At 38.7% G+C, this 144,179-nt stretch overlaps 1 protein-coding gene across 1 annotated transcript; it reads right to left on the reverse strand.

Annotated features, from left to right (window-relative positions):
- Positions 1-5,456: 5,456 nt before the first annotated feature.
- On the reverse strand, positions 5,457-117,221 carry LOC124554998 (delta-1-pyrroline-5-carboxylate dehydrogenase, mitochondrial). Its single transcript, XM_047128738.1, has 12 exons — positions 117,066-117,221; positions 107,730-107,809; positions 104,318-104,451; positions 86,676-86,723; positions 86,366-86,580; positions 80,733-80,904; positions 77,141-77,328; positions 49,262-49,484; positions 38,607-38,785; positions 34,012-34,200; positions 12,288-12,406; positions 5,457-6,289 (listed from the first exon to the last, which is right to left on the reverse strand). The coding sequence occupies exons 1-12, from the start codon at positions 117,107-117,109 to the stop codon at positions 6,177-6,179; spliced, it is 1,704 nt and encodes a 567-aa protein (XP_046984694.1). The 5' UTR covers positions 117,110-117,221; the 3' UTR covers positions 5,457-6,176.
- Positions 117,222-144,179: the final 26,958 nt, after the last annotated feature.

Here is a 144,179-nt window from a genome sequence, read left to right on the forward strand (position 1 = left end):
GCAACCTGGTCAGGCTGAACACCTTGGACACACTTTCCAGCAAGTTCAGCAAGGTGGAGGTTCCCTGCTGTTTTGAGGTGGCATTATGTGGGGCCAACATACGCTGCTGGTGGTCATGGAAGGCACTGTAATGGCTGTACGATATGTGAATGCCATCCTCCAACCAATAGTGCAACCTTATCGGAAGCATATTGGCAAGGCATTCGCACCCCCTTCAAGCACGTCTTGTGAATAACTTCTTCCAGGATAACAACATTGCTCGACTAGAGTGGCCAGCATGTTCTCCTGACATGAACCCTATCGAACGTGCCTGGGATAGATTGAAAAGCGCTGTTTATGGACGACATGACCTACCAACCACTCTGAGGGATCTACGCCAAATCGCCATTGAGGAGTGGGACAATCTGGACCAACAGTGCCTTGATGAACTTGTGGTTAGTATGCCATGACGAATACATGCATGCATCAATGCAAGAGGACGTGCTACTGGGTGTCAGAGGTAACAGTGTGTACAGCAATCTGGACCACCACCTCTGAAGGTCTCGCTGTATGGTGGTACAACATGCAATGTGTGGTTTCCATGAGCAATAAAAAAGGGAGAAACAATGTTTATGGTGATCTCTTTTCCAATTTTCTGTACAGTTTCCGGAACTCTCAGAACCGAGGAGATGCAAAACTTTTTTTGATGAGTGTAGTTTGTTCTATGTGCTGTCATCCAGGCAAACATGCGTATAAGGTAAGTAATAAGTAACGACTGACCTATGGAGCACAGGGAAAGCATTACTGTGAGCATCTATCACGTACAGATCCATAGGGAACTCAGTAGAGTGTTAGTTTGCCGTATCAAGGGTCCCGGGTCAGAGCCTTGGTCATGACAATTTTTGTACTGTAGTAAGTTTGAAACAGTTATATGGGACAACATGTTCCTGAAATATAAAGAGACTGTTCAGAGTTTATAGCAATGTTCTACTAGCAGTTCACTTTTGCTTAGTTTACTTGAAAGTAGCAAACCTACAGAGTACATTTGTAGTTTCAGAGAATAAGCATAAATAATCGGAACAGCCAGTAGAATATTGCAATGGAATAATCTTCTTAATCTGCAGTCCTTCGCATGAATCCATTGTGTTCTCCACATTTCTGTAATTCTCACTGTCACAGCTGGATAATGGCTAAACTCGTTAATGGTCTCAGACCCTTTGAAACTTTGACACAGTTCTGTTTCAGGCATAAGCTTTCATTCTGCATTCTACAGGGTGGATGTGCAAATATGGGATTCATCAAATCTACTTGATGAATGAAAGCAACTTGCATCACACACTACTTTGTGCACAACTACTATTGTCAAACCTTTCTTCCTGAATGAAAACACTGTGCATGTGTGACGGTATTTGTATTTATTTCTGAATGCTATGTACTTACTATTATTTTGTTTATTATTAGTATTATTATTTTATTATGCCTATTATTATTATTGAGAACTTTTAACATTGCAGCGCATCAGCAATCGTGAATAATTTGAGGATTATAAAGAACCCGCCTAGATTGCAAATAGAAACCGGATGTTGCCCTAGGTTTCGGCGCAGATAACCACGCCTTCTTCAGAACACATTAAAACTACAAACTGCCTAAAGAGGCATGGTCCAACATTAATACAGAACGCCCAAAAGGGCAAAAGACATTGCATAAAATGTACCTAAATGGTACGTGTGTACCATGTCAATAGCTGTACTTAGCTCAAACGTCAGAAACGCGCTTCCTCACTCCAGTCAATGTTCGGTGGGCCGCGGGCTCTCAGGTTTTTGTTACTACCATTAATACTTCCTCATGTGTGATGCAACTATTTCTTTATTCTGCTGTTCAGATTATTTATGTTTATTCTGTGAAACTATAGATGTACCCCACAGGTTTCCTACTTTCAAATAAATGAAGTGAAAGCAGACTGCTAATAGAACATTGCTATGAACTCCGAACAGTCCTTTCACATGTGAGGAACTTGTTGTTCCATAAAATGGTTTCACATAGAGTACAGTATAAAAACTGGCATGACTAGGGCTAGAACCCAGGACCCTTGGTACTACAAAATAACATTTAAATGACTTCCCAGTGGGAGATCTACAGGAAAGTGGGGGTCCTGAATTCGATTCCCAGTAGTGTTGGGGATTTTCTCTGCCTGGGGACTGAGTGTTTGTGTTGTCCTCATCATTTTATCATCGTTCATGAAAGTGGCTAGCCTGGACTGTGTAAAGATTGGGACTTTGTACAAGTGCTGATGACCGCGCAGTTGAGCGCCCCACAAACAAAACATCACTATCCTCACAGTTAAGCTTTTCCCGTGCTCTGTAGGTCAGATGTTGCTTATTACTTACTGTTCATGTACGTGTTCTTGGATGACAGCATATCAGAGTTTTGGTTGATACTCTGTCGATATACAATGTTTCGTACCTATCTGAGTATCTGACATCTGAAAGTTTGGATGTAAGACACTCCTGCAGTTGAGTCAATTTAAGGAACTCCCTGACACCTGACAGCACTTTTGACAGTTTTCAGCTGTGAAGTGCAATGGCTGCAAGCAAAAAACAAAAGCCATTGGAAGAGCAATGAAGAGGCATTGCCATAGAGACATTTACAGAATGGCCTTGTAGACATGTGAGATAGCTTTGTAAATTATGCATCTTTCTTTGTATGAAAGTTTCATAATTTCAAAGGTGTTTCCGCAAATACATGGAAATTAAGTTTTTTCGATATTACACTAGAAACATAGTTCTGTTCTTGTTTCAGTTTCCAATAGCAAACTGGCAGAATGAATAACCGGACAATGCTCAGTTTGTCAGCTACTTATCCTATGTTTTAGCTTCACTTTACTCAAAGCCTTATGTGAACAATTAAAATTACTTGGTGGGAAAAAGATAAAACAATCTATAGTTTCTATGCTCACGGCATTGTAATTTATCATCTGTGATATATGAAAACCACAATCTTCTCTTCACAGACATCAATATGTACTAGAGATACTGCAGTCAATAAAAACAAATGTCTTGAGGCTTCCAGCCTAGTGCAAGCCTTTCAGTTGATGCCTCCTTAGCCACTTGCATCACTTACTTTCACAAGCATGTTTTAATTTGGTCTTGCAGCTATCAAAAACTTCCCCATGGAAGAAAAAGGTAAGGTGGTCATCAGGAATTGGATCTAAGACTTACTCTTTAGCATCCAACAACACTAACCTCTAACCTGTGGATGCACTAATAAATCTGTAGATGTCTTACCTGTCCACAATAATACAACAATGAGGCTAAACCAAAAGACACAACTTTTTCTTTGTGCGTTGTATCGTGTTCCAGTTGTACCAACTTACACACACACACACACACACACACACACACACACACACACACACACACACAAACTGATGAGCTATAACATAATGGCCACTGTCCCCTGCAAGAATGAATGCTGCCTAGGACTACAGCTGGCACATGAAGTGGTAAGGAAAATACATAAGCAGAACAGAGATGAATGGGGAGCTATTCTAGTGACACTATGGGCAGCAAATGGAAAAATCCACTGACATAATTGACTTTGACAAAGGGTAGACTGTTAGTGCCCAGCATCTGGGAAGAGGTACTCAGAAATGGTGAAGTTGGTTTGTGTTCATGTGCTACTGTCATGAATGCCTACTGAAAGTGATCGACGGACAATGAAACCACCAGCAGGTGATAAGGTGTTGGACATCCACACCTCATCACAGAACAAAGAGGTTGGAGGTTCGCCCACTCTATACAGAAAGACAGGCTACAATCTACTGCAGATCTGATGACAGAGTACAATGCTGGTGCAGGACAATGTGTTCCATCCACGCAAACTGCTACTCAAACATGCACAAAACCAAAAGTGCAAATTGGTGGTGGTAGTAGTAGTAGTAGTAGTAGTAGTACTAGTAGTAGTAGTACCATGCTATGTGGGATATTCACCTGGGCTTCCATTGGACCTACAGCAGTTGTGGACTATGTGAACATTATCGTGGACCAGTTGAATATCTTCATACTTGAAGTTTTCCCTGATGGCAATGGCATTACCAGCAAGGTGACTGACCACATCCCAAAGCTGTAATTGTATTACAGAGCTTTGAGGACCATGTTAGTGAACTCACTATGTCTTACCCAGCAACTTTGCCTGATCTAAATCTGATGGAACACATCTGGGACACTACTGGTCACTAGCTCTGTGTCCCGAACCCACCAGGCTGGAATTTATTGCAATTGCATGACTTGCACATAGACATCTGGTGCCACATACCTCCAGAAACCTATCAAGGACTTGGTGAATACATGCCAAGCGGCATTACTGCTGTATTGTGTTGCAAAGGTCAGCCAACACGCTATTAAGCATGTGGTTGTAATATTTTGGCTCATGCATGTACACAAAGTGTGAACAGGAAGACTGAGTCACAAACAGATATTATTCTATGGCCACATTCACCAGTTCTTCATCATTTTTACACACGATAAGTAGGCTCTTTGTGACACTTTCAATTTTTTTCACACTATTTTAACTTGTTAGATGTAGCTATTTGTCTGGCTTTTGTTATGTGTGGATTATAATTGTAGAATATGATTGTTTTGTCATCATAGTAGGCCAGTGAACTGCAGGTAGTCTTTGGTTGGTCTGTTACAAAGGTCGAACAGAAGAAACCCAGACATACCTCTTACTGATCATTGTTCAAAGTTCTGTTCCACCCTAACAAAACAAATTGTATAAGCAATTTTTGTGTTTCACCTACATCGATTGACATAATTGACATTTTCAATTTACATAAAAACCTATTTGAGTAACATCTGAAAATATTATTTTGCAGCTATGCTAATATTGCCACATTTATTTATGTTGAATGTAACAAAAACAGCCACATGTATTACTGGGTTGAAATGGCATGTTACTCTTGTATCTGATGTAGTTATGTGCCAAGTTATAAATACTATTCTTGGTAGTGATAGCTCCTGATTGCATGCTGACATGACCACATAATTCTCTAATTTATAGTTTGTGTTTCATTATATGTACACACCCAAAAATACACCAATTTGTTTTGGAGCAAATCTTCCACAATTGCTGTGTCTAGGTATACTAGTTACATTTATGCATCTTTAAAAATATTTCTTCCTGTCAGGTGCTTGTAAGTTCTTACTGTTAATTTTTTGGGCTTTTTTCATACCTATCTGGTGAACAATAAACCTCAGAAATTACATCTTTGATATGCACAATTTCAGCTATGCAATTGGTTTCCAAGTCAGTACAAAATTTTGTGGCAATGAGGATATGCAGAGTCACCTTCCCTCACAATTATGGCTCTCTCTCTCTCTCTCTCTCTCTCTCTCTCTCTCTCTCTCTCTCTCTGCCTTCCACGCTAGTGCACACACACCACAATGAGTTATCCTAATTATATTTTCATACAACAAGTGTCATTTCCTAAAATTTTATTTAAATAATACTGTATTGAATACAATAATTCTGTGATATTAGTATACATAAATGAACAGACACATAATTAGTGTTTGACAATGCAGCAGTAAAAAGTATCACATGCCTCAGAGGAACTATTATTAAACATGATCCTATATTACTAATAAATACTTTGTACATTTCTTGGTGTAATGCTAATTTCACTTTGAGAGCCCACATTTGAATCAAATATGGGATCCTCTCAATGTTCTAATTAACTTCCATTTATTGAAATTCTTCACAGCCAATTGTAGCTTACAGTGGTAGAGGTGAGATATTTTATTTCTAGAATTAGCTGATAAAGAACGTAGTAACTAAACAATGCAAGCAGAAACCACTTAAAATTACAATATTTAAAATGGAAGACCAATGAAAAGTAAAAGCTATCAGTGACAATAAGAAATAGCAGAGCAGCCCCCTAGTCTTTTGCTATTAAGACTACATTTCGATTATTTTCAGCACGGACCATGAACCATAGGGAGTACTTGCATAAAAATATGTCAAAAGAACTTTATCATTGATCAAATACAAAGGTGAACAATTTATGCCACAATAAATATGAAGCAATCAAAATGCACATAATATAGATACATAATAGCAGCCAAACACTTAAACTAATGTATTTGAAGGTTGCAATGATAATAATAATAACAAAAAATATAAAAAAGAACCATACAATCTTACTTCATATAAGGATATTGCCAGTCTTTTAAGGGTACAAATGTTTCCTTCACTGCCTGTATTGAAGTGAATCTCAGTAAATAATGTGGTCCACCAGCTTTGTCATTTGTACCTGAAATTATGAAACACCAAACATGAATCAGTGTTGTGGAATCAGTAAGCTCTCAAACATTAGTCAACTTTTTAGCCCTCCTCTATCCATTAACCAAGACAGATTAACATAAACACAAAATTGCTGTTGCTGTGCACAGAAAAAAAGGGGGCGGGGGGGGGGGGGGGCTGAGTCTTTTCTCTAATGTTTGTCATAATCACGTTGGCAGCTATAAATACTGATAAGATTTCTTGTCTCCCCTGTACATGGCATCTCAAAACATACTAGATAGCACAAATTTGTTATGTGTATAAATTCCTTACTATACTGAGAGTGTATCACCATGACTGTTCAAGAGAAGGCAATGTGCTGAATGGTGTGTGTTCAGACCAAATCAGACACTCAAATGCAAAGGTACTTTCAAACACTGTAAATGAAGAAGCTGTTCTCACACCCTCGATACCAAGTTGGTACAGTGATTTTATATAGGTAGGCACTGTGAAAGTTCACTATCCTTCTGGCCAACCAATTACACACGAATACATACAGCTGACATTCGAGTATTCATCAAATAAAAATCTCTTTGGAGGGCCTTACAGTAGTTACAACTCCCCAGGATGACCATGGAACATGACAGACAAGCATGGCTAATACGCACAGGTTTGACAGATGGTGTTGTATGACCCAAGTCCGGCACAGTCACTAGAAAGTAGCATGCTGAAGCTGTTACATTAGTGCAGACCTCACATGATTTCTGCTACTGGAGGGATGTATCAACCACAAAGTAAACTGCAGCTCTCAGGAGGACAGATGGTAAACTTAAAGCTTACTGTGTACCCCCCTCCCCATTTGAAGCTAATTCATTTGTAACACAACGAACATCTAATGAATGCAATCTTTGCACAACTATGTCGTTCCTTCAGAAGATTAAGAGGAAAATAACCTGGTTTACATTTAAAAAATATTCCTTTTTCAGTAATTAATTTTGATGCAAACTGAAGTGCTGATAACCAGTTTGTGGACAGAAAATAATCAATAGCACCAGTGTACAGTGACACTGCACAGCAGTAACTGTGCAGGAAGCGGAGCGATTCACCACACCAGGGCAAGTATCTTGTTATGGGTGAGATGACTAGGCATAGAGATTTAGTGAAACAAATGGACAATGGAGGCATATAAATTAGTCTGGATTTTAAGGCAGGGATAACTTCTCGCTGTTGGAAGCCAGCGGCAGGATCATGATGCCAGAAATATATCAGAAAGTGAGATGACTGGGCTACACCAGTAGCAGCCATGGGTTCGAGACTGGACTACACCTTCCACCCACACTAAGTCCTTTATGGGCCCGGTGCCATAAACCTGTCGACCTACAATCCATGACAAGACCAACACTGAGTTCCTAGAGTGGTTTGGCACCACAGCACCAGCTGCTATCTCACTTGTGTCCAAAGCCAACGGGTTGAACCCTGTCCATAGCTGACTCCACACAGTGCCACCACATCCACTTGTGGAGCCAAGGAGCTGTTCCCCGAGTGGAATGCCATCAGATCACAACACATAGCACCACTGACATCAAACAGCCATGGCCTGCAAAGGTAGCCGGCCTCAGCAATGCAGAGTGCTGGCTCAGCAGTTATGGGCGGTAGCCATTGCCTTTTCATCAGCACCAGCCAGTGGCAACGGGGAGAGGCGTTGCATGCCTCATTGTGTCATGTAATGAAGTCAATAAAATTCATTTGTAACTTTCAACAGGGTCTCACACGGACCCACTGGCCTGTTAACACCATTCACTCATCCCCCAGCATGTAAAGCATGCTATAATACCATGAATACTATAACATTCTCTGGAAAATCAGTGTTTAAAGTTAATCATGAATGGTGTGGCTTGTTATTATATCCACTCAGTTGCGTAATTCCTGCTGGATTTCCAGAAGCAGACTGTAATTTTGAAGCCTTGAAGTAAAGTATTTAACTTAGCGATAAAAAAAAAAATCATGTGGCTGGCACACAGATATGCAGTTTGGCAATATTACTTCCACCCTGCAAGTCAGTTGACCCTTGTAATCTATAAACATGCTATCATACATGATGGTGTTAGTTTGTCCACACCAAGAATTCAGGATCAGACAAAACTTACAACTGACCTCTCCCGTACCCTGAGGACCAAATTAATCAATAGTTTCTTTGAAACATGGAAAAACTTTAAGCAACAATTTTCCAGATGCTTTGATGGAATACTGCACTATGTATGAAAGCATTATTTTATGTACACTACCAACTGCAACAAGGATTGGCTATTCTCCCTTATGTGATAACAGGCGCTGAATGTTACTCTTCACAAGTCTTGCTCACAACTGTTTTCATACAATGAGGCTTCAAATTTTAACCCTTTACTGCTCCAAGTCACTTCAGAAATTTACTTGCCTAATCTGTTGTTATTTCTTGCCAATTTGCTTACCTTATTAACCCTCTTATTCCTACCCATTTTGATGCAGAAAAAAAGAAAAAAAGTACAAACTGCAGAATGCATATGGGAACTGAACACAGGTTCTCTGCTTTCGAGCCAGATGCCTTGGTCGTTACATCAGTGGCGCTTTTGTCTAACACTGCATACCTTATGGGTACAAAAGTGGAAGTTGAGAAAGTTTATTTACCAGATTTCTAGAAAAATATGCATTTTATGAACCCACTAACATGTTGATGAAAAGACGCTCAATTTTCAGCTACCTATTGATACCACCAGTTCTCAGTCGATGCATGTCATCAACTTTAGGAGCAGTTTTGTCAAAGACTGTGTGTGTGTGTGTGTGTGTGTGTGTGTGTGTAGGGGGCAGGCATTGAGCCAAACTATCTAAAAGAGTTCTTAATTTTAGGTTGTACACAAGCAACTTGCCAAATAAGAGCCAAATCGGCTGGCTGCATTTGAGGCCTTCCCCTTGTAAATGTTTGAAATTTTTTGTGTGACATGTCTACAGACTTCTAAAATTTCGGTATGAGTCTGTGGATTTTGCAGCCTTTAACTGTGAACTACAGTGTGGTGCTGAAGACTAAGTAAATTCTTGAATGAGTTCATGGAGCTATCTGTCACTGCACTTGCAGCATTTAAACACATGTGAAATAAACATTTCATTCAGTGAACTGTAGCCACAATGTGATAGGACATTTTTATTTCACAAACCACAGCCTGCCCACAATTCAGTCAGTTACCAGGAACATAGCAGAACAGTACTTTGGCAGTGCAAGAGGTGGGTACCCTCCATCTACGCCCCAACATAGTAAACAAACTTTAAAGTCAGTCACACACTTTTATTAAGCTTTCAACATCCAAGGCTATTTATTACTATTATATAGCCACATCCCTAAACAAAGTCCAGTGAAAAAAAATAAAAATACAAGCCATAAAAAATGCAATTTGCTGTTCATAATCTTGAGCCATTAAATTAGCAATAGTTTTTCTTAAAATACATGGCATTAATGACTTCTTTTCATGTATGAAGTATGGTAAACAAACCTAATCCTTACGTCTTGCCTCCTACATCACCCAAGGAAAATCTGCAGGGGAACTGTCCAGTAGCAAATGGGTTCAGCCTGTGGCAGCGTTTAACTACACTCCTGGAAATTGAAATAAGAACACCGTGAATTCATTGTCCCAGGAAGGGGAAACTTTATTGACACATTCCTGGGATCAGATACATCACATGATAACACTGACAGAACCACAGGCACATAGACACAGGCAACAGAGCATGCACAATGTCGGCACTAGTACAGTGTATATCCACCTTTCGCAGCAATGCAGGCTGCTATTCTCCCATGGAGACGATCGTAGAGATGCTGGATGTAGTCCTGTGGAACGGCTTGCCATGCCATTTCCACCTGGCGCCTCAGTTGGACCAGCGTTCGTGCTGGACGTGCAGACCGCGTGAGACGACGCTTCATCCAGTCCCAAACATGCTCAATGGGGGACAGATCCGGAGATCTTGCTGGCCAGGGTAGTTGACTTACACCTTCTAGAGCACGTTGAGTGGCACGGGATACATGCGGACGTGCATTGTCCTGTTGGAACAGCAAGTTCCCTTGCCGGTCTAGGAATGGTAGAACGATGGGTTCGATGACGGTTTGGATGTACTGTGCACTATTCAGTGTCCCCTCGACGATCACCAGTGGTGTACGGCCAGTGTAGGAGATCGCTCCCCACACCATGATGCCGGGTGTTGGCCCTGTGTGCCTCGGTCGTATGCAGTCCTGATTGTGGCGCTCACCTGCACGGCGCCAAACACGCATGCGACCATCATTGGCACCAAGGCAGAAGCGACTCTCATCGCTGAAGACGACACGTCTCCATTCGTCCCTCCATTCACGCCTGTCGCGACACCACTGGAGGCGGGCTGCACGATGTTGGGGCGTGAGTGGAAGACGGCCTAACGGTGTGCGGGACCGTAGCCCAGCTTCATGGAGACGGTTGCGAATGGTCCTCGCCGATACCCCAGGAGCAACAGTGTCCCTAATTTGCTGGGAAGTGGCGGTGCGGTCCCCTACGGCACTGCGTAGGATCCTACGGTCTTGGCGTGCATCCGTGCGTCACTGCGGTCCGGTCCCAGGTCGACGGGCACGTGCACCTTCCGCCGACCACTGGCGACAACATCGATGTACTGTGGAGACCTCACGCCCCACGTGTTGAGCAATTCGGCGGTACGTCCACCCGGCCTCCCGCATGCCCACTATATGCCCTCGCTCAAAGTCCGTCAACTGCACATACGGTTCACGTCCACGCTGTCGCGGCATGCTACCAGTGTTAACGACTGCGATGGAGCTCCGTATGCCACGGCAAACTGGCTGACACTGACGGCGGCGGTGCACAAATGCTGCGCAGCTAGCGCCATTCGACGGCCAACACCGCGGTTCCTGGTGTGTCCGCTGTGCCGTGCGTGTGATCATTGCTTGTACAGCCCTCTCGCAGTGTCCGGAGCAAGTATGGTGGGTCTGACACACCGGTGTCAATGTGTTCTTTTTTCCATTTCCAGGAGTGTATATAGTCCCAACTGATGACCTAAGTGAATTCTACAGTATTGAACTGTAATTCCTCTGGAAATATGAGATTCCAGGAGAAATTCGAGTCTCACAGGTCAACATCTATTTATCTTATTACCATATAAAATTTGTATGTGTCAGTTCCTTAGAGAACAATTTGAAATTGTTACAATAGAACCAAATTCCATTTTTATGTCACTGTGTTTCTCAATTCACATATCTTCATAATAAAAATATGGATCTTCACAACTGTCTGCTCTAGGATTTCAATTTCTTTTTTTAAATATGCCATTTTAAAGAAAATTTTAAGTAAATAGAAAAGTTACAAATATCACTAACAGTTTTGTGTTAAAACCTCTGCACTTTTACTTCATATACTTACCAAAAGGTGTGTTGTTGCCAAAAGATTTAACAAGACTACTACAGGTAGCTTGACTGTATCCAAATTGAATTAATGAACTGAAGCACAATATTATTAACCACTACACTTAGTAACATAAGAACCAAATGTAGTCAAACTGAACATGGCAAAATAAAGGCTTAAGTGAATGTTTATACCATATGAAGGGAGTGCTACTGCAGAAGCCTGACTGCAGCTGACTGCAAGCAGAATATTACACTTTGTAGAAGCTATATTCAATTTCTAACTCCCCAAAATCCAAACAGTGAAGATCACAATTTTATGGAACACACCATGTTTCACAATTATGCAGAATGGTGCTTCCTGGACTGTGTCCATCATTTAGGTAATAGAAGACTTGTGGCACAGACCAGTATGATTCATGGCTCGCACAAATGAAAACAAGTTATTACAATACATAGCACAAGTTAGTACAGTATGTGACTAAGAAAACACAACACCCCTGACTTGTGCCACCAAATTTTAAATGTAAACAGGCATTACATTTTTGTAGGTCTACATGTGAGGCACATGTGCCACTGACGATATTTTACACACAATAATTACGACCTTTAGAAAAGAAAGTACCTGATTTTCTAGCACCGCCAAATGGTTGTTGTGCCACAACTGCTCCTGTCGATTTATCATTAATATAAAAGTTTCCAGCTCCATGGATGAGATAATCATGTGCTTTGGCAATGAATTCCCTGTAACCAAAAAATATTCAGTTAGAAATTGCTACAACACTTAAATGATACAACTGAATGTACTGTTTTAATCTGATTAACTGTGCTTCAGTCACCACTGTTTACAACTTTTAGAGTAAGTGCTGTTCTACATGCACTAATTTTTAGATTACAGACTTCCAACCAATACAATGAATGGGACTTATATTTCACCAAGTAAAAAACTTATTTTACAAGACAACACCATCCATAGTTCTCTCTTGCCACTTAAAATGAAAGGCAGAACACCAGGAATTTTTAACAGTGTCCTCCTGTTGGAGCATACAACATCCCTTGCCGATAACGAGTGATACACCACAGTCAACACACATCACTAGGCTTCCCACCAGAAGACGTTGATTGATTGATTGACTGATTTCAGAACCTTATTATTATCTACCTCCAACTGCTGATGTAATAATAAGTTTCTGCAAAGACACTCAGAGAAGGTGCTTCCTTCACTGTTGCAGGTAACTTTCCTTCTCACAGAATAACACTGCCTTTCCTTGGATCTGTTTATGTTGGAGTGTGTCTTGAGGATTCTGTACGGACCCCTCTGTTGTGTTAATTTGTTGTACTGATAGCAAAGTATTTACACAATCAGACCATATGAGGAACTTTGCTTTCACTCTAATTAAAGGATCATTTTTGTGAATTTAAGCTCTTTGCTCCATATAATAAATGTATTTAGTACATCAATCTTAGACAAGCTAAAACTATAGATGAGAATACCAAATCCCACTACCCAATTTAAACTCTGCTATTTATAGTGAAGTAAAGTCACTATTTTGTTTTAAAATATTAGTGAATACACACTTAAAATCATTATCAAACACCCACAATTTCTTATTCTGAATCATGACTAAAAATCATTGGATCTTCTAAGGAGCCATGGTGGTAATCTATGCCAAGCCTGTCTAGAATTTATCTGACCTTAAAATTTCTAGACGCAAAATACTAATGATGGGGCAGAATCACTTTCTGCACTTCATGCACATGCTCAAACTTTCATTCAACCAATGAGGAAGTCATTCACTGCCTCATACCAGTTGTGTAGAGCTGTACCACATATTCATTGGAATCCTTGGTTCATTTGAAATGACTAAATATATTTAGAAAAGTAGCTATATCAAGTTTTTGATGAAAGCTTGGTGATTCTGAAAGCAGTAGTTTGTAAGATGCAGCAGGATTTTGGTGATAATGCTATGCAGTAAACAGAAAGAGAATTAACCAGATTCTAGATGGCTACACACCAGTAGCTGCATTGCACCTGTTGTTGACAAAGTGCAAATTCTGACAAAGGAATATAGTTGTTCAACTATACAGGAGATCACAGAATAGGTCAGGACCAATTAAGATCCTGTGCACGCAATATTATGCAACAATCTGAACATACTGGATACTGTAGACATAAATTCAGAATCCCTTAACATCGTTATAACTGGCAATGAGTCACAGGTGTACAGGTAACACCTGGAAACAAAAGCACAGTCATCACAACGGAAGCATTGCCCGCTCTCTAACAATGAAGAGAGCATAACTGGTGTGAAGCACGATAAAAGTTACACTGAGTGTTTTCTTTGATAGCTACTGAAATGTGCATTTGAAGGATAGTAACAAAAATAGTAGGAAGTAGAAGCTCTCAGGCATCTCTGTAACTTAGTTTGGTGCACAAACACAGATCATTACATGATGAAAACCACAAGGTGTGTCTGAAAAGTTTGGTGAACAGTTCCATATGTTAAAAACTGTGCTGGTTAGAGTGAGGCACCCACGGATACACACTGAGATACATTACCATGTGTCTGTAGCTCATGGTTTAGTGGCTAGCATTGATGCCTCTTGATCATGGGGTCCCGGGTTTGATTCCCAGTTGGGTCGTGGATTTTCTCCGCTCAGGGACTGGTTGTTTGTTTTGTCCTCATCATTTCCATGTGTCTGTAGCTCATGGTTTAGTGGCTAGCATTGATGCCTCTTGATCATGGGGTCCCGGGTTTGATTCCCAGTTGGGTCGGGGATTTTCTCCGCTCAGGGACTGGTTGTTTATTTTGTCCTCATCATTTCATAATCATTCAGGAAAGTGGCAAGACTGGACAGTGAAAAGATTGGGAATTTGCACAGGTGCTAACAACCACACAGTTGAGCTCTCCACAAACCAGATATCATCAACACCCCCTATTGTGTCCTCTATTGTGCAAATCGCCAAAGTGAAGTAGTGGTGCTTGTTGAGACCATGCTGTCAGTCAGTATGAGAACTCGTGTCATTGCAAAGTAGAGTAACATTAAGATTTACTTCAAATTATGGAAAATGATGGCGGACTCTTGTGGAATGTTAGTGCAGATATACAGCACTGAAGCAGTGAGTAAAAACTGTGCATTTGAATGGTTTACAGCTATATCTGTGAGTAGCCAGACATCCGTGCATGTGTCAGAACCCAGGAGAAAAACACTGAGAGCTGCAAGGCAGAAGGGCCACCTGAGAAAGAGAACATGACACCGAGCTATAGCCAAACTATGCATGGCTGACTGATGGTGGAAAGGAGAAAACCTAAGCAACTGACGTCAACAACAAAGTGCAAAGCAGAAACCCTCACCACAATGGTGTCAACACATCAAGAGCAAAGAGAGAGACAGTCTGAATTATAACCAGAGAGAAAGACCAATGGCCAAGTGAGATAGTTATAGAATAGTCCATACTACAATGATGATGATGATGATGATCGACAATATGAGATGCGAATAGAGAACTGACTGACTGTTTTCTGGGCAGCCACATTTATATTGGCCACAAGAGCCACTAGTGGCTGGCATATTCACGTGGTGGGACAAGTGGTACACCCAAGCAGTGAGTGCAGTGCTGCAGCGAGACTGCGTCTCCTAATGGCCATCTAGGTCAGTTTCCTCCAGCGGGCATTCAACTTATGTGCAGCCTGATACCAGAGCTTTACAGACAGATGAGCTATGTTCAGGCCGACTGTCAACAAACAGATATCCCAGACAACATCAAATGAGTGTGACGGATGCTTGTGGATGTTTGGTGGCTGTCTTTGAGAATCATAATGGATGAGTTGAGGGTAAGCAAATACAGTCTAATCACAAGTTTTCACAAACGTGTTCAGCACACGTTGACAGATGTGCAGAAGCAAACTGATGGAAAAGTCTGGAGATTTCACTGACATCTGTGACCGGAATCTGCAGCTTTTAGAAACCACCATTACAAGACTTAAGAGCTGGCGATACCAATATGATGCAGAGGCCAAATGACATTTAATAGCATTGTGTTCATTTCTTCTTCAATTCCTAAAAAAAAGTCTGCTAACAAAACCCAAGATTAAGACAATGTTGACTGCCTTTTTTGACAACAATGGCCTGATCCATCATGAATTTCTACCCCAGTATCAAACTGCCAATGCATAAATTTACAAGGGAGTTTTGAAATAGCTGCTGCAATGCATCTGGCAGGTTTGGCTAGAACTTTACTTGAGTGGACGGTGGAATTTCCTCCACAATGCCTTTCCACACACTGCGGTCAGCTTGCTCAACTTTCTCAGTCAATGCAAAGTGACTGTACTTCAAAATCCTTGTTATTCTCCAGATTTGGCACAAAGCTGAATTTTTGTATCTCCACCTTAAATTGGCCTGAAAGACTTCCGCTTCACAGATGTTGGTTACATCCAACAAACACATGGCCGTGGTGCTTAGAGTGATTCCACAAGAAGTGTTTGCTGACAGTCTGCTACAGCATTGCAACTGATGTCAAAAGTGTGTTGCAGCTAATGGTGAGGACTCTGAAGACCAGTAAAAGTAATTTTTTTGTAATGCTTGTTTCCTTGCAACTCATTCATTGATTCCAAACTAGTTTTGATGTTGAGAAGTGGAATTATAGTGTAGCGAGATTCTTTAGCTGGAGACACATTTCTCCTTGCACCTGTTATTCATTTATAGAATTGAAGAATCTACTGAAAGGATACAGTGGTAAAAGGGAGGATATGAAGCAACAGTGGAGCTATGGCCCATTCCAAAAGAAGTCCTCTGCAAGTGTTTCCAGCAGTGGAAGGGTCAGTGAGCTAAGTGGCCAGAAGCTCCAGGACACTGTTCACAGAGCCATTTAACCAAGCCTCCTTCCCAAACTCCAAATGCAGATGAAATGGGAAGGAATCTTAATAGATAATGAAATTGGAAGTTCCATTTGTCATGCACTTCACTGTCATCTGCAGGACATAAGATGTAGAACCAGAGGATTTGAGTTCTAATCATGTCAGTTATGCAATATATTTTTCCAAGACGAAGGGCAGTACTTTTTAAACTGACCTTTATTATTACAGTTTGCTATACCTACCAGTAATGCTAAAAGGCACTTTCAGGTTAAAATACCAACAGACTCCGTGGATTTTAAATGGTTATTAATGAAATGATCACAGGACGATGACTCAAATTATCAGAAAGTATTTCCACTCGCCACTCGAAGAAATGTTCTACAAAGAAGAGTCACAAAAGAATATGTAGCCATTCCTTAATGCCTAAGGCCTCCGGCATGGTCAGGTTGTCCAGGGTAGTGGGGTACCTCCTGAACTCGCAGTGCAGTGAACTAATAAGACTAAGATGTGCTGGTCATGTTCTAATGGGGATGTTCTGATCATGATCGTTAGATATGTAATATACCTTAATTAGGAGTGATAAAGAGAGAGGACGTCAGAAGAAGGAAGGGAGGGAGGGAGGGAGGGAGGGAGGGAGGGAGGGAGGGAGGGAGGGAAGGAGGGGGGGAGGAGAGGAAATCACGTCAAACATCTTCATTACTGCAGCACCTTTGAGTTTGTCAGATCCAGTAACCTGAGCTGGGGCTGTTCAGAACCATTAGAACTGTCATGGTAATCTCCGTCGATTGCGCTCTCTCTCTCTCTCTCTCTCTCTCTCTCTCTCTCTTTTTTGCCTTCATACCATACAACAAAAAATTGATCAACATACATTTGAAATTATTGTTATTAATATTACATATATACATATTACGTGCTATCATTTAGAGATTATTGGAAAGGTCTGAATGTACCATGGCAGCCAATTTACTGTAAGGTTTTTTGTGTGAAACACCCTTTGTATTTTATGTGCTGTGAGCTGGCGTCGCACGAGGGATGGCCATAAAGTTTTGATTAAACCTCAAAAAACTATTTCCTCTTCAATGTGAGACCTTTTTTTTTTTTCGGGGAGCTGGATTGTAGTAGTTTGCGTTTTTGCTGTTCAGTATATCTTCCAACTCAAAAACTACCTTGTCACCATTCTTGAAACATGCAATAACTTCTTCAAATAAGGAAAGAGGATGAAGTCACTGGGTGCCAAGACCAAGAACGACATGCCGGTCATATGGTCCTGTAACAGTTCGCTCCTTACAAGCATGGTTTTCCCATTACAAGCATCATCTGTTAGCAACACACCAAGGAGTCCCAAAAATCACTCAGCATCATGTTGTCTGATTATGGATGAGTTTCTGCTTGTTTCGACAGTGGGAAATCTACAAGTTTCCACTGCTTGCTTTACTTCTTTGCCCCAAGATCATAGTGACACTTAGATATGCGTAGCACTCATCTATGTGATTATTTATTGATTTAATATATGTGCTCTGATAGTACACAGTGTGTTACAGATGTCTAATAAACTTTGTTAACATTGTTAACATATAGTATGGACAGATTATGGTATTATAATACATTGCCACAGACTGACGAAATGGAAATGGAAATGCTGTGTGGTTAGGGCCCCCCCGTCGGGTAGACCGTTCGCCTGGTGCAAGTCTTTCAAGTTGACGTCACTTCGGCGACTTGTGTGTCGATGGGGATGAAATGACGATGATAAGGACAACACAACACCCAGTCCCTGAGTGGAGAAAATCTCCAACCCAGCCGGGAATCGAACCTGGGCTGTTAGGTATGACATTCTGTCGCGCTGACCACTCAGCTACCAGGGGGCGGACACTGACTAAATTAGCTTCACTTAACAGTTCATGTCCTGCACTTAAACATAACCAGCAAGATTTATTTTGCTGGTATTCTTTAACAGAATAAAAACAATGATACTGCAATTAGGACTTCATGGCTCTGCTAAATTGTATGTTATTTTCAGTGCACTTAATAATGTGGAAACATGTTGAACAGCTGGATGCCCATGCATAATATTCTCTTTTTACAAAGTTGAGTGTTTCCATGTCACACAGAGAGTTGAGTTTCTTCTGGTGTTGTGTTTGTCTATTTCATTATTTTTTGAGTCTGGGTTCAGCTGGCACTGTGATTTAAAAAAAAAAATACAGTCTTCAGAACGTATAGACAAGGTAGTGTTATGGTCTCCAGCTTCCTGAAGATGGATTTGCAGGAGTCTCTAGGTTTGCTGCCATTAATTATCCTCACGCTCTCTTCTGGATTTTGAAAGTGCACAGAGCAATTGAAGAATTTCCCCTAGAATGTCACTCCATGTTTTAGGTGGGCCCGTATGGAAGTTGTTGAGAGAGGTGTGCATTTTGTGTGATGTGAAAATTCATGGAAACTGTCTTTTTATTGTTGATGGTTATTTTGGTGATAGTAGCTCAGCTGCTGAGTTCTCCCCTTTGAGGAGTACCAATTGTGTCATCAGCAAATATCATGGTCTTGTGTGCATATACACTCAGGCTCAAATTCTAAATATACAGGAGGATTAGTAGAAGTCCTAATACTGAGCCCTTTGGCACATCTTTTTTAACAGTGTAACAACTAGATAGGATTTCGGTTATTGAATTAAGCTGTTTGTTAGTGTACTTCATGCTGACTTTCTGTATGTGACTGCTTAGGAACAATGCAATGCTTCATTAGCCAGTCTTCTGATACCATATTGTTAAATCTGTTCCAGCAATATTCTGTGATCTGCTCTGTTAAAAGCCTTTGGCAGATCTACAAATATTCCTGTTGTGGACTGTTTTCTATGCAACAGATCTACTGGATAGATGTTATTAAAGCACAGCTACTCGCGGAGGTCCAATGTGCCGTAATTATCGTATGGCAGTGAAACTTGATAAATATTCTAATGCTTTACTTTGGAACCAATTTATGCTGGAAGACAAATTGGTTACAATTTTGGCCATCAGGTGCAAATCTGGCACTGTGAATGCAGGGAAGATGTATAGAAATGTTTCCAGGTGTAATGGATAGGGAGTGGAAAAATTCACATGTTGCGACAAATGCAAAATAGATGTGAATTCTGCTTCAAAATGAAAAAACACAAAATTCCCTAACAGACACTATTTCACGGTGAACTGTACCCAGATGAACTACTTTATCAGAGACAGTGTGAAATACCTCTACTTTCTGCGTATAAATATCGAAAATGTAGCCAATTTTCAGTTACTGGTATTGTACATTATCTGGTGAGGCCCAATTTGGAAAGATAATACACAACCCTTACAACACCAGAAGAGATTGGTAATCTGTGTGTATGTTCTGCTTTTGCAGAACACGGGTGTAAGCTGTTGTCCTGTGAGAGAGAGGTGGTGCTTGTTTCCCCTCTAGCAGTCAAAAATCTAACTGTTTACGCTCATAGCAGTCTGGCACTATACAATGTCTGCACTCTGTGCTATAGCATCTGGAAAATGAAATCTGTGAAGTTTTTCTATTGCACCAAAATCCTTTCCCTAATGTTAAAATAGTTACTTTCAGTTCTACTTCTACACTAAATGCCTTGTCAGTTCTAACTGTGGTGTGGACCGCACTGCTACAAATGCCTACAAAAGGTTGAACTTAATATTTTGCAGATTTTCTAATCGTAAAATTGTATGGAAAAAAGAAAATAATGTCCAGAAACACCTTAAATCAGAGGCACATTCAGTTTACTGATGGGAAAATGTCACTCTTTACAATATAACAATCATTTGTTGAAAGCTTAAATAGAGCCAAATGAAGAAAACAAAGGCCATTTCTGAACAAATGCTGTTGAAGTTCTTACAAAACCAAACATTCCAATAAAAAAAGCTCGCAATCAGCGTTTTTTTAAACAGTTAATTTCAAAGAACTAAGGCTTTGCTTGCCTTCAACTGTATAATGTGACAACCTTTTAGATTTGTGGATCTAATAATTTACAAAAAACCAAAAAAATTGAAATTTTTTGCAATAATAGAAGCAAATTTTACCAAAAATAGAGGCTACATTTTCTGGTTCCTTAATGGATTAGCAACGGGACGTGGGCAGAAAAGGTCAAACAGGTGAGACAGGCATAATGTTGATTTTATTACTAACTACTGCTTACACAATTTGTTCACCATGAGCACTGGAGATGTCAACGATGTGCTGCATCTTTAAAATCATGTGATCACAGCAGTTCCAGTGGATGGTGGGCTCCATGTGGTTCCCAAGTTGTACAGCGACCGTAAACCATAAAATTACCCAATAAGTAGCAACCAGGCACAAAATCATTTTTTATTTATTTACTTTTGCAAATCAATTTCAACTGATTAACAACCATCATCGGTGCTGTCAACGAATATGTGCCCTGATTAGTAACACTGTCTTAAGCAGAGGTCAAACATAAAATTACATTTGACTTCTGCTTAAGACAGTGTTACCACTCAGGGCACATATTCGTTGACAGCACCGATGATAGTTGTTAATCAGCTGAAATCGATTTGCAAAAGTAAATAAATAAAACATGATTTTGCGATTGGTTGCTGCTTATTTGGTAATTTTATAGTTCCAGTGGAATCTGAGCAACACGTCACCGTATACTGGCCTTCAGGTCCCGTAGAGACCGAACATGTCCCTGGTAAATGCATTCTTTTAAACATCACCAGAGCCAAAAGTCACATAGACTCAGACCGGGCAATCCTTCAGGCCTTACAACTGGAAAATCTCTGGAGATAACATGTTAATGGAGGGTTTTCTTTCACTGGGCGAGTGACATGTGGTGTTGTCCCATCTTGCCTAAAAACTGTGGTGCTCTTTCAAAGAAGGGATCACCTGCTGTACAAGGAGTACTCAATAACATGCAGATGTAACAGTATACCTGACAGGCCTTCTGGGCGTGTTCTCTTCAAAGAAGAATGAACCAAGAATAAAGGTACTTGTGAATCCACACTACATAGTAACATACGGGGAGTACAATGACTCTTTATGCACAGAATACAGTTTAACAGTACCCTATATGTGACAGTTGTTTGTATTCACTGCACCCTGTAGTGTAAACTGTGCCTCCCACATTTCATTAGCTTTGGTCTGTGCCAGAAACTGAAGAGCAAATTCAAGATGTTGCTGCGGATCATGAGATTTTAGTTGCTGCATCATCTGTATCTTGTACAGGTATCAGTGTAAAATAGACCCAAAACTTTCCATACTGTTGACCATGGGATGGACAAGTTTTGTGACACTGCATGAGCACTAGCACTACCCAGGGCATGTGCTGCATGGTCAGTTACAGTAACAGCCACCTTGTCAATGATTTCCACGGGGATAGGACATCTTCCTCCTCCAGGTGCCACACCAGTCTCACACGTGCTTCTGAATTTTGTTATCGTCTTCTTTACATCATGTAATGTCAGAGGTCTCCTCAGACCTTCCAGTTGGCTATCCTCTCTCAATCCAGCACTGTAATTACTGCCATTCACACAAAACGGTTTCACTAACAGCGCTTGGTCTCTCTTCTCAATAGCCATATGGTTCACTCACGTTATGGCTTGTGAAGTGGATGTCACATTGTCATACAAACAGTCTACAGTGCCAATTTCCACATGGTGGGCACAACTGGAACTTTTTTTTCCAGTGTAAATCGGTTCCACATCAACACATTAGCAAATCTACCACATTTCACTGCCATACAATAACTACAGTCTACAATGGACCTCCGTAAGTAGAAACACTTTGAGTATAACCACCTGGTAGTATGGTATTAATGCAGTTACATACTGCTCTTTTTGTAGATTTATTGTTTCTAAACCCAGTTTAGGATAAACTCTGTTAACCTTTTTTATCTATGAAGCCCATCAGTTGTTTGTGCATAATTTTTTTCAAATATTGTACAGAACCAGGATGAAACTGTGATAGGCCTAGAGTTGTTCATGTCTTTATCATCACCTATTTTGAAAACAGGAATTACTTTAGGCAGTTCCAGTGCTTCTGGGAAAGGATCTGCCTGGAGAAAACAGTCACAGAGGTGAGTCAGTGGTTCAGCAATAGCATGCACACAATTTTTGATGACTCTTGGTGGAATACCATAAATGCCAGCTGAATATGAATTTTTCAGCACACTGTGGGCTTTTGCAACATCATTTTCCATGACTGTTGTAATGAATACTAACTCTGTACATGTGTGATATTTCTGGTTGGTATTTTGTGTTTGGATTATTTTTTACCAATTTTTCAGCTTTGCTTGTAAAGAATTTGTCAAATGTGTTCACCACAGCTTCAGTATTAGATATAAATTCACTGTTGTGTTTAACTTCTATCTTGGTGTGTGTAACTTTTTTTCAACTCTCTTTCCCTTTTCATAATATTCTACACTACTTTCACTTTGTTGTTGGATTTGGCAATGTACTCGTCATTGTGCATCCTTGTAGCATGTCTTTTCACACTTCTTAGGATACATGTGTAGCTTTTATAATATTTGATTGTTGAGGGGAGTCATTACTTGGTTTACATAACATATGGAGAATTCTCTTACTTTTGCAAGAGGTTTTTATAGCTAGTGTAATTCAGTTCTCTTGCTATTATTTATTGTTACTCATTTATGTGTAAAAGCCTTTTCAAAATGGTGGACCACTTTGTCAAGAAGTATGTTGCATTCTATGCTGACATCATTGGCTGCATACATCTCTGTCCACTTTTCTTTACTTAAGAAGGTATTTAGTTTGTTTAAGTTGCTTGGAGTGTACTACCTATGTAAAGTTTAATGTGGGATTGGGTTTGAGGTATCTGGTAGTATTGACATCTAGTATGACAACTAGGTGAGCAAGGAATCTTGTATTGCGTACTTCCAGTGTTGCACTAAGTTTATTTCTATTTGCAATAATTTGGTCTATGGCTGTCTTTGATGTAGGTGTTATTCTAGTGGCCTTATTTACAAGCTCATGCAGATGGTAAGATCTTACAATGTTAAGCAATGTCTCCTTGTTTCTATATTCAGTAAGGAAGTCAATATTAAAGTCACCCCATATAATGACAATCATATTTCCACTGAGTTATTTTGATATAAGAAGAAAGTCCAATTTAAGCAGGAAATCGTGAATATTACTGGAGGGGGAATGGTAAATTTTAACTACAATGGGATTTAGATTTGCAAGTTTTATGGCTGCACTTTAAAAGTTATTGTATACTCCTATTTCCTTTCTGGAAAGGGCGAGGGGTGTCAGAAAGTTTTCATTTGGTCTCTGTGACTTCTTTACCCATTTGTCTAGTGTTGGTTGCACAGTATAACCACTATTACCCTTTATCTTATGGCTTGTTTGGCTTGACCCATTTGCTTAAAGGTAGCTGTTTTTTGGTTTCTGACTTCCAGTTTCATATTGTCTCCCATAGTCACCAGGAAGGCCAATCGATTGCAAATAATCTCCTTAGCACATTTGTTCAGGTGAAACTTGTGTGTTGTGAAGCGGTTTCTAGTTAGTCTCTCTATTTCAAAGTTCACAGCAACTCTTCTTTTGTATACACATTTTGCGTCACTGAGTAACTGAATCAGGCAGAGGTTTGCACTATTAATTTTTCTATTTAAAATGTGTACACCATATCTCCTGGTTATAGAATGGATAATAATATTCATTTTGTGACTTAGAGTGCCTATTGGTTCCAATGGTTCTACCACATGTTTCATCATTAGTTCAAGAGGTTTGTCAGTTTCATTCGAACCCCCATTACAACCACAGTATTCCACGTACAGTAGCTTCACGTCAGGTTTGTGCATTATTTACCACCTCTTTTAGAGAAGCACCATTTTTCACTATGCTTTTTACTTGGTATGAGGGTCCTAGTTTGCCTTGCAGTATTTGAGCACAGTCTCTTCCACAACCATGACATAATATTAGTACTCCACTTTTTTTCCAAGATTTTTTTGGTAGGTAACAGTCTGTTATTTCTTTTGTTTTTGTCTTGCACACATTTGGTAGATAGTTTTGCTCATTGGCAGATCGCTCATACACAGTGTGGCTGATTGTTAATTATTTTTGCGTTAAATCTTGTACGATATTGAACTGTATACTTTCTTTAATGCATCCTGCACCATCTGGTTATCAGACATTACAGGTCTTTTAGCAATTTTTGAATCTGTTTCATATTGGCCTACTGTCACATTAGATTTTTGTAATATGGAAGTGTAGGCAACACTCGATAATGTTGGCAATCAATAGTGAGTTTTGAGCATAATTTATAGCATGACTATTTCTTGGAATTTGCTGAACCGCCAGACATCACTTTTTGCTACTGATATGTCTATTTGGAGCATGGGATACGAGTTCATAATTCATGAGTTTACTTTTTTGGTCCACTCAAGTACATTACACTTCTCTTCCAGATCTTGACAGGTGGCTAAAGAAGTTATATGGATCAGTCCAACTCAGCTGCCACATTTTCACTGTGTGTGTGTGTGTGTGTGTGTGTGTGTGTGTGTGTGTGTGTGTGTGTAGGGGTGGGGGTGGGGGGGTTGAAAGGGCACGAGTCCAGTGGGCAAAGGCTTTCATCATGTGAGGTGTTGAAAACTTATCTGTGACTGAATTTCAATTTTTCCACTGTTGCCTCATTTGTGGTATGTGGGTCTCAACTACCAGGGCCTCCACTTCTCTTGTGATTCCTGGTTCTTCACAGAGTGATGGTCTGTCACTTTGTTGTTCAACATTCATACTTGTTGACCACACTTGAAGGTGCCACATACCACTGAGTCATATTATGCTGCACTTTTTACCACACACTTCGATTTGCATGGATTGTTGCGGCACTGTTTCTTCCAAATTCAGAAAATCAACTACCACATATTATTTCAGTTTACCAATAGGCTGCATCATTTTGTTTTGGCTCCTCTAGTGTTGTATTATGGTGCCGTGGAAGAAGAACTTCAGTGTGTGCCAGGACTGCAGACGTGTACTTGCAAACAAACAAAAAGTGAATTATGAACTTTCTTTCTTTCTTTCTCTTTTTTTTTTAGGTGATAATTTCCTGTTCATTCGGACATGTCCAAAAGAACACACACCACATATAGGCGAGTAGCCAACAATCTCTTCAGTGCAGATGCATAACAGGCTCGAACTGTAATGGGAATCGGTGAAATGCCGCGAGTAATGATAATAATCGACAAGGGGCACTACATTAGTACTGTGTGGATAAGTTGAGAATTTGGTTCTGACAAGAGGTGTGCTAGGGTAGTCCTTGCAGTTGCAGTGACCAATTGGTCCAGATGGTTTAGTGGTCACAGCATCTGCCTAGTAAGCAGGAGGCCCAGGTTTTAATTCTAGTCCGGCACAAATTTTCAACCTTCCACATTGATTTCAATTAATTCCCGCTGGCAACCAATGCATGTAATTCCTTTGTGTCTTAATTAAAACTTTTGACAATCCCTTGCATAGCGAGATCCCCAATAATTGGGGCAGGGAACATTAATTGTTTCATAGATTGGTGTTGACTGTAGGAACTCACCTACGTGTGCTGGTTTGATCAGGCTGGCTGACTGTTTTGTTTATTTAATATATTTGTGGTTTCACTGAACAGCTGTTTTATTTGACATCTCTGCACAAACTTTGCCAACAGAGCCATCAATCATTAACTCAGACTGAAGAAAGAGATTCTATTGCTAAAATAGGTGTTGTCCTATAAACTCCTGTACCATATGAAAATGAAATAGGCAGACAGGCATAGAGGAGGTGGGGGAGGTGGTGAAAGGGGGGGGGGGGGGGGAGATGGAAACACACTCACACATGATAAAATTAATGCCAGAGTTGTTTGCAGAATACAAATGTACACATCCATGTCAAACAACTATCAATAAACCTTTGTTTGAGTTCAAAAGTATACAATTTTATAGTTGTGGTAAATGTTTTAATTGCATGTGGGAAAGAGCTGGTCAGTAGATCAGGTTAACTGTTGAGTAACTCCAGTTTTAGGTAGCGCACTACTTCCATTTACCTCCGGTACCACCATATGAGCTGGCATGCAACCTGAACCTGACAGGAGTATATCTATTTCACAGATCCTGTCACCTGGCGAATTAATCTGATTTTCCAACTAATTAGATGCTTACGGTTATCTAAAGTGTTGTCATAGAAGGCAGTGAAAAAACTGATAATGTGCTCATTCGATGAAAGTCAGCAGATAAGATACTGACACTGTGTGCTCTAATATGTTTCACATGTTATACAGAGAAGAGGATACAGAAATGCTTCATACAAGAATATTATTACAATTATAATCAGAAAATAAATGTTTTTTTAGATGTGTTAAAATGGGGCTTGGATATGTGTTCTATGCCACATGTTGTAGCACAGCAGACAGTAGAGACCCAAGCTGGTTTGTTTTGGTAAGGTGAGGCAGTACATGTGCACACGCTATGGTGCAGCCACTAGGCAGTGCGCCACCCTTAACTTGACAGGGAGGCCGAGAAAGCATGGTGACCCTGCTAGCGGGAGACACTCGGCACACCTGGTCCTTACGTATTCCATTAAGTGCCTCTGAAGATATGCTTAAGAGAATATCTGGAGCAGCATCTAGTCCACAGCCCTGCTGGGTCGATGGACAAATTGCTTGATTTTGTGGAGCACACAGATAATGTGATATGTTACAGGACTGACAGAAGTAACCATCAAAACAATAATGGAAACAAGCAGAAATAAAGGAACTGGAAGTGAGTGAAAAATTCAGATAGGGAATGATGCCAGCAGGACATGTATAATCATCAACAAAAACTCAAGAAATCCTGGAATTTATTGGCATAATAGATATGTAGATGAAAGCAGGCATATTGGCAATGGGCAGCAGAATAACATTCAACGAAGGTAACAGCTGAGAAACTAAGTTTCCTTTAGGCTGGGGTAGAAAATGGAGCAGGACAAACTTTGCAAAGCACTGGAAAAGTGATGAGACACGTGGCAGTAGCATTTACGAGGCAGAACAAGAGGCAAAGGAATTTGCTACAGAGGCTGTGAAGGGCAACACGAAATTATGGGAAGGTTGGAGACAGTAAAAACATAGAGGTAAAAGAAAGCAGAAGCGATGCAGAATGTCAGTGGACGTAGACTTAAATTGCCTATTGAATCAAGAAGATTGTGATGAATATGATTTGGTAGGTTTGGCAACACTACAGGCGAACACTCAGGCAAGTGAATTTGTGATGGCTAAGGCAATGTTTCTTTGGGTGTGGCATGGGCAGAGAGAGTTCCAGAGTTACATACTATATGTAGTACCCAAAAGGATGTGGAACCTGTGGCTACAGATACAGGGATCAGGCATGCAATGGAACTTAAGTGTACTGGTAAAAATAATACCACCGTACAGCAGGATTCTGCAGTGAACATTATAGCAGATTCAGCAAAGGGCCTGCTGGAATCTGTTCATCATGAAAATAACATAAGCACTGCTAACAGCCATGATGAAATTATGATGAGAGTGAGCAGTTTGTTGTCGATGATAATCTACTCACTGGTTAGTTCAGCAAAGATGAATATGATTATGAACATAGTGATTACAATGCACAGACCAGAGTGGAGAAGATGTGGGCAAAAGAGAAATATGGTGATTGGTACAAATTTCCTGGCAAAGCAAGTGGGTAACATCACTTACAAGCACCGGTTTATAGAACTGGATACTGGTGTAAACTGAATGTATTTCAGGTTCAAAGGTGCACTTGCAGGAGCAAAAATGATGGCGAGATTGTGTTCAGATGATACGTATCAGCAACACTGTGTGTGTGTGTGTGTGTGTGTGTGTGTGTGTGTGTGTGTGTGAATATGGTAATTAAGACACAGAATTAATTTTGGTATATGGAAGTGGTGAGGGTTTTCACACAGTTATTTTTGTTTTACTCTCCCCATGATTTCGTTATTGTATAAATTTGGTTTGCACAGGGGGGAGAGGCTTCATATATCCTCACCTATGAGGGCATTGACTGAGATTTAGCTGAGTAGCTCATGGGTTGCTTTGTTTCTTTTGTAGTGAATGGTCTAGTGGGCACAACACGAGGGTGATGCAGCAATAATGGCTGCACAGAAGCTACCACCACCTGAGGAAAGTGTGCACGAACATCAGACAAAATGCAAGCAATTCACAGCATACCATTGAGTGAGTTAAATGTCAGTTCAGTGCTTTGTAACATGGGTAACATCAGAAGATGCATGATAACTACATACATACATACAATCACAAAATGACATACATATCAGACTGAAAGAGGCATTTGTTCCTGCGAAATGTGTGTGTGTGTGTGTGTTTTTTTTTTTTTTTAATTAGTCAGTTTATTCTTTGTTCAGCTCAATCTGTACAATTTTTAGCATAGGTACTGATTAGAACTCTTAACGCAGTCTCTGTAATTATATGTCTTTTTTCTTGTTCACAAAGTGTTATGCAGACATACACACAGTTACACATGAGGTTAAGTGTTTGTTTATGTTTTGGTACGGGAATGTGTTGTTCTAAGTGAGATTAAGAGTGTTACTCTCACATATTTCTGTTACATGTTTGGATTATAAAGTATCAGAAACTAGCCACAAATGCTGACTCTGCCAATGCCCAAATTGTTACACTTATATTTATGTAGTTTGCTGACGACTCTATGGAACTCTTTTGGTGAGATTGCATATTTTGGTACTAGTTTCCTTGTCTTATTCACTGTGTAAAAGATTAGGTAATCGGAGGCATCAGAACATGATGGAAAGTAGAGAGATCCAAGAGGGTTCGTTCAAGTGTGGCAGTTGGTGCGTACATTGTAGTGCGGCCACTGGCTGACACGCTGCTCTGACACTTGACAGGGAGTCCGAGAAGGCATGGTACTCCCATGAGGGAAGAGGCATTTGATGCACCTAGTCTTGTCAAATTCACGTGAGTGGATATAATGTCACATCCACCCTGCAGCCTGCACAGTGGACTAGACAACAATATACATGTTTGTGCGTGTGTAAGTAAACCATCAAAATTAAAGCACAGTATGATATACAAATTTCAAGAGCAGAGCTAAATGATTCCTCTTACATACAGGTCAACTATTCAAATGATATATTTAATTAGATATTCGGCCAAGAAAGTGTTTGTAATTAACTTCCACATTATCTTTAATAACACTGTAATAATTTACTACAAAAAAGAGATCAATCAACCATATAAAAGTGCTCATCAAGGTACCTCAAGTGAGCTGCTTACAAGTTTATTCACATACTAAATTAGCCAATGACAGGAAAATGAATCAGATGTTTAATTAAAGTCAGTATAATTAATTACAGAAAGACAGATCCACAAACAGCATGGCAGTATGTGTTGGTATATGTAGTCACATATCACAAACATCACTTGGATCATAAGTTTTCTGTGTTTAATTAGTGATTTAATTAATTAGAATTTTTCATAGTTTCACTCATAATTTAAATTCAATTTATATATGGATAGCTGAAATGGAAAGCGCAGTTGTTTCCTACAAAACTGATTAATGCATGTACTGTAACTAAACAAGCGTCAGGCAACAAAAACCAAATATTGATCTCATCATCTGAAATGTGAAATCATTCTAATTAAAACTGCGAGTGAACTATTTAACAAACTGTTTATTGTAATATATCATTTTCATCAGCATTTCATTTCAGCACACTTCAACTGCCACCTCTAGCTTTGATTGAATTTCTGCATCAAATGTTGGGATTCAAACTCATGACTTCTCTAACTCACTAAATGATATAAATTTGCAGAAATTCCAGTTACGGAAGCTGATCTTACAAAAGGGGGCCACCATCTTGGCCCTGGATCAGTCGTCCAGATGCAGTTGCGGACATCGGGTTTGCACTTCCCTGGGTGCTGATTTTTCAGCATGATTGCATGGACTTTGAAGTTTTTGGGACAGCAGTCTCAAAAATTTAGAACAATTTTTGTGGTGGTTTATTATGGACTCTGAATATTTTTGCTTCAGTCAGCACTTAGAATATTTCCATCATGTGTTAGATGGACTTGGGTTTACTGCAATTACTACTGGTCTGGACACAGAACATTATGGGACAGTTAACTCATGCATTTTAAATAATTTTGCAGTGTTACTGGATTTATTTAAAATTTATAGTGAGCTTCTAACCATTATTTGGAGGCTCTAGTCATATTACGTCTGATAAGCTGCAGCAAGCAGATTTTTGACCAGTCTGCCATTTAATAAATGAATAAATACTATATAATATTGAACCCTATACTCTTTGTTGGGGAACACTATTTTCATGCCGCATCTATGTATCAATCTCACAGTTGTTTATTCCGATTTTGTGCATCGCATATTCATTTACATCTTTATTAAAAAACATAGTGTTATGAACTCTAAGCCCCAGGACAGTGATACAAGCCAAAGACAATTATTTATTGTTATTTATCACTGTATTGTAGCAACCTGTAGGAATGTGTAATCTCTACAATCATTTAAAACTATTCCACAAAGACTGTAATAATATTGGAGTCAAACATAAGGAAATCAAAGCATGAAAAGGAAAGCATGTACAAGAAAATTTCTGAGGTTAATTGTATGCAAATGTATAAAAAACTTCAAAGCGGAACAAAGGGTATACACATATGGAGAGAGAGGGGGAGGGAGGGAGGGGGGGGGGGGAGAGAGAGAGAGAGAGAGAGAGAGAGAGAGAGAGAGAGAGAGAGAGAGAGAGAGAGAGATTTCTTTTTTTAGTTTTGAGTAGTATAAATGTATTTAAAATTAGGTTTTCCCAGTGTTCTTGTTTTGGGTTGAATACACACCATGAAGTTGCTGATCCTGTACTATGAATGGAGAATGCCTAACGAATTGCAGAACTGATCTAAATTACACTGATGGGCAAAAGAAAATGGTACACCTGCCCAATATCGTGTAGGGCCCCCGCGAGCATGCGGAAGTGCCACAACACGACATGGCTTGGACTCGACTAATGTCTGAAGTAGTGCTGGAGGGACCTGACACCATGAATCCTGCAGGGCTGTCCATAAATCTGTAAGAGTATGAGGGGGTGGAGATCTCTTCTGAACAGCACGTTGCAAGGCATCCCAGATATGCTCAATAATGTTCATATCTGGGTAGTTTGTTGGCCAGTGGAAGAATTTCCTGGAGCCATTTTGTAGCAGTTCTGGATGTGTGGGAGGGTGTCACACTGTCCTGCTGGAAATGTCCAAATCCACTGGAATGCACAATGGACATGAATGGATGCAGGTGATCAAACAGGATGCTTGCTTACGTGTCACCTGTCAGAGTCCTATCTAGATGTATCAGGGGTCCCATAGTCCTGTATCACTCAAACTGCACATACTCCACACCATTACAGAGCCTCCACCAGCTTGACCAGTCCCCTGATGACATGCAGGGTCCATGGATTCATGAGGTTGTCTCAATATCCACGCACATCCATCCTCTTGATACCATTTGAAATGAGACTCATCCGACCAGGCAACATGTTTCCAGCCATCAACAGTCCAATGTCAGTGTTGATGGGCCCATGCAAGATGTGCAGACCTCCAAAAGCCCTTATAGATGATGTTTTGTTGAATGTTTCACACGCTGACACTTGTTGATGGCCCAGCACTGAAATCCGCAACAATTTGAGGAAGGGTTCCACTTCTGTCACGCTGAACGATTCTCTTCAATCATCGTTGGTCCTGTTCTTGCAGGATCTTTTCCTGGATGCAGTGATGTTGGAGATTTGATGTTTTGCCAGATTCCCAATATTCGTGGCACACTCGTGAAATGGTCATACAGGAAAATCCCCATTTCATCACTACCTTGGAGATGCTTTGTCCCATCGCTTGTACGCTGACTATAAAACCATGTTCAAACACACTTAAATCTTGATAACCTGCATTTTAGCATCAGTAACTGATCTAACAACTGCGCCAGACACTTGTTGCCTTATATAGGTGTTGCTGACCGCAGTGCCCTAGTCTGCTTGTTTACATATCTCTGTATTTGAATACGCGTGCCTATACCAGTTTCTTTGGTGCTTCAGTGTATATTCTGGAACCAAAAATCCCACATAGTTTAACCTGAAAATATGAATTTTATACCGCCACATTGGTGGTTAATAAAGTTACGATAACATGCTGTTCATTATTTTACGAACCCATAGACTTTATTCACTGAAGAGAAAATGTATCAAAGTATGAGGGTTAGAACTTAAATAGTGGCAACTATTTATTCACAACTGATAGAAAAAAGTTACATGTTTGCACCTGTTACTGTCCTTCAAAATAGTCACCAGTGTTGTGTAGAACCCATTGCCAGTGATGTGGAAGGCGTAGTATACTGTTAGCAGAGCCTCTTCTGATGATGGTGCTAATGGAGCAGTCTACTGCCTGTCGAATCTCTGGAACAGTTCTGAAGCGAATGCCAGGTGCAAACATGTAACTCTTTTGTACCAGTTGTGAATAAATAGTTGCCACTATTTAAGTTCCAACCCTCATATATAAAATGAAATATGTCTCACCCTACATGTGGTTGCAATGCTATGTCATGACCACAGACATCAGCTGTTTGAAAACCCTGCATACTCCACTCAATCAAAGCAACTCTGAAGCTAACACTGAAATGGCTCAAAAGCTCAACCTGGAGAACCACTGCTCTGTGGCCAGGACTAATGTGGGGCAAAGCAATATATTGATTGACTCTTATTAGCATGCATTCTCTGAATGTATTTTGTTAATAGCCCTGTGCGTTTCACATCACCTCTCTTCTAACTACTGCAAATAATGGCTGCGTTCCACCCTCTGCAACTGCAAGTGACGTACAAAGTTTCAGGAGGCACAAGTGGCTGTACAGCAGCCAGGGACATGAATGTAAAATAAGGGAGACAACTGAAACATTGAATCAGCCTGAAAACTTGAACAGATAAGACAAGAGAGACTTCCGGACCTGACTGGCAGCACTCACAATCAGATGGGTTGCATGTAGTGCTAAGTATCAGCCTCTGACACATAAAAACAGAACTGGCATCATATACCTGTGACTACTAGCAGGAAAATACAGTCTTCAGAAGCTGGTTGCAAATTCACATTAGGCTACTAGCCATCAACAGGACTAAAATTCTACAAATTGCCATGAACTTACCTTCATCCTGTACACATGCTGGATAGGGACACATTAGACATAATGAAAATGTATTATAATGAGCCCAAGTAATCACATGACAGCAGTAGAGATGCAGTACTTGGGAGTGCCTATCTACAGCACCAACAGTGTATGCCCTAAATAGAGGCCTCTGACTATATGGACAAAATGAACAGTACATCCAGAAGGACTTTAATTAAAAAGCAGTAAGCCTACTGCTTAAGCTGTATATACTACTTGTCAGTGATGAAAATGGTTCATATAGCATGTATCATAGATATTTTAATGAAGTCTTCTAAACCATTCACTATTATCTAGCTGTCTGATGTATGTTCAGTTCAATAAACACATACCTATCTGATGCAAAAACAGCTCCTGTAAGAGCGTATGGTGTAGTGGTGTTGACTTTTTCCAGAGTTGACCACAAATCATTGTCCTTGTACACATACACAGTCAGAACAGGCCCAAAAATTTCCTCTGTCATCTGCTTAGTGTTTGGTGCTGTAGATTCTATTATTGTTGGTTGTATAAAATAACCAATCCTGGAAGACAAACAAGAAAATATCAATGAGTCTTACTGAAAGAAAGCAGAAATTGCTGACCTCACTATCATCAACTGAGATACTGTATTACACAAAATTTCACACTTACAAATATCGTGCAATTATGTGTTACATTATGTCACTGAAGAATAGTTTGGTGCTATGGGGTGAGGAGCTCACTCCAGATGTTTTCTCCTTGAACACTGCAGAAATTGGTGGTGATTACAAATACACTTACAAATACACTAGAAGGTGGTAGTGGAATAGAATTCACAAAAACTGCACTAGTGTTAAGACATAAGCCCTCTTGACTCGAGGCTAAAGAGTAGCTGCTGGTTTATCATTGTTTCTAGTGGCTTTCACAATCCCTTTATTATGCAAAGTGGCTGCTCTGAGGCCATTGAGTAGCCCTCTTTTGCAGCTTTATGCAGCTGAGATTCTTGCAAAGGCTTATACACTGAAGGTGTGGGGACAGATAAAGAGCAGACAACACTGGGAGAGGAGTCTGGAGAGGGCCTGCGAGAGAGAGAGTCCTGTCACTAGTAAACATTGGAGGAGGTAGCTGCTTCTCCAGTTGGGGGAGGGAAGTGGTTTGAAAATACGGTGTCGCAAGAACTCTGCGAGTGGAGGTCAGTGTGGTAGATCTGGCTTGGAAAAAAGTGGTGTGGGGTGGGGGTGTAGGGTTACAGTAGTGACTTTTGTGTAATTGGTTATCAAGTCAACACAATGCAGATGTTCATATTTTTTTCTTACCTCAGCATGTGACAGGCAGTCAGGTGATTTGTACTTTTTGCATTTTCTTTTCTTTTTTAAATACTAGGCAAATCTGTCAACATGGAGGATGGCGTTCAGTATGAAGGTGACTGTTCATGATGATGACCTATGTGGAGTGATTGTCCATGATGACTCATGACCAAAGTGTAAACATTGGAAACACCTCATGGGCAGTGGGAGATAAAGTTTCATGTCACACATGCACATCATAACTACCTTTTTCTGCGAGGACATTTCTTTCAAAGGCTAGAATGAAAGCACCTGTATCTGTTCTGTTATCCTTGGGACTCTTTTGTACGGATCAGACAAAATGTACACCTTGACATTCGAGATTAGCTCATAGTTCTTTGTCCCTCTGAAGTGTAAGATCTGCCTGAAAGATAACTCTTTGCACCATATTCAAAGTTGTATGTGGGGTAGTAGTCACCAGTATGTCACCCTGTCATTCACATGCCTGAACAGCTTGAGATTATGCAGCAGAGGCAGCCTTCATCAATGGTAACCCTTTGCGCATTTTTTCCAATGAATCAACTTCTCCAAATTCGTCTTCCAAGTGTTCCACAAGAAATAGTGATTTTGTAGCAGTAAAAGTATCTCCATCTGTTCTATAGTACACCAGGTATTGAGTAAATTGTTTCGCTCCGAGTCATTCAGTTTGTCTTCCCTTGCCATGGGTAGCCAGGGTGAAGAAAGCAGTAGGATTGGAACCATCCACACTGAAGTAGCTAGACCTTTCTGTCAAGATGGCTAAATCAGAATGGCCATTGTGTTGGTTCAATTTGATATCTTTCATGTGCAAAACAATGAAATGTCCATCCTGATGGTACCTACTCCGAGCAAGAGTTCTGCTCAACAGCACTGCCTATCTGCAGCAAAGGTAGACTGGCAAGATGGCCATTGCTGAGAGTCCTAAAGCCCCAGGAAGATGGACATCTGCTCTTTTGGCATGTGTGGGGCTCTAGCAGTTTCAATATCAGCAGTGTGATTCCCTGCATTGTTAGGGGGTTCTACTGAATGGGTACGTAACGACCCTGCCAGATCATATATATTACTGGGTTGGTTTTCAATTGCACATGAGTCTATGCATTTATTTTTCACAGAGGGTCACCAACACTGTAGGCAGTAGGGGCTACTTAAGGCATTCTTCCCCAGCCCGTCCACAGCACAAAAAGAATTTGACAATTGAGGTCAAACTCAGTAGGGAACCAAAATTATTTTGCCTCAAAACTGGTGTAAGGAAAATGAATGGAGATGCCAATGAACAGAAGTGAAACCTAGGGAAATAGCCAGTTCAACATCAAAACGCCATCAGAAACAGAAGTGCGGATGTTGAAGATGAGAGATTGCAGTACAAGAAAGGAAGTACCATTTTTACCTGATTATACGATGCGATTTTTTCCTGTACTCGCCATTTGAAAAATATGGGGTCCATCATATTAGCAGATAAAACTACTGCTACTGAGGTCAGTGTTTTCACATTGTTTAACTGAATAATATTGGAGTCATCTAACATTTATGGATGAAGCATTGGCTATTAAGGTTTTGTACAAATTTATTTTGAAGAATTCCAAAGCCACTTGCATAAGAGTAGGCTCAAGATTTTCTGAAATATCGAAGCACTTGATACAGTATTGACCTTTCTCTAACAACCATGTGAATTTGACTCATGGTCCTAGTGCAAGGGATATGTGAGAAACTATGAACTAATCACTGCTCTGCTTAAAAGTTGACAGTTTTGTGAAACAGGAGGAAATAGAATTTTATTCTAAAAACTTGCAAACTTATGTTGTATTTGAACAGATTTGCCATAAAAGTTCTCATATATGTATGAATACTGTATACATACATTTATGCTGCTTTTTAAGTAAATGTAACATTCAAAAGCAAAAATCTTGGCCTTCAAAAAGCATTCCTTGAAACTGAACCAAAGTCAGTATTTTATTTGATTGTGAGAAACTGTAATGGTTTAGCAAGTAGGTTGTAAATGATTCAGTTGTTGTTCACATGTTAGAATACTGGAGAAAACTGTTACCAGGTTTTAGTCAGCTTCAGAGCAAGGTTGTGACATTCACATGAAACAAGGAAAAAAAATCCTGAATCGAACATCTAACAAATGAAATAAATCACATTAAACAGATTGCCATTGCTTTTGTGAGAATAAATTACAGTGGCAAAACCCTACATGGAGATAGTACCAACAGAGGCCACTATAATGCAGGAAGAGCAAAAGTTCAAGAATTGGACTGAATCATAATTGTGATCTTTTATTTATGTACTACTTACTATTGCGACAAATGATTTGCACACTAGAGTACATTGCGGTCTGTGTTTCACTTTTGCTCAAGCACAGCACTACGGAGCTTTGGACGGGGAACAGTGACACCATCTTGGCTGAGAACTACATTAAGTGCAGGAAGCAGTGTGTTGAGCAGGCAGAAAATGTCATCCTCTTGCGAACCGTGGGAAACTATACTGCTTCCTTCAGCTTTTTATGAACATCTACAATGTTTAAACTGCAGTTTGCTTGAATAAGTTTGTATTTGGAATTGAAATTACTTTAAAATTTGACAAAAATTCAACAATAACATACATTTCTGCAGGAGATGCTGAAAGTCTAGATTGAGGTCAATGACATACCTATATGTTTAGTGCAGCAATGTTGTTGATCCTCAGAGTAAGGTATAATGAGAACAAAAAGGTGGTTTGTCAGCTGCTGCTTCTACACAGCCAATGAGAGAATGGAAGGCAGATGGTACGTTTGGAGGCAAGAGACATTATAACATTCTCATGCCAGTATAGATGTGACATCCGCAATGTTTTCAGAAAAACAGTTATGTACCCACAACCTTTGAGATCATAATATATTTGAGATAAACAGCCAAATATTTGTGACAATAAAGATATAAGTTTCACAGCTGTCACATTAGGATGATGATGATTAAAAACAGTGACACCATAGATGACAGGCTAAGTAAACAGAAAAGGCAGTGAATATAAAAATTAATGTAAACAATTTCTTTTTCTTTATTTTATGTCTCCTTGTACTATCAAAATGTAGACAATCAATAAATGACATAAGAATGAGTGTAATGTTAATTTCTTAAGAAGCTGCCTTATGTCAATAAAAGTTTCTAATTTCACTTGGTCATAATACGTTAAAAAATATATTTTTCTCAAGGAGCCTTGTAAAAAAAGGGGGAGGGGGAGGTTGTCTTACATTTAGTATCGTCTTATTATCAGGCAAATATGGTACGTGCCGCAACACCTTGGGGCCCCGTGTTCACCATGCACAAACTCACGAAAGAGTCGTGAGGCCCCTTAGGGATACGAAGATCTAACACCAGGGTTGTAAACAAATATAAATTCTTTTAAAAATTTGTAAGTGTTCCCCAGACAATAACTTTAGTTTTGCAATCAAGGATTGAAAAAAGCTATTTTCCAATCAAAGGCCTTCTAAAAACAGGTACTTACACTCCAACATTAATGATAATAACGAATAATTGGTCACCTGTGTTGCACAGTTATGAATTATGGAGTGAAATAATAAATCTTTATTGAAATTTCTATGAGGAAATAATAATTTGTTATGTTCTTGTACTAGACCAGTAAAAAACAATGAAGTTAGTTCTTACTCATCTGAATAATCTCCTCCAGCAATGATTGTTGTGGAAGACTCCTTCTTTGCTAGATCTATGTACGATTTGATTCTCTTAAATGCATTCTCATCGATTACAGCACCCATGAATGATTTGAAGTCTGCAGGATCTCCAACTTTTATCTGATCCCGAACTTCAAGAAGTCTTGACTTAATCTGCAAAGAATGGAAATAAATAAAAGCTTTGTATTAATTCATCAAGACACAACACTGGTGAATATATATATTTTTAACCAATGTCTTTTTTCTGAAAAGTTGAAATGTAATTAATGATCTTTTTTTAATAATTTATAATTTTCCAAAATACCCCACCACCATTACAATTTTAAAAATAAAAACTTCTGTTCTAACATAAATTAAAGAAGCTTTCATGTCACATTCACCCATGTGAAATAAACCTGGTTTCTGAAACACTATTTTTGGTAAATACGGTGTACACAGTGTGTGTCAGAGCATATTCAAAATACCTAATTAAAAATCTAAATTCTCATTATGATTCTTTTGTTTCATGTTTTAAGTTGTTATTTTATGTTCTAAATTCTTTTTTGTCTTTAGTTTAAAGTTATACATATGTGTATTTTGTTAATTCAAAATAATAGGTAACTCATTTTTACGATACAAAATCATCACAGTAATGATAATCTGTATACAAGTTCTGAAAACATAACATTCTTCTACACCATGCACATAAAATGAACAAAACTTCTTTACATAACACTAACGATGGACAACACAATATAAAACAAAATTCAGCAGGGTTCAATAATATTGGCGGGCGATCAACTAAATATCCTGATTTGTATCAGGCATATTCAAGTACATTGGAAAACCTTGACAAAGAGAACTGATTATGAACTAGGACTGCAGCTTCACTATATTGTGTCTCAAGTGGTGATTGACATTGCAATTGTAGTAACTATTCAGTAAACGAGGCTGGTCCAAAGTAATCCAAATATGGCTTTTCACATGAAGCACTCAACTACAATGGAAAACACATTTCCATGGATCACCATGTAACAAGACACAGTACACTGATGTGAACAGCACACTGGAAAGACACACAAGAGAGACCAGTTAGCACTGCTCCGTGCCTACGTATGCTTGAGCCACTGGCAGACACCTCAGTGGAGACCACGCCTTCCGCTGGTGACCTCCAAAGGCCAGTCCACACTGATACAGTTGGTGGCCGATTCAAATGTGCTTGCAGCGACATCACACTCGGCACACATGCACTAGTTGCAAGATATCACATACCTCTGCCTCGTGTGAAGTGGACAGCCATGCGACGGAGGAGATGCCAGTGGCCTGACGAGACACATCCATCAGGTCCGGAGTGGCAGCAGCCAGTGCGGAGGGGGTGGGACAATGTGCCAGGCGGCCATCGGAGCACAGGGTCAGAATGTGAGGGGACGCAGGCTTGTGGGCTCGCATGAGGGCACGCGGCACCTGATGACAGCGCCGGAGAGGAGGAAGCCATTGCCATTTCAACGTCATCATCATCAAGTCCCAGCGCAGGGACGACAGGATGGGAACCCACTCCCCATCGATGACGACTGATGTGATAATGGAGAGGGGGGCTGGTGGAGCGGCCCGATCAGAACAAGGGGCTGCAGTAACGGACCTGAGGTGGGAGATGGACTGTCACCCAGAACTGGAAAGCTGGAAACCCTGGGCGCCGCACTGGAGTCAGCAGCCAGTGTAACAAGGGTGGCTCCACAGCAGGTGATGGTGGGCTTGGGGTGGAGGGCAGTGGGGCACGCTATGGTGACAGGGGCACAACCCACAAACCAGTAGCTTCTGGCAACTCATCAAGGTGCACGCCACTAAACCATCAGCCATATGGATGTCACACAGACAGTGTCCTCGGTGGTGGACAAACGTAGCCAGTATCCACTTGGGCCAGCTCCTGAAGTCTTGTGCCGACACTGGCGATCCCGGCACTAAGTAGCCAGATGAACCCACCAGTGGCAGGTGCTGCGCAGGCCGCAGAAGGTGGAGGAGTGTGCATGGCTGCTGGCCATGAAGCATCTCAGCCGGGCTCTGTTCTCCCATAGGCGTGAAGTAATAGGTGCTCAGAAAACGGAGAAGGGCATCATCTGGCAAAGAATCCATAACAAACCTTTTCATTTGGGACTTCACCATACCAATTAGAATTTCTACCGCACCACTGTACTGCGGGTGGAATCGCGGAGGCATAAGATGACCAATGCAGTGATGGGAATGAAACAATTGAAAAGTGTGAGGAACAGACTGGGGGCCATTATTAGAAACTAAGTCACAAGGCAATCCCACAATAGAAAACAAACCCTTAAAACTGTACCAAAAAAGGAAACTGGGAAAATGCACCCACAATCAAGAGCCAACAGGAATTCAAGAAAGGACCCGCAAAGTCTACATGAATGCATTCCCACAGCTGGCATGGAGTGGGCCACGGGGACAGAGAAGCCCTGGGAGCTGCTTGTTGTTAAGCACACTGCTCACAAGCCGCAACAAAACAGACAATTTCTCCATCAATACCTGGAAGGGGGGGGAGGGGGGGAGGGGAGGAAGAAGTCTCCTAGCTAACTCCCCAATGGCCCTGGAGAAGGTGTACGTCATACCATAATGAAGTGGGAATGACGACTCTGGGAGAGTAAGGTCTTCTGTGGACAACAGCAAAACTCCGTCAAAAACAGGGGCGATAATGTAAGGAAAAATAGTTGCACAGAGGGTCCGAAGCCCGACGTGGTGGTTTATCTGGCAAGCCCTGTTGAACAAACTGAACCACCTGGCAGAGAACTGGGTCAGTGGCAACAGCAGCTGTAATGCGTGAGCTCGTAATTGGGAAACTTCCAAATGCAGCCTGCATTTCCATATCAAAACAGAAGCAAAGCAATTCTTCACAATCAAAGTCAGGATCAGGACCCACAGGAAGACGGGACAAGACGTCTGCATTGGCATGTTTAGACGTGCGTCGAAAGCAGATTTTGTAATTGCATCAAGACAAGAACAGCACTCAGCATTGGTGGCGATGTGCTGCCTTGTGTTAAGACTCAAACTGTGCACAATAGGCTGCATGATGCGCAACTTCACTCCCGACAACACCAAGCAGCACGGTACAGGTGGGCCCAACAACGTGAAGAATGGACCACTCAGGATTGGCATCACATTCTCTTCACCAATGAGTGTCACATATGCCTTCAACCATACAATCATTGGAGACGTGTTTGGAGGCAAACCAGCCAGGCTGAATGCCTTAGACGCACAGTCCAGCGAGTGCAACAAGGTGGAGGTTCCCTGCTGTTTTGGGATGGCATTATGTGGGGCCGACGTACGCCGCTAGCAGTCATGGAAGGCGCTGTAATGGCTGTACGATACGTGAATGCCATCCTCTGACCCATAGTGCAACATATCGGCAGCATATTGGCGAGGCATTCATCTTCATGGATGACAATTCGTGCCCCCATCATGCACATCTTGCGAATGACTTCCTTCAGGATAACGACATCACTCGACTAGAGTGACTAGCATGTCCTTCAGACATGAACCCCATCGAACATGCCTGGGATAGTTTGAAAAGGGCTGTTTATGGACGACGAGACCCACCAACTACTTTGAGGGATCTACGCCAAATCGCCGTTGAGGAGTGGGACAATCTGGACCAACAGTGTCTTGATGAACTTGTGGATAGTATGCCATGATGAATACAGGCATGAATCAATGCAAGAGGACATGCTACTGGGTATTAGAGGTACCGGTGTGTACAGCAATCTGGACCACCACCTCTGAAGGTCTCGCTGTATGGTGGTTCAATGTCCAATGTGTGGTTTTCATGAGCAATAAAAAGGGCGGAAATGTTTATGTTGATTTCTATTCCAATTTTTTGTACAGGTTCTGGAACTCTCGGAACCGAGGTCATACAAAACTTTTTTTGATGTGTGTATATGGCATTCGATGTTGGGAGAACATGAAGATTTTCAGATATAGTTCTGGTGAATGGTTATGTCAAATCTTCACTTGAGAAACAATATAATCAAGCTGCAGTGGCTAGTACATAATCAATTCTCTTTGCCAAGGTTTTCCATACTAAAATATGCCTGAAATAAATCTGGATATTTCAATGATAGGCTGCCACTATGAGCAAACCCTGCTGAATTTTGTTTTCTATTGTGCTATCCATCATACGTATTACGTGAAGAAATTTTGTTGATTTTGTGTGCATTGTGTAAAAAAATGTTATGTTTTATGCATTTGTTTACAGATTACCATTATTGTAATGATATTGTATCATAATAATGAGTTTCTTATTGTTCTGAATTAACAAAATTTACATATGAGAAATGGTATACTAAAAACAAAAAACACGAACTTAAAACATAAAACAACAACTTAAAACATGAAATGAAAATAAGTAAAACAAATAATAATGAACATTTAGATATTTTAATTAGGTATGTTGAGAATACTCCAACATCACACCGTATACAGCGTATTTACAAAAAAGGTGTTTCAGAAACCTGGTTTATTACACATGGATGGATGTGGCATGAAAGCTTCTTTATATTATGTTGTAACAAAAGTTTTTATTTTTCATAATTAATTAATGCTGGTGTGGTATTTGGGAAATTTTAAAATTATTTCAAAAGCTAATTAGACAGTTTTCAAGAACATTAATTATGATTCAACTTTTATACAAAACACATTTTTTTATCCATCATGGTTATGGAGTTATTCCCTCTAAACCTAATATGCTAAATTACCATTCACGGTGTGTATTACATCTTAAAAGTGAAACTGGGCAAAAACGAATAAAACCGTGTTGCATTATTTTGCCCCCTTTACACACCTGCCAAGTTTTATCAAGATCATATATTTACAACTGGAAAAGTTCCCGTGTCAGTGACAAGAGACAGTGCCATTCAAAGCAGAATTCCATACTCACTCAGTGAAGAGACTGAATAACAAGGCGTATATGCAGACAAGAAAAAAATATTCCTGGACTTTTCCTGGTTAAAATATATTATTCCTGGGTGAAACAACACTATATTCCAGGCAAAAGCATATATTTTCCATGTTAATTGACAATATACTTTCCCTCGGAGCTGTAAAACTTATCAGTCCTTTGAATGGTATAGGTTTTATACACGGGCGTAGAACATTCTAGCATTTTAAGGGGGGGGGGGGGGGGGAACTAATTCCACCAAATACAGCACACTAGCTTCCGAAGCACTGAAATTGAGATTGCGTGTCACATGACCTTCATAGATGTTCAAAGCACAGGACACATAATGTAGTCAGCCTATAGCAACATGATTGTTAAAGGAGTGTGAACACACAATTAGGAAAAGTTAATGGTTTACATTAAAATATATACAGTACAGTTACATGGAAAGCTGAGCTTTTACTGTGCACAGAACATTTCATGGGTTACCTGACCCAATACACATTCTGTCGAGCACTTTGACCTTTCCATGTGAAATTGCTCAAGAATTCACCTCACACATTTTTAGGGATAGTTATAATTTTTGCCGTGTTGTTGCATGATTTATTATCTAGGAAAGAACTAAAAGAAATATGAAAATCTAACCTTGAAGCTTGGTCGTTTTTAGGGTGTGTTACACTTTAAAATATATAAAGCACAGCTGCACTAGTAAAATTTTAAATAACGGTATAGATGGTTGGTCCTTTGGACCCAAAATTTTCCTAAGTTCCTCAAAGTGTTAAATTTTGAATGAGAGTCAAATGATCCGCAATTTAATACATTCATCATACAGTCTCATACATAACATAATTTGCCTTGCCTAAAAGGAAACTTACACTGAAAGTTGTTTGTTCTTGTGGTATTCAGTCCAGAGACTGGTTTGATGCATCTCTCCATGCTACTCTATCCTGTGCAAGCTTCATCATCTCACAGTACCTACTGCAACCTACATTCTTCTGAATCTGCTTAGTGTGTTCATCTCTTGGTCTCCCTCTACGATTTTTACCCTCCACGCTGCCCTCCAATACTAAACTGGTGATCCCTTGATGCCTCAGAATATGTCCTACCAATCGATCCCTTCTTCTAGTCAAGTTGTCCCACAAATTTCTCTTCTCTCCAATTCTATTCAATACGTCCTCATTAGTTATGTGATCTACCCATCTAATTCTTCTGTAGCACCTCATTTCGAAAGCTTCTATTCTCTTCTTGTCTGAACTATTTATCGTTCATGTTTCACTTCCATACATGGCTACACTCCACATAAATACTTTCAGAAATGACTTCCTGACAGTTAAATCTATACTCGATTTTAAAAAATTTCTCTTCTTCAGAAACGCTTTCCTTGCCATCACCAGTCTACATTTTATACCCTCTCTACTTTGACCATCATCAGTTATTTTGCTCCCCAAATAGCAAAACTCATTTACTACTTTTTCTCATTTCCTAATCTGATTCCTTCAGCATCGCCTGATTTAATTAAAATACATTCCATTATCCTCGTTTTGCTTTTGTTCATGTTCATCTTATATAATCCTTTCCCTTTTCCTACTATCGAATTCCAGCCACCCATGACTATTAAATTTTTGTCTCCCTTCAGTATCTGAATAATTTATTTTATCTCATCATACATTTCATCAATCTCTTCATCATCTGCAGAGCTATTTGGCATATAAACTTGTACTACTGTGGTAGGCGTGGGCTTCGTATCTATCTTGGCCACAATAATGCATTCACTATGCTGTTCGTAGTAGCTTACCCACATTCCTATTTTTTAATTCATTATTAAACCTACTCCTGCATTACCCCTATTTGGTTTTGTATTTATAACCCTGTATTCACCTGACCAGAAGTCTTGTTCCTCCTGCCACCGAACTTCACTAATTCCCACTATATCTAACTTTAACCTATCCATTTCCCTTTTTAAATTTTCTAACCTACCTGCCCGATTAAGGGATCTGACATTCCACGCTCCGACCCACGGAACGCCAGTTTTCTTTCTCCTGATAACGACATCCTCCTGAGTAGTCCCCACCCAGAGATCTGAATGGGAGACTATTTTACCTCCGGAATATTTTACTCAAGAGGACGCCATCATCATTTAACCATACTGTAAAGCTGCATGCCCTTGGGAAAAATTACAACTGTAGTTTCCCCTTGCTTTCAGCCATTCGCAGTACCAGCACAGCAAGGCCGTTTTGGTTAGTGTTACAAAGCCAGATCAGTCAATCATCCAACTGCAAGGTCCATGGTTCATGGGGGGAACTCTGAAAGTAAAGCTTTTCAAACCATCATTTGCAATTTTTTCCCATGACCTGTTAGAAATGTAAACAGTCATGACATCAAAAGCACTTTGTTGTTACATAGTATTGCATATTTTCATCCTATTGCCTTTTGACACATTTTGCTGTCAGCAGACGCTTGTGTGTGTGCGCTATATTTTGTTGTTGTAAATGGCACATTTTCTTTGCAACTTAAGTTTTATTTTGGTGTTTTTCTCTAGTTTGTTTTATTGCTGCAGTAGTATACTCCAGTAGCAGGCTAAAGTAAAATTGTTAGAATATCAGTTCTTACCAGTCAAAAGTACAAAAATTTAACTCAGAACTAAAACAATAAAAAATTCCCAGGGTTTTCCCCAATGAAAATATTCCCAGTTTTCTCCCAGAGTTCCCATTTGTCTCAGGGCATATACACCCTGAATAAAGTTGAATGCCAATTCTGCCAAAAGTTTCTAATATGGATTTCTCCATTGAAAAAGTATGAGAAATGGATAGTAATAAAAATAAAGCAGAATATGAGCAATATAATTATAATGCATTTAAATTGAGCACGGACTCATAAGAAGGAACAAATATAAGCAAGTCCATAGAACACCATGCGATGAAACCAGCTTCTGTTTTATATGAGACCAAAACTATCATGGAATCATTCTCCTCACTCAATATTACGCATGTGAGCAAAAATTAGGTAGAATATGAGCAACATATTTACAATGCAATTTGAAAAGTGGAATACACACACGAAGTCTTAATTAGGAATACAATGCGATGAAGCCACCTTCTGTTTATTGCAAAAAGAAAGGAAATATGAAAGACTTTAAATTGCCCAATAAGAAAGCAATATGAGAAATAATTGATAAACTAGCAGTGCTTCAATTGACCTGGCAGTGAATCAAGGTTGTGTTATCAGAAGTCTTTGAGTTTTGCCCCCTCAGCTGCATGACAATGGCAACACACAGGGAAAACAATGTTGGGATAATCACACATTGTTACTTAATACTGGTACTGAGATGGAATCACTCCCTAGCAGAGTCGATGTGATCTGTGTGTAAATTAGTTTCAAGATAGTAATAAATTTCTGCTGAAAACCATACAGAGCTACAAGCTTCCACGAAGCTCTAGTTTTCCATGTCAAATGCTTTAGCGTGGCCAATAAAGGCAATGTAAAGAGGTCTATTTTGTTCTCTGCATTTTTCTTGAAGCTGACATGCTGCTAATACCCGGAAGCTGCACTGGCTCTCTGGTAGCAAATCTTCCACAAAGGGAATGGTACAATCTGTGAGAATTCAAGCCATTAGCTTTCCACAGGCAGACAGTTACTATATTCCCCAGCAGTTACTGCAGTTTCTTAAATCAGGAGACATTTCTTCAGTGGTACACGTTTTGACAATAAGTTCCTGGATATGTCTTAGGAATTCCTCACCATCCTCTTTGAGCTTCTGATGGGGTACTATCATGACCTGTTGCCTCATGTTCCTTTGCCTGCTTAATAAAACACTTCATCTAGTACTGATTCGGGTCTTGTAGATGTTCTTTCCACCCATTCATCATGGAGCACTGATCTTTTAGACACTGATCTTTTAGAAGTGCACTCTTCTTACTAAACCTAACTGATCTTTTGTAGAAGGTCGTGGGACCATAAATTGCTTCTGTGCCTTGGAAGAACTGTCCCATACTTTTGTTTGCAAAATATTGCTATTGTTATCCACCACACATTCTTGAACACATGGATAGTTATTTGTAAATCTCCTTTGGCAATACAGAAGGCCACACATAAAAGGCATTCCTGTTCTCTGATATTAATGCTTCAATTTCATCACCTTTCTGTTGAACCAGTTCTGATGTTTCTCATTTTTATATCCCGTTTCTTTGCAAACATCCAGAATGATGGTCTCCAAGCTCTTCCACTGCTGCATTACATCAAGACATTCCTTCAACACTTTCTGTACTGAGAAGCATATTCTGACTTACCAGGCTTTTTGGAATCATGTGTGTGGTTACAGCTCTTCTCTTGTTTCCTCCTCTTGAGGGGATAGAGACAAATGCATGACGGATCTAGGAAGTTCATGGTCTGTCCAGATGTCATTAGTTCCAGTCGTTTTCATGATGAAAACTTCCTGTAGATCTTTCCTGTGGACTATCACGTAGTCAACGGGATACCACTGCTTTGATCGAGGTTGCTACCGTGCTGTTTTGAAATGATACTTTTGTCAAAAGATGGTGTTGGTACTTGTTTATCCATGTTAAGCACGTTTTGAGAAGAGTCTAATGTCACTTGAGTTTTCACTGCCATCGTCCTTGCCAATTACATCACTTCACACTTTGTGGTCCCTACTTTAGCATTAATATTACCAAGTAAGATTATTTTGACTTGGCAACTGATATTTGATACAATGTCATCCAGATCTGAATGGAATGTTTCTCTGATATCATCATCATAATCTAAGAGTGGGGGCATACTGTGGCATGTTATTTACCACCCAGTTAATATCTTAATGTCATGCAGCATTCATTAAGCTCAGTTGGAAGCTCAGCCAGGTGCCTGAGAAGCTTGTTCTTGATAGCAAAGCCCATTCCATGTATTTGATGCTCATTGGTAGTCTTTTGTATACATAAGAAGCTGTGTCCTGGAGAGTGCTTCCATGTCAATGTTATATCTTCTTAACACTCTAACCACAAAAGGGGGGGAGGGGGAGGCGGGTTACAGTACCTTAAGATGGTATCACCCACATGTCCACTAAACTTCTATTAACATTTCAACCACCTGCTACACTTATCCAAAAAAGGCTGTGGAGAAAAGACAGACATTACATTTAATCAGCTATAGTAAACAAGTGGACCAGCCCATGAACAGAACATCATTAAGGCTTGAGTACAAGCTCAGATTGGATACAATTTCGGAATGAATTCAGCTAATGTTCTTTTTTAAAGCAATCATCCTGGCATGTGGCTTCAATGATTTAGACAAACCATGGAAAACCTACATGTGGAAGGTCAGGCAAGGACTTGACCTTTGCTGTTAAATCCAGTGGTCCACTTAATGGCCTACTTTCTGGGATGAAAGCTGGCCATGACAGGGTTTTCAGACATTTCTCCACAACCATTTCAGAATATTTATGTATTAAAGCTGCAAAAGTCATTACTGGAGTTCACAGGAAGTGAGTGGCTACAAATCTGCCACCCTGGAAGAAAACAGAAAGGAAAGGGGGAATTTCCATGAAAGCAAGTGGAAATGTGCTAATGGATAATATGACCTGGACTTGATCTAGAGTTTTTAGTTTATTTTTATTTAAATATGGTTTTCCTGGGTCACTTCAACTGTTACTTAAATGCTACAGATATTTGTATAATTGTAAGTTTACAACATTGATTATTTTAAGGCATAATTAGCTTTACCTTCGGCCACAATGATGCAGGCACATAGAGTCGTGAACAAGCGGAACACTTCTGTCCCTGGTACTCAAATGCTGAACGGATAGTCTGAAGGGACGCAGACTCAACATCAGCACTTGGATGAATGAAGTGGAAATTTTTACCACCACATTCACCAATCAATCGTGGATAACTCTTGTAACGGCTTACGTTATTGCCGACAAGTTTCCAAAGTACCTCGAATGTCCTGAAAAAAAAAAAAAAAAAAAATTCTCTTTTATCAGAATGCTATGAGGAAAATCACTTTATATGTAACAGCATTTTATTAAAAAATGTATGGAATGGAAACGAAAAAAATACAAAATACAGAGTAACTACCATTATTTTTATGTTCTTTAGTTGCTACCATATAGCTATTATGAATGAATGACACCTGGGGCATTTTACTTAAGACCTATGTAACTTATTAATGCTGCTACATATATAACTAAACACTCTAAAGGTGGATAGATTGTCACAAATATTTATTTACAGCTTACAACTAAAAGTAAGAACAATCAGAAGATGAAGCAGAACAGAGAAAAATTGAAGTAAAATGATGGGTGCACAGAGTATGAGGATAAAAAGTGAGGCTAGCAGATACATATGAAAGCTGTGACAAAAGGAATGAAAGAGATATTCAAGATATCATTGTGCCCCAAAAAGTTGGAAGTTTAAAGAAGATTCCACAATATTTGCTGAAAATCTAGTTCTGGAGTACTGTGGCATGTAATATCTTTGTATACAATTAGCAGTGGTACTTCGATGCAAAAATGTATTGTTCAGAATGTTCTTCCAGTCATTGGAGGATAACAGTTTTAATCCCAAATGGGTTGTATGAAACAAATATCTGAATATCAGTAAACGAGACCTGTTCAAAAAATTCTGGACATTCATAATTTCACACTAATATAATGTGTAACTGCCAGATGTTTCATTGTTGCATGTCAGTTATTTTTCAGTGCTGTATTGAGTAGAACGTTGTGTCGCTGAGTTTGCGAATTTCGAGATGGCAGAGTTAGAGGAGCAATGGATCTGCGTTAAATTTTGCATGAAACTCAAGAAAACCTTTACAGAGACACACCAAATGATGCAGGAAGCCTGTGGTAATAATTCCTTAAGCCATACTCAGTGTTACAAATGGTTCACATGGTTTAAAAATGGCTGGACGGAAGTTGAAGATGACCTTCACTCAGGACACCCTTCGATGTTTACCGATGGATGCTCATATCTGGAACACCAATGAAATTGCGCAGGCCAATCAAAGACTGATTGTCTGCAGAAGAATGTGACATCTCAGTTGGATCATGTCATGAAATCCTGACACAGAACCTTGGAATGCATCGTGTTGGCACTAAGTTCGTCCCACTGCTCATGAGTAAAGATCAGAAAGACCTATGCCTCACAATCTGTGAAGAGCTTTTGGATTGCACAAATGAGAATGAGATGTTCCTTAAGAGAATCATAACTGGTGATGAGACATGGGTCTATGGATATGATGGTGAGACCAAGGTCCCATCTTCACAGTGGGTTGGGAAAGGTTCTCAAAGACAGAAAAAAGCTCGTCAAGTCAGTTCAGGTCAGGTCTTATGTCAAAGCCATGCTGATAGTTTTCTTTGACGTTGAAGGATTAGTTCATCATGAATTCGTGTCACAAGGACAAACTGTTAATCAATGGTACCATCGAGAACTACTGCAATACCTGCGAGAAAATGTGTGAAGGAAACAACCTGAATGGTGGGAAGACAACTTATGGCTCCTGCATCACAATAATGCACCCACACATTCATCCCCGTTAGTGCCCAACTACTGCACAAAAAAACGAAATCACTTCACCCTCATATGCACACAACCAGTTCCGGATGATGCATGCTGTGTGAACAGGGACCTTGTCATTTTGGAACATTGCATCACCACTGGGAACAAACATTGTACCATGGATGGACATGACCAGCCAAAATGGTCACATAATCCTTGGCAGTAATCTGACCTTGGAGGGTAACCATGGAGCCCATGGAACATCACAGACAGCTGCCCAAATCACCACCGAACCCCCACCATGTTTCACTCTTGGAATGTAAATTAGGCGAGAAGTTGCAAACAGTGTGAAACAAGACTCACCCGACCAAATGACACTCATCCGACCAAATGCCCCCATAACGGGCATTTTCATCACTGATGAGCAGGTTTGGAATTCAAGATTGCCCTGCTTCTCGAGCTCCCTTCATGGTGTTTTGGCACTGACAGGGTTCCTGAGTGTGACATTCAGTTCTGCAGTGACTTTTGCAGCTGTCATCCTCTATTTTGTGTCCCAATCCTCTTTAGTGGCTGTCTGTCACAATCACTTAACACACACTTTTATCCACATTGTTACTTAGCACGTGATGTTTTTCTGCATTCCCTGCATCCGGTATAAATCTTTGATACCGTGTCTCTTGAAACGCCAAACACTTTGGCTCCCTTGGTTATGGAAGCACCCACCATATGAGCACCAATAATCTGCCCATGTTCGAATTCACTTAGCTCCAACATAATGCACTCATAACTATACAGAATACTGTTTTGACCACAACTGACACTTGCAACACACTGAGGACATTGAACAGGAGCCTTCTGTGGTCAAACACAGTGCTACAACATGCAGCCTTGGCTAGAATCTGTACTTAAATTCAAGCATGCGTTTCTTGCAATGTTTCCATATTTTTGTCCAATCCCTGTATGTACCCTGTAGAGCAGTTCATGATGAGGAGAACCCTCCCTGGTATACAGCAAAGTAGTAAGTACTGCCATCCTGCAGGTGGTGGGAGCAACCAAGCGGGCAGTCAAAGTATATTGGCCTGTGGGGGAGCGACTGAGCTGTATCCTCCTCGCACTGAGCTTTTGCCACTGGTTGGCGCTGACATCTGATGAGAATTGTCAAAATAATGAATAGTAACCACTGCTGATACACAAGTTTGCTCTTAAAATAAAAACAGGTTGCCTGTGCTGATCCAGTTGGATTTGTGCTACTCTATTTAATACATTTTTCCTACAATGAAACATACTGAGGGCATTGCACAGGAGCCAGAAACAACACGATTTATTATCGTACCTTTCAAGCTCACTAGCCAGGTAGGTTTCAAAATTGTAATATAGGCCTAATAGCCTACTGAGGATATAGTAATACATTTTTAAATTTATTAAGATGCAGAGCCCAAACATAAACAACTTTTTTTCTTTTTTTCTCCACAGATTGCCACATGTTAATAACAGTATGTTATAATTGTAGAAATATAATGAAATTTTTTTTATGAAGTTCAGTTCCGAATGCCGAATATTTTAGAAAAGAAATTGCAGATATTAAGAAGAAACATGCAGAATATAACACAGAGTAACAGAAATATGAATGTATACCAGGGCCTACAAACCATCAGCTATCAGTGTGCCTAATATGTGAAAGAGTCTTCTCTAATAAGGCCATGAAGCTTTCCACAATAAATGAACACCTAAGAAAGGCACATCCTGACAAGGTGACCACAAATTTAACTTTCTTTAAGTCCCTCCAAATAAATTTGAGGAGCAAACTACTCTCTCAAACATGTTTCGCAAGGGTTCACAGCAAAATACTGATGGTTTACTTGCAGCATACAGTATTTCATTGTTGACAACTAAGTCTGGACAATGACATACAATAGGTATGGGATTCATCCTACTATGTGTTGGTGAAGTACTGCAATCTGTGTTAAGTAAGTCACCATAGAGGATAATCAAGACTACACTACTGAGCACCAGTTCTGTGCAAAGGCAAACAGATGAAATGGTTCATAACACAGAAAGCATGTTATACTCTACACTTAGAATGGTTGATTTTGCATTACAACTTGAGTCAATTTTACCAGAGTCTGCATCTTTACCTTTAGCTTGTATGTGCCTTAAAAAGGATGTAGAAGCTTGGCTCATGAGCTATTATTTGCAAGGCTACTAGACACCAAAGGAAAATCAATATATGGTGTGGTATTGAACAATTCTTCAGAAAGAAGGAAAACCCAATGAAGAAAGCTGTTCTGGGTGAGTTTAGAATTCACTTTGTTATTCATCACCAACATTTAGTGGCAAGAAACCTAAGTGACTGTTCTTACAAATCACTTTAGACTGTCATTGCTGCAGTGAATAAAATTAAATCCAAAGCTCTCAATGACAGACTTTTTTGGCTGCACTGTGATGAGTATACAAAAGTTAAATGTCTATCAAAAGGCAACTGTGCTAGGATATTTTATGAACTCTTTGATATTGTTGTGGAATTTTTTGAAAGAAAGAATTCATTGCTTGGTGAAGTATTAAAAGTGATCAGACATGATGTTGCATACTTGTCAGGTCTGTTTGCAAAAGTTAATAAAATTAAGGTCCAACTGCGGGGTAACAAAACCAGTCTTCTCAAAGCTACATCTGTGAGCTCAATATTTGTTTCAAACTTGGCTTCGTTCAAGAGAAACCTAGGCTGTCGAGAGTTATACTGATTTCCAAGCCTCTCGGTGTTAGATAAAAAGAATGGAATTCATGCTGCTGATCTGCAAGTTTACTGTGATCATTTGAGTATGTTGCATGAAGATATGCCTGAATGACTTAAGAATCTGCTTTTGATAGAAATTCTTGACTGGGTGATAAATCAAGTTTCAGGTATTGGGAAAATGGGAATTTTGGAGGAATAACTACGGAAGCTAAAAAAAAGAATGAGAGCTCAAACCAAAATTTAAGATTTCTTATCAGAAGTTTTGCCCACAGAAAAAGATCACTGGCCAGTCTCCTGCAGTATGGAGATAATAGTGGATTAAGAAGATTCGTATTTCATTCCAAACATTGTATTTGGTAGAAGATGGTTGCAATGTGGTGGTGCAGCATGTGGTGAAGCAAAGACATTAACTTAAGATTACTCAATGTCGAGATCTGAGGCTCTTATTAACTGGATTAAACCAGATATCGGAAAATTTTATATAGACATAAATGCTTCAAATAACATGGGGGTTTCATCAAATCCAAATAAAGAGCACAAAATGACAAAAAGATGGTGCTTCATATGCTACAGAAGCAATAGCTAGCATAACAATTCATTTTCAACAAAGATGATGTTCTTTTTAACAAATACTCAACATGTCAGCCATCATTCATCAACAATAACTGTAGTCCAGGGACTATGTTGTGAACAGCACTGTACAGGATATCAGTAGATATGGTGATAAATTGCTGTCAGATACTGTCTTTTAGCATCTCCAATGAGATTGGACAATCATGGCAGACTTGCAACATGAGGTAGCCCTACAACCAATAATCACACAGACTCAAGTCTGGGCATCGCGGAGGCCAAGCACAATGGAAGTGGTGGCTCAGCTTGTGATCCCCACCAAATAAAGTGTGCAAGAGATCTTGGATGGAGCAAAATCATGCCTTTCTGGTAAAGTCACCATGCTGCAACTGCTGGCACATCTGACTACCTCTTTCGATACAGCTCATTTTACACACAATTCTCATGCGGTGTCACTGATGTGTTGCTGTCCAGCCCCATCGGTTGACCAGTTTTTTGCACTTGTTCTCAGTTTCAATAAAACCCCATATCATTTCTGTGAATTAGTGCATTTTCAAATGTTATCGGACTTCTCAGTAACCCTGTATCTTCATCAAGTCAATCCATCGCATTAAGGTTTTTGAGTGTTGACTCAGAATATCAATACTATCTTGTCACATTTCAAAAGTCATTGTTTAGTTATAAAATTTAAAATAAATGTCAATTTGTTGTTTTAAAACAACACACCCCTTTCTGCCAATTCAACTGTGTTTATACCGAGTGCAGCAGACTCTCTCTCTTTCATTACTCTATTTATTCTTTGGCCACTGCTTTTCCAGTTGGTCACCCCAGCACTAAGCAGCAGTAAATATCAAATCAGCGCTTTGTTTATGTTTTACTCATCATAATGATTTCAAAGAGACACTCGATTTCAAGAAGTAATCTTATTGTGTTTATACTTATATTTTATCTGTATAAATCATAAATGTGGGCAGAATTATGTGAAGAACATTTAAAAGAATTTAGAAAAATGAGAAAAGCTTTGTGGGCCACCTTCCCATATTTAGATTTTAAAATTTAATATAGGAAAATTTAGGGGGGCACTAAGGACGAGTGCATTTGGCTAAGTGGGTGGTAGTCTGAATACACTTGTGAACCACTGGTATATAGTTACTGTAAAGAAATTTCTAAAGTGGCCGAGACTACTGTATAATAGGTGTAAAACAAAGCATAGGGCTATAGATACGGAGATCTACATGAAATATGTTTGGCTCTCATGAAAGCAATGTGTGAAGTATTCAATGACTACCACAGCAAAATATTATCAAAACACGTTTCATACAACCCAAAGAAATTCTGGTCATGTGTAAATGTTGTTAGTGGCACCAAAGTTAGTGTCCAGTCACTCATTGATGAGACAAGTACTGAAATTCAGTGTAGCAAATCAAAAGCAAAAATGCTTAACTCCATTCTCATATGTTCCTTTAAAAGGAAAACCCACAAATATTGCCCTAATTTAATTCTCATAGCATCTCATCTCATTCTTGGATCAAGAATCATGAAAGAAGGTTGTATACATGGAAGAGGCCTGGAGATACTGGAAGGTTCCAGATAGATTACATAATGGCAAGACAGAGATTTAGGAACCAGGTTTTAAATTGTGAGACATTTCCAGGGGCAGATGTGGACTCTGACCACAATCTATTGGTTATGAACTGTAGATAAAAACAAGAAATTGCAAAAAGATGGGAATTTAGGGACATGGGACCTGGATAAACTGAAAGAACCAGAGGTTGTACAGAGTTTCAGGGAGAGTATAAAGGAACAATTGACAGGAATGGGGGAAAGAAATACAGTAGAAGAAGAATGGGTAGCTTTGAGAGATGAAATAGTGAAGGCGGCAGAGGATCAAGTAGGTAAAAAGACGAGGGCTAGTAGAAATCCTTGGGTAACTGAATAAATATTGAATTTAATTGATGAAAGGAGAAAATATAAAAATACAGTAAATGAAGCAGGCAAAAAGGAATACAATCATCTCAAAAATGAGACTGACAGGAAGTGTAAAATGGCTAAGCAGGGATGGCTAGAGGACAAATGTAAGGATGTAGAGGCATGTATCACTAGGGATAAGATAGATACTGCCTACAGGAAAAGTAAGGAGACCTTTGGAGAAAAGAGAACTACTTATATGAATATCAAGAGCTCAGATGGAAACGCACTTCTAATCAAAGAAGGGATAGCAGGAAGGTGGAAGGAGTATACAGAGGGTCTATATAACAGCGATGTACTTGTGGGCAATATTATGGAAATGGAAGAGGATGAAGATGAAATGGGAGATATGATACTGCGTGAAGAGTTTGACACAGCACTGAAAGACCCAAGTCGAAACAAGGCCCCGGGAGTAGACAACATTCCATTAGAACTACTGATAGTCTTGGGAGAGCCATCCCTGACAAAACTCTACCATCTGGTGAGCAAGATGTATAAGACAGGCGAAAGACCCTCTGACTTCAGGAAGAATATAATAATTCCAATCCTAAAGAAAGCAGGTGTTGACAGATGTGAAAATTACCGAACTATCAGTTTAATAAGTCATGGCTGCAAAATACTAACAAGAATTCTTTACAGACGAATGGAAAAACTGGTAGAAGCCAACCTCGAGAAAGATCAGTTTGGATTCTGTAGAAATGTTGGAACACATGAGGCAATAACAACCCTATGACTTATCTTAGAAGATAGATTAAGGAAAGACAAACATACGTTTCTAGCATTTGTAGACTAAGAGAAAGCTTTTGACGGAATACTCTCTTTCAAATCCTGAAGGTGTCAGGGGTAAAATACAGGAAGCGAAAGGCTAATTACAATAAGAGTTGAGGGGCATGAAAGGGAAGCAGTGGTTGGGCAGGGAGTGAGACAGGGTTGTAGCCTATCCCCGATGTCGTTCAATCTCTATATTGAGCAAGCAGTAACGGAAACAAAAGAAAAATTCGGAGTAGGAATTAAAATACATGGGGAAAAAATAAAAACTTTGAGGTTCACCGATAACATTGTAATTCTGTCAGAGACAGCAAAGGACCTGGAAGAGCAGTTGAACAGAATGGACAGTGTCTTGAAAGGAGGATATAAGATGAACACCAACAAAAGCAAAATGAGTATAATGGAATGTAGTCGAATTAAATCGGGTGATGCTGAGGGAATTAGATTAGGAAGTGAGACACTTAAAGTAGTAAATGAGTTTTGTTGTTTGGGGTAAACTGAGAATGGCAAGGAAAGCTTTTCTGAAGAAGATAAATTTGTTAACATTGAGTATAGATTTAAATGTGAGGAAGCCATTTCTGAAAGCATTTATGTGGCATGTAGCCCTGTATGGAAGTGAAACATGGAAGATAAATAGTTTAGACAATAAGAGAATAGAAGCTTTCGAAATGTGGTGCTACAGAAGAATGCTGAAGATTAGATGGGTAGACCACATAACTGATGAGGAGGTACTGAATAGAATTGGGGAGAAGAGAAACTTGTGGCACAACTTGACTAGAAGAAGGGATCGCTTGGTAGGACATGTTCTGAGGCATCAAGGGATCACCAGTTTAGTATTGGAGGGCAGTGTGGAGGGTAAAAACCATAGGGGGAGACCAAGAGATGAATACACTAAGCAGATTCAGAAGGATGTAGGTTGCAGTAGGTACTGGGAGACGAAGAAGCTTGCACAGGATAGACTAGCATGGAGAGCTGCATCAAACCAGTCTCTGGACTGAAGACCACAACAACATCACTGGAAAGGTGAGTGAAATAGATATTAGCATCAGTGGCATTGAGAAACAGCTTAAATAATTAAAACTGAAAAAAACTGTAAGACCTGATGGAATCCCAATCAGTTTTACGCTGAATTTGTGTTGAATCAGCCCATATTTCAACTATTATCCAAATACATCCCTCTAACAAAAAAACAATACCTAGTAGTTGCAAGAAACTACACGTCACACCCATCTACAAAAATGATAGCAGAAGTGACCCACTAAACTACCATCCAAATATCCCTCACATTCGTTTGTTGTAGAATCTTAGAACATATTCTGACCTCAAACATAATGAGGTATTCTGAACATAACAACCTCCTCCAAGCCAACTGGCATGGATTCTGAAAACATCGATCGTGTAAAACACAACTTGCACTTTCCTTACACGACGTCCTGAAAGCCACGCATCAAGGCAGTCAGACAGATGCAGTATTTCTAGATTTCTGAAAGGCATTTGACTCAGTATCCCATGTCTGCTTAGTATCACACATATGACCATTTGGGATATCAAGAGTAATTTGTGACTGGATTGAGGGTTTTAATTTTTATTTTTTTTTTAAGGGAGGATGCATGAGAGTGTGGTAGAACACTTGCTGTTGATGTTGCATATTAATGGCCTTGTGGACGATTTTAATAGTAAACTCAGATCTTTTGCAGATGCTGCAGTTATCTGTAATGAAGTCTCTCTGAAAGAAACTGAATACATATTCAGTCAGATCTTGATAACATTTTAAAGTGGTGCAAAGATTGGCAACCTGCACTGAATGTTCAGAAATGTAAAACTGTGCACTTCACAAAAAAAAAAAAAAAAAGTATAGTATCCTATGACTATAAGAAAAATGAGTCACAGATGGAATCAGTCAACTTGTACAAATACCTGGGTGCAACAATTTGCCAGAATACAAAACTGAATGGTCACATAGTCTCAATTATATGTAAAGCAGGTGGCAGGCTGCAGTTCAGTGCTATAATACTAGGAAAATGCAATCTGTCTACAAAGGAGACTGCAAACAAAACACTCATGCAGTCCATCCTAGAATACTGCTTAAAAGAATCAGGATGTAAAAATGACATAATAGTGACTTTTCTTACTGTGTTAAATTATACTCCATTTCTTCCCGAACAAGAATATCTATGTTTTTTGTATACTGACTTATACTGTTAGGAAAGAGAGAGCATGACAATTTGTCAATTCAGCTGTGTTAATCCTGGATGTAGCAGACTCTCTTCCTTTACTCTATCTGTTCTTTGACCACTGCTTTCCATGCTGGTCACCCCAGTGCTAAGAGAGAGTAGATAACAGTTGAACATCAAAGCAGCACTCTGCTTAAGTTTTACTCATCATATTGCTTTGAAGGAGACGCTTGATTTCAAGAAGCAATCTTACTGTTTATACTCATTAGAAACACTGTGTGGGCCACATTCTTTCACAGAACTGCTAAATATGAGGACCCCTGTCATTCTCCCTACCCAAAGGGCCCTGAGACATGTTGTAAGTATCAGAGCGCTAGTGTAACTGATGATGTATATAAACACAATCACCTCCATCAATGTCAAAAGCAGATGTGCTATAAAACCTAACCACAGGGACTTTGCTAGCAAAAACTTGCTTGCTTGCTAAATGCAAATGTGAGAACTCTAATCCCCAACAGAAGTCTCAATAACCACATGTAGAATGCTTGCCTATAACAGTATGTATGGGCCTCAAACACCTAAAGACTGGTGTTATGGATGCAGTGTTGTGTTTCAATGATGGGTCATGTCAGCAGGTTGAAAATTTTCACTGATATGGGGACAGAACATTTGGTGAACATAAAGGAAGTGTTACTGTCAATTGATCAGCTGAGGGTGCAGGAGGCTGAGAAAAGTACCCTTCAGATGAGAAGAGGGTAAAATTCAAAAGAGGGCCTCTGAATATAAGTTGGAGGATACAGAAACCCACGACAATGATAGCTACGGATCTGGCGAGTTTTAACTCTGAAGGTAAGTTGAACACATTGTATCAATGACATTAAATGTATTTTCCCGAAAGTGTTACATTTTCAGTTGTACGTGCAATTTTCTCCGAAACTACCATATTTACCTGAGTATATGATTACTCTGATTTTAAGACAACCCTCTCTTTTTCAAGAAACTTCTTGAGGAATTTTTTTAAACATATTCTGTCTAATCAAAATTGCAAACTGTTTTATTGATATTATGTATCCACCAAAAACGTTAACATTATATCTATTCTAAATTTATGCCTTTTATTGGTTGTCTACGTTTTGACAGGACAAGGAGGAATAAAATAAACAAAATGAAATGATTTACATTAATTTGCAGATTGTTTTCTTTCCTACTTTTTTCAACTGGCATCACTATTTTAAATAATAATAATAATAATAATAATAATAATAATAATAATAATAATATAACTCTTCTATGCCGGTCCCAAGCCCGGAGACTCATTTGCAAGAGATGAGGAAGGAGGAGGGGGAGGAGTAACAACTTTGTAAAAAAAAACTTGAGTCTATCTGGCTTCAGATGGTAACACCCAGCAAAAGCTCCTGTCTAGGATTACTAGGTGAAACCTGGTCAATGGTCTCAAAGGCAGAAGAGGAATCTCAGTTCCCAAAGGCTGAGAGAGCGGAATAACCTAGTGGAGTAAACCACGAAAAACAATCATTTCGGACAAACAATCCGATTGTATTTTGGAATCTATTTCCTCCACTTACACAAAACAATTTCATATACAGAATGGAATTATCACTATATAAGAGCACTACCCTAGTTAGTAACTTGAAAAAGGAATCCACCATTGCAATGCGCAATGTATCAGGACCTCGGATTCTGGGGAGTCCCACTATCCACACACAAGATGAGTCAGAGCGCGTTTAAACACCTTCCAAACTGAAATTCAGGGGCCGGCCGCGGTGGTCTCGCGGTTCTAGGTGCGCAGTCCGGAACCGCGCGACTGCTATGGTCGCAGGTTCGAATCCTGCCTCGGGCATGGATGTGTGTGATGTCCTTAGGTTAGTTAGGTTTAACTAGTTCTAAGTTCTAGGGGACTGATGACCTAAGATGTTAAGTCCCATAGTGCTCAGAGCATTTTTTTTTTTTTTTTAATTCAGGAAGAAATGCTTCATTGGGACCATAAATGTAAATTTGCTCCTTCAAGTCAGAAAACAGAAAGAATTGGAAAAGCTCCTGGACGAGCATGAAATTCAGATCTTGGCTGTACAAGAGACCAGATTCCTAGATGAGCACATCAAGAACACACAACACTACAGAGTATTCAAAGGAAAGCCAGCAATAAAGACAATTGTTAACACCCCTCTCCTGGGGACTGCTTTTTACACTAAAAAAAAAAAAAAAAACCATAGTGAACAATGTCATACACATCTCATCAAAATCTGAAAGATTATCCATATTGACAATCAAGTGCAAAAACAAGAAAGACAACAAGAAGAATCCACTGAAAGTAGATGACTTCTGGGATCTACTGGAAACAGAAATCTCCAAGATACCTGTGAACCATACAAATATCCTTCTGGGAGACTTCAACACACAGATCGGGAGAGAAAGAAAATATAGAGACATAATAGGAGACTACCCAACACACAGGAGAACAAATCAGAATGGAGAAAGGCTCATTGGACTCTGCAAAACTTTCCCGTTGAAACTAATTTCAACTCATTTTCGGAAACTCCCAAGAAAAGCAAAGACATGGGTATCTCCAAATCCCAACGTACGAGAATTCCAATTAGACCATGTAGCAATAACCAGGACAAACACTAGAGAAATGATGAATGATAAAGTAATTAGAAACTGTAAATTTGACTCTGATCACTATCTCTCCAAACTTAAAATGCATTTTCTCCCACTAAAATGAAAGAGAGATGCACCCAAAGTGACCAAATATTCACCAACTGAATGAACATCGACCAAGACATTATAAATAACTTCAGAGAAGAAATCCGCTCCTCTAGAACAGAGACCTGGCAACACCTCCATACAGGTATCTATGAAGCTGCAAAGAAGACACTCGGTCTGACAAAGACAAAACAGACAATCTGGTGGAATGAAGAGTGTGAGAAAGCACTCAAAAAGAGAGTTGACACATGGAAAGATGGAAAAGTTCAGGAAATATGGAACACTGGGATCAATTCAGAAAACAAAGAAAAGAAACATCAAGGATATTCTGCAGAGTCAATCAATAATTTGAGAACGCAAAATTACAAAATCTCCAGGACAGCTTAGCAAAAAATAATAGCAGAGATTTCTTTCAAACTTTCAAAGCAAGCTCAAAGGATACCAGCTCCCAAGTGTAAGCTTCAAAAAATGAACAGGGCAAAATTGGATTGAACAATCAAAAAAACTGCAATATACTAGCTGTTCCACCTCCAACCAACAAACTGTAAGTTCTGGCTCCTCCTAAGAACTTTTACGATATGTCACGGACAAAAGAAAAAATAAAGGAAACCCTAAAAAGTCTCAAAAACAACAAGGTCAATGGAAAAGACTCAATATTACCGTATTTACTCGAATCTAAGCCACACTCAAATCTAAGCCGCACTCGAATCTAAGCCGCACCTGAAAAATGAGACTCGAAATCAAGGAAAAAATATTTCCCCGAATCTAAGCCGCACCTGAAATTTGAGACTCGAAATTCAAGGGGAGAGAAAAGTTTTAGGCCACACCTCCGACTCGAAACAAAGTTGGTCCATTGTAATATGACACACAGTTTAGGTCGAATGAATGACGATACAGCTACAGTAGTTTGGTTCGAGTCGTAAGCTTAGCAGTTAAGCTTTACCAGGTAGCCATTGCTATGCGTCAGATGCTCTGTCCGTATTTATACGGGTACCCTTCCTTTTTCATGTGCTTCATGTGGTTTGAATTTATTGCTTAGTTTTCTTTGATCTGATAAGTGCCGTTCTCTTTGTTATAGGTGTTTACGTCACTTTAAGCTGAAAATGCACTACTGTACTGTGTCATGCATTGTTTGTCGCATTCTGATAATGAGTGTTTACGACCTGTCCCCGCTCATGGCATGGCTTGCTTTTGTGTGCACTACTGCTGCTTACAATAAAAAAAAATAAAAAAAAGAGAGGAATCATCTCATTAGCGAAACAATGGCAAGAGACTGCTATTTGTTGTTACTTGCACTGATGCTTTCTTTGATAATGATCAACAAGCACCAAATAATAGACTGCGTATGATAGAAGATGTTCTGAACGAGAGTTTAGCGAAAATTTTTCTCTGTTTGAAAATCTTTGCTGACGCCTCTTTAGTACGTTACATTCTGCACAGAAATTAGAGTCATCTTAGATTTAAAAATCTAGTCAGTTGTCGTGCTTCATTTCTGACTGTATCACTATTAGGCATAAGAATAATGTGAATATAAACATGACATAATATGTATATTCTTCCGAATTTGCTGTTGTCTCACTCGAGTTTCGTAGTTTCTTAGGCAGACAGGATTTAAATGGGATAGCAGCAAACACAAAAGAATACATGGCAAAATGTTTATATTAAAGAATACATGGCAAAATGTTTATATTCGTATTATTCTTATGGTGAAGAGAATACTGCATGTGATTCACAATTCATAAAAGTTCCTATTAGTAACAATCTCTTCTCACAGGTAGGAAAAAATTCAGAACGTAGAGTTGGCCATATTGACAAACATCCCAAACAGTCTTGCCAGTTGGATTTTCGTAGTACATTGAAATGCTGCTACTTTCGAAGATGAACAATACGGAATTTGTATTTACTTCATTGGATAACGTATGAGGATGTAGTGGTCGAAACTCGGGGCGGAGAAAAAAGCTCGTCTTCCACCTTTTTTTTTTACTGGCGCAGAGGTTTTGGCGCCAGTATTTATCTTTGTGCCTGCAAAGCATGCCTGTGTAGCGTTACATATATTCGACAGCAGAAGTTAATTGTGGCGGCACCTACCAACATTTTTCAGAACTTCCGCTTACTTTGCACTCGATTCTAAGCCGCAGGCGGTTTTTTGGATTACAAAAACCGGAAAAAAAGTGCGGCTTAGATTCGAGTAAATACGGTAGTAGATATGCTGAAATGGGCAGAACTGGAAATCCTAGACGACCTATGCCGAATCTTCCAGCAAATATAGGAGACAGAAAAACTGTCAGATGAATGGAAAATGGCAGTGATCCACCCACTCCATAAGAAAGGTGACAATCAAGATGCAAACAACTATGGAGGCGTGTCACTACTCCCAGTCACCTACAAAATCCTCTCAAGATACTGCTGAAGAGAACTAAAGAAATCCTACATAAACAACATGGAGAATACCAGGGTGGATTGCAGAAAGGCTGCTCCTGTGCAGAACAAATTTTTAATTTGAAATCAATAATCTGACACAGAATGCTGAATGGCAAAAATATAGTGTTTTCTTTCATTGACTTCAAAAAAGCCTTTGACTCGGTCGATAGAGAGAATAGAGAGACTCTAAATATGATCATCAGAGAATTTGGTGTCAAGAAAAAGCTGGTAAACATTATCAGAGAAATCTGAAGAGGCACAACTTCCAAAGTGAAGTTTATCGGAGAAATGTCCCAACCATTTGAAATAAAGACAGGTGTGAGACAGGGTGATGGATTATCGCCAATACTATTTAACTGTGTCGTGGAGAAGACTGTGAGAATTTGGAATACCGAACTTGAAAATAAAGGGAATAGCCCAATCTGTCTAGGAAGAAAATCGGGAGTAATCAAAGGCAACTGCTAGACATTCGCTGATGATTTTGCAATGTTTTCAGAGAACTTAGAAGAAGCGGCCATACAGATCGACCTACTAGAAAGGATCACTGTCAAGACAGGACTTAAGATCTCAAAAGAGAAGACCAAAGTCATGACAAGTGACAAACACGGACCACGATTCCTTGAAACAGAGACTGGATGGATTCAGAGGGTAAAAAAAATTCAAATACCTCGGTGAAGCCATACAAGAGAACAGACTGGAGAAAGCTGCTGTGGGGGAACAGATCTCAAAAATGGAGAGAGCTTACGGATTAATTAAAAACATTGACAACAAACAGTGCATCTCTTGGAATGCCAAAATACAGCACTACAATGCTGGGATAACAATAGAGTGCCTGTAGGCCAGTGAATGCCTCTGAATGAAAGCTGGAGATACTAGAAAGAAGAATATTACAGAAAATCGTTGGTCCATCCCAGGTTGAAACTGGCTGGAAACTTTGGAGCAACAATGAAATCTACAATGAGGGGAAGAAAATCTCGGAGACCATGAAAAAGAGGAGGTTGTCATTTCTAGGACACCTGTACAGAATGGACAAAACCAGACTAACCAAAAGGATATTCAACTATCTGTGGTAAAAGAAGACAACAATGACATGAATTAAGGAAGCTCGTAAAGATCTGGAAAGGTTCAACATTCAGGAAGTTTAGATGTTAAATAGGGAAACATTTTGGACCATGACTCAACATTTGGAAGGATTTCAATTCAAAAGAACTAAGAAGACTGGAAGACCCTGGACGGATGAACACAGAAGCAACAGCACAGCATCCATATGAAGGAGTACTGGAGAAAGAGGAAACTTCAGTCAAGAAGAAATGAAATTGTAACGTGATCCTAAGTGGTCAATTTGCAAATTAAAAAAAATAGAAATAATATTATTATTATTATTATAATAATAATAATAATAATAATAATAATAATAACGGCACAGCTGCGAAATTTATATCTTTGTTGTCACAAATATTTGGCGGTTTCTTCCAAGCATATTGTGATTTGTGAGGTTGTGGTTGCTGTGGAACCTGAGAACACAGCTATTTTTTATCCAAATACATTACGAATTTCACTTCTATACTAACGTGAGAATATTACAATGCCAGTTGCTTCCAAACGTATCGTCTTCCAGCCACTCCCTCACTGGTTGCATTGAACCAGCAGCTGACACACCCTCTTTTGTTTCCATCATACACTGTAGCAAGACAACACTGTTGCAAGAAACATGTAAGTACTCCACTGGCCCCTATCTAGACTTTTACTGTCTCCTGCAGAAATGAGTATTACTTTGAGTGTTCGTCCAAATTTAAAGTCAATTCAATTCCAACAACAAATGGACTCATGCAAATTGCAGTTTAAACATGGTACACGTTCCTAAAAAGCCAAAATACACATTCTACATTCCCATCATTGGCAACATGTCGTAATTTGCTGCATTCCTGTAGTTCTCAATAAAGCTGGTATCACTGTTCCCCTCTAACCCTTCCACAGTGCTGTGCCTAAGCACTTGTTAAACACAGACTGCAATATCTTCTAGCGTGTAAATCATATGTAACAACAGCAACTAATACATAAATAGAAGATTGCACTCATGATTCAGTCCAATTCTTGAACTTTCACTCATCCTGCGAACAACTGATGTCTTTTGGTACTATCTCCACCATGGGTCTTGCCACTGTAAATTATTCTCACAACAATTAAAGTCAGTTTAATATGAATGATTTTGTTTGTTAGACATTTTATTCTGTATTAACTTAACTTCTTGTTTCATTTGAATGTCACCATCACATTCCAAAGCTGATTAAAAGCTGGTAACGTTTTTACCCAGTATTCTAATATGTGAACAGTGACCGAATTTCTTATTTGCAACCCACTTAGTAAATCATTACAGTCTTGCATCATCAAATATTGATCTGGGTTCAGAAACAATTAATATTTTTTAAAGGATAACATTTATACTTTTTAATGTTACCTTCACTTAAAAAACAACATTAGTGTTTGTTCACAGTATCAATACATTTGTGAGAAATTTTATTATAAACTTGTTTAAATACAACAGTAGTTTGTAACATGATAGAATTTAGTACTATTTCCTCCTGTGCTTCACAAAACTGTCATATTTTAAGCACAATAATAGGTTGTTGTGGTTAGTTCGCAGTTTCTCATGTACCCCTTGCACTAACACCGTGTAAGTCAAATGTCACATGACTGAGCAATGTTGATACTGTATCGAGCACTTAGGCATACCGGGATATCTCAAGCCGACTCGAATGAAAGTATTGTTTGCTAAGCCCTATCCTTCTGAATTCTTAAAAACAAATCTGGATGTGACTACATTATTCAAAGCTTCACCTGTAAATGAAAGACAATCCCTATATATTCTATTAAACAACATAAAAATGTTTACCTCAACAGTTCTACATCTACATCTACATCCATACTCCGCAAGCCACCTGACGGTGTGTGGCGGAGGGTACCTTGAGTACCTCTATCGGTTCTCCCTTCTATTCCAGTCTCGTCTTGTTCGTGGAAAGAAGGATTGTCGGTATGCTTCTGTGTGGGCTCTAATCTCTCTGATTTTATCCTCGTGGTCTCTTCGGGAGATATACGTAGGAGGGAGCAATATACTGCTTGACTCTTCGGTGAAGGTATGTTCTCGAAACTTCAACAAAAGCCCGTACCGAGCTACTGAGCGTCTCTCCTGCAGAGTCTTCCACTGGAGTTTATCTATCATCTCCGTAACGCTTTCGCGATTACTAAATGATCCTGTAACGAAGCGCGCTGCTCTCCGTTGGATCTTCTCTATCTCTTCTATCAACCCTATCTGGTACGGATCCCACACTGCTGAGCAGTATTCAAGCAGAGGGCGAACAAGCGTACTGTAACCTACTTCCTTTGTTTTCGGATTGCATTTCCTTAGGATTCTTCCAATGAATCTCAGTCTGGCATCTGCTTTACCGATGATCAACTTTATATGATCATTCCATTTTAAATCACTCTTAATGTGTACTCCCAGATAATTTATGGAATTAACTGCTGACCTGCTATTTTGTAGCTAAATGATAAGGGATCTATCTTTCTATGTATTCGCAGCACATTACACTTGTCTACATTGAGATTCAACTGCCATTCCCTGCACCATGCGTCAATTCGCTGCAGATCCTCCTGCATTTCAGCACAATTTTCCATTGTTACAACCTCTTGATACACCACAGCATCATCTGCAAAAAGCCTCAGTGAACTTCCGATGTCATCCACAAGGTCATTTATGTATATTGTGAATAGCAACGGTCCTATGACACTCCCCTGCGGCACACCTGAAATCACTCTTACTTCGGAAGACTTCTCTCCATTGAGAATGACATGCTGCGTTCTGTTATCTAGGAACTCTTCAATCTAATCACACAATTGGTCTGATAGTCCATATGCTCTTACTTTGTTCATTAAACGACTGTGGGGAACTGTATCAAACGCCTTGCGGAAGTCAAGAAACACGGCATTTACCTGTGAACCCGTGTCTATGGCCCTCTGAGTCTCGTGGACGAATAGCTCGAGCTGGGTTTCACACGACCGTCTTTTTCAAAACCCATGCTGATTCCTACAGGGTAGATTTCTTGTCTCCAGAAAAGTCATTGTACTCGAACATAATACATATTCCCAAATTCTACAACTGATCGACGTTAGAGATACAGGTCTATAGTTCTGCACATCTGTTTGACGTCCCTTCTTGAAAACGGGGATGACCTGTGCCCTTTTCCAATCCTTTGGAACGCTACGCTCTTCTAGAGACCTATGGTACACCGCTGCAAGAAGGGGGGCAAGTTCCTTCGCGTACTCAGTGTAAAATCGAACTGATATCCCATCAGGTCCAGCGGCCTTTCCTCTTTTGAGCGATTTTAATTGTTTCTCTATCCCTCTGTTGTCTATTTCGATATCTACCTTTTTGTCATCTGTACAACAATCTAGAGAAGGAACTACAGTGCAGTCTTCCTCTGTGAAACAGCTTCGGAAAAAGACATTTAGTATTTCGGCCTTTAGTCTGTCATCCTCTGTTTCAGTACCATTTTGGTCACAGAGTGTCTGGACATTTTGTTTTGATCCACCTACCACTTTGACATAAGATCAAAATTTCTTAGGATTTTCTGCCAAGTCAGTACATAGAACTTTACTTTCAAATTCATTGAACGCCTCTCGCATAGCCCCCCTCACACTACATTTCGCTTTGCGTAATTTTTGTTTGTCTGCAAGGCTTTGGCTATGTTTATGTTTGCTGTGAAGTTTCCTTTGCCTGCACAGCAGTTTTCTAACTAGGTTGTTGTACCACCGTGGCTCTTTTCCATCTCTTGCGATCTTGCTTGGCACATACTCATCTAACGCATATTGTACGATGGTTTTGAACTTTGTCCACTGATCCTCAACACTATCTGTACTTGAGACAAAACTTTTGTGTTGAGCCATCAGGTACACTGTAATCTGCTTTTTGTCACTTTTGCTAAACAGAAAAATCTTCCTACCTTTTTCTAATATTTCTATTTACGGCTGAAATCGTCGATGCAGTAACTGCTTTATGATCGCTGATTCCCTGTACTACGTTAACTGTTTCAAATAGTTCGGGTCTGTTTGTCACAAGAAGGTCTAATATGTTATCGCCACGAGTTGGTTCTCTGTTTAACTGCTCAAGGTAGTTTTCAGATAAAGCACTTAAAAAAATTTCACTGGATTCTTTGTCCCTGCCACCCGTTATGAACGTTTGAGTCTCCCAGTCTATATCCGGCAAATTAAAATCTCCAACCAGAACTATAACATGGTGGGAAAATCTACTCGAAATATTTTCCAAATTATCCTTCAGGTGCTCAGCCACAACAGCTGCTGAGCCAGGGGGCCTATAGAGACATCCAATTACCATGTCTGAGCCTGCTTTAACCGTGACCTTCACCCAAATTATTTCACATTTCGGATCCCCGTCAATTTCCTTCGATACTATTGCACTTCGCATCGCTATAAACACGTCTCCCCCTTCACTGTCCAGCCTGTCTCTGCGGTATACATTCCAATTTGAGTTTAGGATTTCATTACTGTTTACGTCTGGTTTCAGCCAACTTTCTGTCCCTAGTACTATATGGGCATTGTGACTGTTTATTAATGAGAGCAGTTCTGGAACCGTTCCATAGACGCTCCTGCAGTTTACTATTAGCACTTTAATATTGTTATTCCCTGTTACATTTCGCCCACTTCTACCTTGCCGCGTCTCAGGAGGCGTCTTGTCGGGCCTAGGGAGGGAATTCTCTAACCTAAAAAACCCACATGTGCACTCCACACGTACTCCGCTACCATTGTAGCCGCTTCCGGCGTGTAGTGTTTAATCTGTGAATATAAGATGACCCTGTATTTTTTGAATGATGAATTCAGGAAAAAAAACCTTGTCTTACAATTGGGTAAATACAGTAATACATCTATGTCAATGAAACTTTGTACAGAAATTTATTAAATCTTTCATTTAAACGTTCTCAAATTATTGCAATCAAATAAAATGTGTGACCCACATTTAGACATTAAAAAATAATAATTTCAATTTTTACTATGATAATGAAGCTACTGTCATATAAGTAATGCACTTTGAAGAGGATATGATAACTTATGCAGGTTGCAAATTTGGCTTGATCTGAGCAAACCGTTTTTGAGAAATGTGTATCAACATTAGTTTGGTCAACCATAGGAAATACTCTCATGACAGGATTCCCTTAATTGTGTGAGACCCATACCATATAGGACTGACAAATAATATTGATTGGATACAAAGAAAGGGCACCATGAATGGTCACAGGTTTGTTCGACCCATGAGAGAGTGTTACAAAGATGCTGAAAGAACTGAACTGGTAGATGCTCGAAGATAAGCAAAAACTATCCTGTGTGAACCTATTTAGAAAGTTCCAGAACCAACTTTAAGTGATGAATCTAGGAATATTTTACAATCCCCCATGGATTGTTCCCACAGGAATTGAGGAAATAGGATTAGACTTATTACAGCACACAAAGAGGCATTTAAGTAATCATTCTTCCTGCATTTCATACATGAATGGAATGGGAGAAGTCCTAATAACTTGTACAATGAGACGTACTCTCTGACATGCACTTCACAATGGTCTGCAGAGTACAGATGTACAAATCACAACTGTCTGCTAACACATACATACTTAAAGAACATGTACCTACCAAATTCCACTACATCATTCCAACAAAAATGTTTTTAATGAGAAGTGTGATGACAAAAAATACAATAATAATAATCTAAGAGAAGGTTCTAACATAGGAGTGGACAGACTTGCATCAAAATACGCCCTGTTTTGTTTTTTTTCCATTGGTAGTTAACATCAGTTGTAAACCACATTCTAAATTTCAGCTGCCAATATGAACAGGAAGCAACTGCAAAACAATTATTAAATGTGACATTTTTTGCATAGTTTTCACACTTGCAGCTGCCTGATGTACTGCCCTGAATTCTCATGCTGTGCAATGCAGTGTTCTCTTGTCAGTGCTTCTACTGGCTTGTGAGGCTACAGCCGAACTGCCAATTGAAAGTGATCTTAATATACTTAATATCCATAAAGAAATATGAGTCATGTTTTCTCCACAAAGTTCCTTCTAAACTGGTTTGGAGAATGCACAAATACATAGATGGTTGCTAGCATGTCCACATTAATTTTATTCTGTGTAACTATTGTAAAAATTTGAAATATTGATGCAATGTCCCAAATTTATATTTTCTGTGCACAATGAGCATACAATTAAGGATAAAATTTGACGGTCCTGAGAATCACAGTCAGTCATTTTTAGACAAAGCTGGGCCACGATCAGGAATAAAGTCAGCCTAATACTGGTGTAATTTGAGGAGTGCCACACATGCTTAATCACATTTTGAAACCAAGGAGAGGCAAACTGATACTGTATTAGCAACTGCAATTTGATAATATTGTCGCAGTTGTAGGCTGGAAACTGCAGGATATGTCTCAAATAATTTTCTCTGAAAACGTCCGTGTAGAATATTATCTTTTCAGACATAGTCCAAAACTACCATTCGATTCTTGAAGACAAACATATTGTGCCGATAACAATGAACCATCCACACTGATTACAGACATTACTCTCTCTCTCTCTCTCTCTCTCTCTCTCTCTCTCTCTCTCTCTCTGTGTGTGTGTGTGTGTGTGTGTGTGTGTGTGTGTGTGTGTGTCCTTTCAGCTTTGATGAAAGTCATGTTGTACAAGATGGTATAGTTGGAACTAAACGACTTTTTCTGACTTCAAGGAAAAAAGTACAAAAGGAAGTGCATTTAATGTTGCCATTATATCCAATTGACTCTTATCTCATTTTGTAACTTAATTTTTCTATCCATACAATTCATGTTCTGAACAGTCACGGCAAAATTCCTTTCGAGCAATACTCTTACATATTCATTTATTACCGCTTTCACTCACTCAGTACACCACTGCTTTCTCTTTGCATGATAAGGTAATTTTAGTTCTTGGTGTTTCTTTAAAAAATTACAGATAATTAAATGTGCACTACCACTTCACTTGATCGGTGAAAGACGGAAGTACAAAAAATGCTCAGGGAAATACAGAAATAAAAGTAAATTGGGAATGAAATAAATACAAATTGCAGGGAAGGTAAAGTGAAGTGGCTGCACGAAAACGTGGAAAAAAATCAAAAATGAAATGACTGTTGGGAGGACTGAGTCAGCATATAGAAAAGTCAAAACGACCTTTACTGTAACTAAAAGCAACGGCAGTAACATTAAGAGTGCCATGGGAATACCAGTGTTAAATTCAGAGGAGAGAATGAATAGGTGGAAAGAATACATTGAAGATGGGGGAGGACTTGTCTGATGAAATGACATAAGAAGAAATAGAAGTCAATATAGAAGAGAGAGGAGGTCTAGTACTAGAATCAGAATTTAAAAGAGCTCCTGAAGACAAAATTAGGTAATGCAAAAGGGATAGATAACATTCAATCAGAATTTCTAAAATCACTGCAGGAAGTGGCAACAAAACAACTATTCACACTGGTGTGTAGAACGTATGAGTCCAGTATACCATCTGACTATCAGAAAAACATCATCTACACAATTCCCAAGATTGCAACAGCCGACAAGTGCGAGAATTATCGCACAGTCAGCTCGACACCTCATGTAGCCAAGTTGCTGACAAGAGTAATATACAGAAGAATGGAAAAGAGAATTAAGACATGTTCATAGGATTTGTCAACCTGGAAAAAGCATTTGACAATGTAAAATGGTGCAAGATGTTTGAAATTCTGAGAAATATAAAAGGGGTAAGCTATAGGGAAAGACGGGTGATATTCAATATGTACAAGAACCAAGAGTGGAAGGCCCAGCACAAAGTGCTTGGGTTAAAATGGGTCTAAGACAGGGATGTAGTCTTTCGCCCCTACTGTTCAATCTATACATCAAAGAAGCAATGACTGACATAAAAGAAAGGTTCAAGAGTGGAAATAAAATACAAGGTGAAAAGATATCAATGACAAGATTTGCTGAAGACATTTCTATCCTCAGAGAAACTGAAGAAGAATTACAGGATCTGCTGAACGGAATGAACAGTCAATCACTACAAAATATGGATTGAGGCCAAACTGAAGAAAGACAAAGGTAATGAGAAGTAGCAGAAATGAGAACAATGAGAAACTAAAACACATCAGGATGTGGCCACACTTCCTCGATCATGAGCTTCGGTAGTTAGGTTTTTGAATATCTCTGTATTATTAGAGACAGTTCCTGCATTTTTGTCAGGGTCTAGAGTAGATTTCCGTAGTGCACGTCGATAGTCATTTGTTTGTGGGTTTTGAAAACTACTGACTGCTTGTTGGTGTTAGTCACGCAGTCAGGCAGTAGTAGCCGACCGAGACAGACACAGCAACAGCGAAGTAACCACTTTTGTGACATTTACGAGCTCCTAACCAGGAGCGAAGGGTCCTCCCGGATACCATGAAGAGCACAGTGCAGCCAACTGCAGATGGTTGCTCACGTCGGTACCAATGATGTGTGTCACTTTGGATCAGAAGAGATTCTCTCTGGTTTTGAGCGGCTAACAGAAGTGGTAAGGGCTGCCAGTCTTGCTTGCAAGATGAAAGCAGAGCTGACCATTTGCAAGATAGTCAACAGGACCGATTGCGAGCCAAAATTTTTGCGAAGAACCTAATAGTGTTCCAAAAGTATAGGCTAAACACGGTTGGCGGTGGCATGTTTGTTACCGTTAGAAGTAGGTTAACTTGTCACGAAATGGAAGTAGATACTTCCTGTGAGTTAGTACGGGCAGAGGTCATTGTTGGCAATCAGAATAAAATAATAATAGGATCCTTTTACTGACCTCCCAATTCAGATGATACAGTTGCTGAAAGGTTCAATGAAATCTTGAGTTTGATTTCAAACACATACCCGACTCATACGATAATAGTTGGCGGTGACTTTAATTTACCCTCAATATGTTGGCGAAAATACATGTTTAATTCCAGATGTACGCATAAAATATCATCCAAAACTGTGCTAAACGCATTCTCTGACAATTATTTCGAGCAGTTAGTTCATGAGCCCATGCGAATAGTAAACAGTTGTGAACACACACTTGACCTCTTAGCAACAAATAATCCTGAATTAATAATGAACATCAAAACCGATACAGGAATTAGTGAACACAGGGTTGTTGTAGCGAGATTGAATATTGTAATGCCCAAATCCTCCAAAAATAAGCGAAAAATATACCTATTCAAAAAATTAGATATAAATTAACTTGATGCCTTCCTGAGAGACAAAATCCACTCATTCCAAATTAATAATAAAAGTGTAGACCAGATGTGGCTTGAATTCAAAGAAATAGTATCGGCAGCAATTGAGAGATTTATACCAAATAAATTAACAAACAATGGAGCTGTGCTTCGTTGGTACACAAAACGGGTTAGAACACTGTTGCAGAAACAATGAAACAAACATGCCAAATTCAAACAGACACTAAATCCCCACAACTGGCGATCTATCACAGAAGCTCCAAATTTAGTGCGGACTTCAATGTGAGATGCTTATAATAGTTTCCACAATGGAGATACTATCGAAGACAGTGCTGCCAAAGCAGAGTTACTGAACACAGCCTTCTGAAATGTCTTCACAAAAGAAGACGAAGTAAATATTCAAGAATTCAAATCGAGAAGACCTGCCAACATGAGTACTGTAGAAGTAAATATCCTCAGAGTAGTGAAGCAACTTAAATCACTTAATAAAAGCAAGTCTTCTGCTCCAGGCTGTATACCAATTAGGTTCCTTTTGGAGTATGCTGATGCATTAGCCCCATACTTAACAATCATATACAACTGTTCACTTGAGGAAAGATCCATAGCCAAAGACTAGAAAGTTGCACAGGTCACACCAATATTCAAGAAAGGTAGTAGGAGTAATCCACTAAATTACAGGCCCATGTCGTTAACGTCAATATGCAACAGGATTTTGGGATATATATTGTGTTCAAACATTATCAATTACCTCGAAGAAAACTGTCTATTGACTCACATTCAAACATAGGTTTAGAAAACATTGTTCCTGTGAAACACAACTAGCTCTTTATTCACATGAAGTGTTGAGTGCTATTGACAAGGGATTTCAGATTGATTCCATATTTCTGGATTTCCGGAAGGCTTTTGACACTGTACCACACAAGCGGTTTGCAGTGAAATTGCGTGCTTATGGAATATCGTCACAGTTATGTGACTGGATTTGTGATTTCGTGTCAGAGAGGTCACAGTTCGTGGTAATTGACGGAAAGTCATCAAGTAAAACAGAAGCGATTTCTGGTATTCCCCAAGGTAGTATTATAGGCCCCTTGCTGCTCCTTATCTATATAAATGATTTGGGAGACAATCTGAGCAGCCATTTAGGTTATTTGCAAACGATGCTGTCGTTTATCGACTAATAAAGTCATCAGAAGATCAAAACAAATTGCAGAACGATTTAGAAAAGATATCTGAATGTTGCGAAAATTGGCAGCTGACCCTAAATAATGAAAAGTGTGAGGTCATGCACATGAGTGCTAAAAGGAATCCGTTAAACTTCGGTTACACGATAAATCAGTAAGATATAAAGGCCGTAAATTCAACTGAATACCTAGGAATTACAATTACAAACAACTTAAATTGGAAGGAACACATAGAAAATGTTGTGGGGAAGGCTAACCAAAGACTGCATTTTATTGGCAGGACACTTACAAAATGTAACAGATCTACTAAGGAGACTGCCTACACTACGCCTACACTACTCTACTGCCTACACTACTCTTTTAGAATACTGCTGCACAGTGTGGGATTCTTACTAGATAGGACTGATGGAGCGCATCGGAAAAGTTCAAAGAAGGGCAGCATGTTTTGCACTATCGCAAAATATGCGAGAGAGTGTCACAGAAATGATACAGGATTTCAGCTGGACGTCATTAAAAGAAAGGAGTTTCTCTTTGCGACGGAATCTTCTCACGAAATTCCAATCACCAAGTTTCTCCTCCGAATGCAAAAATATTTTGTTGACACCGAGCTACATAGGGAGAAATGATCACCACGATAAAATAAGGGAAATCATTGCTCGTATGGGAAGATATAGGTGCTCGTTCTTTCCGCACGCTATGCGAGATTGGAATAATAGAGAATTGTGAAGGTGGTTCGATGAACCCTCTTCCAGGCATTTAAATGTGATTTGCAGAGTATCCATGTAGATGTAGATGAGCACAACACTCGCTGTAACAACAGCTAATGAAATCAAGGGGTGTCAAACCCTTAGTTCCCAGTGAAAGCAAGGAAAAGATCAGTTTTTGTGAATTCCAGTTCATGTTGGCAGCTGAAATTTAGCGTGTGGATTTTAACTAAGGTTAATCAGGAATGGAAAAAGAGACAGGGCAAGTTTTAACATGACAAGTCTGAGCATTTCCTTGTAACATTTTCAACAACTCTCATAAGCTGACCTTTAAGAATATTAATTAATTTAGTAAATCATACACTCTGGCAACAAATAAGCGCACAAAGCAATAAAAAAAAAAAGAATAATTCAAAAACTTTACTACTTAATCTTTCTATAATAACAGGAATTAATACTAAATACAAAAAAAAAAGAGGTGCCCCCACAATTTCCTTACATACGTAACAGTTTAATTTTATATTCAAATGTTTTAAAATAAGCAACTGTGAAGATGAATTGAATTTAGAAATGAAGAGTTAATACTCACCGTGCAGAACCAGTGAAGTTTATGGCAGCTAAATTTGGATGCGAAGTTATCGCATCACCAAATGTTGGTCCAACAGCTGGTACAAAGTTAACTACACCTGGAGGTAAGCCTGCTTCTTGCATGATTTTGAATATTAAATAATTGGAAAGTGCTGCTGTATCAGATGGTTTCCATAACACAACACAACCCTATCAAGAAATGTATCAAAATCAGTATCAAAGAAATAGTCCCATAAAAACAATATCTTCATTTAGATGCAATGAGAGGAATAAAAAAATTGTGCAAGGGACTCTAAATTTGTACACAGAAATATGATTACATCTTCAACTGCACCATTCAAATAAAAATCTGGTGAAATAATTTAGTGTGGTATTTTAGTACAGACAAAACATTTCCAAGTCATCACTACAATCTCCAAGTGCAACAGCATCCAAGGAATTACTGTCTCAGTCACAGGCAATGCTATTTTTAATGACAATAGTTTGTGCATTATCAATAAGTGACAGAAGAAAGGAGACATACTGTCATACATACCAATAAATATGTACTTTTAGACATTAGTTAGGATGGAGACTATACCCAACACATTTTTGTTTTATTCTCACAACTCAAAACAACCCACTGCATTTTTTGTTCAGCAGATAATTGGGTATATGGAGATGGAGAGAGAGAGAGAGAGAGAGAGAGAGAGAGAGAGAGAGGTATCCACCACCAGTCCACCAGAGCTGCTGAAAAAGCTCATTCATATTTAGCAAATTTTATTCCCATGGGAAACAGGATACAAATATGCTCTAATAGAATGTTGCACACTTAAACTCTAATAAAACTAGATATGGCAAATGTTCTTAATGTTGGACACTATTTGGTTTTAGCTTCAAAACATACGGTCACTTTCTTGACACATCCCTCATACATGATTTAAGTCCTTCACCTCCCCCCCCCCCCTCCCCCTTCCTCAACAAATAAAATTATTCCCATTTTACCCCCTCTCCCCCCCCCCCCCCTCCCCCCACCCACACACACTTTCACCATAAAAGTTACCTGTGATTGTTCAGTTAAAAACTGTTTGCAGGCTGCTAGCACTATCCAGTTTGATTGACCAAGTTTATACCTGAACACTGCTGAATAACAATCTGTTAGAAGCTACCCACTGACTGAAATATATTTCCCCAGAAAGTGCAAGAAAACTACTACCATGGAGTTTTCATAGCATTTTTGAAGAGGACATGAAGTTGGTCTCTCATGAGCTTTCCTGCAACCTTCTAGCACAAACTTTATTTTCAGATAATAATGCAATGTTTCTCTGCTCTTTTCTTCCACAGCACTTTCGGTGTAGGTGAATAACTCCAGTTTTCTCCTAAAACTATGTGCACAGAATGGCTTTAACATGCCTTTAGCTTCAAGCGATGGTGTAATATAAAGGTGGAAATTCTTTCTCATGTCTTGTTACACACGTTTTATAGAGTCAAATGTATTTCCTTTTGCTACCGCAACTGTTTCGTTAATTTTATACATAAAATATTTTACTTCGTGATTATTTCAACAAGAGTACTACTTATTGGCAATTCAACTCTTCTACTGTTTCACAGTGACATACAGAAATACTTATCATGGAAAATACATTATGTTCAACTCTGGGAGTTTATTCTTTGGTACACTTTTAATAGTGATTAATTCTTCTAACAGTACCACAACATGTATCAACATGAATAAAGACATATCACAGCCCTCTTATGTATGATACACCAGGCTCAAGATCAGCCTATAACACAATGAATGTGAATTGAAGCAGCTTTCTAAGGAATAAGAGTCCATTCAGTAGTTATAAAACCTATCAAATCGAGGTTTACAAGGGCTCTGAAAACCACTGCTTCGTAAAGGAAGTTAGGTGAAGTTCCTTGTGCCCACTTGTTTCACATTTTAAGAACCTCCATGGCACTGATACAGTCACTCAGAGTATAGTAGTTTCCATGGTGAAGTAAATTTTAAAAGCATCAGAAAATATTTTAACAAAAACTGAGATCCAAAATCAACACTATCCTTTTGTAGCATACTATTGGCATACATGCAATCCACATAATATCCCCTTGTAAATTCTCTTGAATACCTCTTGTTTTCAGCTGATGCACCACTCTTTAGAACATAGGCAAGCTGTGCCTGTTTATAATTGGTGTCAATTTGATGCTGCTTACATTGAAATGTGCCACCTAACGGAAAATTAGCAACTTACCAAATCAATCTAATGTATGTTGCAGTGAAGTCTGTACCATATGCATTAAGCATCCACAATGTATGCAGATTATCTGAAGAGCAGTATGAAAGTATCAAAACTAGTTATGGTTTAAATAAGCTCTTCACACACATGACTAGATCTGCCTTTTAGCAAAAAGAAAATTGTAAATTTGCACAAACATGTTTCAACATAATTGTGGTGTCATCAGTGGCTGTTTATTTTCTCTGTAAATGTATATTTTTCACAGGATAAATGATACTTACATATTTACAAAATTATAATCTACTCATACAACTACTGAATACTATTTAAGCCAAATCAATTTTGCTTAAAAAAAAAATTGGGCAAGGGGCTGGCTGTCACCAACCTGAAGGTTGGTTTGAACAACACAGTGCTTTACTAGGCATGTTCCTGATGAAGGTGTATGCCATTGCCTTCCTCTGACCTTTGAACTGATTGACCCAGTCAGTTATACGGGGACCTACAGTTTAACATGGATTACAAACCACAGTGAAACTTGACATTTTCCATATTAACGAACACTGTCAGAAGTGAAAGAAGTAATATATGACAGGTAAAAACCTTAGAACTGAACGATGATTTACCCAAGATCTGTAGATCTATAGACTAGCACCTGACTAATGAGTCACATTACACTTACAGCACAAAATACAACGATAATTTTTGCTCTCCACACACCGATTGCAATTACTTTCTCAGAACACACAGTATAGAACAGTATGTGAACCAAAACATATGATAAATTAAGCAAAAAAGCTGTATCTCATAGAAAGAATAAGGCTGCAGGACATTCTGTGGAAAAAATGCTGCTACTCAGCAGAATACCACACACAGGATGGACTGACAAATTGTGCAAGATGAACCTTCATATAAGATTTATCAAGTGGCTCTCTCTATACAGTATTAATGTACTGTATTAATATTAAGTTACTGTTACCAGCGTAAGGTATATTGGAGATACAAATTTTTTGTATCTCCAATACCTGAATAAAATTATCCAAATATGTATTTTATGAGACTAATAAAGTATGATGCAACAATAGCAATGTGTAAACACAAATATATTTATTGTATTTGCCTTGAAAGAAAAAGACAACCCTATTAATCACATTTTCTGCAAACATGGGAAAAAGAGATAAAAAATTTAGATTTGTTCTACATGTGACTGGTTGCTAATACAATAATATGCAACAATATTATCTATCATAATCACAGAATATCTATCAATAAAAATGTGTGCAGCATTAATGAAATTGGGGGGGGGGGGGGGGGGGGAGAGATCTGAATTTAGTGCTGTACCACTAATAATAACTTTAATGAGATGAAAAATGTACTTGCCATTAATGCAGGAGCATATGCCAAATTTCCTCCAATTGCTGTGAAATTAAATGGGCTTATGGCTGCTACAAAACCTTCCAGTCCTCTGAATCTGACACTATTTAGTGTCACCTTTGGGTCAACACTTATTGGCTGATATTTCAACATCTCTTTCAGATAATAGGTGTTAAAGCTGCAAAACAATAGCACCTATGATGATCCTGAAATACCAGCTTGAGAATAATAAGTTACACGATTATTTGATGTAATGAGTGCAAGAAAACATACAATTTAATCACTGTGTAAAATTGCAAATCAAATTCTGCTAAAGCACAACACAGAGACATTCTTACATCATAACAAATCTAATACGAAGGTGCTGTCGCGTGTGCACCTCCATCCTAATAATAATGACACACTTCACAGTTAGTGACATAGGAGTTTGTTAATTCAGATCAACAGCAAAATGTTGTTGGCATTATCATCTAAACTATATTCATTAAAGCAAAAGGGAGCAATTGACAGTAATCTGAACTGCAAAACCTTCTCCACATGACTCAGTAAGGAAGTATTACCCACGAGAAATAAGTCCACAAATGCAGTTGTATTTCTTGTTTCCGTCAATGTTTAGAATAAGTCTTCCCTACTTTTTAAATTGTGGAGTGTACAATGTAAGGCAGAAAAAAATTAAAAAATTCAACATAAATTCCAATTTAAGTGCATCGGACAACATTTGTGCATTGCATTTTTAAAAGTAAAAGGTTCTGTGCCATACAGACTTTCATATTATTTTGGGAACCCCCAGACTCAAAGTTCACCAGAACCTTGACAGACCATGTGCTGTATTTTCCGCTCATAACTGTACTGTATTAACTTGTTGAAATAATACACAGGCTACAAAGACAGATGAGTTATGTTTGCAAAACTTGAACCTTTTATAATGATTAATGTTTCTTTCACTGTAAAATGTTTACTTGGAACATACATGCACAATGTAAATTTGTGCAAAAAGCTGTGTCAGGAATTAAAAATTAATCAATTACCTTGTCATTTTCATGCTTAAAGCCAATGGATCTTACAAGTAATTGGCTCGCCTGAGCCTAAATGTGAAAATCTTCTAATGTTTGGTGCTCTGCAGTATGCAAGTATTTGTTAAAAGAAAACTCGCTGTACACAATGAGTCGCATGTGGCTTTCTAATATTTTGTTATTTCACATGGGTAGGAAGGTAGCCAGAAAGCTATGATCATTCAGTATGTGTGTAAATTAAGTAACCAAGTGATGTGGTTAATAACGACACAGATAAACAGCAGTAAAATAAATGTCCCAAAAGTGTAATTTGTGCTCAAAACTTATTTATGGTCAAGTAGCAACCAATGGGAATGTTCAAATAGACATACATGTTTTGACAAATTGTATGAGTTACAACTACCCTCGATCTCCATCACGTTCTGTTGAACCATCAGTTAAATACAGGTCTTCACATCACAACCAGCAACAAAAGTTGCACAACTACTTGAACACCCACTCCCTGCTACACAAGGTTTGGCTAAATGAAGGAAAACATGGAACTCAAAAACACCAACTGCTGCAGCTGCTGCTGCTAAGGAGTTTGAAGCTGAGTTAAACAATATCAAATAGGATATAGTTGTTTTATCAGAAATGCAAAAGAATTAGAAACAATTGCCATATTTTATGCCAGAGGAACAGAGCAAGAAGGAAATTTGAGTAAAGTTTTTATTGTAAACAAGAAAATTAGAAATGATATTGCAAATATCAAAGTAATCTCAGTCTGAAGATTGTTATTTAAAAAATAACATAACATGCAGCAACGTGCTCACATTTGGATGAGGAGATAAAAACCACTGTGGAGTTACATAAACGTATAAATGACAGCAAAGGCCATTTCAAGATGGTTAAGGGATATTTTGAATGTAAAAGTGTGGCGAATACTAAACATCAATTATTTGGTTGGAAATTTTGGTTATTGTATCAGGAATGAAAGAGGTCATTAGGACATTAACTCCTCCAATTTTCCAAAAGTGCAAGATGTTTCTCTTAAGACATTCTTTGACAAGAAAATTAATATAAAATGGTCTTGGCAAGGATAAAATTAAACTGACACTATTTTATGATACAATGCATAAATTGTACAGTGTGTGATGGTTGTAGAACATTTCAAAATTTCAAGCGATTATACAACTATTAAGATGCAGTATGTAGAAAAGCCTCTGTGGAGATTGTAAAGAAGGATAAACAAACTACAAGATTTAAAACTTACTTAGATAACACAGTTGGCAAGAACATTGTCTGAAAAAGACAGAAAGTTTGGGTATTTAATTCCTGGAGTGCATATGGTTGTAATCTGTTATGAAATTTCACTATGATTAATATACCTGGTGCTAACACATTATGATATGCCACAGAACACAACAGTTCCTTGGATTTGTAATGTGGATACTCATATAACTGCCTTAATCACCCTTCTCACAGTCAATGGAAAATGCAGGTAGAACAAGTACAGATTAGGTCGTTCGCCCCTTAAACACTTACTTCTAGCATTACAGTGGTTTCAGTGGCACACTACTCTTCTAATTTTTACTTATGTCATTTCCAGCATTGTTAGGAAGTGAAGTCACTAGCACAGTTTACAAGGTATATTATAGTTCCAGAGAAATCATTTGGTAATGCCCGAGTGAAATAGGTAAGGGAGGGGGGGAGAACAACAACAGAAGACAAATAGCTAGCTTTGCAAGATGAAACAGTAAAGGCAGGAAAGAATAAAGTAGGTAAAATACAAGCCCTAGTAGAAATCCTTGGATAGCACAGGATATACTAAATTTATTGTTGGAACAAGAAAACATAAAAATGCATCAAATGAAGCAAGTAAAAGGAAATACAGAGATCTAAAAAATGAGACAGACAGAAAATGGCTACACAAGAATGGCTAGAGGACAAATGCGAGGTTGTAGAATCACAAATGACTAGGGGGACATGTATATACCACCTATAGAAAAATCAGACACATTTGAAGAAAAGAAAAGCAGCTATATGAATATCAACAGCTCAGATGGCCTACATTTATAGCATTGGTATACCATTGGTGGATTTAGACTAATGTTGACTGGACTACATTCTTTGCAATTCTGAAGGTACTAGGGATAAAATACAGGGAGCGGAAGGTTATTTATTATTTGCACGGAAACCAGACTGTGGGTATGAGTCCACAGACATGAAAGGGAAGCAATAGTTCAGAAGGGCATGAAACTGGTTTACAGCTCATCTCAGATGTTACTCAATCTCTGCATTGAGCAAGCTGCAAAGGAAACTAAAGAAATATTTGGAGAAGGATTTAAAGTTCAGGTAGAAGAAATAAAAATTTTGGGGGTTTGTCGGTGGCACTGTAATTCTGTCAGAGAAGGCAAAGTACTTGGAATAGCAGCTGAACAGAATGGGTAATGTCTTGAGAAGAAGATATAAAATGAACATCAACAAAAATAAAACAAGAGTAATGGAATGTAATTTAATTAAATCATGTGATACTGAAAGAATAAGATTATGAAACAAGGCACTGAAAGTACTAAGTGAATTCAGCTATTTGGACGGCAAAATAATAGTTGATGGCTGAAGTACAAGGGATATAAAATGCAGACTGGCAATAACAAGAAAAGCATTTCTGAAAAAAGAAGTAATTTGTTAAAATCTAACATAAATTAAAGTTAAGAAATCTTTCATGAAGGTAGCTGTGTGGAGTGTAGCCTCCCATGGAAGTGAAATTAGGATGATAAGAAGTTCACACGAGAGAACAGAAGTTTTTGAAATGTGATGCTAGGGAGGAATGCTGAAAATTAGATGGGTAGATCAAACAACAAATGACAAAGTACTGAATAAATTGGGGAAAAAGATATTTATAGCACAACATATCCTTAGGTGTTGAGGAATAGTTAATTTGCTAATGAAGGGAGTGAGTGTATTAGATCAAGCTATTCTGCTTTGTATTTAATACTAAAGGAGAACAAAATTACAATAACTTCTTGTAACTCAAAATAGCGAGAACCTAAGCATTTAAAAGATAAATATTCTAATAGTTTTCAAAACTTGGTTTAAATTTAACAAGAAAATCTCCAAAAATATGGTACTGACAAATTGGCTTCACACAAACTACTATCCACACATCGATTCTTGCTCAGCAACTTTACGCTTCTGCATAAGATGCTAACAGTGTTTTGGGCCAAATTTCTAAACATTCATGTAACCCAAACATGTTTCAAAATGCAGATTGCATTCAAGATCTTACACAAGTCATTTCAGAGACTGCTATTACCTTGGTACCTCTATAAGGAGAAAGTGACTGCAGTACTTCAAGAATGAATGATTTGTTGCAATCACTAATTAGTTTAGATTCAATACATACACCAGAAAATGGAAAATCAAATGAAACATTTAAGCTTCAACCCCTTAAGTGAGATTTTTCTATTATGTTATGAAGGCTATTCAGAAGGTAGGGAATATTTCCATCTGATGCCGCTAGGTGCGCGCCGATCGCATATATGTACGTGCTCAGCAGCTCAGTCAGCATCCATCAGGCTACCACAAATTTTGTGCAAGATGGGTGCCCAAAATGCTTACATAGCACCATAAAGAACAGAGAATGGGGGCAACGTTGACATTTCTGGAGTCCTACCACAAACATGGTGATTCATTACTGGATTGAATCGTAACCAGTGATGAGACTTGGGTGAAACACGTCAATTGCAAGACAAAATTACAGTCTATGGAGTGAGGGCCCACAAGGTCCTCCCAAAAACCAAGAAAATGTTTGCAAACCTTGTCAGCAAGGAAGTTGATGGCGACAGTGTTTTGGGATAGGTAAGGTGTGCTGCTTATTGGTTTTTTCAAACGTGGAGCAACCATAAATTCTGCCCAGTACTGTCAAACTTCGCACAGCCTTAGAACAGCAGTTCAAAACAAATGCCAAGGAAAGCTGACATCCAAAATTTTGTTTCTGCACGACAATGCCCGACCTCACACGGCAAACCACACTGAATAACTCCTTAATTCATTCAAACGGGAAATTTTCCCTCATCCGCTCTACAGCCCTGATCTTGTACCAAGCGACTTCCACTTGTTTCCCAAGATGAAGAACTGGCTCGCAACGCAGTGCTTTGATGATGACGCGGAACTCCAGGCGGGCGTGACTCACTGCCCGAAGTCTCAGGCACCAGAATTTTACGATGAAGGTCTTTCAAAGCTTGTCCACCACTATGAAAAGTGCCTCAATGTGTTTGGTGACTATGTGGAAAAGTAATATGTCAGTCGCTCTTTCAGATGTATATAATAAAATATATTTCTTCTACTTAGTTTTTTTTTTAATGACAGAACATTCCGTACTTTCTGAATAGCCCTCATATTTTACAGTCACATGAAAACTTTACAGATCAGCCACAAGCCATCAGAAATTCTGCAGCATCAGAATCTTATCAATCTCTACGTAGGGCCACCACAACTTGGAACAAAAATTTGCAACTTGCGACAAGAATGAGGCATGCTCTCTCAAGTTGCATATTTTCAAATATTTAAAGTAGTTAGTCTGCCAAAACATAACTGATTACCCTACAGAAGTACACCATATGACTTTCATAGCACAGTACTTACTTAAAGAAGTCTGCTAGTTCACAAGCTGAGTCAATTTCAGCTTGAACCACTGTTTTGGATTGACCCAACATAGTAACTGCATTAATATCAAATCTATACTTTGTTGCAATCATTTCTGCTGCTCTCTGAAAGATTTTTATTTTCTCTTGCCAAGGAACCTGTGCCCATTTCTTTTGTGCTTGCAAAGCAGTGTCTATCGCATTATCTAACAATTTCTGGAATGAGAATAATTTTTTTAACAAAAAATAAAAGAAAATGGTCATTTATGACATAACCTCATAATTAACTTGCAAAAGAAAATATAACTAACCTTATCTGCCTGGTACACTTTAGCCAGCTTCTGATGTCTGTTGTGTGGCTGCAAAAGACAGGTATTAATGACAGACATTAATTATTGGCCATAAGGTACTACATATTATTATCAAAAGTTAAAAAATTGCACATGCGTCCCTGTAGGACTATAAATGAATGCAACTACAATACAATATCAAGCTTATTCCATATCCCGCACATTCCTCAAACTATTAGGCAGATACATTTCCAGTCAAGTGTGTGTCCAGTCGATCTTATCTCCATATTTATTCATCAAGAAGCTTCCATCACCATATTTGTCCATCAAAAATCTTGGTATAATACAAAAGTGGCAGATAGATACTTCTACTTTAGCTTACAACAAAAGCATATGCTTTCATGGTGACCTGACATTTATACACATGGTATCTGAACTGGACATGTGTGCACAGACACCACTGCAAACAGGCCCATGCTGAGGGCACAGAAACAATGGGGACACAAAAACTGGCAAAAAAAAGTCAATTTAAGATCAGTTCATGATAGATATGTGAGGTCTCCTATCCCTGCAGAATCTATCTTCTGCCTTTGAGAAAAAGCCTTTTGCTCAGCCCATGACCGAACGTGCTTGCTGTTGTGACAGTATCATTTCACCCAATTAGCATCATAAAGAAAAAACTACTATTGAACAGGTGTCAAATAGGTTATGATATGTCAACAGTCTACTCTGTTCACACAGCTCCCTTCAACACAGCTCAATCATGTTCAACAATGGAGTTTTTGTTGCTACTTTGCTGTGGTATTCGAGTATCTCAGATGCCACCGAGCAAGTGCTGAACCAAATATACTATTTGACTGAAGGCTTCTGATTTTTGACGATATCTGCCAACTGAGGGCTGGAGTGTCACTGCTTCAAAGTATCTGATAGAATGGTAAGTGAATTGGCATGCAGATCTCACATAACTCATAATTTCACCTCACTTTACATTCCTGTTGGGAATGCCTTAAATGAGAACTCTGTGTCTTATTTTGAAAAATATACCTCAGATTTGGTGTCACATAGAGCAGAAATATCACTACAGATGAGCTATTGAATGAAACAGCAGCTTTAAAGTTCCTGTAGAAAGAGTTGATGAGCGCTGATACAGCTTCTTATTTGCATGTTTTGAAGGTTTTTTTTTCCGGAGAGTAGGTTATGAGATACTTATCTAAACAATGAAATAGCTTTGGTGTTATTTATGATAATTCAATTGACTGGAGCATTCTGTGAACACTATTTCAGCAAATTAAAGATGATAAAAAGCTACTTAAGATTGAGTGTATGTGAAGCAAGACTGTGAAATTCAGTTTTGTCAACAGAATACGACACAGCTGCTACATTTGGCTTCAATGACATATTCAAGGGGTTTTCTTTGCTCAAATTAAGAAAATAAAAAGTAAAATTATAACAAAAACACAATTCTTGGAACGGTATGTGTTCTCCACACTTAATTACAGCCCTTTATCTTTTATTTCCAATTAATAATTTATGCACTAATAATTTATGAGGGGCAAGTAAACTATGTTCTTTATTATACATCATACTAAAATATAGTAGATGCCATGAACATTAAGGCATATATTTAGTTTGACTTCCAATTTCTTTATACAGTTTATACAATGTTTTATTAATTTCCTACAATGATACATCTAATTTGTAGGGTGCAATATTTTTCCATTTATATTAATCATTTACGCAATATTTTTCAGTAACACTTCTTTTTTATTAAACCTATTTTTGGAATTATAGAATTTCTTAAGTATGTCTAGTTTATTCTGGAGGAGCGGGGGAAGGGTACGGGGAAGGGGAAGTGGCAGCTTTGGCAGTTCTGCCAGAGGGTTGAGCAGCACCTCACTATGGCTCTCATGGACACTAATCCAGCCATAATTAATTGTTTCTGTTATTGACAGACAGGAAACAGCATCAGAACATTGTATCTGTGTGTTCTTGTGTGCTACGAACAATCACTTATGTTCAGCTATCAGGTTCCAGTTCTTATTTGTAAGCTTATCCGTTACATAATTGACTTGTTACTTCTATTGATTTGATTGCTAAAATGTTACTTACTTATTCCTTGGTTTGTCTATATCCTTTATTTTATTGTTTATAATAAAAGAAAGTTCAAGTGTAAAAGACGTATTAACTCCATTGGAAGAAGAAATTCAATAAAGTGAGTTCACAACAAGAAGCCTCAAATACCATTGCAGTAATTGTAGTTGTGGTAAATAATGACAAGACGTGTCAGAAAGGTAAATGTACCCGCACTCCTAAATTCATCATCATCATCATCATCATCATCATCATCCAACACAATCAAGATCTTTCTATGTATGAAAAATGTGATGTTACAGTAGAAAGTGGTGAGAATTTATATGCTGCAGTCTAGCAAGAGCAACGTATGATCCATATCTGTAACCCAAATTACTGTTGAACCTATACAAATTGCATTTATCATAGTAATGTTGGCACATGATCATCACACAGTGACAGTATTCACACAGAAATAATTGAGCAAGTGCTGTAATTAATCCCCACTCATTTAGATGATTTGTACCCGAGCAATACATAAGTAGCAATGAAACCATTTACAGTGTGTACATATTAGGCCAACTCATTAACGTCTCCACTGTTTGCCACCAGCTTTGTTGCAGAATTTCTGTAAGAGGGTTGTGTTAACTGAATACCCTATATTCAGTAAAGATTATGGCAATGTCGTAAGGATCTTATAAGCTCAACCAATGTTTCCTGATAATTTGTGAAGAGTCCTGTTCACTGATTTAGTTTTTCAGTATTCCACCAATGAATTGAGTTCTATCAAATGTCCATATCTGTTCTCAAACCACTGATACAAAACTGATATTTTCAACGAAACAGAATATTTAAAATTTTCTGGTACTGCAGATTACCAGTAACCTTCATTAAGAAAGCTTCATAATAAATGTATCAGGACTCATGTTTTTATCAAAGCAAATCACTTACAATAATGGTCCAGTGAGACACACGTAAGGTCACCTCCTTTCAGTGATCATGCTATAATGAACACATGTTTCATAATCTTCATTAATAAACTTATTTATTGTTACTAATCAATTTGCAATTAAGAGTTGACATATACTGTGTAAGTAGTTAAGTCCAAGAAATATAACCAGTGGTCCTGACATTCAGATCAAAATTTTCAAACGAATTCCATAAAACACGTATGTAGGGAAATACAATCAAGAAATTCTGTTAATCCTTGTGAAAATACGTTAAACTTTTTGTGCCTTTTTAGTCTCTGCTTCTCAAGGTATTAATCAGAACACTGCTTACTGTAATGTTAATTGAGTTACCAATTCAAAACCAAACATAAATATAAAATTCCTGTAAGGCAATTTATTTCAAAAAGTATTTCTCTTTCATTTTATTGCCATCAATTCATATGAGCATAATTCAGGAGCAACTAAGCTGTAATCAATGAGAATAAAAATTTCATCATCGTGAAGCCCTGATGCACTTCCTTTCCGTTGGCTATCATATTACCATTTCAATCAACCCAATTTGTTACATTTTGTAATTATCTACACAATGGTCTTTTTAGTAAACCCATTGGATGTGCAAATGGTCAAGGCCAAATATCACAGACCAGCCATAAGAGGTTCTGTAACAGGATAAATATAAGACTGCCCAGTGGCAGTCTTAGCTCAGTTTTCTGTTATCTGACCTGCCTCTGCAAGTGGGATTGTGCAGTGCTATGGCTGTTTATTTTGTGTTTAGTGTTATGATCCAAAAACTTGTGGTTTCTGCCAATTATTGTCCATATGGGACTTTTATTACAAAATAAGTATTATCTGACTAAATCACACTTTGACTTTATTAAGTTATCTGGAACTATCTCATATTAATTTCCATTGTGGTTCAAATGAATATTTCACCAAGAATTATTACTGTTTGGTTCATGGACTAACAAGTAATTTTACATTGTTTTTACAGAAATTACCTGTGTTAATAAACATTGTTGGCTCTCAGTGAGGGCTTTGTTTGTAATTTGTAAACTGGCGGAAAATACAAATTGGAATATATGTTAACGATGACACAGCACCATTCAAGGTGCTTCAGTTCATGCTGTATAAGCAGTTCCTTTGTCAAAGTCTACAGCAATCCTATTTATTTATTTATTGCTCCTGTAAATCTAAGCCTGTATGGTGTACAAAAGATAATGAATCATTCCTTAAGTACCACACACGTTATTTTTTTGTCCATATATCAATTTAGCAAAGGTTAATATTACACAATATCTTATTAGCCTATACACTTTACAAAAACAATCTTAATTTGTGCTGCAGTTTTCATTTTCTTGAAACTCCCTTATGTGTAGTAGCAGTGCTTCACCAAGTAATCCTTCTCTGTTGATTTGAAATTGTTTCTGTCTATTATTATTTTTGTGGATTTTGGTAATGCATTAACAGTTTGGTGTCATGGTGGATTATGCATTTCTTTAATAGTGCTGTTTCTTTTCTGTTGTACATGTGCATCACATATTTGTCTTGCATGGTAGCTATGTACAGATTCATAAGGAGACAATGCATGGACTGGTACTGTTTGATTTTTCTTTTATAATTATTAAATTTTCTAGTATGTAAATACATGGATGTGGTAGTATTTTATTTTTCTTAAGTAGTGGCTTCCATCATGGTCTTTGATCTATCCCTTCCATTAGTCTAGAAACCTTTTTCTGTAATTTAAATTATTTCAAACTTGGTCCACAATTTCCCCAAAATACTACACAATATTTTAGTACTGAGTGAATATAAACAAAATATATGGTCCTGAGATTATCATATGATTATGAAACATGCTTTGCCCAGTTTTCTGTTTATGTAGCCTACATGTGTATCCCATTTCATATTCTGTTGTATGCATACACAAAGAAATTTTGCACACACTGCTTTGCCATTTGTTTAGCCATTTATTTCAGAATGTGGATTAGCTAATGTCCTATTCTTGGTGGTGAACACGTCCACTGCAACAGTTTTTTCCCAGATTTATCATCAAGATGTTTGGATCAAAGTATTCTGCTATAGTCTTTGTGAAGGCTTTACTGTTGTTTTCACATATAGTTCACCATTGCCATTTGAGTTTACATATTATCATTTTGTCATTTGGAGATAGTGAGTGGAATTGTGGGCACTAGAAAATGAAGTGCAAAGTGGAGAAATTGGAATATTTCCAATGTATTCTCCTGTTTAAGTTCAATACAGAGATGACAGCACCAGAGGCAGCCAGAAACATTAGCATGATGTATGATGATAATGCCAATGGACAGAGCATGGCAAGAAAATGTTTTCTCATATTGAGGAGGATCATTTTGACATTAGTGAGTCTCGATGTTCAGGAAGACCTTCATGTTTGAAGCAGATCGTTTAAATGCACTAATCCACAATCATTCATGTCAGTGAACTTGAAAACTGACAAATGTGATCAACTGTGATCAGTCCACCGCCATGTGACGTTTGTATGCAATGGGGTAGATTCAAAAATTACGTGTATGGGTACTGCATGCTCTAATCCAAAATCACAAAAACCAGCAGGTGGCCATATGCACATATCGACTTGCTCGTCATCAATTGGCTCATGAACAACATTGACTATTCCTATCCTGTATCACTGCTGTTGATGAGAGTTGAGCCCAAACAAAGCAGCAATTCCCCCTAATGCATCTGGACGAACAGCAACATTGTGGTGTACTACAAATTGCTTCCCCCAGGTGTAATCATCACTGCTGATATTTATCATCAATAACTAAGATGTCTTGCAGAGGCAATCCAAAAACAATGACCAGAAGACTGAGTGAAGTGATGCTACTCCACGATAATGCATGCTTGCATTCTGCTAGACCAACAAAAACATTGTACACGAGTTGTGTTGGTAAGTCATGATGCACCTACCTTATTCACCTGATCTTGGGTCCTCAGATTTTCACCTTTTCCTCTCTCTATCAAACAACATTCAAGGGACTTCCTTTCTGGATAAAATGCACTCTGAACATGACTCGACAAATTTTTCACCTCAAAATCACATGACTTCTACAATCGCAGAATCAAAAAGTCACCCCAGCACTGGCAGACTGTTGTAAATAGTGAAGGAAAGTATATTATTGATCACTAAATTCTCTGTTATGTGTATTTGTTGTTTTTATTAAACTTACAGAGAAACAGTATGAACTTATGCAACAACTCAAGACCATTCACATATATTAAGAACAGGATTGGACCCAAACTGGAACTTTAGGGAACTCCATGTTTGACCACTAATACATCACACTGATGGGTACTGACTGCCACATTTACTTTATATGTTATCTCTATCAGCTGTTTTCTTTCATGGATGTATGATTTAATCCAATTATGTGCTACTCCCCTAACACCTAAATTACGGCTCTTACCAAGTAATTTATCATGACTTATGGCATCAAACATTTTTGATACACCTAGGAATATGCTCAGGGTATGTTCCTGCCTACCTATGGATTGTAGCATTACATACAGAAAAGAAAAGTTGCTGTTTCTGTTGAGTGATTTTTCCTAAAACCACGTTGTGATTTTATTAGTATATTATATTCATTTATGAAATTAAACAGTCCTTCATAAAAAAATATTTCTCTAAAATTTTTGAAACTACAGACAGCAGAGAAACACTATTGCTGGCTTCTCTTTTTGTAGTGGTTTCACTTTAGTAATTTTTAAGCATGCTGGAAAACTGCCAGTTGAGAAGGACAGGTTTATGAGACAGATCAGTGGTTCAGAGATTAAGTCCATACATTTTTTTACAATGAAATCTGGTATTTTATCTGTTCCTGATGAGTGTTTTGCTTTAACAATCTTGCTGTACTTTTTATATATTAGTTGGCATGAGAAATATTGTGTCATCTATCTGATTAATTTTTTATATCATTTGTATGGGATGTTTATGGGTCGGTTTGCTCAATAGGCTTTTCTCCTACATTCACAAAATCACTAAATTATGCAATACATTGCAGAGAACTGTCAAAGTTGCAATATTGATTTCCTTTATTACTTGATCACTAGTTTTGAGACTAAGTTCATTATCAAGTCATCCCACAAGCTATGCAATACCATACTTTACTGCAGCCACATGAATGTTCATTGTAGTACAACATATCTTTAGTATACAGCAGTACATCTACATCTACGTCTACATACATACTCCGCAAGCCACCGTATGGTACATGGTGGAGGGTATGCTGTATCACTACTCCTGCCCACCCTGTCCATCAGATCATTTATGCATACAGGAAATAAAAGCACTCCTATCACACTTCCCTGGGGCAATCCTGGCAATACCATTGTCTCTGATGCACACTCGCCATTGAGGACAACATACTGGGTGCTATTACTTAAGAAGTCTTCGAGCTGCTTGCATGTCTGGCAACCTATTCCGCATGCTCCTACAACAGTCTCCAATCGGGTACTATGTCACATGCTTTTTGGTAATCTAGAAATATGGGATCTGCCTGTTGCCCTTTATCCATAGTTTGCAGTACATGATGTGAGAAAAGGGCAAGTTGAGTTTCCGAAGACCGATGCTTTCTAAAACCATGATGATTTGTGGAAATAGGCTTTCCAGTCTCTAGGAAATTTATTATATTAGAACTCAGAATATGTTCTAGAACTCCACAAAAAACTGATGTTAAGGATATTCTTCTGTAATTTTGTGGGTCTGTTCTTTTAGCCTTCTTATATACAGGAGTCACCTATGCCTTTTTTTCCAGCTGCTTGCGATTTTGTGCTGGCAAGAGATTTATGAGAAATGTAAATAAGGGGCCAATGCTAAACAGTAATCTTTGTAAAAGTAAACTGCAATTCCATCAGGACCTGGTCACTTATTTGCTTTCAACTCTTTCAGCTGTCTCTCTACACCAGCAATGGGTTAGGTTAGTGGTGTTTAACGTTCCGTCGACAACGAGGTCATTAGAAACGGAGCACAAGCTCGGGTTAGGGAAGGATGGGGAAGGATATCGGCCGTGCCCTTTCAAAGGAACCATCCCGGCATTTGCCTGAAACGATTTAGGGAAATCACGGAAAACCTAAATCAGGATGGCTGGAGACGGGATTGAACCGTCGTCCTCCCGAATGCGAGTCACACCAGCAATGCTTATCACTGTGTCCTACATAGGAGACTCTGTGTGACAGTAACAACAGTATATTTCTACGATTCTTCTGTGTGAAAGATTTCTTGAATGTGGAATTTTGAATTTCGGCTTTCATTTTGCTATCTTCAACTACCACACCAGACTGGTGAGTGAGTGACAGGATGGAAGCCTTAGACCCACTTAGCGAATTTACATAGGACCAGAATTTCTCGAGTTCTCGACCAGATCTTTTTCTAAGGTACAACAGTGGTAGTTGTTGTATGCTTCACGCATAGATCTTTTCACAGACACACAGACCTCTAACCTTTGCCTGTTATCCTGCGTGCGTTTTCTTTTGAACTGTGAGTGCAACAGCCTTTGCTTCCTCAGAATTTTCCAAATTTCATTGTTACACCACAGTGTCTTTTCCACCCTTAATACACTTACTAGGTACATACTGGTCCACAGCATGATTTACAATCAGTTTAAACTTTGCCCATAATTCTTCTATGTCCACCATACTGGAACTAAAAAATTGCAATGCACTAAATGAGATGATAACAACTGCTTACCTGCTTTTTCAATCAGAAACACTCTCCTAGCCTTCTTGATTGATTTGTTAACTTTTCAAAACATATACGATGATATCATGATCACTAATCCCTGCTCTATACTGATGCCATCAATATGGTCCGGCCTGTTTGTAGCCACAAGGTCTAAAATATTTCCACCATGTGGGCTGCCTAACTAGCTGCTCAAGACAGTTTTCGGAAATAGCTGCTCAAGACAGTTTTCGGAAAATGTGTTCAAAAGTATTTTGCAAGACTGTCTGTCTGCACCCCCCACAATGAATCTGTAGACGTCCCAATCTATACTTGATAGGTTAAAGTCGCCTCCAACTATTATTGCATAATCCGGGTACCTATGCACTACTGGCTGTAGACTTTCTTTGAATGACTCTAGAATTGTCACAGCAAAGTCAGGTGCTGATAAAAGCATCCAACAATTAACATTATTTCACCTAGACCTGTTATACATGACCAGATAACTTCACTGTCACCCTTAATTTCAACATCAACAGACACAATATTTTTGTCAACTGCAATGAACACTCCCCCTCCTATGGCATCTAATCTGTTCTTCCAATAAATATTCCACGACACTAAGTACCTCAGAGCTTTCTACTTCGGGTTTTAGCCATCTCTCAGTCCTAGGAATAATTTGAGCATGAGGAGTTTCCTGGATGGCAGTAAATTCAGAAACTTTATTGTGAATACTTAAGACAATTTACTGATAAAATTTTACAGTCAAAATACCTCTACTCTGTACGTGGTCTGATGTCCCTATCTGCAAATCAACTAGTGAGTACTCATCAGAGTACCTCAGACTAACATCTAGACTAAAAAAAAACCATGTGCACCCCACAAGCACTCTGCTAACCATGTAGCTGCTTCTCTCATGTAGTGCACACTTTGACCTATCAACATGTAGTGCACACTTGACCTATCAAGGTGAGTCCTAAAATTCCCTACCAGGTAACACAAGTCTAGAAATCTGCAGCCAAGACCGTCACAGAGTCAACGATGCCTTTGTTCGAGACCCTCCACTCGGCTCCAAACCGAAGGATCCTGATCAACTCTGGGAACAATGCTGCAAATTGCAAACTCTGCTTGCACTCTGCCAGCAGCCTTCACCACCTCTGCCAGCTGTCTGTCTGAAATGAGGATGGCTTCAGGACCCATGTGACAGGCATTGTTGTTCCCGACATTAGCCACATCTCGCAGGCGACTGCACCCTGCACTATCGATAGTCGCAGGCAAGGCCACCTCCTCACTTATTACACAAGGACTGAACATTCTGATGGAAAAGCATAAAATTAGGGACCACTTTTTGTGGATTGCTTGGTTTAGCACATACTTCTGTTTTGTTTCCTGACTCCTGTTTCTCCTTTTTTTGAGTAGATGATTTATTCTACTGGAGGACAGAAATCTAATATTTTTGTATTCTTATTTAAATTATCACCCTCTTTACTAAAACTCAGTTTACCTTGTTTTTTTATAACTGCACACATTATCTACCGAAACTTTACTGCAAGTTCAAATGGAATTCATCTTGTGTTAGGCAGTTACTGGTAACGAATTTATTAAGACCTAAAAATACTGCCCCTAAAGTATCACACTGTTTTCCCATCCAGTTCTTTATTCTGTTCTGTTTATCTATCACTCACTGATCTTCTATGCATAATTCCACTTATTATCTTGGACCCGGGACAGACAGTTTTGGCTGTTCTAATTATTTTTGTTGTTTTATTTATGATCTGAATTTCACTGCAGCTGCGAAGACAATCTGTCCCAACATGCACAAAGACACTTTTATATATTTCACTGCAGGCTGTAGACCACACTACCTCTGAGTTTTGTTTGGCAATCCAGATGTTTCTCAGGTGTTTATTCATCTGAGGTATCCAAATCCCAGGTCTAGCATTAATTTTACAATTCAGGACATCGATATTTTTCATAAGAGAATAGCCAATTAAAAGGCACTAGTCTTTGACATGCTGTTTCTCTTTGTAATTATCAGTTCTCTTTGTGTTTATTCCTAAACCTTTGTCTCATGGGTCATAACCCTGTGGAAGACACAGGTGCAAGACCTTTTCCACACACATAAACCACTCCTATTCCAGAACTGTCATCATCATTTTCTATGCCAGCAAAGACAGGGCCTCCTGTAAAAGCTGCTACACCATAACCAACTAGTCTGTAACAACTACATAGCATTCTATGTAAGTAAGAGCAACAACAAACAGTCCACACTTATGAATTGCAACCACCAAGCTAGCTAAAGTCAAGTGGAGTGAGATGTTGCAGAACATGCTGCCCAATATAATTTGGTTGATTACATTGTTGCTTCGCCACATAGAATATGGATTCCCCCCCCCAAATTACCTGCCACTCCCGCCAACATGTTTTACATTACTGTGGATAAGAGAGCTCTCCCTCTGATACATCCTTCATTGCAACAACCCCCTGTCCTTAGTCTCACCCCCTGTCCTTAGTCTCCCCCTCTCAACTGGTCCCTCTCCTCCATCTGTCTCCACCCTTCCCCGACCCTCTCCTCTTCTTCCCATCCCATTCCACACTACTCCACTACTTATCTCTCTATCTTTTTTTATTTTTTTTAATATATACTTCAGTGTTTCTCCTAATGGTCCCCCACCACACTACTGAACACATCATCAAATCCTCTCCTCATTCTGTCCCTCCGCCTCCTTCTTTCCAAGTTAAGATTGCTTTGTTACCCACTACTGAACACAAGACAGTAGATAGATTTCATTATTAAGGTTTCCAAAGCTATGCCTACATGAGCATATACTTTATTTTGCAGCTATTTTTAACCTGAAATATCACATAAATTATTTACATTTCATATTTGTTATGAGTAATAACTTGTTTGGTAGTGCCTTTTGTCTAACAATTGATTAGTGTCCCCTCAACATTACAATTTGTCATGATAGGTTTTTCATGGTGACTTACTTGCTATTACAGCCCCCCTACCCCTCTTTTTTGTAACATGGCCTCTATTTTTTATACAATTTGGTCTTTGTACGCTATTTCCAAAACGTGTGAGTTTTAATGCAGTATTTTAAGCACTTTTTCCTTCAACATAGGCCTACATTTTGCTGCTGGAAATTATTTTATATCCATTTTAGTTCACTGATTATAAACTCAAAACTAGTTTCACATTCATCGTTTTTTTAATTTCATCCTCATCATTTATATATGCTTTCTTTTTACATGCAAAATTAACATTTTTTTCAGAGATATACTTTTATATTGGCCACCATATTTTATATCTTTCTAAAATTTCTTAAATCCTTTCATTGGTGTCTACAAGATCATGGAGCTTTGCCATGCATTATTCAAGGTAGATCTTCTAGTACAACCAAAAGTTGTTATTCCATAAGACATCAGGAAAATAAGAGGTTGTTTTAATGGCTTCAACGTCATTTAGGTAGTTGGTTAAGAAGTTTCAGAATGTTTTTCCTCTGTTTAAATTCTCCTCTAAATGTACATTCCAAAATTATAAGATTATTTTCCACCCACTAAGCCACATTTCTCACTGATGTTTAACCACTATTGTGCCGCACCAGTTATAACTACTTTATATAAAATTAGGGGAGGTACTATTTATGGAAAGAACATGTTATATATAACGAGTAATCAAAAGGTTTCAGTTTGAGGGCGCTGGTGGAGAATATATGCACTGTAGCACAACTGCAATACAGATGCACGAACACCTACATGTAGGCAATGGATTAGAGTGGCATTTCTGTCTTTCTGATGAGTGTGCAGTACATGCAAAAATGTGAACTATACCCAAGTCATTACCAAATATGTCCAAACAGAACCACTATGCAGTTATTTTTTTTCTTGGCTGGAAAGAAAAAAGAAAAAGAAAAAAAAGAAAAAAAAGTGGTAGACATCCAATGGAGAACTAAGAATGTGTATGGAGCAGCATGTCTGTTGAAAACCACCATTGTGGAATGGTGCGCCAAGGGGTGCTGCTGCTTCATGTTAATGCATGTCCCCATACCAGAAATGTAATAACGCATTAGTTATGCCAACTCAAGTAGAAGACACTTGAACACTCGCCCTACAGTCCTGATCTCCACCCACACAATTATAATTCCTTCAGTCCTTAAAAAATGCTTTAAAGGATGTGCAGCAGGCAGTTATGCACTTCTTCACACAGGAGGACACAGTCTTTTACCAAACAGGTATCTTCAAACTTGTGCATCAGTGGGATGACTGCCTCAGTGCTCATTGTGATTTGCCTGACTGGCATACCGATTTCAGTCTGTATGGCCTCTGAACAGAAACTTCTTGGTTGCCTTTTATGTATCTTTAAGAAAGCTATTCATCCTTTCCTACAGTCTTTTTAATCAATCCAAATATGGAAAATACTTATGTCATCAGTAAAAAGTACACATTCTAATCACTGAATAATAAAAGGATAATCAAAGGCAAGAGATGCCACAACATCCTGAAAACTTTTGCTCCATTATTTAAGAAAACAGTCTGCATTCTTTTTGCTGAACCCAGTGTGATCCAACAGTCATCCTAACAGTTTCACTTTCTGCTATCAAAAGTCAAGATTTAGACAGTTAATAAGTCACAAAATATACAAAAAACTGTATTATTTCATTATTTAATTTTTGTAACACAGCACCCATGATGATTAATCAGAACAACATTTTTAGATGATAAATAATTGTACTGTGCATGCGCATAATGATTTTTATACCCCTTATTTGGCAACAATTAGAATAGGTGTCTTTCTTTTTAAGTTTCTCGGCAGTAGGCTCAATTTAAATGTAAATATTTTCACCAGGAAAATTTTTGCTGTGATTTGTAGGCTGTAGGCTCCTGAAAATATCACCATCTTTGACACAGTTCCTAAGACGTGTGAACTACCTAACTGACGAATGAACATTGCAAGTAATAAACTGTGACAGGTGTGATATGTTCTAAAACTACCCTCAAGTTAATCAACAGCATTCAGCTATATTTATAGTGGACTAAATAAGCATAAAATCAAATTTTCAAATCAATATATCAACTAGGAGTAGTAACAATCATAAATAGAACATTAACAGATTACTAGCACAAAATCCAGTATTATGATATGTAATTAAAAAACTACTGCACTAAGGATACAGAGCATGCAATTCTGATTTAAACCTTTTCATTTTCTTCTGTACCACTCTTGGATATGAAATGCCAGTACTGTAGAAAGTTAAATAGTCAAAGTTCTTTTTTGTGCTATTTAAAGGCAAACACATATGCCATGTTGAAAAATGCAGAAGTACTGGTACTCTCGATATTAAATCCAATTGCTAACACCAAATCAGCCTTTCTACATGCACCACAGCTGCTGATCAAAATATTACTACTGATAAAGATACATAAATTCATAAATTTACATCAGGGTGAAATGACCATGTTTACATTTAAAAAAATAAGTGGATCACAAAACTTTTAAAGTTAATTTGAATTTTAAATTAAACAGAATCCTGTGTTCTGTGTGTTTCATTTCTGCATCTTCAGCATGCTGGGATTTGAGTGCATCTACAATTTTTTTGTGATTACAATAACTGTTATGAAAACAATGTTAAGTTACACAGGAAGAACATTTATTTACAGATGACCAGTTTTAGAATGCTTGTCTATTATCGAATCAGGCGTAACTATAAGTCTTGCATTATACCAGTCATACAAGTGGAAAACTGGCCATAAAGTCAGTAAGTGTGATACAAAACATGGCCTCCACATGTGCTCATCGCTAACTGTCAGAGCAAACACTCTTCATTTCATTTGACAGCCCCATTGAAAGATAAATCTGTCAGATGTTAATCCTACATTCTTTTACATATCTCTCAGTCCTACAAATATATCGTACTTTAGAGTGCAAGGAAACATTTACAGTCACATTATATACCAGAAACATTTTTGCACATTTTATATATGAAACCTTCCAATTTTTGCAGCACTCATAGGTCTGGATAAAGTCTTTAATTGAAAGTAGTGTGTTTACTTTCTTTTGCATAACAAAAGTCTTTAAATAATATTTATCTTTAAAGTGGGTTTTCACGTTATCTCAAATCAACCAAGTGTCCTCCTTGCCAACATTTAAACAAATTATATCTCCTCTACACAAAGCTAATCATCTGGAGGAGCATGAATTCTTGGGAACTTTTGAAAACAATTGACAGTCCCATTTTGCATTTAAATCTGTCATCCAATAAATAACCAACTTTTTTGATAGTAGGTTCCCAGCATCTTAGCTCACTTGCACTGTCCTCAGAATATGTAATATACAGCAATGATACAGCTACACTCTTACCACACTCTGTATGCAGCATGTAATAAAGCTTGAATTTTTATGAGCATCTCAGAAATTTACTGTTCACTCACAGTATAAAAAAAAAAAAAACTATGATGTTTCCATACATGAAAAATTGGGCAAAATCACTTTCTAATCAATCACAATGAATTGAGAAGATGATTAAAATAATTTACCTGGTTGCATGAACAACTGTAATCAAAGACAAGCTAAAAATAAAGTAAGTACTGGACACAACACTCTGCTGTTATCATCCATACATTAGCAACAATAGGTGTGTTATTCACAGTTTCGTTCCAGGTGCTCTGCAAGAGTTGCTCTCCACATTATTTTGTAGTTGCTTTCTGCATTTTGGGTATGTACTTGCAATTAAGGCTGTGTTGATCAACTGATCCCTGATGTAACCTGATGTCCAGGAGTTCAGCTGGACAGTGATACTACAAGTTGAGGAAAGCCATGATTGTGATTATCAGAAAACGCTTCACTGTAGTTGCTGAACAATTCATGTAAGAATTCAGAAGACAGATTGAATTTGACGGTTATGTACTTTTCATTGATGGCAGACTGTGTCACAGGACAGAGCGGAAGGCCTATATAAGCTTAAATTGCTGCCTCACAATTGGTGTTTCACCGTTCTGCAATACATGCAAGTTTAGCTTCAATGTACCTCTACAAAATATGTCACCTGGGTGCTGTATTCTAATTGGCTACTTAACAAACTGCCAACACATCCTACAATTCCACTACACCTCTCAGCAAGAACTGCCAACATTCCCCCACAAAACATACGAGAGCTATTCACAAAGAAGGGAACGTTTCCATCTGATGCCGCTTGGTGCGCACCGATGGCGTATATTTTGGTATGTGTGTGCTCGGCAGCTCAGTCGGCATCCATCTGTGACAGCGGGAACGTCTCTGTGCATCTGGATTTTTCAATAATCAAATCACACCAGTTGTGAGGTGCGATCTGTGATATGGTTTTTGTTGGCAAAAATCCTAAAACCTATAGAAATTTATAGTGAACTGTGTGAAGCATACGGGAACAGCGTAATGTCTGAATGTTCTGTCTGGAAATGGTGCATTCAGTTTAAAAATGGCTGAACCAACGTTCATGATGAAGAGAAGAGTGGTCACCCGAGCATTGTGACTGATGATCTTGTCACTAAAGTTGATGAAAAGATTCGTGGAAACCATCGCTTCACAATAACGGAGCTTTCGCTTTCTTTTCCACATGTTTCATGGACTTTGTTGTTTGAAATTGTCACTCAAAAGCTAGGCTACCACAAATTTTGTGCACGATAAGAACAGTGAATGGGGGCAATGTTGATATTTCTGGAGACCTACCACAAACATGGTGATTCATTACTGGATCAAATTGTAACAGGTGATGAGACTCAAACACGTTAATTGCGAGACAAAATTACAGTCTTACAGTCCATGGACTGGGGGCACACAAGGTCCCCCCCAAAAACCAAGGAAGTGTTTGCAACCTTGTCAGCATGGAAGTTGATGACGACAGTGTTTTGGGATAGGTAAGGTGTGCTGCTTATTGATTTTCTCAAACATGGAGCAACCATAAATTCTGCCCGGTACTTTCAAACTTGGCACATCCTTAGAAGAGCAGTTTAAAACAAACGCCGAGGAAAGCTGACGTCCAAAATTTCGTTTTTGCACGAGATTGCCTGACCTCTCATGCCAAATCACACTAAAGAACTCCTTAATTCATCCAAATGGATAATTTTCCCTCATCCGCCCTACAGCCCGGATCTTGCACCAAGCGACTTCCACTTGTTTCCCAAGATGAAGAACTGGCTTGCAACGCATCGCTTTGATGACGACGCAGAACTCCAGGCGGGCATGACTTACTGGCTGAAGTCTCAGGTGGCGGGATTTTATGACAAAGGTCTTTCAAAGCCTGTCCATCACCATGATAAGTGCCTCAATGTGTTTGGTGACTGTGTGGAAAAGTGGTATGTCCGTTGCTCTTCAGATTTATATAATAAAATGTATTTCTTGCACTTAGTTTTTTTTTTTTTTTATGCCAAAATGTTCCCTACTTTCTGAATAGCCCCCTATAATAGCATTTACTCTATACTGAAGGTTTACCATAATCACAATACCTAAAATTATTATTGAACGCATTAACAGGGCTCTGTGTGAAACATTTAGCCATGACACTTACAAACATCAGAGACCTTCCTTCCCTTTATTAAAAATGGAATACTGAATACACAAACATATTAAGTTCCTGATGGGCTGCAAAACATTTAGGATTATCTCATTAATATTTCCTTAAAAATTTATTTTCTAATCATTCACTTGGTAGTTTTCAAAATTTTATTCCTTTAAGTAGAATCTACACTATCTTCCTCCACTTGTGGCTTTCATACTACAAAGGTAACTCTGAGAAATACAAATTTAATCATGTAAGATTCAAATTTCTGCTTTGATAGCCTAATAGTAAGGTTGCTGCTCATGAAAAACAGGACATATGGGTTGAAGTCATCACACAACCTTTCATTTGTCAATTCAGAGAGATTCAAACTGTTGTCATTCTGTGCACAAATAATTAGGTCCCTGCATTACATACCATCAACTGATAAATGAAATCCCCATCTTTGTATTCTTTATCGCCAATTATCACAGGGATTTCTGTAGTTGTCTTGGACCATTTTGACAGGGCTGCTTGCAACTGCTCTCTCTCCTTTGACCCAGGCTGATACTCTGAAAATTCACAAAGACATTGCAATATCTCTTAATTAAATCATTTCATAAAAGGACAAAATTTTAATAATATGATAATAATAAATTTCTACATGTCCACATTGACAAATAAAAATAAAACCATATTTCAACTGTAATTAAAAAATAATATGCCAAATTACTCTAACAAAATATATCTGATGATGTAGGTTTAAAATGTATGAAAATGTGCAGACTCACAGTTTTCTAAACACGAGACACTAACAAGCCTTCCACACACATAAACTACACAATGCTTATCAACAAATATGTGCTTTTAACATTGGGGGGGGGGGGGGGGGGGGGGGGGGAAGGAATCAAACCCCCATTACAAAAGGAATGTGAAGAGAGGGAAAGTATAAATATAAACCACAATTCTCTCTTATTTGTCACATTAACTTGTGCCTTCACCAGATGAGATGGTAGTACATCTTCCACAACCACAATACAAACCTATTTACTTAAGTAGCTCAGGATTCAGTGCCATTATTATTATTATTATTATCTTCACTTTCTCAGACATTAAGTCCAGTTAAAAATGGAGTGACGCGGACCTTGATCAAGCGTCACTTACTTTTAACTGTACGGTATGTGTTATATTGCATTTAGGAACTTTCGGGTAATTGAACATGTATCAATAATTACGGATTTCTGTAGCTGTATATATATGTTTGGATGTAGCTGTATTGCATTGATGTACTGGTGGATATTGTGTGGTATGACTCCTGTAGTTGATAGTATAATTGGTATGATGTCAACTTTATCCTGATGCCACATGTCTTTGACTTCCTCAGCCAGTTGGATGAATTTTTCAATTTTTTCTCCTGTTTTCTTTTGTATATTTGTTGTATTTGGGTATGGATATTTCGATTAGTTGTGTTAATTTCTTCTTTTTATTGGTGAGTATGATGTCAGGTTTGTTATGTGGCGTTGTTTTATCTGTTATAATGGTTCTGTTCCAGTATAATTTGTATTCATCATTCTCCAGTACATTTTGTGGTGTATACTTGTATGTAGGAATGTGTTGTTTTAAAAGTTTATGTTGTAAGGCAAGCTGTTGATGTATTATTTTTGCGACATTGTCATGTCTTCTGGGGTATTCTGTATTTGCTAGTATTGTACATCCGCTTGTGATGTGATCTACTGTTTCTATTTGTTGTTTACAAAGTCTGCATTTATCCGTTGTGGTATTGGGATCTTTAATAATATGCTTGCTGTAATACCTGGTGTTTATTGTTTGATCCTGTATTGAAATCATGAATCCTTCTGTCTCACTGTATATATTGCCTTTTCTTAGCCATGTGTTGGATGCGTCTTGATCGATGTGTGGCTGTGTTAGATGATACGGGTGCTTGCCATGTAGTGTTTTCATTTTCCAATTTACTTTCTTCATGTCTGTTGATGTTATGTGATCTAAAGGGTTGTAGAAGTGGTTATGAAATTGCAGTGGTGTAGCCGATGTATTTATATGAGTGATTGCCTTATGTATTTTGCTAGTTTCTGCTCGTTCTAGAAAGAATTTTCTTAAATTGTCTACCTGTCCATAATGTAGGTTTTTTATGTCGATAAATCCCCTTCCTTCTTCCTTTCTGCTTAATGTGAATCTTTCTGTTGCTGAATGTATGTGATGTATTCTATATTTGTGGCATTGTGATCGTGTTAGTGTATTGAGTACTTCTAGGTCTGTGTTACTCCATTTCACTACTCCAAATGAGTAGGTCAATATTGGTATGGCATAGGTATTTATAGCTTTTGTCTTGTTTCTTGCTGTCAATTCTGTTTTCAGTATTTTTGTTAGTCTTTGTCTATATTTTTCTTTTAGTTCTTCTTTGATATTTGTATTATCTATTCCTATTTTTTGTCTGTATCCTAGATATTTATAGGCATCCGTTTTTTCCATCGCTTCTATGCAGTTGCTGTGGTTAACCAATATGTAATCTTCTTGTTTAGTATGTTTTCCCTTGACTATGCTATTTTTCTTACATTTGTCTGTTCCAAAAGCCATACTTATATCATTGCTGAATCCTTCTGTTATCTTTAGTAATTGGTTGAGTTGTTGATTTGTTGCTGCCAGTAGTTTTAGATCATCCATGTATAGCAAATGTGTGATTTTGTGTGGGTATGTTCCAGTAATATTGTATCCATAATTTGTATTATTTAGCATGTTGGATAATGGGTTCAGAGCAAGGCAGAACCAGAAAGGGCTTAATGAGTCTCCTTGGTATATTCCACGCTTAATCTGTATTGGCTGTGATGTGATATTATTTGAATTTGTTTGGATATTAAGTGTGGTTTTCCAATTTTTCATTACGATGTTTAGGAACTGTATCAATTTAGGATCTACTTTGTATATTTCCAATATTTGTAGTAACCATGAGTGGGGTACACTATCAAAAGCTTTTTGGTAATCAATGTATGCGTAGTGTAGCGACCTTTGTTTAGTTTTAGCTTGATATGTCACCTCTGCATCTATTATCAGTTGCTCTTTACATCCTCGTGCTCCTTTGCAACAGCCTTTTTGTTCTTCATTTATAATTTTGTTCTGTGTTGTATGTGTCATTAATTTCTGTTTAATGACTGAAGTTAATATTTTGTATATTGTTGGTAGGCATGTTAGCTGGGTTCGCTGTGTCTGCTTGATCATTAGGTTTCAGATATGTTATTCCATGTGTAAGTGTATCAGGGAATGTGTATGGGTCTGCAATGTAACTGTTAAATAATTTAGTTAGATGTGAATGTGTTGAGGTGAACTTCTTTAACCAGAAATTTGCTATTTTGTCATTTCCAGGGGCTTTCCAATTGTGAGTAGAATTAATTGCTTGGGTGACTTCATGTTGCAAAATTATCACTTCAGGCATTTGTGGTATCATCTTGTATGTGTCTGTTTCTGCTTGTATCCACCGTGCATGCCTGTTATGTTGTACCGGGTTTGACCATATGTTGCTCCAGAAGTGTTCCATGTCTGTTATGTTTGGTGGATTGTTTATTTTAATGTGTGTGTTATCTATTGTCTGGTAAAATTTCTTTTGGTATTATTATTATTTTTATTATTACTCATACAATCAGCTATCAGTGGCCTGCAGATATGTTTAACTCCAAAAAGTGAACAGATTATGTTACATTTTTCAACGTCATTTTCTGCTGAAAGTTTGCTTCCCAAAAATAAAAAGAATCCACACACTTTCCTAGGAAGGACAGTAGCAGTGCAAAGGAAAACTGCAAATACTGTACAACTGCTTTGCAACATGCAATGCACTTACCAAGAGTAGGTTCATTCTTCACAGTAAAATCTTCTACTGTACCAAGTGCACTGGAAGAATATAATCTGCATGACAGAAACCTGTAATGGAAAAAAATATATATATATCTCAATACGCATGACACATACTGTATTTTCAGCTGGTAAGAAATAGTTGGATAACTTCACAAAACTCCTTAAAAATTTACTGAGAACTACCCGTTTTAATTATCCTTTACAGAGAAGTAAGAAGACAAGAGTACAGAGTTAATGTCTAATTGATTTCACTGTACACTGAGCACCAGCAAAACTGGACAGGCAATGGCGGAGAGAGAGGGGAGGGGGCTGGAGGAATGTGTGTGTGTGTGTGTGTGGGGGGGGGGGGGGGGGGGGGGAGAAAGAGAGAAGCTATACTCTTACATAATGTACCATGTCCCCTTTTGTCTCAAGTAAGCCAAGGAAATTACAGGAAACTTAATTCAGTATGCCTTTTGCACATGCACTGCACTTGTACTCAAGTCACTTTTGTAGTTCAGTTGCTGACATTTTCTAGATACGTTCAAATACTTATTAGAAAAAGCACTTAATGAAAGGCTGAAAGATTTATACGAGACCCGACAAAAAGATTGAGTAGATTGCTGAACTGATGCATTTGGTACCACCTTCCAGCTTCGAGCTGTGATGCCATGGTGCTGGGAGAGTGACATCATGCAAAAGTGCTGCTTTCAAAAGTTAGTTTGTTTCATGTAGGGGCATTCTTTAATTTATATGGTGTTAGTAGAGATTTTTTTGACTGTCCCAAAAGTGGGTCCAAGTCATCTGGGGTAGTATGTTTTTAAATTAGTTTGGTGTGTGCTTGTGTTGAAAACAGTGTACCTGTGTGCATGGGGGGAGGGGAGGCAGGCAGAGGCATGGTACATGTGTGTACATATACTGTGATGATAATTCCACTGGTACTTGAATCTGACATTTTTTATTAAGTTCTACAGTTGTTTAGTACACTCTGGGGAAGATAATATTGAAAGTCCTGTTGACTAGGAAGTGAGATCAAGCTAGAGGAACTCTTAAACAATTGAAAAAAAGGGTGTCTTTACTCCCAACTGACCATGACTTATTTCAGTCTATTCTCTTTTCTTTTTTGCCTTCTATAATAACTACAGAATCCAACTTAAAAATTTAACTGTACATTACCAAGGCCCTGGATATCATGGCAGTAAAATTGTTGGTTAACAGCTGCAACACTCATAGTACAAACTGTCTACAAGGTTTGCACCACTGTCATGTTGTGTAAATTTTCGTGGAGTTCAGAGCAATCTGGCTGGCCCTTAAAAAAAAAGAATTCTGAGTATGTCTTTTTTTGTGGAATTCTATTGACATGCCAGTTTAATTCAATTTAATGTTTAGCGTATTTTGTAGTTTATGCTGAAAATTAGTGTACTGATTAAAAATTGTATAAATGTGTTGTTACTATTCATGGTGACTTAACCACTGCTCACTTCTTTTAAAGTGAGGAAATTAGCATCACCCTCATGATAGGGGGCCATGCCCAACACCTGCTTAACAGCAACCATGGGTATTTCTTCCCCACAGATTCCCAAGCCTGATGATACATTCCTTGCCAGAGGCCAACACCAGAAGAGGTATCTTTTGGGATCCTAAGCTTAATGTTTACTTCAAGCTGCTTGATTTTTTTTTTTTTTTTTTTTTACAGGTCTCAATAATTTGTTGTAGACTAACATGAGGAAAAATATTACCATCGGCTGGATGATTCATGAATGGTGCTGAAATAACTGCAGTAATGTTCTGTTCCAGAACCCAGTACTTGTAACTCCTTTGTGGCCAATAAAATGCTGCATGCATTTATGAAAAAGAGTGGTGAATTGGAAAGATCTGTGAGACTTCCCAATATTGTACTTTTGTATCTGACTGTTGTCCTACTCTAGTTCAGTTTGGCTTTCCACAAAACCACCAACTCCCGCAGTTGTCCATTTAGTTACCTGTTCCATATTAGGAATTGGATTTACTTCAGAATTGACAATTTTAACTTTTTTCTCTCTCTCTCTTTTTTTGCAGTACTGTAATGTATGTTTGTTATGCAATAGGTACCATCACTTAATTCGGTTGGTGATGCAATTTGGCCATTCTGATGACGTCACTGCTCAATGCCATTGGAAACAATTTGGAAATGGACTGGGGTAGGAGCTATTTTACATTTGGAATCACCATTTAAATGCTAAAAAACAAAATGCAGAATTGACTAAGTTTATCAATAACATACATGGTTCAGCACTTACTTTCTCAATATTGCTCTCTCTTTACTTCGCACACAAAACCAGAAACTTGGGAGAGTTGCAGAATTTTACAAAGAATATAAATACTAGTAATTACATCGCAACATATGACCACATTCGGACAGATCTTACATCCAGCCCTGCGCCTTATGTTGACAAGCAGAGTACAGTGAAACACTGAGCTTTATCAACCAATTGGGGACTGATGACCTCAGATGTTAAGTCCTATAGTGCTCAGAGCCATTCGAACCAACCATCAACCAATCATTTCAATGCACAAGTAGCAGTGTGAAACTGAGGTGTATGTATTCGGGTGGTTTGAAGGTGAAAATACCTGAAATCTCCTAAAACATAAATCCAATTATTCTCTTACATATAAAATCAAAGCACTACTCCACCCAAAATTAAATAAATCAGACAGAAGAAAAAAGATAACTATTACTCCTCTAAAATCTTACCCATTTCAACTGTGCATACAATAACTGTAAAGCTTAGCAACTAAAAGTAATAAATGGCATTAATGAAACTCATGCAGGTTTCCTAGATATCTGACTGCAAGAAGGCAAACTCAACATTAGTCATAGGCTGCACAACAAAGTTTATTCATATATACTTATGAGCCAAAACATTATAACTACTGCCCACCATGAGACTGAATGCCACCTGGTGGAATCATTGTGTGCACTATTTAGAAAAGAAAATTTATATAAAACACATCTGGGATGCCATCAGACAACAGCTCTGTGCCCACAAACCACCAGTCCATGGTTTATGGGAATTATTTGAATTGTGTAAGTATCTGGTGCAACATATCTCCTGAAACCTACCAATGACTTGTTAAATCTTTGCCATGCAGAATTGCTGCTGTATCACATTCCAAAGATGGTGCAACACATTATCAACCAGATGGTAATATGTTTTTGGTCATCTGTGTATGTACATAGCACCTCTTTCTACAGAGGCTACAAATTGGAGAAGTGTTATTTTATTCATCTTCAAATCTGGCACCAAGCCATTCACCAGACAATAATCACATAGCACGTACACACTTCTGGAATCTTGTGCATAGCTGATAAGCAAGACAGCTGCCATAAATGCTTCAAACAGGTTCAAATTTTGAAATTATCCCTCTTAAAAGATATTACAGCTCTTTCTGTGTGTAAAACAGACAACTATACTCCACAATGGAATGCTCAACAAACTAGTATGCATGGTGGATTCACAAGATGTGTTCAGTAAATGGGGGAAAAAAAATTGCAAAGTTCTGTCCTCCCTCATGAGACATTTAAATACCAACAAACAAAACACTATTCATTTATATGAATCATTCAAGTGCATTGAATCATTAAGTACATATGGTACAGCCAGCTCACAAAGTATCAAGCAATATGGGTTTTTGATGAAAAAAATCATGAATTTCAATGATCAGCTTGTCACATACAATAAACTAAACAAAATAACAGCTTTGCTTTAGAATACTTCTTTACTTTTTTGTACAAGCAAGTGGCATTTGCATGTACACAAACAGTAATTATATACACAACCAACAGCTACCCCATCCCTCCGCAGATCACAGTTGTTAGTACAATTCTGAAAAAAAAAAAAAAATCAGCAGTTGGCCTTCTATTCGGTTGGTCGTCATACATTTTACAAAGGAAGAATACAAATTCTAAATAAATTGTACTTAATTTTGAGATATGCTGAATGTGGAAAACTTGGAAACTGCTTTGACCCAGGACATAATGCTAGTGGTATGTGTGGTGTCACAACGGCGTGGAGTTTTTGAGTTGGTTGTGTTTGTAGATTTCGTGTTGTTGTATTTGATTGTGCTCTCAGGTAGTGGATGTGGACATGCTGAGTTTCACGTGTGGTACTGGGTTTATTTGAGTTTTGTTGTCATTGTGCTAACGTGGTTTTGAGTTTAGGTAGTTGGTGTGGGAATGTGTTTTGTGGAAGTGTTTTCAGTGAGTTATCACGGTTTGTTTATGTGTTTGGCATTTTTGTTACATCTGATTAGTTTGGTGTTTGTTGTGCAGAAAGAAGTCTAATTTTTTTATTGTTTTTTTGTTAGGTATGGATATGACAGTGAAGTTCACGAGTGTATCATTATGTTCTGAGATCGGTGGTGATATGCTGTTTGACACACAGTTTCTGCAGATGTTCGGTCTTGTTGTGTCACTTTTGTGGCAACAACATGGGGTTCTGGCAGCTTGAACCACGGACACGTATATGTTGCATTATTGTGGCGCGCCTCTCTCTCTCTCTCTCTCTCTCTCTCTCTCTCTCTCTCTCTCTCTCTCGTTTTGGTTTTATTATATAGTAATTGTGATGTTTTGTGTGTGGTATATTTATGGTAGATCGGTTGTGCTTTAATTGATGTAGTGAATATGGGATATCTGGGTTTCTGAGTTGCTGGGGTTTTGGTTCCACTTTTTGGAGTTGTAGGTGCTGATTTTTTGGTATTGATAGCTGCAGTTGAGCTATATAGGTCAAGAGAAATGTCCAGGCCCACTTTCTGGAGTTTTAGGGGTTGGTTTTTTTGGTATTTCTCTCTGTGGTTGACCCATAAAGGTCAATGGAAATGTCCAATTACACTTTTCGGAGTTGCAGAGGTTTGTTCTTTGGTACTGATATCGATATGTCAAAGGGGCTGTTTTTCATAGTTTGTGAACAAATGATCTCAAGATGTTGACAGAAGATACTTTTAAAAATCAATTCAAGCATAGCTTATCTATAAATGCCAGTATAAGATGGATTTAATATAAACAACAATGTAAGCAACAACCTTGTGCTAGAAATAACTATAATGGTAAATTGCATATAAAACCAACTGTGTACTATGGAATGAATTACTATCCTGCTTAAGGGGTTCATGGGCATAGCATCAGATAATGTTGTCAAAACTACACAGTATTTCAGTGAGACAGCTACTTGCTATCTTGAAGTGTCCTGCAGTTTGCATTATTTAATGGTAGCATACTGTGAAAAAATAATGTTTTAATTTTTACTCTGCTGACAGTGAGTGTGGATGGAATGTTACATGTTATGAGCAGAAAGTAAATTTAGTATTAGACCATTTGGCTTTAAAGAGAATGCTGTGAACTACCATACAAAGTTGTAAAGTGAATAATCTCACTTTACAACTAATTCTCTGGCCAACTACTCTAGTTATTGCACAATTAATTAACAGTCCATAAGCTTCTGATCTATGTTAGCAACAATTACATTAATTACAAAATAATGAAAAATTACAAAAGAATTTCAGGCTCTGCTGCATAAGTTAAATATTTTCAGCTGGCAGAAGAAAGCAGTTAGATGCAGATTAGTCAGTCTTGCAGAAAACACTTCAAAATCCCTTAATATTGCAGCATCTAGTTGTTTATAAACACACAAGCTAGTTATTTAATGTATGCTACAAAAAGAAAAAAATTAATATGAGATTATTATGTACATAGCACCAGAACCAGCCCCTATCTAGATTTTCCTTCTTCCAAGACTGTCCCTGATCCACAGTAACTACAAGTATCTAGCAGGCAATCTTTCAAATCATATCTCCAATTGTTTAGTCTCTTTAAATAAATTTTAGAGAGTATTAAAAACTGACATAAGTGCAATCAAGTTCTGTTAGAAATTAATGATTTTGAAATAGCTTTACACATGTGGTAAGAAGCCTTTTACATTTCTGTGTTCATCTATGTAATTATTGTACGAAATTCAGCTGCACTGTTTGGTGACACCAGTTGTAAGGAAAATACAGAAAGGTCAAAAAAATATTTGCTCTCTACAGGAAAAATTCTCCACAGTAAACCCTGCAGCAAATATTCTTACTGTAGACTAGGAAATGCTTCTACACTGAGTGCATATACCATTTCAGGCATTTTTTAGGTGTGTTAATGGAGAATTACTATTCTTGAGAGTTCTTTAATAAGTTCTATTCGTATTGCAGCTCTGTGCATTTGCATAGTGTTATTAATCTAAGTTCACTCTCTGAATAACAAGTTAAAATATTAGTACATGAGACATTCAGCACCAACTTTTAAACTCCAAATGACCAGAAAAGTTATAAGGTATGACAGTGCAACCACTCTGCTACAAACATGGAAATCAAATCGGGATCTCTATCTCCCCCTCCCCCATTCCTTGATTTGATTTCCACATGTGGAGCAATGTACACAGTTCAGTCATACTGTTTGTTTAACTGATGAAAATCTGCTCATTTGGATATTTAAGGTGTTAGAGCTGAATATCATTGTACTAATTTTTATCTTGTCATTCAGAGAGGCTACAGGGCCAGTTTTTTTGTTCCAAAATTTAATTAAGACAACACAATTTCAATGCAAGTGCCACTTCATGTGGGTTATTTTTTTCCCACTTTAGAACCATTATTCTCTCTGACCTGAAGTACTACAGTTACATATGGATGAACCAAGGAGGGAATATCTGTCCTAGTCAGGAAAAATTCTCCTCGACTAAATATGGAACAAAGATTCATTATAGAACAGGAAACTTTAAGAATCATATCTATTCTTTTTGTATTCCTCTCATACAGCAAACACCCCCCCCCCCCCCCTCCCAGTAGCTTATCTTTTACTACTACTACTACTACTACTACTACTACTACTTTCATTTTAATAGTACTCAAGGATGAAAGATATGATGCTTCTCAAGATACATGCTTAGGGTTATTTTTTCTTTCACTATTGAGCAATACAATACTATCAGTTTCGAGCAGCCTATATACCCAATTTACACCATCACTGCCAGCAGTTTTTGTTTTTCTGGAAAGGAGGAGGGGTGGAATGGGGGGTAAACTTTAGATGGCTTTATGCTAGCCTTAAATTTTTTTCATTTACCATGAGCAAGTATTCTCAAACACAACTAGTACTTATATACATTCTATTTATTGTATTCAATCCTATTAAATATGGCAAACAATGACCAATTTCACAATGACTTTTTCTCTCTATGTAGCCAAAATTTAATTCCTAATCATATGAGCTGTTTCCATGCAAAAAATCAGACAGACACAAACCAACCACCACAGGAAATGAGGCATGATGTCTCACATAATTACACTAAATTGAAAGAATTTATACCAAATACTTCCAGCATATTGTGAAACTATTGCCTTCACACACAACTCTCTTGTACGTCATAAAGTCCTCCAATGTTGCATACTGCATGACAGTAATGTCTTGTCATTCTTCTGAGTTCAACATCTCACTCATCATGGGGAAATGTTGGTTCATTTTTCTAAGTGGACTGAAGGGAGGACATGGAGATGTGCACGTTTGAAACGCTGGTGTCAATTCTCTGGATGAACTGAAAGGAGCACAAGGGGAACAGCTGCACATTCTAGTCCTGGTGTCACCACAGGATGTCCAAAGTGTGACCAGTGACAGTGCAAAGAGATGCAAACAAACAGTGCAAAACTATTTTTCATATTACAATTTATCTTGTACAAATTGTGTATCAACAAAAGAACATAGTACAACTGGGTCCAACTGAATGAAGCAGTGCAGTTGTTAAAGCACTGACATATTCAGGAGGATGGAGATTAGATTAGGTTTTCATTCCATAGACCCAAAAATGAGATGATTCTTATGGGTGTGGAGTGTGTCAGAAAATCTAAAATAAAGAACAGAAATCATCTGAATATAATACTCACTACCCTGATCCTTTGTCAGGAGATTGTCAAAATATGTGAGTGGGACTGCTTATATTTACATAATTAATACCCTGTCAGAATGAAATATAGTTATGCACTTTTAACAAATTTACCACACACAAAAACCTAATCTTGACTTTTGTGACCACGTGCTGTAAAAACTGAAATCTAACTTACATTATTATTTAAACCGGTCTAACTGCCCCTATTAAGATATTCGTTTATAGAGGCGAATGAGTTGCCTATCAGGAAAACTTCCAAACTCTGTTTAAACTGTGCCTTATCAGAAACCAAGTTTTTAATGGTGGCTGGCAATTTATTGAAAATTGAATATTGAACCCCTTTCTGGACCAAGGTAAGTGATTTTAGGTCTTCATGTAGATTGTTCTTATTCCTATTATTGATACTATGTATTGAGCCATTGGTTGGAAATAGTGCCATATTACTTGCAAAAAATTTCAACCAGTAATAAATATACTGAGAAGCAATGGTTAGAATAAAAGATTAATTTAACAGGTTTCTACATGATCATCTTGAATTTACAGCACAAATGAGTCTTACTACATGCTTTTGCACTCTAAAAACTTTTGCTCAGTTTGACAAGTTACCACAGAATATCCCGTATAGAATGAAAGTAAGCAAAGTATAAAAGTTTTTTTTTTTTACATTTACATTTTTCCTCTGTCCAGCCAGCCTGATTTTGATTTTTCTAAATCATTTTCGGCGTGGCTTCTTGAGCAAGATGATGACTAACCACCCGTCCTATTCTCATAAAGAATATTTATATATTCCACGTGTATGTATACCTTCTGAGCAATTTTTTTCATTGCATTATAATCACAAATCCAATATGACTGTAAAATGATCCCCCACAATAATGTTCCAAAACATGGATATGGTAACAATGAAACTGTTGTCTTAGTTTAAGACTACTCCTTTACGTAAACTACTACGAGGATTTGTTTTGAAACCTACTCATGCAGAGGGATTTTCTGCTATTATTACGCAGTAATGAAATTAATTTGATTTTTCATTTTACTCTACACACACAGTCCACCCACGAAGCGCTAACTTATACCTCAAATGATAACAATAATCTGTGTTTTAGGCATTTTGTGTTGAGGAAATACTCAGAAAACCGTTTTAAAAATTGTTTGAGCTTTTTGAGTATGAAGATCGTCAGAGTACCTAATCCAGCAATAAAAAACAAAACGGAATATTTGCTTTGCTCTCAGTAACAGTATTTAACAGTGTTTTCTTTATTTTGTTTCATGGGAACTTTGGCCAATTCATTGACAAGTTAATTCTGCTTGACACTTCCTTTCCGCCTACGACTACGAAAGGAAAGATATTTAATGTACACACTGACAGCTGCTATGATAAGACTCTGTTTGTTTACCTCTCACCGAACCCAATAAGACGAAATCTTCCAAGGGTCAACATGCCACTTCTGATAGCAAGCTTCGAGTCAAACTAAACAAACCGACTCACACTCCTTACACCTTACTCCCACACCGCGCACCCATCACAGATTTTATATTCTTTCCATAGAAGAAATCGGCAAGGTCTCTGCATGAGATTTTTGCAAAGATTGCTTTGTCCAGAAAATTACGTGGACGTAGCTACAAGTTTGAACACAACAGTAATTAAATTAAGAAAAAAACATTTGTATCCATTTGGAGAATACTTTTTTGTGAGCTAATTACGAGCAACAGTTAAATGTTCAACATTTCTTTTAGCTAAACGTAGGGGCAAAAGGAAAAACGTTTTGGTCACACAGCTTTTTTTAAATCGTATGAGGAGGTATCCATCCCATTGATCTGGTAATATTACTACCGGTACCACATTTCTTTCAGGAATCTTTACTAATACAGATGGAGAACACAAAACAAAAAACGAAGTGCAAAGGCTTTCTTGCTTAGCTTTTTCATTCCCTTGATCTTGCAAGATGTTATTGGATGCTATGGGAGTCTGACGTGTGGATCTGCACTCTTACTAACATTACAGTTTGTCAAAATTATTCATTACTCATTCTTGCTTTGTTTGCACAACGCAAAAAACAACTGCCCTTCACAATATCTTGCGGCAATGTTCAAGCAGATTTGACACTATGAGTTTAGCAAGGACGTCATAGCTCCCTGATTTTTTTAGTTTTATTTGTGCAGTCGTGCGTCCACTTCATTTATGTATGAGGCTTCTGAGAGTAAAACGAAATGTTAGTTGCTCCCCACTTTCTGGATTTGATATGTGCATTACAGCTGCAATCACGAAGATAGCGTCAAGCAGAAATTAAAATATCCAGTGTCTTCTATATGTTTCTCGCTTTTGATCAATGAAATGCAAATCTTCCATTACGGTGCAGAACACATGTACTGTTCTCGGATGATCTGCGCTGCATGTGGAACCACCAACTTTTGTGGATAGAAATGTAATACACAGTGTGTTGAAAAAAGTGTCGAATACTTTGAGAGGTGGTAGAACTCACCGAACCAAGAAAAATAAGTCCAGTAAACATCGGCCCGGAAACTAATACTTTCCGAGATAAACACGAGTTTATCGGAGGGACTGTGCGACGCTTGGTTGCGCATATTAGCGCAGTCGTAGCATTGACGCTCCGTATATTGTGACGGCAGGATACTATGATGTCTTACTCACGGTACTCTACATTAGGTAGTCTGCAGTCAGCTGTGTCATTCGAGGCGTGTTGTAGGTTACGTTAGTTTTCGCAACCCTGGGTACGTATCACGGCGTTCTACCTTCTTCCAAACATGGATTCATTGTTTACTGATATTGCGCTGTTTGTAGGGACAAATGTTATAGTTCGTTTACCTTTTCTCTCTTCCATCACTTGTTAGCAACGCAAGCCTACTACTCGACAAGTAAACTGGCGGATATGATATTCTGCTATGGTTTAGCACATGGATGTAGTCTGCGAGCCACTGCCCACTACTCTAAAAGATATCCACAGCACAGAGTGTCATCTGACTAGCTGTTCGTCACACTTCTCCTGCGACTGAGGGACACAGGTACCCTTGCACCTCGGAAGATTGACAGTGGAAGGCCCCGTGCAGTCCGCACGCCTGACATGGAGGAGCTTGTGCTACGTTCAGTGGAAGAAACCTCTGGGACCAGTGTACGACGATTAGCAGCAACAGATGTATCACTCTCTTACCTGGGGGCGGGGAGGGGGGGGGGGTACTTCATGAACAATTGCTGTACCAATATCATTTACAGCGTTTGCAGGCCCTAAGGTCACAGGATCGTCATGACAGACAGCGGTTCTGTCAATGGCTGTTGCAGAAGTGTGCCGCAGATCCACTGTTCACATCCAAGATTTTATTTACCAAAGAGGCAGGGTTAGCAAGAAATGGTGTTACGAGTTACCACAACGATCATGTATGGGCAGATGTAAATCGAAACCAATCCAGGAAAGTGGGCATCAACACCGATTCTCAGTCAGTGTATGGGGAAACATTCTTGCCGATAGATTAATAAGGTGATGCATGCTACCACAAAGGTTAACTGGGGCGCATTATCTGGACTTTCTCATTAATGTATTGCCTACCTCGCTGAGGCTGTGCCATTGCAGTAACAAATATACATGTGGTTCATGATATAATGGCGCACCATAACACTTTCATCACAATGTACGTAATCATCTGATGCAGACATTTCAGGATTGCTGGATTGGTCGGTGGGGAGGGGGGAGCATCTTGGCCAGTTCTTTCCTCAGACCTCAATCCCTAGACTTTTGTTATGGGAACACTTGAAGGAATTGATCCACACCACGCCAATCCATGATGTGCGGCCACTACAGGGCGCGTCTTCAATGTGTGCCAGCAGGTACAATAATTACCAGATAGACTTCAAAGCATGCATCATTCCTTATGCTGGAGGGAAGATGGGTACACTGTCAGGAATGGACGCCACGTTGAATACTTCCTGTAAATACGTGTTTATCGCTGAAGGTATGCATTTCCAGACCCATGGCTAGTGGACTTACCTCAGAAAGTATGCATTTCTGGGCCCATTTGTAGTGGACTTATTTTTCTTGTTTTGATGAGTACTACCACCTCTCAAAGTATTCGACACTTTTTTTTAACACCCTGTACTTTGGAAATGTTGCTGTAGAGAAGACTTATCGTTCTTCGGTTTTTCTACTCCATTGCAAAGGCTGAATCTTTCAACTATGACTTGTCCTTGGTTCACGACAGTTTGTTTTTCCTTTCCAGTATTTCATGGAGACTTGCCCTGTTGACTCAGTTGACAGTAATCACAAAATGTATTCCCAAGGCCACTGAGAGACAGGACTTGGCCTAGGTGAAGATGTTTGATTGGGCCTCATGTCCAAACATAGCAACTCAATAGTAGTGTTTTTTTAAAGAAGGTTTGACATGGTTTAAAAATAACACAGTCCAGGGAATACTGGAGATACACTAAAAATTCTCATTAAGGTGAACTACGAAATAAATATAATTTTTTATTAAATACTAAACAAATCTTCACAAATGCAAAAGTCTCACGCGGAAATGCGATTTTTCAAGAGGTCACATCTCAGGTTGTGTTCATCACAGAGATGAGGAGTCAAGTGGTTTGGATAACCCTTGACCTATTCACCATTTACATACCTAACGAAATAACAGGCATACTGTAGCTATCCTACCAAAGAGCGTCAAAATTTAAACACCACACACTTTCTCCAGACCTGGAAAATTGAGCAAATCGACTGGTTCTTTTTCATTAGGAGTGGTCTGAAGTGGACCTTGGGCGGCTTATAAAAGCACCATTTGTTCGTCGACGACTCCTAAGAAAACCCAGTAAAACCTCGATCCTTGGGTACGAAAAGTACCAATTGTGGGGATGGCCATTTCTGTGATATATGTTGATGGCAGATCGTCGAAAATTTTTCCATATGTTCTTAAGATGATATTTTTGAGTAACTGTTAGCAGAGCAAGCTTAGACATTGAAAAAGATAAGTAACAGATTGTTCATAATACTTATATTCATTCTAAATAAGGCACTATCACTGTTATCTTTGTCCAACTTCAGGTATTCTTCCACACTACCATTCAGCAACTTTGCTTTGATATTTTCTGATGTGAAATTTTCGTCCGTTTTACTGGACTCTATACCCATCCCGTATGGTAAACAAACTTTTGGTAAATCTCTAAATATTATCAGTGCAATTAGCCCATCATCAACTGGTTTGCCCATGCTCTGCAGTTTGTTGGCTACATCTAAAATGTGAGTAACGTAATTTTGAATATTTCCTTCGCATTTGGATAATGTAGTATCCAGCAGAACATCCCAGAGATTCATCCATCTGGTTTTATTCTTACCAGCAAGCAGGTTTTCCAAAGTATCCGGCCGGCCGGTGTGGCCGTGTGATTAAAGGCGCTTCAGCCTGGAACCGCGTGACCGCTACAGTCGCAGGTTCGAATCCTGCCTCGGACATGGATGTGTGTGATGTCCTTAGGTTAGTTAGGTTTAATTAGTTCTAAGTTCTAGGCGACTGATGCCCTCAGAAGTTAAGTCGCATAGTGCTCAGAGCCATTTGAACCATTTGAACCAAAGTATCCCAAGCTCCCTTTGCTTTTGTTGTGTCTTCCACGTGTGCATACAGAGATTTATCCACATGCAAAAGAATAAGTGTCCACGTATCTATATCCTTCTCTGCATTTGTAGCAGTACTTGCACCTATGGTATAAAGCCATAATTTCTAGCGCATTGGAATGAGTTTCACTCCAAACTTATAATCATCCTTCTTTCTGAGTTTGGCTATCACTGGAGTAGCGGTTTTTGTCAAACTTACATTTGAAGCCATTTTCAGACACTCGAATTCAAAGCACTAGAATACGTGACTGATTTCTTCTGAAAAACTAGAGCTCAAATGCTGATGAAGTTGACAAAACACAAACCAGAACAAGTATCACACATAATGCGGACACATAACTTAACACGCTTCTTCAGGTATTTATCTTCCTACTCACGCAACAAACATAGTTCACTGCGCAGATTTACCGTTCTGGGCCCATAACCTGTTAGCAGAGCAAGGTTAGGCATTGAAAAAGATAAGTAACAGACTGTTCATAATACTTATATTCTGATAACAGCACATTACATGTAGCACACTTGATGTTCACTCTCTTAAGTGTGCTACATGTAATGAGTTGTTATCAGAATATAAGTATTATGAACAATGTGTTACTTATCTTTTTCAATGCCTAACCTTGTTCTGCTAACAGTAACTTCGAAACTTTTTTCGATATCCAGAATGAAATTTCCACTCTGCAGTGGAGTGTGCACTGATATGAAACTTCCTGGCAGATGAAAATTGTGTGCCGGACTGAGACTCGAACACAGGAACTTTGCCTTTTGTGGGCAAGTGCTCTGCCATCTGAGCTACCCAAGCACGACCCACCACCCGTCCTCACAGCTTTAATTCCGCCAGTATCTCGTCTCCTGCCTTCCAAATTTCACAGAATCTCTCCTACAGATCTTGCAGAACTATCACTCCTGGAAGAAAGGATATTGCGGAGATACGGCTTAGCTGCACCCTGGGGCATGTTTCCAGAAAAAAATTTCCACTCTGCAGTGAAGTATGCACTGATATGAAGCTTCCCAGCAGATGAAGACTGTGTCCCGAACTGAGATATCATTATCCTTTACCAAGATCTAAAGGTTCAAGTAAACTATGCATGTAATATCCGGTATGAGGCATAAATGTAGTTTTAACTGACGTAGTGAACACATGGAAAGGGTTCTAGGGTCATTGCAATGGGTCTGAGGTCGCCAAACTATGTTCTTAGTCATCATTTTTTCAGTAATAAAACTTTGACACAGTGTCTCTTTATAATGTGCACTTCATGCCTATAAAAACATGCTGAAAGTGCTACTCCAGTAACAAAAAAGAGGCTGAAAATAACTTAAAATGATGGCAAAGAATCTAGATACCCCGTAAAACTAGCACAAAGTGTACCAACAGAGAGCAGAAAGTTTATATATAGGTGTATCAGAGCAACTGTTCCTAATTTTATGATGCTGTAGAGGACAAGAATGTAAACATTAGCGGCACTTCTCGATAATACTGTGCCTGCAAATGTTTCGTTTTCTATACAAAAGCCAGAGCTGATCATTCAGGTTTTAGATGCTTGTGTTTCATTTATTATTCTTGCTGTTGGAGGAAAGGACTAGTAAAGTTAGTTTGTTGTTATAAGTCATACAATATCTACCGTGAAATTTGGTTATGGGTGTTAAAATATGTAACATTATTTTTCTGCCAAAGTGTGGAAGGACAAGTTCCCTAATTACAGAATTGACACTGAAAGCTAAATTTGCTTCCTCTAGTATGTAATTCTTTTATGCATTCACATTTCTGCTTTCCACACGTATTTTCAGTCAGAATTAGAGTAGTTTGCGGTAACTAAGAATTTAAATAACATTTACATACATATTTGCAGTTTTCATTCTATTTAATTATAATGATTTCATAACAAGAAATCAGTTGGTTGCACACCTACATGATGTGGCCTTGCTAAGACTATGCTCTAAATGTCACACACGTTATGTATTTAAGTTCTTCCAGCACTTTATTTACAATATACAACTTCTTTCATCCTAGTGCAAGTTTAAAACAATGCATAACTGGAGATTGCTTTATTGAGAAACATGTTCAATTTCATGCCCTCTATTCTTTCAGAAAGTACGCAATAGCCATTATAACACACCTTGTATAATGTTCTGTTACAATCAGAATTACTTGGAAAGTACTAAAAAAAGGACATCAATCACATCTGTAGCTTTCCACTGCAAATTTGAAACAAGTAACACGCGAATCAGATGAATCATGAGCGTGTGTGCGAAGGTTAAATATATTGAGAAAGACTACTAGCGCCATGACGCTTACAAGGAGTAGAGGACTGAAAGAATAGTAATCAACTGGTTTGAAAAGTAGTGAAAAAGACAGTTATCAGGGGCCCAATACCACCACAGGTAGGGATCTGTAAGATAGATCAACCACGACCTTGAAGGCAAAGGATAAAACGTACAACTGACAAACTTACAAGTTCGGCTTCAGATGCTGCTCAGTACATTGACGAAACGCCTGGTGCCAGTAACACTGCGATAAGAATGTTCTGTGCCCACTCGTTCCTTAGCATCCCCACACATTTCAGTAAATGGACATCAGAGCATTCACATGTAAACTGCAATGAGTCGTGCAACAGTTAGCGTATTTTAACCTACTTGACTCTTATACTGTCAGTGGCGTTCTGCAAGCCTATCGTTCAGAAACTGTTTGAATCGTAGCATCAGAGTCTACTAGCTACCTTGCCGAATCATATTCAGTTTCCAAGGTTCCCAAATCCGTGAGACGTTGTTGATGCATGGTTGATCTGAGACAACTTTTAATACTAGTCATAGTGCTGAATGATCGATCTGCATCAGCTATAGTTACTGGAAGAGTGTAAAGTACGTGCATAGCTACGGAAACAAGCTTAGCACATAAAGTTTTCGTTTCTTATCCAAGGGTTCCAAAGTAATGTTTTCAAAGTTTGAAGTATAATCTGTTTTCAAATATTTAATTTTATCTTCTACGTCCGCTATGACATCATTATGGTATTCACTGATAAATAACTTGCATACTTCAGCGACCTAATCGTCTGTCATCATTGAATATTTCCAGAAAACCTAAATTTTTCATTTAAAATCTTAAGTGTTTCATATTGTACTTTTAAGTTACACTAGTTTGCCAGTAATGACGTAAAATACATTTATCTCGCATGAATTTTCTGAATGCACATCTGTCACTTCATTCCTTGCTTCATCATGAAATGATTTCCACTTCTTAGTGCGCACCTCCGGAAATTCAGGATCGATATTAATTGCATTGGCAACAACTTTAGATTTAGGGACAATCGCGTCCCAACCTTTGTGAAGATTTCTAATTCATTTCATAAACCCTCAGAATGCCTTATTACAACATCAATGGTAATATTTCGAGTTTGTAGTAATTTTCTTCTGCAGTCAATTGGTATCAACAACTTTAGCTAAATTTATGCCATTATTAAACACTTGAATGATCTCACATAATCACAAACATCTCCTCCCACAGAACGTGTTCCAGTTGACAAATTCTCAACAGCAATGGAAATCGTATCCAGGCAAGCTGCAATTGATGTTCAAGCTTCAACCGGAGAACTCCAGTAGGTATCAGACATGGAATATAAGGAACTTCCAGCACACTGTTTCAGGATTTACCATCGTTATGGACTGCTGCTGAACAAGTTGTAAAGAGGTAAATTTATTTCGAAAAAAGTATCTGCTTCATGACAACTATCAACTGCATGAACTCCATGGAAGCTATTACAAGCACACACAGAAAATTTTGCAAGAGGATCTCAATGAAGAAAATGTGTCTGAGCTCCTTTGTAAGAGTCTCTAATATTACTTCAGTTATCACAACCTTGTCTGCAGCATTCACTGATAGTGTTGATCAAATTAAATATGTGATAGCAGCTCTCGTTTTCTGATTACAAGCTACTAATCCCAAAAACCGTTTATTTATTTCATATTCATCACGTAACTTCTTGAAGTAAATATAATGCAAGATGAATGTTGTTTGTTGAATGTGATTTGAATTGTTTCAACAGTAATCGAATAGCAGTTCTAATTTTCTCCCTGTTCTACGACAGCACTCCTGCCATCACGGGCACAACTAGAAATAATTCCTTCTTAGTATCACTTCACAGATAATGCACTTGCAACTATTTTGCGATTTCTTGTCGGGCTCTGACCTTGTTAATGTATTTTACAAGAAATGGATCACAGTGACTTAAGAGTTCTACTATTCTGAGGAAATTTCCATTATTTGGATCCAATTTTACGAGCTGGATCTCTTGAGGCCAAGCCTCTCTGACCATCAAGTAATGTAACAACAAATAATATGCGCATTCCCATGTAAGTTGGCTATTATAGAGACAAACAAAAGAATATCACCTCTTTACTTCCGAGTACCAGCATGTCCAATATACCTCTTTCATATCATTTCATTTCTTCAGTTTTACTGTTCTTCCAGGGCAACTATACACAAATAGAAATATTTTATTTTGCGTTTACTTGTGAATGCAAATATTTTACGTATACTCGTTTTTAATGTAAAATCACCTTGTGGTGGAATCAGAAGTGCCTGATGTTTGAATGTTGTTGGCAAAATTACCAAATTATAACGACATTTCACAGCTATGGTGCGATTTTCAAGGAGAAATTGCAATCTTGGATCCATACAAGGTGGTTTTAGTACATGATGTCTAAAGAAAATATAGTGCATTCAAGTATGCAGTTGGTCTGTATGACTCATAAAACTGAAAAGCTGAAGTGGAATGGCACGAATTGGTTACGCTAATTGTGCGATAATGTTCTTGAAGCAAAAACACAACATCGGAAATAATGACAAAAATGCCAGTCGAAAACGCGGTTTTATGAGGTTAAGACATTGAATACCCAAAAGAAACCGTGTGCTGCAATTCTATTAGCTATTGATAATATCGACGAAACCCCATGGTTGTACCATGAACTGACATGGCAAGAAGTCTAAAAATGTTTTATACAATAGTGCTGTCTAGAAAGACTTTGTTCTCATATTAATTGTACTTTGCAAGCAACACAAAATAGCGAAAAAGAAGAAATGGATATGAGAATGTCGGAGAAAAAGGACCGACTGGTCACATGTTAATTGACTGAGAAATCACAGCCACTGATCAGAAAGATTTCATGGATTGTTTTCCGACGAGTCCTGCAACATAGGACGAATTATTAATGTTGATACAAGATAAAATAAGGTAGCAAAATACGTTAATGTGAGGGGCAATTCCGGTCGACGAGAGATTAGGAGTTATTTTGGAATTGCTGGCTATGGGCAGGTTATTCGAATGCTCAAAGTTTAGTTCTGTAATATCAGCAAACGCAATTAGTAAAATTCTAAGTAAAGCTCTGAAGCAATTATATCTGTTTGCTCAGGCAGTTAATGTAAATTTTTTTCTAGCATTTAGTAGTAATTTAGTGAAACTGGCATTTATTACACAGACCTCTTACTAGTAACTGTAGGTGTATGACGTATTTTTGAAAGTGGGGACGTTTTTCCAAACTGCTACGTAATTCCTCAACCTATACCACATTTTCAAATTAATAAAGTAAGCAGTGTCATAGAGAATCCTCTATCAACCATCCTAAACTGCTACATACAATGAATATCTTCACACAGTTCTATTAAAATTATTTCATGCTAAAATACTACTTGAAAAATTGAATCTGAGATATGGTTTGCATCAAGGCAAAAGGAAAACATAAATAGAGCACAATAATGCTGTGTGGCTGAGTGTTACTTTGTCAACATCTGAATGGAGAATATTGTCAAACCATCAAAGCTTTACCTCACACATTCAGTATATATTGAAAATACTGAGAATATTTGAGAGCCATCAATACTGCACATCATTATTTCTAGTACTGATAGTACATCAATACATGCCCTCAGATGGTCAACATACTGATGGTTTGACAACATTATTAAATGTGTGAGGGTCCCTTAAGACTAAGAATTAACCTCTAGTTAATTTTATGGTCAGAGTAAACTTACAATAAATTCAGTTTGGTTCTTACCATCTAAAGATTAAGTTTTACTAGCAGTTAATAAATCTGTACAACATTTGTAGCAGTTGGTACACGTGTTTACGACATACATATTATCATCTATCAATTTTTTCATTATTTTGAAAGTTTTTGTGAAGAAAATGGGCCTCATGAACTGTTTGGTACAATGGCGAATAGTAAACACAGAATAAGATGGGCTTATGTTTTTGAGCTATACAGGGTGGTCCACTGATCGTGACTGGGCCAAATATCTCACGAAATAAGCGTCAAACGAAAAAACTGGAAAGAACGAAACTTTTCTATCTTGAAGGGGGAAACTAGATGGCGCTATGGTTGGCCCGCTAGATGGCGCTGCCATAGGTCAAATGGATATCAACTGCGTTTTTTTAAAAATAGGAACACCCATTTTTTATTACATGTTCGTGTAGTACGTAAAGAAATATGAATGTTTTAGTTGGACCACTTTCGTCACTTTGTGATACATGGTGCTGTAATAGTTACAAACATATGGCTCACAATTTTGACAAACAGTTGGAAACAGGTAGGTTTTTTAAATTAAAATACAGAATGTAGGTACGTTTCAACATTTTATTTCGGGTGTTCCAATGTGATACATATAACTTTGTGAAGTTATCATTCTGATAATGCATGCTGTTATAGCGCGATTACCTGTAAATACCACATTAATGCAATAAATGCTCAAAATGATGTCCGTCAACCTCAATGCATTTGGCAATACGTGTTACGACATTCCTCTCAACAGCGAGTAGTTTGCCTTCCGTAATGTTCGCACATGCATTGACAATGTGCTGATGCATGTTGTCAGCCATTGTCGGTGGATCACGATAGCAAATATCCTTCAACTTTCCCCACAGAAAGAAATCCAGGGACGTCAGATCTGGTGAACGTGTGGGCCATGGTATGGTGCTTCGACGACCAATCCACCTGTCATGAAGTATGCTATTCAATACCGCTTCAACCACACGCGAACTATGTGCCGGACATCCATCATGTTGGAAGTACATTGCCATTCTGTCATGCAGTGGAACATCTTGTAGTAACATCGGTAGAACATTACGTAGGAAATCAGCATACATTGCACCATTTAGATTACCATCGACAAAATGGGGGCCAATTATCCTTCCTCCCATAATGCTGCACCATACATTAACCCGCCTAGATCGCTGATGTTCCACTTGTCGCAGCCATCGTGGATTTTCCGTTACCCAATAGTGCATATTATGCCGGTTTACGTTACCACTGTTGGTGAATGATGCTTCGTCGCTAAATAGAACGCGTGCAAAAAATCTGTCATCGTCCCGTGATTTCACTTGTGCCCAGTGGCAGAACTGTACACGACGTTCAAAGTCGTCACCATGCAATTCCTGGTGCATAGAAATATGGTACGGGTGCAATCGATCTTGATGAAGTATTCTCAACGCCGACGTTTTTGAGATTCCCGATTCACGCGCAATTTGTCTGCTACTGATGTGCGGATTAGCCGCGACAGCAGCTAAAGCACCTACTTGGGCATCATCATTTGTTGCAGGTCGTGGTTGAAGTTTCACATGTGGCTGAACACTTCCTGTTTCCTTAAATAACGTAACTATACGGCGAACGGTCCGGACACTTGGATGATGTCGTCCAGGATACCGAGCAGCATACATAGCACACGCCAGTTGGGCATTTTGATCACAATAGCCATACATCGACACGATATCAATCTTTTCCGCAATTGGTAAACGGTCCATTTTAACACGGGTAATGTATCACGATGCAAATACCGTCCGCATGGCGGAATGTTACGTGATACCACGTACTTATACGTTTGTGACTATTACAGCGCCATCTGTCACAAAGCGAAAAAAGTGGTCCAACTAAAACATTCATATTTTTTTGCGTACTACACGAGTATGTAATAAAAATGGGGGTTCCTATTTAAAAAAACGCAGTTGATATCCGTTTGACCAATGGCAGCGCCATCTAGTGGGCCAACCATAGCGCCATCTGGTTTTCTCCTTCAAGCTAGACAAGTTTCATTCTTTGTAGTTTTTTCGTTTGTTGCTTATTTCTTGAGATATTTCGCCTGGTCACTATCAATGGACCACCCTGTATAGCACAAGCAACAATGACAGTCACAGTTGTTTGTAAGTTAACTCTCAAGCCATGTGATAACACTGGAAATCTTCACTTTGAAAAACTGAAACGTCTTTCTATTACATTTTTGGGGTGAATGTGAGATTCTTTATTAAGCCTCTCTGCTTTGCTGAACTGACCATCTCACAACAGTCTCAGTGATCAGTAGTCTGCATTGACCAGTACTTTTACATTTAAAAGAAAATAAACTTTTCTGTTTCTAAACATTTCAGTATGGTTGCCTCCATGTGGCTGAATTATTACTTTAGTAAATTTTGTATTATGAAATAAGTTTAATTCACTATTTTCAATTTTATCTTAAATTTCTGGAAGTTTTATGTATCCTTTTTGCCAATCTTGCAATAGCACTACTTACTGTTTTTACTACACTCCTGGAAATGGAAAAAAGAACACATTGACACCGGTGTGTCAGACCCACCATACTTGCTCCAGACACTGCGATAGGGCTGTACAAGCAATGATCACACGCACGGCACAGCGGACACACCAGGAACCGCGGTGTTGGCCGTCGAATGGCGCTAGCTGCGCAGCATTTGTGCACCGCCACCGTCAGTGTCAGCCAGTTTGCCGTGGCATACGGAGCTCCATCGCAGTCTTTAACACTGGTAGCATGCCGCGACAGCGTGGACGTGAACCGTATGTGCAGTTGACGGACTTTGAGCGAGGGCGTATAGTGGGCATGCAGGAGGCCGGGTGGACGTACCGCCGAATTGCTCAACACGTGGGGCGTGAGGTCTCCACAGTACATCGATGTTGTCGCCAGTGGTCGGCGGAAGGTGCACGTGCCCGTCGACCTGGGACCGGACCGCAGCGACGCACGGATGCACGCCAAGACCGTAGGATCCTACGCAGTGCCGTAGGGGACCGCACCGCCACTTCCCAGCAAATTAGGGACACTGTTGCTCCTGGGGTATCGGCGAGGACCATTCGCAACCGTCTCCATGAAGCTGGGCTACGGTCCCGCACACCGTTAGGCCGTCTTCCGCTCACGCCCCAACATCGTGCAGCCCGCCTCCAGTGGTGTCGCGACAGGCGTGAATGGAGGGACGAATGGAGACGTGTCGTCTTCAGCGATGAGAGTCGCTTCTGCCTTGGTGCCAATGATGGTCGTATGCGTGTTTGGCGCCGTGCAGGTGAGCGCCACAATCAGGACTGCATACGACCGAGGCACACAGGGCCAACACCCGGCATCATGGTGTGCGGAGCGATCTCCTACACTGGCCGTACACCACTGGTGATCGTCGAGGGGACACTGAATAGTGCACGGTACATCCAAACCGTCATCGAATCCATCGTTCTACCATTCCTAGACCGGCAAGGGAACTTGCTGTTCCAACAGGACAATGCACGTCCGCATGTATCCCGTGCCACCCAACGTGCTCTAGAAGGTGTAAGTCAACTACCCTGGCCAGCAAGATCTCCGGATCTGTCCCCCATTGAGCATGTTTGGGACTGGATGAAGCGTCGTCTCACGCGGTCTGCACGTCCAGCACGAACGCTGGTCCAACTGAGGCGCCAGGTGGAAATGGCATGGCAAGCCGTTCCACAGGACTACATCCAGCATCTCTACGATCGTCTCCATGGGAGAATAGCAGCCTGCATTGCTGCGAAAGGTGGATATACACTGTACTAGTGCCGACATTGTGCATGCTCTGTTGCCTGTGTCAATGTGCCTGTGGTTCTGTCAGTGTGATCATGTGATGTATCTGACCCCAGGAATGTGTCAATAAAGTTTCCCCTTCCTGGGACAATGAATTCACGGTGTTCTTATTTCAATTTCCAGGAGTGTATTTGAGAACCAGTTGCTGTGCTAAATCCTACGAAATCACCAAGTGCAATTAGCGTGCTTCCTAGAGTAAGGTTAGAAGTACAGTACTTGGTTCATCAGCGGTACAGTATTATTCCTGAAATTAAAGTGTAATGTACACTCTTAGATTTGTCAAGTACTCATTAATATCATAAATAAACACTGTACAAGAGCCAAAAAGGACAATTAAAATAGTAATAATAGAGAACATGATTTTATCTTTGTGTTTTATGCTGAAGTTGATAACATATAAGACCAAGGAATAAGTAAACTGTTGTTTATTTAGGCAGAAACGCTTAAAGAATTTTTGATTTTCTGAAGTTGTGTAATAGTTTGTTCTGGTTTTCATTACTTTAGGTGCTCTTCTATTTCTCATAACTGGACTGCCATTGCCATCTTCAGTCACTTTCAATGAACTAAATGTAATTCCTATAAACTCTCCCATAAACTGTTTACTGGAAATTGTAAGACTGGGCCTTAGTGATGAGCAACCCAATGAACTCTTCTGGTATCTGAGGTTCTCATTTCCTGAAGTTCTTTGGTGAACTATAGCCAAACCGCAAATTGTGTCATTCTTAGGATTAATGCAGACTTATTTCTCCATCACTGCCTGAAAATATTTTCATATCAAGGATATCAAGACGACAGTCATATGTACAGTTCGTTAAACAGAAAGCATTTTTGTCAGTGCTAAGCTGCACTTACACAGTTGATATCTAAATTTCGAGACAATGCGCTACCCCAATCAGTTTCGATGCTCTTATGATTACTCAGCTAAAACTTTTATCAGCTCTATGGGAGAATCTACAAAGACTGAACATACATCAGGCTTAAAATATGATATATTGACAAGTGAAGAAGACAGAATGATGTTGGTGAAGACAGTGAGCAGAATGTGGTTGGCAGCAGGACCTAACTATTTGCGCTGGGGCAAGTACTTCAAATGGGGCCCCTCCATCCTCCATGCCTGACCCTTCCCTACTTTCCCTGATTACCAATATGTCACCCTTGTCTCAGCTGTCACACTCAGCACTGCCCCCACCCCGACCTCCTTACATAGACGCACATATTAGATTATCACCCTGGCCACTCTACCATTTTGGTCAAAATGCAGAATAAATAAGAAAAAAATTCAGAAACAGTTAATTTTAATACTCTCCATTATATCAGTACATAAAGCAGCTAGTCCCATCTACATAACAGCATGTAACAAATAGTGGACAACAATGCACAAGATAAATTTTACTGAAACACAAAAAAAAAAACAGTTTTTATGCAATCGATATTTAACAGTTATTAATTAAAAACAAACTGGGCTGTATTAAACCATAATAAAGAAATTGTCCTCAAGTAACCAATATGTCAAAGCAACAGGAACTTCAAATAGGACATCATACAGATAACATAAACTTAGAATACATGACATAGCCCCTAACAAATCCAGCTACTCAGGAATTTGTCAAGGAACATGTAATCTTGTCATGCTATGTATGGAAATCATACTAGTAGCAACGTTAAAACAAGTTATTCGCAACACCCCCCCCCCCCCCAAACGCAACAGCTCAGATTCCACATAAGCTAACCATTTAATGACACAAAGAGTTTTCTAATAAACATATATAATCTTAATAACATTTAACATCTGCAGCCTATATCAAAAGCCATTTACGAAAATTTCTACATACAGTGGGTAGTAAGTGAAGGGAAACAGATTTTAAGTCAATATACATCAGTATATGAGACACATGCAATTAATTATACAAAGATGGCAGCACAGACAGATGAAAGAGTGCCAGGAGGGTTGGCAAGTGGGAAGGGGTGGGGTAAGGAATACACCCCCCATCACTCTCATATATAGAAACACATGTATACACACATTTAGATAACAAGAAAAAGAAAGAACAGGTGATACTAACATTCACATTTCGCTGTGAAAACAATTGGACATTATATGCATTGATAAAGAACATATAAATTGTTTTTGTAGCTATATTTTCACATGAGGTACAAATGAATGAACAGATTAATACCGAATAATATGTGAGCATCTGTAATGAAAAAAAAAATCATTCATTTTGTACAGTTTGTGATTTTCTTTCGTTTCGTCCATCTTCTAGAAATAATGTTGTAAACGACAAGCTACCAAGACAAAATGAACGTATTTTCTACAAACCATAAAAACTAGTAATCAACGTAAAACGATAGTTGTAAAAACCAAACAATTTTAGCCTATTTTTCAAACATGAAAAATATCGCAGGTTAAGTATTCCAGTTTAAATTTTCAAGTGTGTACATTATAGGTTCAGCTTGACAGTGAACGTTTTGAATACCAATTAAAAATAGAAATTATAGTAGCCAGTCATAACATATTTATTTTTCTTCCCAGGGTGTGTTTCAGAAAACAATATCTCTATCATCAGGCAGACTTATTTACATTAGTAAGACAAAAATAGTTTGTAGATATTGTATGTGATATAAATATGAATAAAAAATCAGCCTGTGACCACTGAAAGACAATAACTACAAAAATTGTTCACACAAATCGTCTGTGCCTTATTTATTTAAGAAAAATCAACATTATGATTGAGTTTCAGTGCAATGAAAAGTGCAATGGAAATAATAATAAACGTGGCTGGTTAAGATAATTTGTGATTTCAATTGGTACAGATGTGCTAAATCATGTTTGGGTGAAGAAACTCAGGAATAAAATTGTGATTCGTAAAAACAGATAGAACCCACTCCCATAAAGCATTAATTGTTTATAATACAAAACCGATCTGTGAGTTTTGGGATGAATAAGTCCACAGAATTGTAAAAATATCTAGACATCATGCTGGACTGGCATTTCAACTGAAGCATGCATAACAGAGGACAGGTCAGACTGACTAAATGTAGGATAAATCTGCCCAACCTATCGCAGGGATACTGGAACTCTGATAGGATATGTATGTATCAACAGATTTTATTGACAGTCATATTTGCACAGATGATGACAGAAACTGATACATTATTCTCAAACACAATTATTAAATTCATATCCATTTTTGTTCTTAAATTAGTTATTGTTTGCATAATTCTGATTATTTGGTATGCAATGTAAGGGTTGTCAATGAAATTACTTATTTGGGAATCGACCTAAAAATCTCACATTTTCAATATCACTCATAACTCTTGTCTTTAGTGCCACACATACTCTACTAGGTTCATAACTTAGAAACCAGATGCCCAACAGGGCCTTTAAGAAGTCACAATTCAGTCTATATATGGAATACTTCAAGAAGCTCATAAGAATACTTTAATTTGTATCTTGGATTAATGTAACCTGTTAAAAGATATGGAATTTAATTAAAGTAAATAAACTCTATCTGAAACAGTAGTAGGCAGCTGCTGGTTTATTGTCTGTTAGGTGTCAGAAGGATGCATATTTATAACAGTGCAGTGTTATAAATAATACTTATGGCCAAAATAATGTTGATTCTTGAAGTTTCCTTTTCTATTGGCTGATTGAGCTATATTGATAACTAGAAGGAATATCCATATTGCAGGATAAATGGCATCTTCATTGACCACATACAGCTATGTAAGACTGTATTTTTGAACGTCTGGCCAGTGTGCTATTGTGCGAGCATCACTCTCCAATCGCTTACTGTTCTCCATCGTGTGACACCATGCATGCACACCACCAGAGGACACAGAACTGGCTCGACCTCATTGCATGCAACTCTGATTGGCTAGCACATCACTTTATGTGGCCACACTCAGAGCTTCAATCTAGAGCCAATGCATTTATAGACTTAGCAACGTTAATGTAGAGGACTGCACTGAGGACATTACATCAGTATTACTTGACAATAGTAAATATTACTATGGGTCAGTGACTTATATACATGTATCAGCATCAGGGACTATTTAATTACAATCAAAAATATTACTATTATTGTACATAACTCAGCACAACAGAGGAACCTATAGCATCAAGAGTTATACATAACTCAGTAATTAAGTGTACATATTATAAATAAACTTATTAATGTGTTAACATTTTTTGTAGATGTCTGATTGTGTTAAGTGACCACCTCCACTACCAGTTTGCTATGTTAGTTAATTACATGTAATTAAGACGATGGGCTTTAATAAAATTCAGTAATGGTAAATTTCCTTGACAGTTCATACAAAGTAAAACATATACATTTCTACATTGCTAACAGTATTTCTTTTGCTACATCCCAGGAATGATGTCAGCATTTCAAAAGACATAAATTAGGTATGTTTAAATAATTTATTAATAACATACATCCCTTACTTTGAAACTGGGAATTATTGCTTAAGACTGGAACCTTAGGTGCAACCATTCCCACATATCCATCATATTTTTGATGTGTTACAATGCACTAAAATATGTTTTTCAGGTGTTCCCTTAAGGAATGCTGTTTAAAATGAAAGATAAAGACTGTACAATGGTCAGTATTTTCAGTTGGCAACATTATTTTACAATGTTAAGACGTCGAACACCCAAAAGAAAACGTGTGCCGAAATTATATTATTTGGAACCACAGAAAGCGACAAAAAACAGGAATTTTTTTCAGAAAATGGCCAAAAAAGAGGAGCGACTTGTCAGGTGTGAATTTACTGATGAAATAAGAATCATATTCCCAAAAGACTTCATAAACTATTTTGGGGTAACTTCTGCATAGTACGAAAAATTATTAATGTCGATATGTAATGAAATGGAAAAAGAAATACATCAACGACAGATCAATGGCTGTCGCCAAGAGATTGGGAATAACATCGACATTTCTGGCGACAGGCAAATCATTTGAATGGTTGAAGTTTAATCCTGTAACATTAGAAAACACAATTACTAAAACTGTGTGGAAACCTTTGAAGCAATTATATCTGCCTGGCAAGGACATGTTCAGGCAATTAATGTAAAACATTTTTTTAACTTTTGTGATAATTTAGTGAAACTGTCATGCATTTTGTAAACCTCATACTAGTCATTGCAGACATATGACGTATTTTTCGAAGTGGAAGCATTCTTCCAAACTGCTATATAATTCACGATCCTGTACTATATTTTCAAACTAATAAAGTAAGCAGTGTCACAGACACTCCTCAGTTGACCATTATGAAGTGGCATATACAATGATTACCCTTGCATAGGCCTAATAAAATTTTTCTCAGTTAAAATATTACTTGAAAAACTGAATCTGAGCTATTATGCATAAAGGGGAATTGAAAACATTATCAGTACACACTAATGTCATGTGGCTGGTTCATGAAGTTCGTCGACATCTGAATGGAGAATGTTATCAAACTGTCCTTTATCTCACACATTCAGTATGTATTGACAATACTTAGAATATTCTGAGGGCAATCAGTGCTGATCAACAATATTTCTAGGACTGAGTATCGAACATTTGAGGGCCTCTTAACATCCAATATGGAATCCAACACTTAGAAATAGTTGTGACATTAATAGTACAAACAGTAATACCAGTAGTAGAAAAAATCAATTTATATTTGTTTATGAAGAGCAAAATAATAAAAATTTCAGGCACACAGGTTAACACTAAGGAGAGAAATGAAGGTGAGGGACAAGAGCAACTATTTGAGAATTTATTTCGCTGTTGGGCAAAGAAAAATTGTCGTATATGTTTTTTTAGGGAAACTTTATAACGTTGCCAAAGCATTTTCTTAAATGTGACAGTGTATGAAATTGTGTGCAGAGCCCTGAGTAGCTTGATCCAGAGGCAGAGAGCACTTATGGATGAGAAGTTTGAGATTTCTTTTATGGATGAGAAGTTTGAGTTTTCTTGTTTTTGGTAGATTGGAGCATCTAGAATACTAGGTGTGTGAGACATGGTGTTGCAGTTATGATGAGATGATGGATACTTAGTCTCTGAGGGGAGGTACCAGGCTGCATGCAGCATGAGGAGCCAAAAAAGCAGGCATGGTGCATGGCAGTTGCATAACTTCTCTTGTTAGAATCATCATAACTAGGCATATGAGGCAGTTTCCAGCTCAAGCAAACAGTAGTTAAAGATGTAATGCAGACAAGCATTAATGGTAAGTGTATCTCCTAGAGTTATCACAGCTGATGTCGTTGGATTACATTACAATAGCTTATATTCGATAGAATAAGTGATTGAACGTGTTTATATTTCACATCCTCTGGAATATTTTCCGAAACTTCTGGAGATCAAGAGGCAAGCAGAAACTGTCATGCATGTGGTGCAAACATTTTCTGCCAAATGATGTGCTGATCCAAAGTGAAGTCTAAATTATTCACCACTTTTCGTTAAAGTAATATAATACCATCTAGAATTCTGGACTAATTAATATTTAATTGGTTGCTAAAATAACTTGTGACTTCTGACTTAGGTTCAGGTCTACATTTATTATCAGTCTGCACAATGAAGACAGAGGGACATTCAGTTAAATGACAGCAGAATTTCTATCTTTAGACGCTTAAGTAAAGTCAGAGGTCATCAGCATAACTGGCATAAGCAAATGATTAGTGTTACAATGAAAGTCTACAAAGTAGGTAGTAGGAATGGAATCTACATTCTGTAGACAAGGAATGACTTCACATTGGGTTTCTTATTTAGAAACAGCATTTTACTGTTGCTTGTTTGTGACAAGATCTGCAAAAATACCAGTTCTGCTTGTTGAATGTTAAGTGGAAGATCACTCACATATATAAAGAATAGAAGTGGACCTAAAATTGAACCTTGGGGGACTCCATTTGTGATTTGCAATGTGTTTGTTAAGTATGATTCAAATCAGCTGTGCATAAAGCCATAAATTCCATAAAACCTAAGATATTCTAAGAATGTGATATGATCTACACAATAAAACAGCTTGGAAAGATCAAGAAAGCTACCTAATGGCAATATTTTATTATTTAATGCCTGTAATATTTGGTGGATGAATGTGTAAATAGGATTCTCAGTTGAGAAACTCTTCTAGAACCCAAACAGTGATACGTCATGTACATTATTTCTATGTCAATGTCAGACTATTCTTGAGTACATTACTACTTCGAATATTTTGGAAAAAGGTGTTATTAAGCGAACTGGATAAATTTCTTATCACCTTTCTTGTCTAGAGATCTAACAACTGCTGATATTAATCTGTTTGGAAAAATTCCCTGTGTCAGTGATGTATTAGACATATCACTAAGGACATTACTTATCAAAGTAGAAAAAAATTTTCAGACTTCTGCTTGAAATTCAATCAACAACATATGAGTTTTGCTTTTTTTAGAATTTCTGTAATTCTATTAATTTTAGTGAAGGATGTTGTTGCTACTTCTAGTTGCTTGAAATTTTGTGAAATGACATTTTTAGTATATCCTCTGGCTTCTTCAATTGAACCATTTAATCCTGCTGCTCCTTTTAGAAAGTAAGAGTATTAAAATCACTCACAATTTGTGAATTATCAGTCACAATGTTGTCATTTAGTTTAACTGTTATGGTTTCTTGCACACTGACTGGTTGTCCTGTTTCCTGTTTGGTAAGGTCCCATATGGTTTTAATTTTATTATCCATTTTATTAAATTCTGTCAGGATGTGCATACTTCTTGACATTTTATTGATACTCCTGTAAATATTATAGTATGTCGGATCTGAACTTATTCTGGCCTTTATGTAAATTGCCCTCTTTCTCTTACATGAACTTTTGATTCTTTTAGTTATCCATGTCTTATTTAATACGGAAGTTTTATGGGTACAATACTGTATCATATTGTAAAAAACTATTGCTAATGAACTAAAGTTTTGGCTGCAGTTACAGTGGCCTTCTTCTTAGTCTACTCATCTATTTTTGTTGTCTAGAGTCACTTATATTTCGTCGTACCTGCTCTACTGAGCATGACAAAACGTCATAATTAAAAAAAACTGTTGATACAATTGGTTTCTTGTGGCAGAAGGAGTATGAAACTTTATTGTAACATGTTAATGTGGTGGAGGGAGTGAGGATCTGCTGTTGTTTATTGCTTCTTATAGTATGTTCCGTGATTGATAATCAATGGTTAATTGGACGTGCAGTCTTGTTTTCCTTATAGTGTATATTGATTTCAAGCTGCCAGTTGCTCACACATTGTATTGTTAGTGGTGCTTGTTGGACTCTATGGTTGGTAGCCAGGAAGGGGCAATGTTAAATTTATCTCTCTGTTCATGTTGTTGGGGTCTCTCTGATCTTGCATTCTTTTAGAATATGACATGGTACCACACCCAGAAAACTCTCATGTTAACTGACTCTGGCTGTGGAAGCCTACACAATTACATGGCTTACTTGAGTTTTTAAAGACCTTTCTGGATAACTTTTTAGGATAGCTACTTTCAAATATTGACACAATATTTACTATGGGATAAACTGAATTTGAAATTAGCATCTCTTTCTATATATACTTCATTCCATATGACCTCTTTTAATGATCCCTAAAGGCACTGAACCCTGTTCTCATTAATAGGGAGGAGTTTTCTTGACATATTTCAAAATCAATCTTCAGACAACATGCTTGACTCACCGCGCCCTTTTTTCTTACTTTGGCCTCAGATCAAGACAGATTAAAAAGTGAGAATGTTCCTAAGCTTCTAACATAAAAATACAGAAAATAGGTCACAGAATAGATCACAGCTAGGAAGGAAAATGGGTTTAGAGAGCTGAGGCGTATGCAGTTGAAATGCTGTGTACTCTTTGAAAGAGTTAGAGGCCCTCTGTGCTTTTCCATTAGGACAACGTCCGTTTCCCAGTCCTCCATTTGCCTACCTCATATTCATATTTTCCTGATTTGCTCTCATTACGATAAAGCCTACCTACATCTTCTACTGCTCTTTGAACTCTTAAGCCATACAACTAAATATTTCGCATCTCATTTTTGAAATAACTTTCGTCCCATCTCTTAAATCAGAGGTTCCCTTATCTGGCTCCTTTTGCTGTAAGAACAGTCCTTCCTTTAATATACGTCTGCATAGACCACAATTCAAAATTAATGTCACAGTGATACACATTTAAAGAATCGACGCCAACCACCAGGCTTACATTGAACTTAGGAATTATTAGGAATGTGTGATACACTACCATATCTGCAGTGCGCCCCAGTAATGTCGCCCCATGAGGAATAGACTTGGATATCTTTCCGGTAGCACTGAAAATTTTCACGTTGGAGACCGGCCACACTGCCATATTATCTTTAACTGTCTACTAATAATTTACTTTCCAAATGATCTATACTCATGGCAGCAATAATATCTACATTTGACGCTATGGGAACTGGCTCATCTTCCACTAACATCTCGGTAATTATAGCCCTCTGATAAAAATTTGGTCTACTTAGGGCAGTTATTGTTTTCACTCTTCCTATCGGCAAAATCTGAAATTCGCTAAGCAGCCTGTTGCTAAGCAACAGTTCACAAATGCTCTGGACCTCCGCCCATTTGCCTGCGAGTCTATGAGCTCAAATTTCCTCGCCATATAACCTTAAGGGCCCTTCATATTCGAAATTTTCCTCGAACAAAAGCTTAAAAGATAATGTCGCTTTCTTCTCTCGGCACTACCGTGCTTTCTCTTGTTGCTGCTGTTACCAATTCCATTGTTTGTTTCACGTGAGTATTTTCGTTTCTTCCCAGTTTGAATATTTAGTTTTGAATCCCATAAATTCCACACTTGCTGTCTCAATGAAGCTTTACTGTTTTCAGTGCATCGGTGTTTGCTCTTCAAATAGTCACGCGATTACACACATCTCCACTGCCAGACCTTTGTGTTACCTTAGAGTCTCCAGCATGCTGCTTGTGTTGGTCACACTTTTTACCGTTTCGTGCACTCTCTGGTTTTGTTCCGACATAACTCTGATACAGTAAGTGGCAGTTTACAGGAGTGTGTGGCACTATGTTGATACTGATCTATCTGCCAGTACTTCATCCACATGGCAAAATTACCTGACCTTACCATCTGTGCAGTTTTAAATACGTTGCTCTCCAAAATGTGAAGTATGCCTAATTAATTGCCAACTCGAGAATTTGAATACAGCTTCCAATAAAGATAAACTAATTCTGGTAGAAGTGAACTACACTACTGGCCATTAAAATTGCTACACCAAGAAGAAATGCAGATGATAAACGGGTATTCATTGGACAAATATATTATACTAGAACTGACAGGTGATTACATTTTCACACGGTTTGGGTGCATAGATCCTGAGAAATCAGTACCCAGAACAACCACCTCTGGCCGTAATAACGGCCTTGATACACGTGGGCATTGAGTCAAACAGAGCTTGGATAGCGTGTATAGCTGCCCATGCAGCTTCAACACGATACCACAGTTCATCAAGAGAAGTGACTGGCGTATTGTGACGAGCCAGTTGCTCGGTCACCATTGACCAGACGTTTTCAATTGATGAGAGATTTGGAGAATGTGCTGGCCAGGGCAGCAGTCAAACATTTTCTGTATCCAGGAAGACCCGTACAGGACCTGCAACATGCGGTCGTGCATTATCCTGCTGAAATGTAGCGTTTCGCAGGGATCGGATGAAGGGTAGAGCCACGGGTCGTAACACGTCTGAAATGTAACGTAAACTGTTCAAAGTGCCGTCAATGCGAACAAGAGGTGACCGAGACGTGTAACCAATGGCACCCCATACCATCACGCCGGGTTATACGCCAGTATGGCGATGACAAATACACGCTTCCAATGTGCGTTCACCGAGATATCGCCAGACACGGATGCTGTAAACAGAACCTGGATTCATCCGAAAAAATAATGATTTGCCATTCGTGCACCCAGGTTCGTCGTTGAGTACACCATCGCAGGCGCTCCTGTCTCTGATACAGCGTCAGGGGTAACTGCAGTCATGATCTCCGAGCTGATAGTCCATGCTGCTGCAAACGTCGTCGAACTGCTCGTGCAGATGATTGTTGCCTTGCAAACGTCCCCACCTGTTGACTCAGGGATCGAAACGTGGCTGCACGCCTGTTACAGCCTTGCAGATAAGATGCCTGACATCTCGACTGCTAGTGATACGAGGCCGTTGGGATCCAGCGCGGCGTTCCGTATTACCTCCCTGAACCCACCGATTCCATATTCTGCTAACAGTTATTGGATCTCGACCAACGCGAGCAGCAATGTAGCCATACGATAAACCGCAATCACGATAGGCTACAATCCGACCTTTAGCAAAGTCGGAAACGTGATGGTACGCATTTCTCCTCCTTGCACGAGGCATCACAACAATGTTCCACCAGGCAACGCCGGTCAACTGCTGTTTGTGTATGAGAAATCGGTTGGAAACTTTTCTCATGTCAGCACGTTGTAGGTGTCGCCACCGGCGCCAACCTTGTGAGAATGCTCTGAAAAGCTAATCATTTGCATATCACAGCATCTTCTTCCTGTCGGTTAAATTTCGCGTCTGCAGCACGTCACCTTCGTGGTGTAGCAACTTTAATTTGCCAGTAGTGGACATTGTGGAGGCCGAGTGTCCTCAAATTAAGTAATTGTACATCCATCATTACAGTGAAACAAATTCAAAGAGCTTGCTCAAACGCAGGTGTGCTATTATGAGTGGGATAAAGATCACACACAGACCTAGTCACGTCCCTATCCTTTGTTACGCCCATCCAGCCTGGATCTCCGCCCCCCCTACCTTCTATAAATCCCTCCAAATCCTTGAACGCCATGCTCTCCGCCTTGCCTATCGCATCCGTCTCCCCTCCCCCACGCGGATCCTGTATGATCTCATCCCCTTCCCCCACTCCTCCTTTTCCTTGAAAGGATACGTATCCTGTACACCTCACGTAAACTTGATCCTCCTCACCCGCTCATTTCCCCGATCCTCTCCCACCCCCGCCCGCTGCCGCGCCTGTATTCTCACGTCCCACCCGGTCTCCATCTCTCCACCCTCCATACCCTCTCCCAAGGTGGCTTCCGCCAGCTCCCTCTCCCTGATGATGTCCTCGTCCCCTCCATCTACCCCTCCTATCAACTTTGACCCTGCTCCGCCCCCCACTTCCCGTGTCCTTTCCTTTCGGCACCCTCCCTCCCTTCTCTTCTCTTCCCTTCTTTTTCCGTCTCCCTGTCCCCTCCCTTCCCCCTCTTCCCCCGGGCTTCCTCTCCCCCTTCCTCCCTCCCCCCTATCTCCCCTGCCCGTGGCATCTCTGCTCTCCCCTCTCGCTCTCCCACTCCCCTTCCTCCTCCTCCTCTCTTGGCAGGTCCCCGGACTCGCACACGTATAGTGAACATTCGCGCGCCGGAGATCGTCGCCTTTTGTGTCTCGTGTGTGTAACGTCGTATAGTGTTTTTGGTGTCCGCCGTCCCACTCCTACGTTCACTTGTGCCGTCGGACTCATCAGTGTTTTGTGCGCCGTGCCGACGTGTTTTCCGTGTTGTTACCGTCACATGTGAACGACTCCGTGTTTTTTCTGTCTCTGTGACCTCTCTCTTTTGCCCGTCACTTTGTTCTTTGTCATTCACCATGTTTTCTACTCTTGTAAAACGCTATGGCTGAAGAGCGGCGTAGTGTGCCGCTGCCAGCCTACCTGAGTTGTACAGGTTTTAAAATAACAATAAAGTAAAAAAAAAAACCTAGTCACGTAAATGTTTTTTATATATATACCGGTACAACAAGACAGCTAATGTATGTTCAGAAGATGTAATTAATGCTCTTTACCAGGCGGGACTTCTCACGTCTTGCCATCATAGTTAGGAAGGCTGGAAATACTTGATTTGATGTTCTCCAAATCAACAAATTTCACCAGTTGCCAGTCGCGACCAAAGGGTCATTAGCGATGACAGTGTCACAACACTCAACTTCCGAAAAGCTTACCAGTACACTGCACTCACCCTACATTCACACACACGACTGACACATCGAACATTCCATAAACTCCGCTCATTAT

This window comes from Schistocerca americana, chromosome X (assembly GCF_021461395.2).
Source record: "Schistocerca americana isolate TAMUIC-IGC-003095 chromosome X, iqSchAmer2.1, whole genome shotgun sequence".
NCBI lineage: Eukaryota > Metazoa > Arthropoda > Insecta > Orthoptera > Acrididae > Schistocerca > Schistocerca americana.

Coding starts and splice junctions, on each gene's coding strand:
- LOC124554998 (XM_047128738.1), bottom strand. CDS start 117,109: ATGTTGACCCTTGGAAGATTTCGTCTTATTGGGTTCGGTGAGAG. Junction 86,581..86,675: donor AAGTGTACCAGGCAGATAAG/GTTAGTTATATT, acceptor TTCTCATTCCAG/AAATTGTTAGATAATGCGAT. Junction 12,407..34,011: donor GCTGTTTTTGCATCAGATAG/GTATGTGTTTAT, acceptor TTTTGGTTACAG/GGAATTCATTGCCAAAGCAC.